This window comes from Peromyscus leucopus, chromosome 3 (genome assembly GCF_004664715.2).
Source record: "Peromyscus leucopus breed LL Stock chromosome 3, UCI_PerLeu_2.1, whole genome shotgun sequence".
Classification (NCBI taxonomy): Eukaryota; Metazoa; Chordata; class Mammalia; order Rodentia; family Cricetidae; genus Peromyscus; species Peromyscus leucopus.
Window position 1 is genome coordinate 145,767,205 of NC_051065.1, and position 143,450 is coordinate 145,910,654.

General features: G+C 49.0%; 2 protein-coding genes, 1 long non-coding RNA gene and 1 pseudogene across 3 annotated transcripts in view; 2 read left to right on the forward strand and 2 right to left on the reverse strand.

Moving 5' to 3' along the window:
• Vwf (von Willebrand factor) overlaps positions 1-13,850 on the reverse strand; it is a 137,184-nt gene extending 123,334 nt beyond the window's left edge. The window contains 3 exon segments of the mRNA XM_028892286.2: positions 10,807-10,971; positions 11,817-11,871; positions 13,351-13,850. Of these exon segments, the coding sequence (XP_028748119.1) occupies positions 10,807-10,971; positions 11,817-11,871 (220 nt within the window). The 5' untranslated portion in view covers positions 13,351-13,850.
• Positions 13,851-56,302: 42,452 nt separating this feature from the next.
• Positions 56,303-67,259, forward strand: LOC119087667. The gene is made up of 3 exons (XR_005091177.1): positions 56,303-56,433; positions 63,955-64,077; positions 66,518-67,259. It is a non-coding gene; the product is annotated as an uncharacterized LOC119087667 (long non-coding RNA).
• Positions 66,202-66,302, reverse strand: LOC114708840 (annotated as a pseudogene).
• A 4,902-nt stretch (positions 67,260-72,161) lies between the features above and the next one.
• On the forward strand, positions 72,162-106,022 carry Cd9 (CD9 molecule). Its single transcript, XM_028892317.2, has 8 exons — positions 72,162-72,354; positions 94,219-94,321; positions 102,049-102,146; positions 102,592-102,666; positions 103,535-103,633; positions 103,967-104,056; positions 104,809-104,892; positions 105,566-106,022. Exons 1-8 carry the CDS (start codon positions 72,289-72,291, stop codon positions 105,629-105,631), a joined length of 681 nt encoding a protein of 226 aa, XP_028748150.1. The 5' UTR covers positions 72,162-72,288; the 3' UTR covers positions 105,632-106,022.
• Positions 106,023-143,450: the final 37,428 nt, after the last annotated feature.

The following is a 143,450-nucleotide window of genomic DNA, read 5'->3' on the forward strand; positions in this document are numbered from 1 at the left end:
CCCCAAAATTAATAAATTTGTTACTATAACCTCTGTAATTTCCATGGAAAAGTTCTCCCAAAAGACTCAACCAAAGAGCTACAAAAATCTCTGAAAATCCCACTCCCTCATCTTACTAATTGTCTGAAAGTACTAAGGGATGGATACATGACCCTCAGTGGACTCCCATAGGTATCACCCTGTCCTTCTGGGAGTTTGTCATCTTGGTGTAAGAATAAGATTCACCTTGAATGACCACAAATACAAGTAGTGTGAGCTGTTGGTACTCAATACTTTCCCATAGTATTGTCATCTTAGGAGGCTCCGAGCAAGAATCTATGTGATGTTTGTCTAAATGGAGACTTGAGTCCCACTGTTTAACTGTGCGTGGTTTTCTGTGAGAAATTTAAAGAGTGTGGGGGAACTTTAGCAGGGACTCAGTAAATGACTGGTATCTCCACTACTGATATCTGTATGGCCAAACACCTGGTAAAGTGGTCTCTGTCAATGGCCTGGCTGTGAGGGGCAAACACCAGCTCTAATGGAAGCTGGGATGAAAGAGTGCGAAACTGGCCAGGCATTTTCCACAGCATTCTCAAAACTTAGCAATCTGGAGTTAATGTGTAAGAAACACAATGTCTGGGCCGTTGATGTTCAAAGATAACAGGCTGTGTAGGAGATAAAGGAAGCAGAAGGGTCAATAGAGAACCTGAGTCTGGAGCCCTGGAGACAGAAATTGGAGGAAATCAAGAAGGGAAGCTGGCCAAGACAAATCAAATACTTTACAGAGAACAGGGCATAGAAATTGGATGGAAGATGAGCCTTAGGGATGAGTAAGTACATCTACATCTTCTCCTAGAGGGATGGAGGCTGCGGCCTCCAACTCCTCAGCAAAGTGGCAAGGAAGCCTATGGAGCCATGCCCACAGAAGACTTGGGGAGGTCTGTTGATCTAAGATGTTGCCACCAGAGTGGGGACCACTGATGAATGAGCCAAAGACAGAGAGAGCTTCTTCACTCCCTGAAGAGGCAGGACTCTGTAGAACCTCCCAGCAACACTGCCCGGAGAAAAGAGAGGTGCCAAACCCATTAAACAAAACGTAAAAGGCCACCAATTTGAATTGAGATCCTACACCAGGCTGGACAGGCCAAACCAAAATGTTACCAACTGGAAACTAGGATGCTCATCCAACCTTCTGGGAAAACAGGAGAGCGAGCTATTGAGATGACACAGAGTGTAAAGCTGTGTGCGCTTGTTGCCAAGCCAGACAACCTGAGATGGATCCCCAGGACCCATGTGTCAGAAGAAAAGAACTGACTCCCACAAGACATCCTCTGACCTCCACACATGAGTAAATAAATAAACAAGTAAATAATGATGCAGGAAAGTGAGATAAAGAGAAGGGAGGGAAAGAGGAAGAAGAGGAAGAGGGAGGGAGAGAGAGAAAATACCACTAAAATGTCCACAAGGAAATCAACTGAACACATTCATCGTTGTGTTCTCTGTCTTGTCCTTCTCCATCTGGGACCACACCTCCTCTGCTCAGCTCATTGTTTTACAGAATGATGCTGGAGTAGAAAACACAGCCAACTCCAATCTCCTAACTGTCCTCATTCAGCCCAGTCACACATTTCTAAGCTGAAGGTCCGACCTGCTCTGCACTTTCACTGAAAACCGATTTTTTTTAAATTACATGTATGTGTGAGAGTTAAAAGGGGTGGTGTGCATGTGTCCTCTGCAAGCCCAGCATGGACTCCTAACTGCTGAGCCTCTCTTCAGCCTGAGAATAGTTCTAGAGAGTGAGTAGTCTCTGGCAGCAGCAGTTAAGCAGTGACAATCCAGGACCATAGATGACAGGCAGATAAAACAGTCATGGTAGACTTTCAGTGGTAAGTGCATGGATATCCTATTACTTTAGCTTCTCTATGTGCTGGGAAATGCCCACACTAAAATGATTTTTAAAAGATAAACAGCATCAAGCTCCAGTGTGCTAGCCCTCTCAAGGATCGTTCCTGTCCCTAGGCATTTGCTGTGGGTCCAAAGCCAAAGCCCATCTTAGGCTAGCCTGAGGCTTACATTCCCAACACCGCACACCAACAGAACCGGCAATGAGACAGTGCAAGGACCTCTTTGTCGCCTTCCCTCTGGATGCCCGTGACCCTTATGATCTCTAGCTTGTCTCCTCATGGGTCTGTTCTTCCCTCACATCCCAAACCTCATGGTGAAGGTGGACAAAGATGCTCTGTCTCCGTTTCCTAGGAAACCCCACCAGGTGTAAAGGGCACCTTCCTCCTAGAAAGAGGAACGGTTCCCTGTGGGCCTTTCTTACAGGCTCTCCCTCCTACGGGGATGTAGGGAAGATATCTGGGAACTGGTGAGCCAGGGAAGCTGTAGCTAGGGGTGGTGCTAGGAAATGCACAGGAAGCCCCTGGGCAGCTGGGGCCATGCCATGGCCACACAGCTGTGAACCAACAATTCTTTAAAAGATGTCATGGGAAGTTCAGAGGTCACTGTCACTGTGTACAAGGTTGTGCCAGCCCAGAATGCAGCAGCAGAAGAAAATCAAACAAGAAGGACCCCAGAGCCATGTTGGGGAACATGAGAGCTCCCACCCTTCCCAAGAGAAGGATGAAGGGTGAGGGGGCACTCAGACTTGAGGAGAAGGAAGAGAAGGAGGAACATGAGGTCAGTTTGATTGATACACAAAGAAAGTCTGAGGAAAACAGAAACAAAATCAAGATAAAGTGAGGTACGTAATCCCAGCACTCAAGGAGGCCGAAACAGGATGATCACAAGTTCCAGGCCAACCTGAGCTATGTAGCATAACTGTCTGAAACAAAAGGGAGAGGGCCAGTTGTGTCAACATCACCTTACACATAAAAGTGACAGGAAAGGGGACAGACTGACTTTGTGTAATAAGAGCTGTGGAATGTGGATCCCCGAGGCGGTGACCCTGAGAGTCACCAGCCCTCATCACAGAACATTTGAAGGACTTGATCAGGACCCCAGGAAGACAGGAATTAGGAAGTCTAGGGAACAGTAGTGTCAAGGTGGGCAGGATATGAGCAGGAGCAGGGTAGAGCTGGTGGCCCAGGATCTTCACCTACCGCTACAATTGTGGTCTGGAAGTGCATAGTTTAGCTTATGGTAACCAGGCCCCATTTCCTACTCGGAGACAAGTGGAAATGAACAACGTAGGGTCAGGATGGGTTAGCACTGGGACCTCCAGTGAAGGCAGAACTGTGGAGAACCTGTGGCGTTCCTAACCCTGCAAGGTGAGGAGGCTTCAGAGCGGGTGGCCCACACCCACTGCAGGAGTGGCCAGCGGATCTGAGGGGGTTGGAGGGCACAGTATGAGAGTGGGGAGGGTCTCAGAGGCCACCTGAACAAGCGGGGAGAGAGAACGGTCATCCTGACTACTCTCCTGGAACAGAGCATACTCTCGTGTCTTCTGATCCCGCTCTCACGCCCTCCTACAAGACGAAGCTGCCTAACTAGGATCTCTCAGTGCAGTGGGTTCAGAGGACCACCGACACCGACGGGAAATTCTTTCCATTTCATTCGCCTCCTCTCCCTGCTGCAGCTGCTGTGTAGCTGTTAGGAAAGCAGGCTGCTCAAAGTGTCCACTGACCCCCAAAGGGAACCCCACACCCGACAAACCTCCAAAGTCGCACTTCCTAGCACTGCTGGGAAAGGAAGGGCTGGGTGTCCACCCAAGAAGAAAGACAAACCAGCCAGGCTCCCAGCTGGCCTCGAACTTACTGTACAAGGTGCTCAGTGAGCAGCCAGCCCTCACCCCATGGGTGGGAGCAGGAGGCATCCAGCCTCCTCGAAAGCTTACAGGAAGCTTGAGTCCTGGGGGACATTCTCCAACGTCAGTGAGGCACTCAGCCATCTGCATTTCTAAGGAACACCACTGTGTCAGGGAGTCTAGAGCAGGGAGTCATCTGTCCAGACTCCTAACACGGTTGGTTCTGCTCTGACCCAGAACATAGACGCTGAAGTTCGGACTGTGGAAATGACTAAGCAGGCTTCCGGTTGCTTGTGGCTCTCCTCAGGCTAATTTGGGAGCCAGACCTTGTGGCTATAACTCAGGAAGAGAAGGCTCTACAAAGCTGGAGGAATCGGCTTTCTGATTCCTGGTCTCTCTGTGGCCCCTATGCTGACTGTGGAAGACATGAACCCTTGGCTTGGGACCTCACTCACAGGAGGACTCCCCTTGGTATCAGGTAGGCTTTCATGAACAGACATAAACACTTTATCCAGGATATGAATAAGGCCCACAAACACCCAGACAGGAATGTAAATGATTTAGAACCAAGGAAACAGGATGCCACTGGAAAACAATTGAGCACAAAGTGATCCTAGGCCTATAAACGAAACCCAGGGCCCAAGGTCTAGGTTCCTTCCCTTGACCCAGGGCTCTGGTCCCCTCCCCAACACCACTCCAGCCCACCTCCTACACACCACTAATACCAACAGAAACAGTAACCACCATCTTTCTGATATTACAGTAGGATTTGGGTGCAAATGCAATCAATCTACAGTAAAGTGTTTTTGCTCTACAATGTTCTGACCAACAGCTTCCAGAAGATTGACTCTGCCCCTTGAGAAGAGCAAGTTGTCATGAGAAAGAATCATAAACTAGTGGAAGTCAACAGGGACATCTGGAAATACATGGACCTTCCTTGGATCTTAAGTGCCCCCTGGGTACCAAAATGAAGAAAAGAGTAACCCATGAGGCTGGGCCTCTCCTACAACCTTGTGTGGTGGTAGGAGAGGGTTACCATGAAAGAGATCTGACCTTGACAGAAGTCCAGCAGTGTGTGACTCTGACATGCGAATCCAATGAACAGACATCCTGTGATGACCCAGATGCTTTTGTAACTTAGTTTGGATAACAGGCCACATTTTCAAAGAGCCGATCTCAACTGAGTCTCAGAACACCTGAATCTTAAAGACAGGCAGCTGGAGAGACCGTGCCGCATCCCTGGGGACGGTGACGGAGGAGGGACGTGAGTATATGGCTCTTCTTATGCTTCCATCTCCCCGCAGGGGCATAGCCTCCGAGTCCTTGGGAAGATGAGCCGATTGGCTGACCCAAGCTGATGAACCCCGTGCCAACCAGAGCCAAGGAGTCAAAGTGGACGTGGTGGTGACTCTCAGTTGTGGACTTAACAAGCTCTGAACCACCCAGAAAAGGAGCCTCTGGGAAGGAGTATCTAGAATAGGTTGGTGTGGTGACCGTGCCTGAGAAGAACTGTCTTGATTGGGTTAATTGAAGTGGGAAACCCCATCCTAAATGTGATTGGTGTCATTTCCTGGGTTGGGTCCTGAACTCAACAAAAAGAAGAAAAGTCCCTGTCAACAAGCATTCGTTGCTCTCTGTTTCCTAACTGTAGATGCCATGTGACCAGCTGCCTCATGCTCCTGACATGGTGACGACCCTTGTAACCAGTTCTAGCCAAAAGAAACCCTTCTTTAACTTGCTTTTTCATGGTATTGTGTCCTGTCAACGGAAAGATGAGGCAGGGGCCTTCCTGGTGGGGGTCATAATGGCATTCCAGAGACAGCAACACAGCCCGAGTTTCCTTGGCTATGGAGGCTCCCTTAGTAGAGGAGGAAGTTCGAGTTGGGCTTATGTGGGGAAAGGGAGCTCTTTCAATATGCTTGCTGGGTTCCCAGAGCCCAGAATGTGAACTCTATGCCTGGTCCTAAGCGTCTTTATGTACTGTTTACTGACCTGTCTCCACGCAGGGTCACAGCCGAACAAAGCTAAAGCAGGCAGAGCCCAGGCAGCACCCTCCAGGGCATCATATCTCCCTCCCTGCATCTGAAGCCATGGGGTAGAGAAGTGATACTGTTTCCCTCGTCAAAACCTTGTGTCAAGACTAGAGAGATGGCTCAGATTAAGGAGCATTCACTGCTTTCCAGGGACTTCTGTTTGGTCCCCAACACCCCTATCAGGTGACTCATAATTGCCTGTAACTCCAGGGATCTGCAGGCTCTGGCATATACATGGCATATAGTCGCACATGTACATACACACACACACACACACACACACACACACACACACACACACACACAAATAAAAATAATTTTTTTAAAAAAAACACAGTCTAAACCATCCTCTATCACTCCTGCCCCTCCATTTTGACTCACCCATGCCCACAGTCAACAGATAGGATGTCTGTACCTCTCTGCCGTGATGCTTAAGTAGGAAGAGCTCCGCTTAGAATGCACAGTGGGGCCACCTCAGTGACAGGCCTGAGCTCCTGCCTCCTAGGGGCAGGGAGAGAGTCTCCTCTCCTAAACCAGTCCCTAGCTGTTGCCTCTGCAGTGAGGTGGGACCCCACAGTCCAGTGCTCAGGACGGTTTCCCCATCTTGTTACATCCCGAGAATGCCTCTGGCTTTTTGCAGCTCCTGCCTTGTTACTGTGACCCAGGCCACCCAATCCTTGTTTCCCATATCCCTGCCTGTGATGGTTTAAGTAGAAATGACCCCCCATAAGCTCGGGGATTTGAATGCTTGGTCATTAGGGAGTGGCATTACTTGACAGGGATTAGGAGGTGTGGCCTTGTTGGAGGAAGTGTGTCACTGGGGATGGGCCTCGGCGTTTCAAATGCTCACGCCAGGCCCAGTGTGTCTCTCTTCCTGCTGCCTGTGGATCTGGATATAGAACTCTTGGTTCCTTCTCCAGCACCATGTCTGCCTGTGTACCACCATGCTCCCAACCATAAGGATAGTGGACTAAACCTCCAAAACTGCAAGCAAGCCCCAATTAAATGCTTTCCTTTATAAGAGTTGCCATGGTCACGGCGTCTCTTCACAGCAATAGAAGAGTGACTAAGACACTTCCCCTCACCAGTACTCTAGTTCTTTCAGACCCTTCCTTGCTATGCAAGATTCCAGCCTGCTGCCTCCCAGCCTGCTGAGTGGAGCAGACACCCTGTGATGGTTTGAGTGAGGATGCCCCTCATAGGTTCATATATTCGAATACTTGGTCCCTAGTGGAATGCTAGGTAGAATTATTTGGAAGGAGTAGGAGGTGTAGCCTTGTTGGAGGAGGTGACATACTGGGGATGAGGACTTGAGGTTTCAAAAGACATGGCATTCTTAGTTAGCTCTCACTCCCTTTTTCTGCCTCCTACCTGCAAGTCAGGATGTAAACCCTCTGCTACTGCTCCAGACCCATGCCTGCGTGCCTGACTGCATCCATGTTCCTGGCCAGGATGGTCATGGGTTCACCCTCAGGAACTATAAGCCTCAATAAACTGTTTCTTCTATACTTTGCCTTGGTCATGGTGTCTCTTCACAGCAATAGAAAAGTAACCAAGATGCTGTGGAATGTCGTTCTGTATGCTGTGAATGTGTGTTGCTCTGATTGGTTGATAAATAAAATGCCAATTGGCCAGTAGCCAGGCAGGAAGTATAGGTGGGATAAGCAGACAAGGAGAATTCTAGGAAGAGGAAGGGCTGAGTCAGGAGTCACCAGCCAGACACAGAGGAAGCAAGATGACAAGGCAGAACTGAGAAAAGGTACCAAGCCACATGGCTAAACATAAATAAAAATTAGGGTTAATTTAAGTGTAAGAGCTAGTCAGTAATAAGCCTGAGCTAATGGCCAAGCAGTTATAATTAATATAAGCTTCTGAGTGATTATTTTAGAAGTGGGCTGCAGGACTGCAAGGGCTTGGCCAATATTGGTTCTCATATTTACGATGATTCTTGGATAGGAGAAGTGATTTCTAAACATTTTAAGAAAAATCAAAAGATCCTGCCCCCGACCCAAGACAGGGTTTCTCTGTGTAGCTTTGCACCTTTCCTGGAACTCACTCTGTAGCCCAAGCTGGCCTTGAACTCACAGAGATCCTCCTGCCTCTGCCTCCCAAGTGCTGGGATTAAAGGCATGTGCCACCATCGCCCAGCCAGATGTTTTAATTGTGGTAAACCAGGTCATCTGAAAAGGGACTGTAGGCAAGACATTCCTAAAAAACATGTTTTTTCTAGAGATAATCCAAACAAAAGGCCCCAGCCTTCTAGAATATTCAGAAGGTATGGCAAAGGCCAGCATTGGACTAAGGAATGCAGATCAATATGGGACAGGAAAAATAATCCTTTCCCATTGGGAAATGCCTTAGGGGGCCTCTTGCAGGCCCCCATGTCAAATTTGGCTCAATCATTCCCTGTCAGCATTGGGGAAACCCCTCCATGGGGAAATTAAAAGACTTGATACCTGTTGTTAAAAAAAAAAAAACCATGCTGCTCTGGATGACAGAACAGCTTCAGCAGACAAAAAAAAAATTATCAAGAGAGACCAAAAAACAAGTATTTTGGAAAACTTCTATAAATGATCAAAGGCCAAAGCTAAAAATACAAATAAATGTCATTGGTAGACATAGATGCAGATGTAACAGTAATTTCACCAAAATCTTACCATCCAGATTGGCCTCTTTAAGAGGTAAATGTTCAGTGTTTAGGAATTGGAACTTTATCTCAGGTAAACAAAGTGTAAGATAGGTTGAATGTATAGGGCTAGAAGGACAGATAGAAAAATTAAAACCATGTGTGGCTAACATAGCAATGAATTTATGGGGATGTGATTTGTTGCAGCAATGGAAAACACAAATTAACATTCCTCCAATCACAGAAACAAACTGTTAATTAATATATGCCTCGAGAAAAATATTAAAATGCATTCTCAAGGACAGTCACCAACTATTTAGGTCATATATAAGCAGGCCATAACAGCTGATGATCTTTCAAGGTACCAATAGCCCTACCTTTAAAATGGTTAACTTACAAACCTAAATGGTAGAATATTGTCCTTCAACATCAGAAAAATTACAGACATTAGAACAGTTGGTACAGGAACTGCTAAATGCTCAACATATTAAAGAATCGACCAGTCCTTGGAATTCTCCTATATTTGTTATTAAAATGAAATCTGAAAATGGAGAATGTTAACAGATCTAAGAGACATAAATAAGGTGATTCAGCCAATGAGTTCTTTACAGCATGGAATTACATTGCCTTCTTTGTTACCTAAGGGATGATTTATTATAGTTATTGATTTAAAAGACTGATTTTTTACTATACCTTTATGAGAGTAGGATAGACAAAAATTTGCCTTCATAGTGCCTACTTTTAATAATCCCCAGCCTGTTGAAAGATAGCATTGGAAATTCTTCTATAAGGAATGTTAAATAGCCCTACCTTATGTCAATATTCTGTATAACAGCCATTAGAACTAATTTGTAAACAGTTTCCTCAATCTATAATTTACCATTATATGAATGATATCTTATTGGCTGATTCAGACACAGATACTTTAGAAAAATGTTTGATGAAGTAAAGAGAATTTTGCCTCGTTGGGGATTACAAAAAAAACACAAACACAAAGAGAAGATTCTGTTGATTATTTAGGATATAAGACAGGTTTACAGAAAATTTAACCACAGAAAGTACAAATCAGGAGAGCTCAATTACAAACTCTTAATGATTTTCAAAAGTTGCTGGGAGATACTAACTGGCTACAGCCCACAATCGGATTAACAACTCAAGAACTAAGTAATTTATTTCAAACCTTACAAGGTGATAAGGACTTAAATAGTCCAAGAAAACTATCAGCTGAGGCAGAGAGAGAATTGGTTTTGGTGGAAAAGAAATTACAGGATTCACATGGGGATCACTTGGATCCAGAGCTTGATTGTATTTTAGTTATTTTTACTGTCTACTCATTCTCCTACAAGAATTCTTATGCAGAGAAAAGATAATATCATAGAATGGATATTTTACCACACAGAGTAAAAAATTAAAAACCTATGTAGAAAATGTTTCTGAATTGATTCTGAAAGGAAAGTTGAGACCTCATCAATTAGCAGGAATAGACCTAGCAGAAATTGTGGTGCCTTTTACTAATGCTGAAATTTTCTCAATATGGGCAGAAAATGAACATTGGCAAAGATCTTGCAGTAATTTTTTGGGAGTGATTAGCAACAAATATCCCCAAAGCAAGAGATTTTAGTTTATAAAGAGAACTGACTGGATTCTTCCTCATATTGTATGGGGAACACCAATTTCTGGAGCGTCTACATTCTATACTGATGCAAATAAATCAGGAAAAGCAGATTACAAGTCAGAAAAAATAAGTGGCTCAAAGTGCTTATGATTACATTCAGAAAGCAGAATTATATGCTTTTTTTCATGGTATTATTAGATTTTCCAGAACCTCTCAATATAGTTACTGATTCTCAAAAAGACCTGTTTTATGTATTGAAACTACTGAATTTATTCCAGATGATTCAGAATTAACTTTGTTATTTATTCAACTACAACAAGTAATCAGAAATAGAAATCACCCTTTGTATATAACACGTATCAGATCCCATACAGGTCTACTAGGCCCTCTACAATAAGGTGATGATGAAATTGATCAGCTATTGGTAGAAAATGTGCTCGAAGTCTCAGAATTTCGTAAGAAACACAATGATAACCAGGATATATGCTGAATTGGTGAAGAGGTTTTGCTTTTGCTTCCACAGGAGAAGAAAAGCTATGGATACCAACAAGGTTGATCAAGATTAGATTAGAACAGGAGAGACCTCTTACTTAGGAGAGGCAATAGTTCATAAAACAGTTTGGTCATTCAACCCAAATTAATGTATAAGACTAAAATATGCCTTTCATTTGACCAGGTATGAAAAAAATTTTATTACTAAAAGATAATACTTTTTCTGTTGCCATGTGTCATGAGAGTTGGAACCCTCCCCCACCTCAGCTGCCCCTGTTCTGAGATGCTGCTACAAGTACCCAGGACTCACCAAGAATGGAGAAGGAATGTTTCTGGCAGTCCCCAGCCAGGAGGTAACTGCAGCCTCCTGTGAAGCTATACATTGTTTCATCAAAAGTGTTAATGAAGTCATCCCCGAAGAGGCTGCATCGGGCCATTGATGGTCTGTCCGGAGTCTTTTCTGTGCAGAGGGTCCCTGAAGGAAGATCCCACAGATAAGCATGGTGGGACCATCAGCCCAAAGCTCTCTGTCCTCATAGAAATGAGGTTGCAATGGACAGAAAGCAGAAACAGGAAAGTACTTTCCATTTCAGGCAAGGCCCCCCTTGCCTCTGAGCATGACCCCAGACTCATGACAATAATGGAGAAACAATCTCCCAGGACATAGATTCATTATAATGAAACTTACTGACTTATGTGATGATGCCCATTGTAGAAAAATTTAAGACTACAGAAGCAAACACAAGAGGATTAGAGTCATCTGTGGTCCATCCCTGGGCAGTAACTCAGGGTGGCATTCCAGCAGTTATCTCTTTGCTCTACTTCATGGCACATGGTCAGAAGGCACTACTGGCATTTCCAAACTCTGAATCCCAGAGGGAAGGAAGGTGGGACAAGCAGTGTAGTGAGGAGGGGACGGCCTAGAACCCAGTCCTCTTGGTTCTGTGTGACTCCAGTGCAGTGGTCCCTCTGTGACCAGCAGTCCCCTCGTCCACATTCTGAGAGGTTCAACTAGATGACCACATGAAAACAAATACTGTCTCCAAGGCCTGGATTCCATCTTTCCAATCCTGTGCTCCCACCACATGGGACAGTTCTGTGCTACCCTATGCCTTCATATATTCAGTTTGGGGGGCGGGGGGAGTGTAAATCAGGAACAGGACGTTCTGTACAACTGTCCTAAGAGGCGACCACTGACTTAAAGTCACGAGCCTCACAGATGGAGCATGGGTGAGCTCCAGACACATGCGCCAAGTCCTAGAAGGGGGCATTCCCAGTAGCCTTGGGCAGGGGTAAGGAAATAAAGCTTTTAGTACCTACCTGGCCAGGTGAGGACCAGAGCAAGCAGCCAGATCTCAAAACTGGCAGGATTCATCTGCAGAAAAAAAAGGGGGGTGGGGAGAATGAGGTGGTTCTCACTGCCCAGAGAGACAGCTGCTAGGACATGCTGTTGTCAATGCATCCAGCAGGGTGGCATTTTCTTAAGTTGAAAAAGTGTGGATCCTCAACAGGTGGTAGTAGTACATGCCTTTAATCCCAGCACTTGGGAGGCAGAGGCAGGCAGATCTCTGTGAGTTGAGGCCAGCCTGGCCTTCAGAGTGAGTTCCAGGACAGCCAAGCTACCCAGAGAAATCCCATCTCAAAGAAAAAAAAAAACAAAAAGTGTGTGTGTGTGTGTGTGTGTGTGTGTGTGTGTGTGTGTGTGTGTGTGTGTGTGTGTGTGTGTGTGTGTGTGTTCTCACTGGCCCCTATGCCTCCCTTGAACATGGAAAACTAGTCCCCAAAGTGCTCCCATGGCAGTGCCAGGCCTAAAAGCAGCTATCTCAGCAAGCCACACTACACTGCTGGGTACCTTCTCCAGACAGTAGTGCTTGGACCAGCTGGGATGGGGAAGTTCTGTCTCTCTTCTGTCCTCCAGGCTAGCCTGGCATCCCTGGTCCCCGCAGCCCTCCCCTCCGGGCTAGCCTGGCATCCCGTGTCCCCACAGCCCTCCCCTCCAGGCTAGCCTGGCATCCCGTGTCCCCACAGCCCTGCAGCAGCTGAAGCAGAGATGCCACTCAGCCACCACCCAGTTAGGAGGAGAAGGAACTGGCTCATTTGTTGCCACCATCAGAACCCAGATTCGGAGACCAGTCAAAGGCCACCACTGAGTACTTGTTAGTCATCTGTCCTGGGCCATGAGCACCTTTAGACCAGGGACTGTCACTCTTACCAATGTCCTCAGAACCTGCAAGGACACTCAGCACCCAGTACATGCTCAACCAATGTTTGCTAAACAGCCTTGACAAGGGGACAGGGGTCTAACAGCCCTGGACCTAAGAAACTTCTCTACAATGTGCCTCACCCCACAGCCCACCAGACAGCCCCCCAACCGTCAGAGCCCTGCCACAGCCCCTCTCTTCTGAAGAAAGTCACGGGAAACACAGAAGGTGCCACCTGAGGCAGACTGGGGATGATGCCCATTCAGACCAATGAAGAAGGATAACTATAAATGTGAACAGAATACTTTGTTCCTGGAAACGGCCAACACTGGGTCCCAAAGCAGATGTCCCTCTCTCCTGTCCTCCCAGTACACCGGAGCATCCAGAGCTCCCAGCAGGCACCCACGAAGGGAGGGAAAGCGCCTGTCAATCCCATCTAAGATCTGCCAGGCCAGGAAGCCTCTTCAGGAAGAAAAGCAGAACCCAGCAGTGCGAAGAGAAAGGACATTAGGGTCAGGTAGCTTTGAATCGTCCCTCCAAACAAACCCCTCCTGGTCCAGGCATAGGAGCCCCAGTCAACACCTCAGGGGCTGGGATCAGCCTTGTACCTCCCTTCCACAGCTGAGCCAGCTCTCCTTCCAAAGCCATCTTACCTTCCCCTTCCAAATAGGGGCTGTATCTCCAACGTCCCTCGGGAAACTCGGCCGCCGCCGCTCAACAGGCCGCCACTCCTAGGCCATTCTCGAGCAACACTGGACGGACCGGCTCAGGCTCTGAACAGTCTGGCTGTCAAGCAGTCCAGGGCCTGCAAAGTCCTCACGGGCCAAGAGCTGTGACCAAGAACCCACCCCTCTGCACCACAGTAGCTGGGAGCTGCCACACCAGGGCACTGGCCTTCTCTTAATTACCTACGGGAAACAATGGCAGGAAGCAGTAGCAGAAGTACTTCCAGGCTGATAAGGCCTAAAGAGACAGGAGGGAGAGCTCCTGGAAGCTGCCTTAATGAGCCGTCTCGCTCTCCAAACACCACCACAGCTCAGTTTGGTCCCTGAGACCCCCTGAGTGCCCCCACCGACAGCCAGGAGCAGTAGGTTTCCCATGGCAGCATGGTCCAGGCGAGGGGAGAGAAACAGATTACATCAACATGGCTTCTGGATCAATCCAACTTCCAGGGCTAAACTACAGTGCTTTTTAAAAAACACCTCTACCCGAGCCAACTTAGGCGGGTGAGAGGAAGAAGTATATGAACACTTCCTGGCCCCGTCACCTGCAGGTATGAATAATCCAGGCCAGACCTCACGAAAACAGCCTGTTTGGATCCTAGCCAGTCTTTTATGAACAGGTTAAAGACAAATGCTCTGGGCCAGGCATGGTGGCACACACCTTTAATCCCAGCAGTCGGGAGGCAGAGGCAGGCAGATCTCTACGAGTTTGAAGTCAGCCTGGTCTACTTAGCAAGCTCTAGGACTACACAGAGAGACCCTCTTTCAAAACAAACAACAGGAGATGAAAGCCCTGGTCACAAGTCCTAGCCTTTGGAAAGGGGAGACAGGGTGGAAATGATGGTTTCATTCTAATACTCCCCCAAAGACTGACTCCCTCCCACACACACAGATGCTCTCTGCTGGGCACAGAACCCAAGACCTGTGCATAAGAGACAATAGAGACAATCTTCCACTGAGCTACATCCCCAGGTCCTGACTCTTTAAACACATGCACACTAGCATACATCTGCACACACACACACACACACACACACACACACACACACACACTGCTCCTGCTTCCAGACACCCCCCCCTTCTCAAAACCCTGATTCTCAGCAGGATCTGATTGACTAATCCCTATTCAAAGAGATAAAGGGTACAAGGGGGGGGGAGGAGTGTGGGAGAATCTACCCCACGGGATTCCTGGCACTAAGCTGAGCTCAATGACAGAGATTGCTTTTCACTACACCGCCTGTCCTAAGACTCTGAAGAACCCCTATGCTGAGTCGTCCCCCTCCCCACACCTCACACTCCCCAGTTCCCTTTCCACCATCTTAGTTAGGGTTTCTAACTATTGCTGTGATGAAACACCATGACCAAAGAGCAAGTTGGGGAGGAAAGGGTCGATTGAGCTTACACTTCCGCATCAATGTTCATCATCCAAGAAAGTCAGGACAGGAACTCAAACAGGGCAGGAACCAGGAGGCAGGAGCTGATGCAAAGGCCATGAAAGGGAACTGCTTACTGGCTTGCTCCTCACGGCTTGTTCAGCCTGCTTTCTTATAGAACCCAGGACAACCGGCCCAGGGGTGGCATCACCCTCAATGTCTGGGCCCTCCCCTATCAATCACTAATTAAGAAAATGACCTAGAGGCTTGACTACAGCCTGATCTTATGGAGGCATTTTCTTAATTGAGTTTCCCTCCTCTCTGATGACGTTAGCTTGTTAGCTTGTGTCAAGTTGACATAAAACTAGCGAGCATTTTAGCCACTCAAGGCAGGAGGGCCAAAATGGCCAGGAAAAAAAAAGAATGGAAGGGGCAAGATTAGCTCTTAACATTTCTGTTACCAGAGTGGTTAGGGTCAGAGTCTGACGCTAGAAGCCTGGTAAGCTAGCCTTGGCCACCCATCCTCAAGAACCAGTTAAAGAGGGCATGGTAACGACAGGCAGAGGAAGATTCGGTCAATGTGGCCACACTGGGAAGCAGAACAGAGAGGTCCAGTGACCCCACCCTAAATCCATCTTTGAGGTACTGACATGAAATTAGGTTTAAATGGAGGGCAGGAGATATGTAGCTAAGAAGTCTTGGTCAAGGTGTGGTCCCGCCCATCACTGGTCTACTTCGTCTGACTCTTGTCTCTCCTGCAAAATGGTCTTACAAGTTGTCAGAACTGTGTGAAATCTTTCCCTGGGAGCCAAGCTCCTCCTCTGGCTTCCACCTTTCCCAGCATAAGGTTCCTGGGGAAACTCCAGCTTCTTAGGAATTGTCTCAATAGCCTGATAGCAAAAGGGAGGGGCCCGGGTGTCTCATTAGAATATCCTTCCTCCTGGGGATTGGAAAGATGGCTCGGTGGTTAAGAACCACTGTCCTGTCCCAGCACCCACACAGTGGCTCACAACCATCTGTAACTCCAGTTCCAGGGGACCTGATGCCTTTCAATACGCTGAGCAACACAGCACATTTTTTATAATACACAGCTTCCCCTGAGCTGTGTATTATAAATGAGCTGGGACATGGTGGTGTATGCCTTTAGTCCCACCCTTCAGGAGGCTGAGGTAGATGGACCATGAGTTTCAGACCAGCTTTTGCTACATAATGAGATTATTCAGTCTCATGGAAAATAAAAACAAAATTAAACAAAAGTCTGAAAAAATTGTTGGAAAACAAATCCAAGAAAATCACTTCAAAAAAGAAGAAAATGAAAAACTGTCAGAAGTGTAGCCAGGTGATGGTGACCCATGTCTTTGGGAGGCAGAGGCAGGTAGGTGGATCTCTGAGTTTGAGGCCAGCCTGGTCTACGTAGTGAGTTCCAGGACAGCCAGGACTACACAGAGAAACCCTGTCTCAAAGGATTTAAAAAAATAAAATAAAATAAAAGTGTTAGGAAAGAGCAACAAATGAAAGGATCCAAGGAGAAGCACCAAGAGCCAATCCCAGGATTCTACAGACTTGTCTCTGCGTCATAGCCACAGACCCTGGGCATTTCAGCACAATCACTAGGGTGAGCAGGAAGCTGTAGCTGGGAAGTGGGCGTGTGATACAGAGTAAGGAAAGCCACTAAGAAAAGACGTTTATTAAGACATCGGGAGGCCGGGCGGTGGTGGCGAAAGCCTTTAATCCCAGTACTTGGGAGACAGAGCCAGGTGGATCTCTGTGAGTTCGAGGCCAGCCTGGCCTACCAAGTGAGTCCCAGGAAAGGCGCAAAGCTACACAGAGAAACCCTGTCTTGAAAAACCAAAAAAAAAAAAAAAAAAAAAAAAAAGACATCGGGAGGGAGGGAGAGAGGAAGGGAGGGAGAGAGGGAGGGAGGGGGCAGGAAGGCAAAGAGAAGTGGGAGGGAAAGTTTAATCCTTGGGGAAGGGGGAAATAGGGAAAAGACTCAGCCTCTGAGCAGTGCTGCTTCTGCTCCCTGTCAGCTGTTACCCAGGACTGCTTGATTAGACATCCAGCACCCTGAGCCTGGGCACAGGGATGGGCCCCCAGAGGAGTTAGGGCAAAGGGTTGTGGGAGGGGGCTGTAGTAACTGGTTAAACAAAGATGAGTTTAATGTCATCAGCCTGTCTGAATGGACTACTAAAAAAGGCACTTCAGGAAAAAGGAAGTTAAACCCAGAAAGAAAACGCTAGAAATAAAAATAGGAAATGTAGCCGCTATGGGGTCAATATGAACAGGCGGTGAGTTCAAAAAACAGTAGCAATGATAATGAGAAATTGGAGAGGTAAAATAATAAATAAAGAGTCCGCGTGCCTTTAATCCCAGCACTTGGGAGGCAGAGGCAGGTGGATCTCTGAGTTCAAGACCAGCCTGGTCTACAGAGTGAGATCCAGGACAGGCAGGGCTACACAGATAAACCCTGTCTCAAAAAAACCAATAATAATGATAATAGTAATAATGTAGCTAGCCTGCCTGTAATCCCAGCGCTCAGGAGGCTGAGGCTGAGGCAGGAGGATGATGAGTTTAAAATCAGCCTGGGCTACATATAAGACACTGTCACCAAAAAAAAAAAAAAAAAAAAAAAAGTAAAAAGAGAACAATATAGAGATATGGAGCCAGAACACTAGACATACTAGCACAAAGAACAAGGAGATGCAGTCACAATGAACGTATTGTAAGGTTTTGCATTCTTCAGACTTACGACAAAGTGCAGAGAGAATGTGAAGAATGGAGACTGAAAAGATGGAATTTAGCACTGGGGTGTGTGCAGCTCGACCAGTAGAGTGCTTGCCTCATGCACAAAGCCCTGGGTTGGCCCCAAGGGACTCCTGCCTTGATCCCTGCTCCCCATGTGAGATGGGACGCGGTTGGTTTGTGGCCTGCAATCCCAGGACTTAATTTAGGAAATAGAAGCAGCAGGGTCAGGAGCTCAAGGCCATCTTCTGCTACACAATGAGTTTAGAGCCAGCCTGGGCTACCTGAGACCCTGCCTCCAACAAACAAATTACCAGAGGGTAACGTTTATATAAAATTAAAGACTCCGTAAAATAAAGGGCTAACTGTGAAACTAAACGTGGTACAGTAACCACTAAAGTTAGGTACTGGTGGCCTCTAGGTAAGGAGAAGGCAGGGCCTAAAGAGTGGTCCATGGGGGCTCTATCTCTGTGTATTTTTGAACCATTTCAACTTGTGGAGTAAATGGAGCACTGGGGTGGGCAGAGCTGTGTAAAATGCAAGTGTTTTTTTATTAGCCTCTCCAGAATTCTGTGTGGCTGCAATTTTCATTTAAATGGCAAAGTTCTGAAACCAAGAGACTGGAGAATGTTGGCTTTGCTTTTTCAACAGCAGAGTGATATCCTGCACAGCAGGGTACGAGTATACCCTGCTACGAGGGCGGCTTCCTGTTCCCAGAATCCGAAGAAGCTGCTGGGTCCAAGAGTACAAAAGCTGGTGAGACCTTTACTGTACATCCTTTCAAGGATCGTGCCAATGAACATTTTCATTGCCTTCTTATTACTTGGTAATATAACTGAAACATGGTTATTGTTCTAATATTCATCCATTCGGTTTTTAAGGGGATGTTTTCTAATATCGTCCATCTAGATTTCTGGTTTGAGTTTCTTGTTTGCATCTTTAGGTCATTTATTTACTTACTTATGTTTATTGATTGATTGTAGTACCAGGGATTGAACCTAGAGTCTCCTGCGAAGCAAGCACCATGCCGCCGACTTGTCTCCACCCTCTTTTTTCCCTTTCTCATTCTGAGACAGGGTCTCTTTCACTAAGTTGCCTGGAATGAAGATTCAGTCTGCAGCCCCAGCTGGCCTTGAATTTACAGTCCTCCTGTCTCAGTCTCCCTAGTACCTGGAATCCTTGTCACCTGGGATGCTTGTGTCTTCCTGTAACATGGAAAAACTCATAGAAGGCCGGGAATTTTATTCGGGTTTTTTTTTTTTCTCACATTAATAACGTGGGTGATTTTTCAGTTCTTCATTCACCTTCGATATTTCTTCATGATGGGTTCATTTGCTTGCTTGCTTGTTTTATGTCCGGGGGACCCATTTGATGTGATGTTTTAGGATGGAGCAAAGCAAAAGAGACACACCGTGAGATATCACCTGTCCCTTCTTCTGGGTTAGACATCTAATCACCCTGCTTCGCTCTGGACCGAGGGAAGTTCTGGGACAGTTCTCAGCAACTAGGACAGTTGGTGACCTTACCAGACCCCTAGCCTGACCAGTTTTTAGACAGTCGTCAAAAGATGTTCCAAGCATTTTGAATATCTATCTCCAAATCCACTGTGGGGGCATGAACACGCCTCCATTTACAAGTTATACCAACTGTTTATATTAAGCACCATCACAAGCGCCAAAGAGGTAGAAGGAGGCGCCACACAGGGCCACTGAGGAGGCAGTGGGAGGAGGCGGAAGCCCCGCCCCCAACACTCACTCACTTCTCTTCCTGCAGGGGCCCTCTTTCAATTCACAAAAGTTGGTAACTTTTCTCAATGCCGTGACAAAATGCCTGACGAAACCACTTAGGAAGAAAGGCTTTCTTTTATTTAGTCCACAGTTTGGGGGTGCAGTCCATCATGGCAGCGGAGACAGGAGCAGGAGGCAGCTGGTCACACGGCATCCACAGTCAGGAAGGAGAGAGAGATGAACGCTGGTGCCCGGTTCATTTTCCCCTTTTGACTCAGTCCAGGACCCCAGCCCATGGGTTGGTACTACCTAGTTTAGGGTAGACAGCCTCACCCCAGTTAACCCAATCTAGAGACCCTCACAGAGTGCCCAGAGGTTGATTTCCACAGCAATTCTAGATCTCACCAAGTTGGCAGTCAGGGTTAACCCTTGGGGCAGGAGAGATGGCTGGGCAATTAAAAGCACTTACTGCTCTCACAAAGGACTGGGGTTTGGTTCCCAGAACCCATACCATGACTTTAGTTCCAGGGGATCTGACATCTTCTTCTGGCCTTTTCAGGCACCTACACGCACGTTTTGCACATAAACTCACACATGTTGGGCACACATGAACATATACATACACATAAATAAAAGATACATTGATTTTTTAAAAAGATTACTTACCATCAAAAGCCAGCATGTGCAGCAGTTAATTTTCTCACTACTAAGATAAAACACATGGAAGAAACAAATAAAGGAAGGGGGCGGGGGTTACATTGGCTCAGGGTTTGGAGGGATCCAGTCCTTCATGGCGGGGAAGGCACGGAGTAACAGCGCCTCCCTGCTGCAGCCGCTCTGTGACATGGAGGCCAGTCTCGTCTACATAGCAAGTTCTAGGCCAGCCAGGGCTATATAGTGAGACCCTGTCAGGGAGGGGGATTTTTAATGAATTGTCCAGTCTGTGGTGTCCCATCACAGCCACACATAATTGAGAGCAAGGCTTTGTGACTTTACAGGTGAGGGAGATGCTGTGCACTGTGATAGTCACAGTGCTGTGGAAAGACAGCTGACTCCTGCCCTCACCTCGCTCTGACCACACGCTTCTCTTCCTTTTTACCCTGTCTCCACCCCTCCCTGCCCCATCTTTGGACAACCTCTATACACTCCAGTAGAGAGCACCAGTCACTGCAATTGGGAAAATACAGACAGGAAGTCCAGCTAAGATCCTGTTCCAATTCAGCATCTGCAACTGTACAAGATATGGCATTTTGTATTGTCTCTTTTCTCTTTTTTCTTTCTTTGCAGACATAGTCTCACTATGTAGCCTAGAAAGCACTATTAAACTAAGCGGACCTCAAACTCACAGAGACCTGCCTGTCTCTATACTGGAACCAAAAGTGTGGTCCACCATGCCTGGCCACACTGTCTATGTCTAAATTATACTCGAATTTCCTTTCTGTTGGAGCTTAACACCCTGGGCTGGAATATTTAAATTATTTTGAGGTCTGGACATGTTGCTCAGCATGCATACAGTCCTGCATTCCATCTCCAATACACAGAAAGAAAGAGAAAGAGAGAAAGGCCAGGCATGGCGGAACATACTTTAATCCCAACACTTGGGAGACAGTGGCAGGCAGATCTCTATGAGTTCAAGGCCAGCCTGGTCTACAGAGTGAGTTCCAGGACAACCAGGGCTGTTACACAGAGAAACTCTGTCTTGAAAATAAAAAAGTTTTTTAAAATTTAAAAAAAAAAAAAGAGTGAGGGAAGAAGAGATTGTTTTATTTTCTCTCAATATAGGAACTGAGATAAGTACAGTTGGACCCTGTCCTTCAAGGACTTCTGGTCTGCTGGGAGCTACCAGAACTGACCAGGGCAGTGGAGCAACCCCTGATGGGTGGCTGCATAGACACATCACTGAGGGATTGGCTCTGACCCTCGAGGCACTTAGCACACAGAACCCTGCTGCCATGACATGGACCGTTTTCTTAGGCAACCTCGGTGTGAGAGGCCAGGCCACAAGTGTAACAGTGGACAGTTTTAGCCTAGGGACTTAAATGGGGGTTTATATACTACACAACTGATCTGTTAATGAATACGGAAACCATCCAGGGCCTCTCCTGAGAGTATTTCCATGCAGACTGCTGGTTTCCCTGGGATCATATAGTTTTTCGTGTCTGAGCACAGCCCAAAGCACACCAAGTACCGCCACCTGTGCTGAGTGACCTCACACTCACAAAGTATCTTTTCACAACTTTTGTGGTTTTTATAAACATGCTACATGCTGATGCCTTATCTCCAACTGGACAACCAGTTCCTTGAGAATATGAATGGAATTTTGCAAACATCCCTGCCTTCTCCAACTACACCCTGCACCCAGATCCAGGGGCAAGACTCACAGTAAAAGGTGCCATCCAAATGGGCACAGCTTGGCTCCCAGCTAGAAGCTAAGGGGTCCACACACAGCGGGTCAGTCTCCTGGCCTTGCATTCTGGTTCTCCACTGCAAGGGCCGTCGCCCTCTGCTCTGAGCACTCCTGGGAGGGGAGGGGAGCCCTGTAGCCCTACAACCTACACATGCAGCCCCAGATCTAGAAGTTGCTGTGCCACGATTTCCTTCTGATTTTGTCTTTTTCTTTTCTTTTTTCCTAAAAACATCCAAAACAATGGCTTCCACTGTGGCTTTCCCATACATACTCTATTCTTATTTGCCCCTCTCCTCTTTCTTAAATAAAATCAAAGGTGGTTTACAAGGAGCTGTGCAAACAGTGCTAGAGAATCAACGGAGAGAAGGGGCCAGGTTTTAGCTCAGTGGCAGAGCATGTGCCTTGCATGAATGAGGGAGGACCTGTGTTCCTTCCCCAGAACCACACTAAGAAAAAGAGACGAGGAGTGAGGTCTCCCCTTTATTCAGGATGTCAGGTAAGAAGCCTTTTGGGATGGGGGAACATTTGAATACTTGGGAAGAATGAGTAGAAAACATTTTTTAATAATTTCAATTAATTTTTATATGATCACCCTTGCCTGCATGGCCGACCCAGGAAACACAGTGCATTGGTTTATTTGTTTTGTTTTGTTTTAACTTTCTTTCCATTTGCTGATTGGTTAATCAATGTGTGTGTATGTGTGTGTATGTGTGTGTCGCTCCACTGTGCCACAAGAAACATACTTCTTAGTGACATATTCCCTTTAGAAGAACTCACACAACCAAACAGAATTGGAAAAGGAGAAAGAGTTAAAACTGAAAGGCACACCTAGGCCTACAGAAGCTCAAAAGAGATAAATAAACAGAGAATATGAGACCAGAAAGTCCCACAGTACACGCCTGATCCCCCCACTCCCTGATAATGGGAGCCCAAAATTCCAAGAGTGCTGAAGTGTCTGGAAAAGAATGGAGTCCTACTTTTAAAAAGTTATTAATGATCACATACTCGTCTCAAATATGTAGATGAATGAACTAAGGAAACAAATACGCAACCTCACAAGACCGTCACCAGAGTGAACAGGGAGTAAGTCTGGGGAGAAAATGTCAAGCGTGGGAGAAAGCTCAGTGAGGAAATCACAGCACCGGAAAGGAACCAAACAGAACTGGAAACAAAAGAGGGATCAATCAAGTGAAAACCTCCCCAGAAAGCACCTCTCCTTGTCGGCGCTTGTCAATGGATGGTGGCAAGACCGTGCAGAACGGCCAGTTTCAGGGACTGAGAGCCGAGTTACGTCATGTTGCACTCAGACACCCATAAAGAAAAATGTTAAGGGTTTTGACCAATATGTTCAAGAAATCTAGAATAAGTCAAGAGATAATAGATAAATGCTGAGACAAATGCAAAAGGCAAATTATTTAATGTAATTATAACAGAAAGTTTCCAACCCAGAAAAAAAAAACCTGACATCCAGAAACAGAAGGCATTTAGAACCCCAGAGAATGACCTTTCCACCCCACATGGTATCCAAGATGATAAAATATAAAGTAAAGAAACAATATTAAACACTGAAATGCAAAAACACTGACTCACACACAGAGGCAGAATATCAGAATAACCTCAGCCCTTTCGTCAATAGCCTTAAAATCCAGAAAAGCACGGAATGATGTGTTTCAAGTTCTAGGAGTGGATAACTGCAAACCAAGAATGCTGTACCCAGAAAAACTGTTTTTCCAACTGATGGAGAAATGGAGACATTTTCAGATAAACACCAATTAAAGCAATTCATGACAATCACACCAGTATTTTAAAATTATTGAAGGAATATTATATAGGAAAGAAAAAGAAGAAAAAGAACAGCCTCATCCATGAGAAATCCATCAAGAGATGAATGAATAAGAGAATTTTTCTGATACTGAAAACTAAATAATATAAGGATAGAGATACTGTATATTAAACAATATGCAGAGTATGGGGAGATGCCATGGAGGGCATCCACTGGTGAGCTCGATTCTTTTTTTTAAAATAGTATTTTATTAAATATTTGAGATATTTAATGAAGTAATCCCTCTCTATCTCTCTCTCCTCTCTCCTCTCTCTCCTCTCTCCTCTCTTTCTCCTCTCTACCCCGCTCTCTCTCTCCTCATCTCAGCAACCATCAATTGCCAATAGCTCCTCAGTTAGAGGTGGTGCTTCATGCCTACCTCCCCTCCCCATGCAGGGATCATGCCTGGCCTGAGCATGCGCAGGACCTGTGCGTGCTGTCCCAACCACTGTGAGCTCCTGTGTGCATGTGCCTGCCCTGCCGAGTCTGGAAACATTGTTTCCTTAGAGTCAGCTTCCACCTCTGGCTCTTACCATCTTTTCATTGCCTCTTCCACGATAATCCCCGAGTCTTAGGGGAAAGAGTGTGATGCAAATACCGCATTCCTGGTTGATCATTCCACAGTCTCTTAGTCTCCGCACACTGATCACTTAAGGCCTCTGCATTCATCGCCATCTTCCTCAAGAAGTTTCTCTGATGAGGGCTGAGACATGCATTAATCTCTGGGTAGAGCAGTAAGTCATTAGGAGTCATTTTAACACGATGTCCATTTAGTTGAACAACAGTGGTTTCTCCCCTAGGGCCTAAGATCTATCTAGCCATAGGTTCTTTGCAATCTCAGGGAGTGACCTCAAGTGTGTTTAGTTGTGCCCATGATGCCAATGCCACTATTGCCCCAGCGGGCATGTCTTCCCAGGGCGGTCATCACTGCAGCTCTCAGGGTTCACAGCTTGGGTAAGATTCATGATTACTTTTCTCCTCTGGTAGTGAACTCAGTTCTTGAGGCTGGAAAGTGTGTTAAAAACAATACTGTGGGCTGAGGATGTAGCTCAGTGGTGGTGGCTAGCAGAAAGCAAGCCCTGGGTTCCAAAGCTAGCACCACAGATAGACAGACAGACAGTTTAAAAGGCTCCTTTTTATGAAGCACTTTGACAACATAAAATGCACCAGTCAATTCCACTTCCGGGAGCCTATCTTGAGGAAATCCTTTACAATTAGGGCTGAGATCTACCTGCAAGATAGGCAGGCCACATTGTTTCCAGCTGTCAAAAGAAAAATATAAGCATCCCAATTGTCCTGGTTCAAGAGGTTAAAGGTCATATGGCATCCAGTCAGGATAGATTTTCACATAGCCATGAAAAACAATGATATGGAACAGTTCTCAAAAGCTGGGAAATGCCTCTGATAGAAGAGGACGTGAAAGAAAGCTGATCGCCATGAACAAAGTGATCTCAGCAGTGTCAAAAACAAGCACCACGCAGAAGTCTGCAGAGACGCCAGAGACGCACTCCAGGGTCCTGTTCTTCTCTCATTTCCTGTCCTGATGCCCGTGCTTCAGTATATGCTGACTGCTCCTTCGTTTAAAAAAAAAAAAAAATGAAAAAGGAACAGTGCAATCAGACGGCTTATCAGGTAAAGTACTTACTGCACAAACCTAGAGACCTGAAATCAGTGCCTGGAATTCACATAAAAGTAGGAGAGAAGCAACTTCACAGAGTTGTCCTCTGGCTACACACACACACACACACACACACACACACTAAAAAGAATTTTCTTCAGCAGTTGTGAGCTACTCAATGTGGATGGTGGGAATTGAACTTGAGTCCTTGGCAAGAGCACCAAACCCAGGGTACTCCATCTGGGCGTCCTTCAAAAGCAGACCAGACAATAAACAGCGATACAGTCCGTCATTACCCCTTATCCTGTTTTGTTTCCTACTGTCAAGTGTAATTGTGATTTTAATAGAAAGTTCTAGAAACAATCAATTCATAAGCTTTAAATAAGTTCCTTACATTGTTACGATTCCTCAATTTTGTTACTATTTATTATTGTTAGTTTCTCTCTGTGCCTTATGTTAACTTAAAATTTATCATAGATCTGTGCATATACAAAATAGCAGCATTTTATTACTTATGTATCTACTTATTTCCAAGTTTTTTGAAACAAAGTGTTTCTATGCAACCCTGGCTGACCTGGTATTCACTAGACAGCCAAGGCTGGCCTCTAAAACACAATCCTCCTGCCTCAGCCTCCCTATCGCTGGGAATGCAGGCATGTGCAGGCCCGCCAAGCTGACAACACAAGTTTCTAGGGCCAGGTATCCCCCCTGGTTCCAGCAGCCTCTGGGGTCTCAGGACACATTCTCCAGGATAAGACATGACACTGGATTATCACACGGCTGCGAAAATGGTCTAAAATCACACGTGGTGGTATGAGTGAACCTCACAGGTGTAAATCTGAGGGGAAGAAGGGAGACTCGAGAAAGTGTTGCCCACGTCCACAGACATGGCCCTGACCGGACTCTTCCTCTGTGGGTGAAGTCAGGAGAGTGGACCCCGGGCTGGCAGCCAGCGGGAGCATGAGTGTAGTGTTGACTCTTAACCTGGATGCTGGGGACAGTGAACTTGTGGACGAGTACTGAGCTACAGGCTTATGATTGGAGTGCTTTCTGTGTGAATATTGGCATCAATATGAAGGTTTCACAGTGGAAAACAAGTCCTAATGGTACTTAAAAGCACACTTGGAATTTATTTCCTCTCAATTGGATGAAGTTTCCCGAGAAACCCACTGAGATTCCTAGAATTTTTATTAATAATTCAAGTCTCCCAAGCCAAGATCCTGGCAGAACAGGATCTGTGAAGTCACTCCCACATCCTTTGTTAGGAAGACCCAATTCCACCCTGGCTGCTGTCCCCTGTCCCAGAGCTGATTGCCTCTCCTGGCAGGTACATAAAGGTGGCTCCTCTCACTGTTAACAATGAGCTGCTGTGCTGATGCACATGACACACAGAGACATCGACAGAGCATCACAGGGCCACACAGCAGTGCCTTAAAGGGAACAAAAGACCAGCTCTAGATGCTGGAAAGAGAGAAAAATCCACAAAGATGTCCTCTAATTTTTGCATGTATGCTGTACATACATGCCAGCACAAATACACACACATATATACATACACACATACACACCACCAAGTCCAGTGTGTCAACAACACGCAGGGGGTTGAAGCAGAAGGACCTCAAGTTCTCACCGTGATGCCACAGACCTGAAACTGTACGCCAATTAAATACTTCCCCAATTAAACACTTCCTTTTGTAAGTTGCCTTGGTCATGGTGTCTCTTCACAGCAATAGAACAGTAACTAAGATAGCAGACAAGTGAATCGCACCTCTGGATGTGTCTCTGAAGGCATCTTGAAAGAAACAATAAGCAGAGAAGATATGTCCAAATGTGGGGTATCACCCTCTCAGAGGTTGGCGATCCAGACAGAACAGATGATGAGAAGAGAGAAAGACTGTGCTGTCTGTTAGTGTGAAGGTATTTCCTCTGCTTCCCATCACCAGGAGCAGATTCCTCTTCTGTGAGTTCCTGCCATCATGATGCCCCACCTCACCTTAGGACCAAAGCAGCCCTCGGACTAAATCCATGAGCCAAAATAAATTCTCGCTCCTTTAACTTGTCTCTGTCAGGTAGTCTGTTCCAGCCAAGAAATCGGACCAGGTTAAGGCAAGAGATGAATAGTATATAGGCCAGGGGAGAGGGGTGAGCTGGGAACCATGGTTACATTCTGCTGTGAATTAGATCTGATGAGCCAAGATCCGCTGCAGATTTTTCTCTTCTTTGCTTTGCTCTTGCCATTCTGTGGATGGGACCCAGGGCCTTGTGCATGTTGTTTGCCCATGCTGGCCTTAAATGTCCGAGGCCTGAACAATTCCCCTGCCTCAGGCTCCCCAGCAGCTAGGATCAGGAAGGAAGCAAGCAAGCAAAGGAAAGAAGGCAATGTGGAAGAATGAGGACATAGAAAGAAAAAATATTTCTTACATTCATTTATTTTGTCAGCAGCATGGGGCTGGTGAGTACGGCATGCATATGAGGTCAGAGGCAAACCCATGGGAGTCACTTCTCTGCTTTCACCATGTAGATCCCAGGTCTTGAGGCTTGGCGGGAGGAGCCTTTATCTGATGAAGAAAGCATTTTTATGTCATGGTATTCCTAAGGCCCTGCCTCCTCCCATGAGGTCTTGAGGACTGACGCACTGCAGTGGATCTTTGAGGTCTGGTGACCTTCTTTCTCAAGGACATTATCACACCCACCTGCCTTCTCCATTCCCCAGCTATCACTTCCATCCTTGAACAAAGCCTAGTGCTGGCAATTGGCCAGCTGACAAGGGCTTGATCACTCACAGCTCACTACCCTTCACTTAGGATTAGTGTTACCCATTTTTCACTTATATATCAAATGCCTTCAGCTGGGTGCTCCACAAAGAAGAGAGATTATTGGGTTCCCAGGTCTGGAAGTCCAAGATGAGGTGGGTGCGCTGTCTCTGCCTCTGGCGAGATCACCCTCAGCTGTGTCTCATGTGAGAGCACATGCCAGAGAGGTAGCACGTGAAGAGACAAGAAGCCAGGCTAGGTGTGATGGCTCATGCATGTGATTCCACCCAGCATTTAGGTTGAGACAGGATGTGAGGGGCCAGCCTGAACTCATTAGTAAGTTCCATGCTAGCCAATGTAAGACGCTGTCTCAAGCAATGAAAGAGAACAGGCGGGAGTTGGAGTAGACAGAGAATCCAGGGACTGTCACAGTCGTCTCTTGGGAACTAACTAGGGTCCCCTAAGAACTGTGCTAGTTCCACATGAGTGCTTCCCCATGGTGACTCACCACCTTCTGTGAGGCCTCCACCTCTTAAGGTTCCACCACTTCTTGCTGTCACGGCACTGACAGGCAAGCTTCCAACACATGGACCATTAGGGGACAAATGACATTGAAACCTTAGCAGTTAGGCTGTAGATTTCAGTGCAGAAGAGACTTACCAAATAACCATGGTGTCATGATACAGACCACACTCCTCCCTTGTGTGATTCTCTCTGCACGGGTAGCCCACACAACGCCACATACAAAGTTGATACACAGCACCATTTATCTTACACGGTCTCAGATTACACTGTGCTTTGGTTTCCTAAAAGAGAAAGAGAAATAGAGAGTCATAGATTGAATCTAGACCAGGGGACAGGAAGGAGCCTCCATCCTTAAGAACGTGCATCTGTCACTTCCTGTTGACCACAACTTGGTTACAAATTCACTCTGGCTATAAAGGAGCCTAGGAAATGAAGACTTCATCCCAGGAAGCTCAGTGACAGAATTGTCAGCAGGTCAGGGAGCAGGGGTGATCTGTGGTAATAGACAGGTGGTCTATGGTGATTGGCAGGTGATCTGTGGTTAGACAGGCGATCTGTGGTAATAGGCAGGTATCTGTGGTGATTGGCAGGTGATTGGCAGATGTTTAAACTACACAGTTGGCAGGTGCTTTTAGCATCATCCCTCATGACCCTGCCCTTGGTGAGTCCCAAAGTATCTTATCATCTGAGCTTCAGTTCTACTAGAAAGATCAAGCCAGTCCCACTCCACAGGGGGACATCTCTGAGAGTGTGTGTACAACAAGAGATGTGATCGCTGCATTGCAGCCCCAGGCTGCTTCTGGACTTCTGGACCTCAGTGGTCACGTCAGTAGAACACAGATGACAGTGGGGGCAAAGTACTGAGCCACTATGGTTGTGTTTACGTAATAGTTAATACAGCTGACTCTCACTGTTCACAGTGATTGTCTTCTAGAATTGCTGTGAACACTGAGTTAGTTAATATGGAGCCATCGCTCCTAGGGAAAACTCAAGGTTAGCTTCCCCCAAGCCTCTACTCACATCTTCATCAACTGATCAATACAGAAGCTTGTCTTATGTGCTTCTGTTTAAGGACACTATACTTGGTAGAGGTTATTGACTCATTGACCTTTAACCCACAGCCAATGGCACCACAGCTCATGTCCGAACGAGGCTGATCTACCACATCACAACTGTCCTGCACACCCCACCACTGTACTTAGGGCCAATTTAAACACCAAAATAGCAACAAAACAAAAACACAAAAATAAATGAGTCCTCACAAAACGTATTTTCAAGAAGAGCCTCGTTTAAATTAAGTGGAGGCAGGAAGGTGGGATACTGCCTTGTCCAGGCTCAGCTGGGAGACTCGGGTCCCAAGCTTTGGCTCTCTCTACTCTGTGCATGTTCAAGAATGGCCATGGGAGCACCAGGAGTTGATCTGAGCCTTATGTGTACAGTTTGTTAAGTAGACAAATCAGCAAATGTGGGGTCTGTGCGTAGTGAGTCTAGAACGTTCACCGAAAAGCCCCTGGGGCAGCCCCTGACACATGGGAAGCACTGGGCAAATGACCCCAGCTTGCTGGGACAGATACTGATCTTCTCCCTTCACAGAGGAGGAAAGTGGGGCTGGAGAGAAGGCTCAGTGGTTAAGAGCACTTGATGCTCTTGTAGAGGACCCAGGTTCAAATCCCACTACCCACATGGTAGCGCACAGCCATCTGTGACTCCATTTCCAAGATCCAATGCCTCTTCTTACCTCTGCAGGCAGGAAGCACACATGGTACACATATGTACATGTAGGCAAAACACTCATACACATAAAATAATAAAAGAAATAAATCTAAAGTTTTAAAAAGGAAATTGTGTATTCCAGAGGTTAAAGACCTGGGCCCCAGTCACCTGCTTGGACCACAGTGGTCAGGACTTGACCAGAGGTTTCAGCCTGGGTCCCTATCTCTTGTGATACTGTCAAGGATGGGGACCATTGTTCTGCCTTCACTGCCTCCGAATATGTATAGGCACTGGCCATAAGTGTGTGCCCACAGGCAGCTCATACATGCCAAGAGCATCTCCTGTGTTTACACAAGAGCTTCCTTTCTCAATGTTTCTCAACTCCGAGGCACCTTAGAAACAAGTTGTTTCCCAGATTCCTGCCTGAGACATGGAATGCCTCCATGATCTTCCCACAGTTTCCAGACCTCCCACTCTGCCTCAATACCCCTCACCAGGCCGTCCAGGCAGCCAGGCACACAGAGTTCATGATATGGCCTCTCAGCTCCCTCCAGAGCTCATTGAGGGGCTCCCTATGGGCCCGGCTCACTCTACCTAGAACAGGAGTCCATGAGAAAGGAAGAAACCCAGGAGACAAGAATTGAAGAAGCTGAGGCCTCAGGAGCCCTCACAGAGGGAGGCTGGTCAACAGAGAGACACTGTGAAGAACAGAACAATGAGGAGCCTGTGATGCCAACATCCCACCAAGCTTTCAATAACATCTTCATGCCCCTGGGCCACACGGCCCACCTTGCCATCCGTCAAGCCCGAGTTCCTGGAGTAGAGTCAAGATCCACTCTGGAGTCTGGAATCTGGGAAGGTATGTCATGCAATTTACATTTGGTTCATCTATTAGTAAGGATCAATAAACCATAGCTTGTAGACCACATGCTTTCTGGTTGCTCCCACCAGGACCCTGAACAGTACCACCAAAGCCACCAGCTTCTCCTGGTCAGACACAAATGTGTTTCTGGTGCCAGGTTACCAGCCACCACCCTACTCTTCTCTGACTCCCCTTTCCCGACTTTAGGATAATTTTCAATCCCTTCTCTTGATGCTCAAAAACAATTCTTGAGTAGAGCATGGACAGTGACCTTTTTTGTTTTGTTTGAATTTGTGATCCTTCTCCCTCTACCTCCTTCAGCAAATCCCACCAGCGTGTGCTACCACAATCTTGCTTTGTTTTTTTGAGACAGGGTTTCTCTGTGTAATAACCCTGGCTGTCCTGAACTTGCTTTGTAGACCAGGCTGGCCTCGAACTCCCGGAGATCCACCTGCCTCTGCCTCCAGAGTGCTGGGATTAAAGGGGTGCTGTGCAAGGCTGACAAGGGACATCTGACAAGCATCACCTCAACCAGGCAATCAAGGTCACCCTCAGCAGCCATGAGTGGGGTTGACCCTGTGTGCCCTCAAACAGGACGAGAGCAGAGTGGGGCTTCACATCTGTGCCTTTCCCCAACATCTGAAGCAGGAATCTCCTGCCAGTATTCCTCAGCACTGTCAAGGAATGTCTACGAAACTGTCACAACCAAGGGCAGTCAGTCTAAGGGGGCATATACCTTAGACTGACTGCCCTTGGTTGTGACTGAATGTGACATATACCTGGATGGATGCTAGAATGGAAAGGGGCCATTAGGAAGACGGGAAGCTGAGGTGGGGAAAGAGAGAAAAAAGTAACTGGAATAAAAGTGGGGGCCAGTTGATAATAACAGATTAATACTTGTTCGATAAGACTGACATGAAGTGGGGGCTGGAGAGATAGCTCAGAGGATTAAGAGTACTGGCTGTTCTTCTAGAGTACCTGAGTTCAAATCCCAGCACCCACATGGCAGTTTACAACTGTCTGTAACTCCTGTTCCAGGCGATCTGACCCAGTCACACAGACATACATCTGGGTACGTAAAATACAAATAAATTAATTTTAGCCAGGCAGCGGTGGTGCACGCCTTTAATCCCAGCACTCAAGAGACAGATCCAGGTGGATCTCTGTGAGTTTGAGGCCAGCCTGGTCTACAGAGCAAGATCCAGGACAGGCACCAAATCCACACAGAGAAACCCTGTCTCGGAAAAAAAAAAAAAAAAAAGACTGACATGAGTCTATGGATGAAAGCTATGGGCAGCTAGGGAGGGCAGACGCACAGAACAAGGAGATTCTTTGTACTGTGTTAAGACTCCATGGATTCAATTTGTCCTCTAAAATAAGAAAGGTTTTCTTTTTTTAAGCTAATCAAATGCGTAGCTATTCCATCCTTCCCACCTGGAAGTGCAAAGCCTCCTGGTTTATGTAAGAAGACAGTGTCCCCAAACCCCAGCCTCTGATGAGATAGTGTTGACACCCGGCTCTGCTGTGGTCTTCTGAGAAGCCCAGGGTGAGTTACTGGTCTCCTCTGGTATCTGTTTCCTGCATACTAATGAGGAGAAGGTAATGACCAGGGCATCTATGTCAGGGAACTATCAAGAAAACGTATGTCGTTCATGATAGGGCTGTGGCCGAGGCCTCCCAAACCCACGTAAGACCTGAAGGGCCATCCCTTCCTGCGGCAGACAGGCATAAGGAGGTGGAAGGCAGGCATCTGGGAGACTCCTGGCTGCATGGTTACTCAGGAGCTTCCCCGGAATGCTGGAGGAAGTACGGGGTGTTGTTGTATTGCTTCAAAGGAATTCTGGTCTCCGTGTTCATGACCGGGGCATGCTGGGAGCACAATGCCCGGAAGGCACTCATGGCCCATCAAAACAGACCACGTGTCTATTGCCTTCCTTTGCTTCCCAAGAGAACTGGTCATGAAATCGTGCTGAAGCACCCCACCTCTGCCCGGAATACCTGACTCACTGCCCACAAAGAAAGTTCTAGAAAACCAGAGGTCTCCAGCGCCCTCACCAGTTGGGTCACCACAAGATGATTTCAAGGTGGCCTAGCCAGAATACCTTAGGATGACCCGCCACTCAGCACTGATGGGGAATCCTTAGTGAGTCTCAGAAGGACCCTGATGGGTAGACTGAGGCCCGTGACCAGCCTGAACTAGATGTCATTGAACTCAGGTGTGAGATCTTCCCTCTGCTTATTTGGATGACCTTAAGCCAATCATTCAACTTCAACTTGTCAGCAGGAGAAATAGCACCTGTATGAAAAACTTCACAGTCTGAGAACACGCAAGTAAATCTTGTTGGTAAGGATGAGTGGTGAACCCCGAATGTACCAAGTCCTATTCCTCACCCAGGGCCTCCAAACAGGCTTTCTGAGACAGCCTTGCAGCTCAGCTCCACGAGAGAGAGCACATCTTCTGGTCAGAGTCTCCAGATCACTTACATACGGAACCTACAGGTACTCGCGAGAACCGGCCTTGTGTAAATGACAGGAGTCAAAAGCCTGAGACTCGGAGGGCTGGAGTGATTTGCCCAAACATACCCAGATTAGCCGATTAGCTGTGAAACTGGCCCTGGGACTGGACAGCCCTCCCTCTCAAAGGGGCAGAGCTTGCTGCTGGATTCAGCTGAGGCTGGAGACAGGAAACATGAACTGGGTCTTGGCCTCTGGGTAGAGCTTTTCTCTCTCTGGCTCCACCTTCCTTTCCTGTGGTATGGGCAGAATGAGCATGAGGAGCATTCGGTGTGGTTCAAACTCTAGCCTGGGTGTGTCAGTGAGCACAGGCTTGGGTGAGGCAATTTATCAGTCTCTGTGGGGGCTACAACCGTCTGACTCCTGGAGGAGCGCGGAACTTAAGAACCATGGATTGAACTTGAGGGGGACGGCTTCACAGCTGACCTCTCTTCTTGCTTTGTCTTCCAAGTGTCGGTGGTGTTACCCAGGCTGGTTTACAAGCATGATCTCTCCAGGGGGAGGAAGCCAGCCCAGTGTGCGATTCTGCCTGAATTCCATTACAGTCTCTACCTCGGGTCTGGCGATTCCTTAGAGGAGACAGAGATGAGAAGTCCCGCCCACAGCTGAGTAGCTATTGGCATTTGATTGCTGCTGAGTGAGTGAAAATGGAGTAACACCAGGATGCTGACCACACTCCAGGGCTGGCCTCATGCCCAGGAGTAGTGCCCAACATAAACTGGACACCATGGTTTGGTTTGTCTTTTTGTTTTTAAAGAGAGAGAAGGAAGAAGGGAGAAAGAGCGATAACCTGAAGCTGGATAGGTAGGGAGGTAGGGAAGTATCTGGGACGAGTTAGGGAAGGGGCCTGAATATAATCAGAATACTGTGTATGAAATTCTCCAAGATAATGAAATATTTAGGTGTCTAAAAACTAGACTATAAGGTAAATTTAGTAACGATTATTGCCTCACTTAAGACTCTCTCAGCCAGGTCTAGTGGGGTACACCAATATTTCCATCACTCAGAGACTGAGAAAGGAGAATTGAAGTTTAAAGCTACGCTGGGCAGCCAGGGAGACCACGTCTAAAGCAAACAAACAGAAGGACTTTCTTAACTGCAAGTGACCAAAAATAGAAACCAAACATTAGGTCATATGGGTGAGTAGGTGTAGGGAGAGGCTGCCTTCCGGTGGAGCCTGGTGGGCTCCTGCATCCAAATACTCGGTTCTTTCCATCTCTCAGCTCAGCTTTGACCTCCCTGTGGGGGGTGTCCGGAGGCCATCTGAGCCTCCCTGCCTTTCTGTCAGAACCCGCTGTCAAGTCTCCTTGGCCGCAGTTGAGGCACAAGGTCCATCCTGTACTCATGACCCTAAAAACTGTCTATGACTTGAGCAGTTGGAAAACAGCTCACAGGGCTGTCTTCTCCCACCCAAACCATAAGGGCTGAGCACCGAGCCAGGAAGGTTCTCAAAGGAAATTTGGGGTACCGCTTTGCCAGAAGGATGAACGGATGCTAGATGGTGCCATGTATTGGTGACCACTTTAATCATGCATAGTAAGAGATTATTTTTGGATTTACCAGTTAATTTGCCTATGAAATGAATAAAATGAACTGAGCTAGGTGAAAGGAATCATGATACTGTGTGTTAAAATGAACCTGCCCCGTATTCTGCCTCAGTTGGATTCAATGACTTCATCCTTGATTCCCTGAACCTGAAGTCATGGGACACCCATCAGAAACTGTTCCTGTCACCCTGTTAGTGTCTAAACCACAATCGCAGAGCCAGCCTCGTGGATGACATGGGGGTGGGGGACTGGAGCCACTCCTATCCACACAGTGGGATAAATTCTGAATGGATTATGAACCTACTCATCTAAAATGAAGTAAGTAAGTACTCAAAAAGAGCATGGGCAGAGGCTGGGCATGGTGGCCCATGCCATTAACCCCAGCACTTGGGAGGCAGGGGCAGACAGATATCTGTGAGTTCAAGCCAGCTTGGTCTATAATACAGCCAGACATACACAGTGAGACCCTGTCTCAAAAAAAAAGTCTTACTTAGGGTTTCTATTGCTGCACAAAGCAAGTTGTGGAGGAAAGGGTTTACTCAGCTTACACTTTTACATTGCTGTTCATTGCCAAAAGAAAGCCAGGACAGGAACTCAAGCAGGGCAGGCACATGGATGCAGGAGCTGATGCAGAGGCCATGGAAGGGTGCTGCTTACTGGCTTGCTCTCTGTGGCTTGCTCAACCTGCTTTCTTATAGAACCAGGACTACAAGGCCAGGGATGACAGCACCACCACGACCTGGGCCACCCCATTGATCTCTAATTGAGAAAATGCCTTACAGCTGGATCCCATGGAGGCATTTCCTCAACTGAGGATCCTTCCTCTCTGATGACTCTAGCTTGACCCAGCCCATACAGAAAGAAGAGGAGTGGGGGGCAAGTTCTTCTGGGACCTTGGAGTAAGAAAAGGCAGATAAATTTAACTGTTAACACATATATTCACACATAATCTTAGTACACAAAGCAGAAAAACAGAAGAAATAACAGGGAAAATATTTACGATATAGGACAGATTATTTATTTCCGAATAAGAGCAAGAGCAACACGCATTTTGTCTCTATAAAAGGGGGAAGCTTGAAAAATGAATAATTTACATATTAAATATAAATACTCTCAATTTTGTAAAAACAAAATGCAGTGTTTGCCTTGCTCTTATTCAGAGAAATACAAATTGAAACTACATACAGTAAAATACCTTTTAGATTGTCCGAGAGTTTGACAATATGTTCATTCCGCTACAGGCAAGGACCCTTTTGTACGCTGCCGGAGGGACTACAAAATGGTGTGATCCTTAGAGAAATTTGGCAATGTTTAGCAAATTTACATACACATCTACACTTCCGCCGACAATTTATCTAGTCCCATGCGTTAAAAACAAAAACAAAAACAAAAACAGAAAAACACACACAAGGCAGGACCTTGTGGAGTAGCAAATTCAGGAAACAACCCAAGTACCCATTGGCAAGGGACTAAGTAAATTAAGCAACAAAACACTGTGTAACTGAGTAAAGAAATGAAGAAACGAGGCTGTCTCATCACTTGCATCAAGTGCTGCCTGCTGAGTTCTCCCTGGTTTCTATGCAATAGAACAGCAAGGTGGAGCAGCAAAACGGCTCGCAGGTAAAGACTCCTGAAGCCAAGCCTGGCGGCCTGAGTTCAGTCCCCAGAACCCACATGGTGGACGGAGAGGACAGACTCCCACAGATTGTCCTCTGACCTCCACATGTATGTGCCATGGCACACTTCCAGCCCTTCCCCACCCCACCCTCCACACCCACACCCCCACACACAAACACACAAGCATAAAATAAGTAACTTTTTTTTTAATTAAAGAACAAGATGAACAGGATGCTCCCATTTTTCCAAAAAAGAGAAGAAGGATAAAAAGAATATATATCTTCTCTTTAGTAAAACAAAACAAAATAACCACACAGCAAACTAAAGAGTTCCCTGTAAAGGGATATGTTAAGTCTCAAACCCTGAGACAAATCACGAGGTGCCTAGGTAACATATCAAGGCGGACTTGGCCACCAGGTTCTCCCAGCTTCCCCTCAGTTCCCACCTGTTACAGGTTATGGCTGGGGTACCCTGCCCCTTACCCGACCCCTCCACTCAACTCTCCAGCCCAGGGCCTGGGATGCCTTTCCCAAAAGCCTCTTCCCTGTATAACCCAGCCATTTAGGTTACCCACCCCTTTTACCTTCCGCCCTCCTGGCTGCTGCACCCGGTTCCCCCTCTCCCTTTCCCTCCCCCTCTCCTCACGCGGCTCAGGGTCATGTCCACTCTGGACTCTCCCCGATGTCTCTGGCTCTGGCTGTGCTCTCCCTTTTATCTACAACAAACTTTCTCCTCCACCATATCTGGGAGCAGGCAGGCCCTTCCTTTTTATTTCTCTTTTTTGTTCATCGGGTGCAGAGACCCAGGAGAGGCATAAATGAGCTCCCCTTTCCAGGGCCTTGGCCTCTCCTAGCTGAAGCAAACCGCCGGTTTTTCCCTCCTGGACATGGCTCACTCGCCAGTGCTGACTTCTGCCACCCAGTGTATTTGACTCCAAATTCTAGGGTTTGGCTCCTCCACCTGCCCTAACCATTGGTCTCTCCTACTCAGTAAGTGTCCTCTCTCTGGCTCCTGGAGCCTGCTACACCCTTTGGGGTGCCCACCACATGGGCATCTCTCAGCTCTGCCCTTTGGGGCCCCAGACTGAAATTCTTGTCACCACACTTACCCACCTCTACTCCCTTTGCAGAGGGACCTCCCCCACCACCAGCACCCTGCTCTACTCCTCACGCTCTATGACCGTGGGTGACTCCCACTCAAAACCGCAGCCCTCAACTCCACTTGCTGGTCTGCTCAAGTCTCAACACACCCTCAGATTTAGTGACGTCATGAAGCCTCGCTGCTTCAGTCTCTATTGTCACACAGCCTGGCCACGGTATAAACTCGACACTCGATCTCTCTGCCCAAAGGATGGCAATTTGACTACCAAATCAATCCTCACTGATCTTGACAAAGGGTGCCAACACGTGGGCAAATGGTCTGAATCACTCTCTGTCCTCACCCTTCCCTCTGTACCTCATGCTATGTTCACCAGGTTCTCCTGACAAAAGGCAAATCCCCTCCTGCAGCTGACCGGGACCCGGAGCCCTCTGCTTCTACTCTTTTTGACCTTGATACAGAGGATGTGGCCACACCCTGGCACCTCTTCAGCCTAACGCTCTCCCTCAGCCTCAACCTCATCCTCCTGCCCCCTCTCAGCTGGTTCCCGGCCGCCATCCTAACTCCCCTCAACTACACTCTCCTCATCACCTCCCTCAGCTCACATCTGCTCCCACACTGATGGCCTTTACCCATTAAGGGAAGTGGCAGGTCCTAATGGCCTCCTCCATGTACATGTCGCTTTTTCTATGGCTGACCTCTCCCAGGGAGAAAGGTGCCCTGGTTCTTTCTCTGCTAACCCTTCTAATGTCACCAAAGAGTTCAGGTGCCTTACTCAAACCTATGGCCTCCCCTGGTATGACCTCTATATTATTCTTTCCTCTACTCTCACCCCTGAGGAAAAGGAGAGAGAGGGTCTGGTTGGCTGTTCAAACCCACACAGGTGAGATTCCCCCACAGACTCAGTTCCCTGGACAGACTCCCACTGGAAGTACCAGGTTAATTCAGAGAATCAGTCCCCAGGCAGGGTAGCCGAAGGCAAAATGTTTCTTTGCCTCCTGGCTGGCCTTCAAAGAGCCTGTCACAAGGTAACTAATTTTGATAAATTGAAGGAGGTCACCCAGAGGCTGAATGGAAATTCTGCCAAGCTCCTCACCCAACTTACAGAGGCCCTTCTTCTGGACGCAGAGCTAGAGCCTAATTTTTAAGAGGGCATGCTTGGCCTCAACTCCTACTTCCTCTGCCAGTCAGCTCCTGTTGTTAGAAAGAAACTTAAAAGGCTGAATGACAGCCCTCAAACTCCCCAGAGATATCTGTTGAATATGGCATCTAAGGGAGGGGCAGGAAAAGATAAAGCTGCCCATGACAGAGAGACATGCCAGCTCCTGTCAGCTGCCTTAAGATCCCCTCCTCCAAAGATGATGGGGCCCTGAAGAGCGAGCTCCACCTGGAGCTTGCTTCAAATGTGGCAAAGCCAACCACGGGGTGAAAATCTGCCCTTCACCTCCCTGCCACTGGGACCCTCTCCAAACTGGGGACAAGCAAGACACTGGGGAGTTGAGTGCCCCACTTCACCTGGACAGGAGAGGCCAGTCCCCCAGGTTCCTCCTCCACAGCAAAGTCTTGCTGGATCTTCAGGGCCTGACAGCCAAAGACTGATTGTGCCCTGGAATCTCTGCCCCCAGTGCAGAGGGTAATTCCTCCACGGCAATCTGGATTTCAGGTAACCTGTAAGTCTCTATCATTCTTAATAGATTCGGGAGCTTCTTGGTCAATGCTTCCTGCTTACTCAGGTGAAACTTATCCTTCTCAGGTCTCTGTGGTAGGTGTTGATGGTCAGCCCCACCAGTCAAGGGCTATATAACCCTCCTCTGCTCTTTCCAGGGCCACCTGATAGCTCATCCCTTCCTCAATAGACCTGATGGCCCAACCCCATTATTGGGCAGAGATGTCATGGTTAAGTTGCACTTTTCCTTTTCTTTTCAATCAACTCCCTGGGAACTTTTCCTCTTCTCCTAGCCTCTGAAGAGCCCCTTACTAACATTAATGCTTTGCCCAACCCCCTACCAGACTCCCTTATTAACCCAAAAGTGTGGGACACTTCCCCTCCCTCAGTAGCCTCACATCATCCTATTAATATCCTACTCAGGGACCCTACTTCCTACCCTGTCACTCTCAATACCATATGCCTCTAAAACATAGACAGGGCTTAAAACCTATCAGACAGCGCTCTCTTGATACAGGTATTCTCAAGCATGCTCTCTCACCCTATAACACTCCTATCCTGTCTATGGTGATATTTTATTTGTACTGAAATGTGATTTTATTTGTATGTTAATAAATAAAGTTGCCAGGGGGTCAGAGCTAATAGCAAGCCCTAGCAGAAGCTGGGCGGTGGTGGTGCACGCCTTTAATCCCAGCACTTGGGAGGCAGAGCTAAGCACTGTGTGTTCTCTGTGTGGTCAAGGATACAGCCAGCATGGAGACACACGCCTTTAATCTCAATACCAGCCATAGAAGACCTGGAGGTCTGCACAGACAGGCAGTGACGAGGAGGTCATGTGGTTGGGTTTACAACCAATGAGAAGGCAGAATAGAAAGTCAATAAAAAGGACAGACACACAAGAAGTAGATCTCTTTCAGAGAGGTAGGACAGCAGCAGCAGTGAAGGGTAAGGTTTTAGCTCTTAGCTATTGCTCTGACCTCTTGGCTTTTAACTCTGTATTTGGTTCTGTGTTTCTTATTTAACAAGACGGTTACATCTACACCTGCCTGTACTAAAGCCTGATGGTTCTTACAGCCTAATCCAGGACCTCAAGACTACTAATGCAGCTGTCATTCCTACACACCTGGTAGTCCCTAACCCCTATGCTCTCCTCTCTCAGATTTCCTCCTCTACTTCTCATTTACTAACCCAGACCTAAGGATGCTTTCTTCACCATCCCTTACGCTCAGATTCACACCATCTCTTTGCTTTTACCTGGGAGGATCCTACGTGAGTACAGCATCCCAGCTTATTTGGATCATCCTTCCCCAGGGGTTTTGAGACTGGCCCCATTTTTTCTGATCAGGTCGGCTTTAATATGTTAAATAGGAGCCTCAGCCATTTGTCCCAGGGTTTGAGACCTAACAGGATAGAGGGACTGAGGTAGAGCAGATCCTAAGACAGAGCTAATTTATTGACAGGTTTATTAATATTCATTTAACAGGTTTGACTTTGGAACCACTCACTGTCTTTAATTATAACATTTTTCAGTACTGCAGATAGAAGCCAGGACCTCATGTGTGTTGGACCAACTGTCTACCACTGAGCTACACCCATAACTTGCTAAATTTGTATAAAAAGGAAAAGCTGCAAAAGTGGGGGGGGGGAGTACTATGTATGCAATTGATATCAGAACTGCCTGGAGTGGAGAAGAGCACCAAAGTACGTACAACATAGGAAATTTCTCTGAGTGTTTGTGTGTGTGTGGAGGGTATGTGTGTAAGCCAAAGGCTCATGCCAAGTGTCCTTGACAATCATCCTCCACTTTATGTTTTTACCAAAGCCCAACTTGCTGAGGGCTTGTTTATTGGGTTTATTTACAGAGTACAGGTGAGAGATCGCCTACAGGAATGTGAGTGGCCGCCAAACCATTGCATCATCCCACCCCATCATCGATGGCAAGCCCGTGGAAGTGGCATCATGGCGTATCACTTTCTACTAGTCTTCCACTTCTTATACAGTCTAGCATCTCCCAAGATCATTCGCAGCTGGTCTAGTGTAAACAGCTGGAATCCAGGTAGCGATCTTGAGACTCCTCCCAACTCCTGGAATGTCAACAGCCCCACTGTTACTATCACAGGCCTGGGTACCACTCCATTGTTCTGTTCTAGTTACCAAATCAATGACTATTCTAAGATGGCATTGTGTTTTATACAGAGTGGGGAAATGCTAGGCAACACTCCACCCCTCTCCTTTGGTGCTTACATTCTTTCCAGTACCACGGCCCTCCTCTTTGTGTTCCTCAGAAGAAATGATATTCCCGTGATCCTTTGCTGAGCACTGGGGAGCCCTGCCACCTCAACAGTCACTTGTTCCCAGCAGTCTTTTAAACAGTTATGAGGCTATTCATCAACAATCATATCCACTGTAAGAGGTCCTCCTCCACAACCATGGCAGACGGCAGCAATCCTAGGAGCATGGGTGACCCCAGAATAATCGCATCACCTCAAAGTCCTGACCCACTGTGGATAACAATCTCGCGGAATCTGTATCATGAGGTGTCCTCCACCTTTATTTTTTTGAGGCAGGGTCTCTCACTGAAACCCCTTCTCTGCCTATAGCTGACAGCAAATACAGCATGCCTAGGAAAAGCCCACCACATACAGATGTGGGAAAGGTGGTGTGGTGGTCTGGAAGAAAATGGCCCCCAAAGGGAGTAGCACTGTTAGGAGGTGTGGTCCTGTTGGAGGAAGTTTGTCACTGGGGAAGCAGGCTTTGAGGCCTCATCTATGCTCAAACTATGCCCAGTGAGTCAGTTCACTTCCTGTTACTACATATCAAGATGTAGCCGGCACCATATCTGCCCACACACTGCCATGCTTCCCACCATAATATAACTGACTAATTCTCTAAAACTGTAAGCTGCCACCTCAGTTCAATGTTTTCCTTTGTAAGAGTCGTCGTGGTCATGGTGTCTCTTCACAGCAATAGGAATCCTAACTAAGAAAGGTGGATGCCCTATAAATGACCTACAAAGGGACATGAATCTCTTGACCCTTTGTTTTTCAGTGCATTTTTCTCTCAGTCCGATGACCCATCCCACTCTCAGAAGTGCTTCCCTTAGTAAACTGTCTCTGTTTCTATTTCTATTTCTAACCATGTGTCCCTTTCTCTGGGGACTGGGAAAAGACCTGAAAACTTGAGCAGGTGTCCTGAGACTCAGACCCACACCTACAATACTTAATGAGCAGCCAGCTAGGAGGTGGGGTCAGCTAAGTGTTATTTCCGTGCTTGCGTTTGTTTGTTTGTTTGTTTTATGTGTGTGAGTATTTTGCCTTCATGTGTACCTGTGCACCATATTTGTAACTGGTACCCACACAGGTGAGAAGAGGGTGTCAGATCCCCTGAGACGGGAGTTACAGATGGTCCGAAGCTGCCATGGATGCTGGGAATCAAATCCACGTCCTCTGGAAAAGCAGCCAGAGCTCTTCGCCATGGCGCCATCTCTCCAGCCCCTCTACTATTTCCTATTTCACATTCCTCACCTGCACTACCACCCACCTCTTCACTTCCACAGGGCAATGGAAACTGTTAGTTCAGGGGCGTCTCTCTCTCTCTCCTCACCCTCCTTTCTGTCCTTGCTCTCTGCCACAGGCTAAGTGTTTGGGTCCAGGGTGGGCCTCAAACTTTTCTCCTGCGGGATGGGAAGTTAGCCAAGCTTTGGAGGATAAAGGGTGACCCCGGCCAGCAGCTGGCCTGCCCACACCCTAGACCTTCCCTTCCACCAGCCAGCACTCACACAGCCTTCTTTCCTGGAGCATGTAGACGGGGTGAGCAAATCCCTGCGGGAGATCTGATCATAGTTTGGGGGAACAGATTCTCTCTCTTTCCTTCCTTTCCTCTTCTTTCTCAGGGCTACGGCATTCCATAACTAGAATGTGTGGGGCCCTTCTCTCCATTCTACTGATGTTAGTTGAACTATGCCATGGTGGAAAAGCGTACACATCAACAGCAGCTCTAAGCCCAGATGTAAGCTCAGACGGCAGCTGCCAGTAAGGGAGCACATTTGGTCTAGATGTGTGGGTTTCCCTGGTAGTAAATGGCTCACATTCTCACCAACCATAGAGACAAGATGAAGACTCCCCTCCCCCAGTGTGGTTATTTACAGTCCTCAGCACCGCTGGGTCCCTAGAGCACCACCACGCCCCGACTTTCCTGTGCTATCAGCATTTGTTTCTATGCCTGGATCTTCCTTCCACCTTCCAGACACCTGCCTGGATAATAGGGTCGACTGGGACGAAGCTCCCAGACACCCCAGTACTGTGGGTGCTACCTAACTAACAAGAGATCATCCCTCCACTTTACTGTTCATGGTTTATTTACCTCTGCTTTGGCTTTGTTATACTCTAACTGCTCTGGTCTCTTCCCTGTTCATTCACTGTAAACAGCCCCAACCCCAAGGGCATGGAGACAATTCCCCAGCTAAAGACATCCCCTTTAGCTTTGATTTACTCATTTCCGCTTTTAACCTGAAAGGATTTAAGACCAAAAACCAAAGCTGTTCACGTAAGCAAGCTGGCCCTCTGAACCACGGAGTCTAATAGTTCAGGTGTTGTTTTTTCACTTATTTTTAAGAGATTGTTGGGAGAGTGACTTCACCACACTGAAATAAAACCAACCTCTGGAATGCTCACGAGAAAGTAAAATGCAGGTATTTTGCTCCATGGCCCTGGAATGCAGGCAAAAGCAATTGGTCTAAATCCCAATAGGAGTCAGCGCCAAAGAGCTGGGAATGCAAGCCAGGGTCTCTGACTCTCCTGTGACCATGCTCAGACTCACTGAGGGATGTCTGAGTAGAGTAGGAAGGAGCTCTCCAGCCATCAGATCTTAAAGACTCTAAGAACGGATGAGACAGATGCTTCTGCCTGCCCCAATGGCCCTGATACGTGTCTCTTCATTTAGCATCCCTGGGACCACACGCTATAAGCATCCTCAAGAATTAAGGTATAACCCAAGAATCCCAAAGCAATGAGGTTAACATGGCACTGTAACATAGCCTGACCTCAGTACAAAGTGGGTGGGAAAACGCTGGCCAAAGGATAAATGTGTATACTACAATACTGTCATACAGATGAACCAATTCTGTAAGAAACAAGGAAGTGGTCTGAGCGGAAGGATACTGAAGGATAAGATGGCCCTCCTAGAGCAAACACAGCTGGCTTCCTGGTTCCCAGCCCTTCTGGGATCATCTGTTGGCATAATCATGCTACTCTTGCTTAACCCTTACATTTCTAAAGTTGTAACATTTGCATCTTCTAGGATATGTAACAATTTCAAACTAAACTCCTTATAATTCAGGGGTTCCAATCAACTCCTATTATAGAAAAGCCATTTCCCCCCCCCATGCCCCATCTCCCTCCCCTGTCCCCCTCCCCGCCAGTAGGTAGAGAATCTTGTGGTCCCTCTTAAGCAGAGACTACACTCTCATCAACATGGAAGCAGTTACAGAAAATTGGTCATCACCTTTCTGCTCCCCCAAAAGATTTTTAGGGCCACAGCTCTCAGAGTAGGGACTGGAGAAAGCCACCTCAAGACTAACATATGAAAGAAATCACAATCTTTCCTTGTTTCTTACAGAATTGGTTCATCTGTATGACAGTATTGTAGTTTACACATTTATCCTTTGGCCAGAGTTTTCCCACCCACTTATTTTATACATGGATAGGGGCCACATAAAGAAAACAGAAAAAGGAGAAAATGGAGTCTTGGAGAACACATAAGGAGTACGGTTTCCAGTCACTCTTCCACTTCTATACCACAGCACTCCCCGCTCAGGGTCAATTAGAATCCATGTTTCTATTCCAATCATCGAGCCTCAGCAATGTAAGTAAACTCGAAGAGGCTTTTCTGAAGAGCCAAGAGCATCACTGGGCAGCTAGCATGGCTGCTCCTGTCTAAATCTGCCTCCTGTCTTGATTTTCTCCTCTCCTGTGGAGGTTCCCCAAAACCTCAAAGTCCACACCGCTCAGCCCCCACATCTCCATAGACTCTTGCCTTCCTGACGCCTTCCCGAGGTGGCACAACTTTCACCATGCCAGGCTCCTCCTCCTTTTGCTTTTTGCTGAACAACGAGTAATCCTAAACTTTAATGACCCAAATGACTGTGTTAACCCAAGAGCTTTCAATAATCCAGAAAACTCAGGCCTCAGAGAGTCAGCTGCTGGGATATGGCCTTCTAGATGGTGAACAACTAGGACCTGAAGTAAGGGACTGTATCACAGGACTGAACATTCCCAATAAACCAGACCGAGAGAAAATCAAAACGCGGCTCTCCGCTGCCCAAGGAAGGGTCCACACCGTACTGTTTAGCATTGTTCTTGATTCCTGTCATAATGCAAAAGAAAAACCACGATGTCTGGAGTCCTTGATGTCCTGAAGATTAAGAAAAAGGATGTTCTCGGATCCCTTGCAGCAGAAACCTACGCAGGCCAGGCGGCACCAACCTTGCCTTCCAGACAGAGTCATCTACAAAAGGCCAAGTGATGTCATCCCCATCGTAAATCCAAAGAGAACCCAGACCCTGCTGCCGGCAGCTCAAGCCTTTGTTGTTCCTGAGACTCCGGCTGATGGCAGAGCCAGCCCCTCTGGCTCACTGACCAGCAGCTGTGCTGAAGCTGAACTGTTACTGGAGACGCTCAGCTCGCTGGCCACTTCACTCCTGGACCTTCACTAACCACATCCAAGCAGCCTTCAGGGGCCACACCTTTGGATGACGACTGATCGATCCCAGGGCTGACCACCAGCCCTTCACAGAGGGCTATTATGTCAATCTGCCCACCGTCGCTCTGTGTAACAGATTCTCCTTCGTGCTTTGAGGACACTGTCATCCCACACGACATTGAGCTCACTCAATGGGTCTGATGTGGTGGATGCTGGCCTGAGAAGTTCTGTGCATACATTGCAGCCTTAGACACTTCCCGCTTCCCAACCTTCTTCCCTCTAAAGACACACAAGAAATAAAACCTTCTTATCTCGTGAATACGATTGTGCCGTGTTTGTCCTCATAGTTTTCATGTGACTGTTTATATGTTATTTTATGTTAACATGGAACAAAACTCAATCTGCCCCCTAAATTCCCCAAAATAACTGAGGAACAAAACCATTAGATTCCTCCTTAAATTTTTTCTCTTGTGTCTTTACACATTCTTAATTTATAACCATCATTATGTTTGAGGCTTTTTTTTTAAGTTTTTTTTTTTTAATTATGAGTTGGGGAGGTCCTCTGCAAGTGTGAAAGCAAGTACCCACGAAAGTCAGAAGAGGGAGTTGGGAGCCATATAACAGGAGTGCTGAGAACAAGATATACCCTACAAAGGCACACACACCACACCACATCCCAGTGACTAGGCCCTATTTCCTAATAGTCCATTCAGCTATTAACTCATCAAGCCAGTGATGAAGTTAGGGTGCTCATGACCCAGTCACCTCTCAAAACCCGTCAGCTGGCAGCCAAGTCTTAAAGGGACAATTTTAGACTCAACCCTAATGAGAGTCTAGGCTGACGTCTGCTGTCATGTGGCTACTTCCTCCTCATTGAGATACTCCCTCCTAAAGTCAAAGGCTTAGAAACCCAGGTCTTAAAAAATTATAAAAATCAGGAAGCTAGCTGGGTGTGGTGATGAATGCCTGCTGTGGAATAATCCTCTGTACACTGTGAATATGTATTACTTTCATTGGTTAATAAAGAAGCTAATTGGCCTATAGCAAGGCAGGATAAAGTTAGGTGGGACAATCAAACTGAGGATTCTGGGATGAAGAAGGGCAGAGTCAGGGAGTTACCTGCTAGAGGGAGAATTAGTCAGACATACAAAATGGGAGAGAGGCAAATGCCACAAACCTCGGAGAGGCACATAGATTAATAAAAATGGGTTAAGTTGTAGGAGCTAGTTAGTAACAAGCCTGAGCTATTGGCTGATCATTTATAAATAATATTAAGCCTCAAGCTGGGCAGTGGTGGCACACACCTTTAATCCCAGCACTTGAGAGGCAGAGGCAGGCAGAACTCTGTGAGTTCGAGGCCAGCCTGGTCTACAAAGTGAGTTCCAGGAAAGGCGCAAAACTACACAGAGAAATCCTGTCTTGAAAAAAATCAAAATAATAATAATAAGTCTCTAAGTGGTTATTTGGGAACTGTCAGGCAGGAGAGAAACATCGGACAACACACACCTTTAATCCCAGCACTTGAGAGGCAGAGGCAGGTGGATCTCTGTGAGCTCAAGGCCAGCCTGATCTACAGAGTGAGTTCTGGACAGCCTGGTCTACAGTTCCAGGACAACCAAGTCTGTTACACAGAGAAACCCTGTCTCAAAAAAATAAAATAAAATAAAATTTAAAAAATCAGGAAGCTCAGAAATTTATGATTCACAAGCTGCAGTGATGCAGCTAGTGTGATTGTATGAGTTGTCATCTGTCCTGCAGTGGCCTTTTCAGTAAATCAAGTCAAGCCATGCTCCTAAATTCAAAAAAGCCACCAATTCCCCCAGGGAGACGAAATGGAATGGTTTCTTTGGTCATTGTTGGTGCCCTGAGGTGAATAGATGTTTGCTCAAATGCCCCCAGGAAGGTTATCACAACAGCTGGGGTACTTCATTAACCAGCCACACTGTCCCTCACTAGCAGCCTTTCCCCACCCCCACCCTCCACCTCAGCTACCCCAGACCCACATAGCCCTGTACAACCCACCTCCCTGCTACTGTACGTTTCCCATTCTCCGCCCTCCCTACCCTCTGCCAGGCTTTTCTCAGCTGGTACTGCCTTCCTGCAGTCTTTTCCAAGCCCTGTTGTCAAAGTATCTCCTGTGTTCTCACAACTGCCTCTAGAGGCTCCATGAGAGCAGCCAGGCCTGGTCCCCTCCGCCTGCCTGTCCACTGTGAGCACCTGCGGTCTGGAAATGAGCCTTCCATTGACCCCACTGTCTGCTCTGCCTTCCTATCCCTATCCACTTCCGGATCCTGCTGCGGACGACATGGAAGCCTTTTCCTTTACTTGTCTATTACTAGAACCAGGGCCAGGCTTGTGTTCAGGGGTCCTATGGGAAGGGCTTTCCCACTCCATCTCACAGCCCCTGCCCTAAACTGAAGGCAACCCCAGCCAGACTACGCCCTGTAGCGGTTTTCGCCGAAGTCCAGAGAGGCCACAGGGCTCTGCTCTGACTAGCTGTCACCATGACACACGGAGGGTCTACTGTCCGAGCTTATTCTACGCACACAGGCATCCTCTCAAAGCAACTCTGATAGGGATCGGGGAAGTGACTCATTCCTCCCTCCCTCCCTCCTGCACACAGTCATTTACAAATGTGTACGGAGGGGCTGGGTAAAGCACCCAGGCCTGAGGACAGGTTTTGAACAAGCTTCAAAGATCCCTGGCTTCCTGTTGACCAAGTCAACTTCAGTGTGGCAGGACAGCAGGGAAGTGAGAAGGCAAAGGGGACAGGAACAGCAAAGGACAGACGGAGGGATGGAACCCCAGCCGCCGAGAGGGCCCTCGGAAGCCAGGGGGCTGGAGGAAGCCAGGGGGCTGGAGCGGGGTTCCAGCCACAGAGGCGCATTGTGTCTTTCTGGGGCTATGGTAACAAAGCACCACAGACTGAGTTGTTGAAGGAGAATCATGCTGCCTGGGGATTCTGGAGCCAAAGTCGGAGATCAGAGTGTCCGCAGGGAGGTGTGGGCAGATAGGTGTGGGCAGGGGGTACCATGAAGTCTGTGAATGAGGCCTAGCTGTCTATAATTTTAATAGGAAACTTGTCAATAAGGTATCTTTGGATTAGGGCTGTTAAACTGATATACCCTAGTCATCAAACATTGTCAGATCTGAGAAGGATAAATGCAAGAAGTGAGACAGCTTTCTTTCCAGCTACCTAATCCCAAGTCTCTCCATTGTCGTTGAGGGGCGCAGAAGCCCCAAAGGAAGCACTCATTCAGCTGATAGGCCCAGAAGATCTGACAGGTTTTATCTGTGGAGTAGAAATTTTGGGAGACTGACGCCCCCTGACTTTGCAGTATGGGGCAATCGGTCCTCCACTATTCCTCTTCTTCACAGTCTGGACAGGATCTCAGCTTTTCGCTGCACGCCCAGCCTTGCCATAAGCTTCCGGGTGGAAGTTCTTCTGCGGCCATCCGTCTCTTGGAGGAGATACAGGATGCTTCCAGGAGCTGATACGTCTCTTAATCATCAAAAGACTTTTATGTTAAATGCCATATTCTCAGATCTCTACGGTATTTGAGGACCAGGAGAACAAACTCTGTTAGATATATTTACAACTTTGAGAGCACATATATGACTTAAATCTGAACATACAGGTTTCCCAGTTAATTACAGCTTTATGAAGTTAGCAAGGATGGAGGGGGGGGGCTGATCTTTGAGTACAGCCAGATTATAATACTGAAATCCAGATCGTAGAAAAGCAAGTAATGAGTAACCAAGGAAATTTTAAAATCCTTTTAAAATCCTGAGTTTGTGACCCAATAACCCAACATGTATCAAAATTGTATTAATGTTAAAACTGGAATTTAAAATGTAGCTGAAAGTTTTCTTGTGTCCCACGAGGTCCACAGCTGCTCAGACCCAAGTAAACACACAGAGGCTTATATTAATTAAAACTGCTTACACTAACCCCATTTCTGTTAATCTATATGTCACCACGTGTTCCGTGGCTTTACCTCTGTGCCACTACATGCTGCTCCCTGAACAGCAGCCTGGTGTCTCCTGACTCAGCCTTACTCTTCCCAGAATTCTCCTTGTCTGCTTATCCCACCTGTACTTCCTGCTGGCTACTGGCCAATCAGCATTTTACTAAACCAGTGTACAAAAGCATTATCCCACAGCATTAAAATCTTAATATAACAATACCGCCTGCATGGGGTTCTGCACTGATGCCCTGGAGGGGAGTGGGTGCCTTTCTGAGCCCCACTCACACAAGTGGCTGTGGAGGAACAAACGGCAGGACATGACTGGACTTCCCTCCACCCAGACGACTAGAGCCTGAGAGAGGCAGCTGGGGAGTGCCAGGCCAAGGCCGGAGGACTTTTCCTTGGCCCATAAAACAATGGTGAAACAAGACGCAGCAGGAAGTGATTCCCTAACCTCCCTCCATATTGATGGCCTGAGCGCCAGGTACCCCACTCACGCTGCCCTTAGTAAAGATGGCAGTGAGGTCATATGACCTGCCTGTTTTGACCTTAGCCAAGATGGTGGCTAGACAACGTGGTTGTTATCATTTAAGATGGTGCTGCCTGGAGAGCCACGGCCAGGCCCCAGGTGGAGCTCCAGGAGTCCAATTGGCGAGAAAGAGGAGGGTTTATATGAGCGAGAATTGTTGAGACCAAGGTTGGATAAAGCACACGGACAAATAACCAAACGAATGGAAACACATGAACTATGAACCAAAGGCTGAGGGGCCCCCAACTGTATCAGGCTCCCTCTGGATAAGTGAGACAGTTGATTAGCTTGATCTGTTTGGGAGGCATCCAGGCAATGGGACCAGGTCCTGTACTCAGTGCATGAGCTGGCTGTTTGAAACCTGGAGCTTATTATGCAGGGACACTTGCCTCGGCCTGGGAGGAGGGGACTGGACCTGCCAGGACCAAAGCTACCAGGTTGAACTCAATCCTCAGGGGAGTCTTTGCCCTGGAGGAGATGGGAATGGAGGGGATGGGAGGGGATGGGGGGAGGGAGGGGGGAGAAGAAGGGAATCCGTGGCTGATATGTACAATTAAATTAAATTATAAAATAAAAAAATAAAATAAACTGTAAACTAAAAAAAAAAGATGGTGCTGCCTGATCATGTGATTGCCCCTATCAAATATGACACCTGACCACGTGTATTCACATGGTGTTTGTTTGTTTGTTTGGGGGTTGTTGTTTTTTTTCAAGACAAACTGAACAGATAAGGAACAGGTAAAGTGAAGCATTTAAAAGTCTGTCAGAAACACGTTAACATGTCCATCTCTCAGCCCAGGTAGAGGCAGCAGTAGAGGAAAGAGGAGCTGACGAGGGAGGAGGGGCTTGGCTCTGAGCAGGGCGGAGCAGCCAGTGGGGCAGCCAGGGCTACTCCAAGAACCCTGTCCTAACAATAATAAAAATTTAAATCACAGACAAAGAAATTAGCACACAAAATAGCTCCACATTTTACATGTCACACACACACAAAACAACTTGGTGACAGGTGATGACATAATTGCTTAGCCAGAGACTGGAGGAGCATGAGGAGTTGGCGTTGAGGAGGGAGCTGGGATAGGGTAGGCGCATTTTCCCACAATGAGGTATAACAGCCAGCGCAAGCTAGCCAGTGGACCATTGTCACAAAGGCTATGGGCCGTGGAACTGAGTGGGCACAGGCTGCCTCCATATGCCGTCACACAGGGGCTATGAGCTCAAAAGATACGTGATACCAGCGAGTGAAATGAGGCTGACCCCCAGCATCCCAGAGAGGCAGCAAGGACTAACAAATGGCGCAAGATGTCAATGGACTGTCCTCTCAAAGGCTATGGGCCGTGGAGGCCACAGGCCGCCCCCATAATCTGTTGCATAGGGGTGGGGCCGAGGGGCTATGAGCCCCAAAGACACATGGTGCCGGCACCATGATCGAGAGAGATGAGCGAATCCTCAGTCGTGGAAAAATGGCCCAAAGGGAGGCTTACCGAAGGGGTAGGAGGCTTACCGGCTGAGGGCAGGCAGGAAAATGCGCCAGGAGGACCTCTGCAGAGTCATCTTGTATTGCATGGGGGACCCCGAGGGTTCCCATGTGTGCAGGGAACCATGCTGGCATGCTGGGCAGATGTAGCAGCAGGCTGGCGGGCGACCCACTCCATGTGGGCGTGGCAGTGAGGCTGCAAGTGGACATTCACAACCCAGATGCTACATCCACGTGGAAATGGTTTGTTATACTAGAGAGATGGAGAGAAGATAGGAAAGAGGGAAAGAAGAGAGAAAGAGAAGAGAAAGGTCGAGAGGAGCACACCTCGTGGGAGTGGGGAGAGGGGGGAAGGGGCGGAGTTTTCCGTTAAGAAGGGGCTTCTACTTCCTAAGAGGATGCAGGGCGGCCCCAAGGGGTGGGTCAGAATATTAACAGTGGCATGGGCAGGGTGGGTGGGCAGAGGGTGGTGGGGGCAGAGGGTGGCGGGGGTGGGTTGAACCCTCCTGTGGGCTTGATGGTAATGGGGCCAGGCTCATCCTAGCTGCTGATTCTCTGCAATCAACCTGTTGTCTCGTCAACGAATATTCTCCAAGTTTGTCCATCATCTCCCGCACTGTGCTGCCTCTTTCTTTCCACATTAGTGTGTCCATGAATATTATAAAGCAGATGTAGCAGCTCAGGGTGCGGTGGAAGCTGAGGTAGGAGGATCATGTGTTCAGGCCCAGCTAGGGCTGCATTTTGAGACCATGTCAAAAACAAAGCAAGTAACACAAAAAGGAGAACACTATCTGAGCACCACTCTGCTTCCAGTGTATGGATGCAATGTGGCAACCCACCTTAAGCTTCTGCCCCCAGGACCTCCCCACCGTGAAGGACTGTGACCATGTAAAGGCTTTCTCCCTCAAAAAGAAGAAGTAAAATAAAAGTAATTTTTTAAAAACCATTTTAAAGCTTGGCATTGGTGGCACATGCCTTTAATCCCAGCACTCAGGAGGCAGAGGCAGGCGGATCTCTGTGAGTTCTAGGCCAGCCTGGTCTACAGAGCAAGTGTGAGGACAGCCAGGGCTACACAGAGAAATCCTGTCTCAAAATAAACAAACAAACAAATAAATAAAACCATTTTAACCATTTCACAGCAGCATTAAGTGTCACTACCCAGCTCCAGAATTTTTAGTCATCCCCACCTGGAACTCCATATCTGTCCACGGAACCTTGGCTCCCCGTTCCCCGTGGAGTCCCCCGTGGAGTCCCCCGTTCCTGGTAACCACTGTTATTTTCTGTCATTTGGCTCTTTTAGGTCCCACTTCGCTGGAATGGTCCAGTACTTGTTCTTCTGTGGTTGGCCATCTTCTCTCAGCAATGTCAACGTGTGTGTGTGTGTGTGTGTGTGTGTGTGTGTGTGTGTGTGTGTGTGTGTACTGTGGTGTCTTTGCACAAGGACAGCCATCGTGAGACTGGAGCCCAGCTCACTCTAGTGTGACCACATCTTAACAATCAGTTGCATCTGTAACAGCCCAACTTCCAACTGAGTTCATAGTCTGAGGCACTGGGGGCTTAGGACCCCAACTATGCTCGCCCCTAGCAGCTGTGGAGGCCCATAAAGGTTTCCTAGAGAAAGCTGAGCTTGCTTTACCCAGCAGAGCTGCATTAGAGGATTGCTTGACCATGTGCATGCTTTCCAGGTGATTGGAAGGGTCTACACTTGGCTGAGCTAGGGGGAGGTCTTTGCTCCATCCCTTGGCATTCCTACAAAAAGCCCTTTAGAAGAGACAGGAGGGGCCGGTGGATAAGTATCCAGGCCCTCCCGAAGCTATCCTGTGTTTCTGTTTCTCTCCCTCTGTCCTTGTATCTAAATCTCTTATCCCTCTCTCCTCAAGAGCACCCTGGGGTAAAATGTGGGAGCGGTCTTCCAGCTGGGCTCCCACAGGCAGCCACACTGATAGACAATGTAAGAAAGGGTGTATGAGTAAGGGGTTTTTTTGTTGTTGTTGTTGTTGTTGACCATCAACACGGCCATGGCCACAACCTGGCCCTGCCAGCAGGGGTCATTTCCCTGGCACATTTTTTCCAGCCCAGCTAACTCATTGCTCGGGAAAAGAAGGGCAGGAATCACTGGCGGTTGTTCCAACGCAGCCCCTAGGCAAGCTCCCAGTGCCAGCCCTGAGGCTTCAGTGTATCCTGCCTGGCTAACAGGCAGCTACTCTGTCCTCTGAGGGACACCAAGTGCCTCTCTACCCACCTACAGGGCCCGAGCTGCCTGGGAGGTTTCCTCTGCAAGCCCTTCTGGCCTTACTCAATACCACTTCCTATATTCTCCCATAGGAACTAAGGCTGTGGTACAGGCCTGGTTCTAGGCCCTCAAGAAAAAGAATGGCCTCTGCCTGGGAAGGTTTTATGGAAGTGGAAAGAGACGCACAGAAGGAAAAAATAAAAAATAAAAATGGAATGTACTACGTGACAGGTGATTGACTGTAAGGGCACTTTCGGGATCAAAGCAGAAGGAAATAAATGCCTTGGAAGCTCTGGGCTGAACAGAGGGCTGAAGAAGAGAGAGAATCTGCCTCGCAGATACTGGGAGAGAAAGATCCTAACTGAAGCATCAGTGTGTGCCCAACCTGAGCGGAAATAAAGAGTCTAGAGTGTGTTAGGAAAGCGGAAATAAGACTGGGTGTCACCCTGAGAAACTGAGAATAAAAAGAAGAACGAACAAGGAGCCTGCCTAGCACACTTCCAGTCCCTGGGTTCAGAAGAATGAGAATCTAATGCCTCGTGCCTTACTCCACGACCAGTCCCCAGGAAGCTCTCTGCTGACAGCGAGAGCCACACTAAAAATACCGGAGTTAAGAAAGTGAGGAGCTGGGTCCTGGTTTCAGGAACCCACGGCCAGCGGCAGGCATCTCTAATTCTCAGGCTCCTACAGTAAGATAAGACGAGAGGCAGGAGAATCTCTGAAAGTTTGCAGGAGAGCCAGCCCGGCTTACAGAGCAGCAGACCACACAAGGCCCTGCCTCAAGGAAGGTGGGCAGAAAGCTCTGCAAGGCTGTTCTCTGATTCTGATGTCTACGTGCCTGCCATAATATAAACACTTGCATGCTCTTGTGCTCTGGAGCTCTCCTTGGTTAAAAAAAAAAAAAAAGACACTTAGAACGGAGTTGGCTTAGAGGAAGATAAGTGTAGAGAAACACAGTTCTCACCTTGAAGAGCCATTTTCTCAGCCGGGTGGTGGCGGCGGCGGCGGCGGCGGCGAGGCACAGGATCTCTGTGAGTTCGAGGCCAGCTTGGTCTACAGAGTGAGTTCCAGGACAGCCAGAGCTGTTACACAAAGAAACCCTATCTCAGAAAAACAAAACAAAAAAGAACCATTTTTTCTGCCAGGACTGGATTTGTGGGGGAAGGGTCTTCCCCCTTTGACTGCCCCTCTTTAAATTGAAAAGGAAACCACAGGCATCTTTCACAGATATCATTTTTTTTTTTTTTTTTTTTTTTTTGTGGTTTTGGTTATTTGAGACAGGGTTTCTCTGTGTAGTTTTGGTGCCTGTCCTGGTATCTTTAGGTGAATCATTTTGCCTCAGAACACAGACTGTCTATCACAGGTTAACTCCATGCCATAGACAAGACAGAGGGCACATGTACGCACCACACATGTCATGGTGCGCGTGGTGGGTGTGTGGGTGCAGGTGTGCCTGCACACGCATGTGCGCTTGAGAGCACACCTCCAACCAACTGGCCTCGAGGGCTAAGAAGCAAACGTGTCTCCCTCTCTCTGTCTGTCCTTGTTCCCTTTGGGCTGGTATTCTTGGGGCAGTTCCTCTGCCAGAAAGAAGGGCAAAGGATAGGGTCAGGAGACAGAAACCCCTTTAGAGTTTCCAGATGTGTGTGTACATGTGCTCTTACGTGTATGTGTGCAATGGGAGCAGGGGAGAGGTGTGTGCAAGCCAATCATGCAAGTCACAGAGGCAAAAGGGTGGCAGGAGAGATGTGGGAAGAGCCATGTAAATGTTACGGGGTGGGCGCATTCCTGTGGCTCCAGCACTGGGGACAACAACTTGACTATCTGGCCAAGTTCGCGCCAAGAGGGGTGCTCGTGGGATGGAGCAGGGCCAGAGCTAAAAATACAATGGTATTTCTGTGCCCAGCAAGAGCATTAGTGTCTGTGGGGTTTGTGTGGTGGGAAGCGGGGCTTTGAGGAGGGAGGAAGGGTGGCCAGCCTGAGGGAGGGGCTTAAGTCAAGGCTGGCCTGCAACAGAAAAGATTCCAGACAATTAAGGCAGGCCTAACCCCAGAGGCTGGGGCCCAGGTCTGGGTCCTGCACCCCTGGAGCAGCAGGGGGCGGGGCAACCCCCTCCCCAAGGAACAGGTAAGGAACCTAGAAGATATGGCTCAGGGTGGGGGGATGGGAGGGATGTGTAATTCACAAAGCATTGGTTACAGAAGCTAGGATGCTTTCCACACTGACCTTCATAGGTGTTTCGCAATCCTGGGGCCACCCAGGAAGGAATTAGCAGAGCTGGAACAGGCCCCAACTCCCCAACCCCCCCCCCCTCCTACCAGCAGGTTCACTGGAGGTGGCCCCAGAGGGCAGGACATGGCAGGCTTCCAGGCTGGGAGGGAAAGTTTCTGCTCAGTAGATCTACCCAGCAGTACAAAGACCTCGCTGAAAGAGCAGGGAGCTCACAAATGCAAACTTCAGAGGAATGCGAAGGCCTCCACCGCTCTGGGAGTCTACACTTTGGAGGAGAGGTGCAGAAGCCTGCCAGGGTCCAACTGTGCCCTTGAAATGGCGTGAGGGTAAGAAGTGAAGGGAGAAAGACACTGCCTACTCACGGAGCAGTCACTACCCTGGGCAGTCATTGTAGACATCATTCCCAAGACACAGGAGCAGAGTCCCGGGCCTCCTCACACTGCCTGCCAGTGTCTAAGCAACGAGAGCCCCTCCTAAAGGGAAGCAAGCACACCAGCCGAGGAGGAGGAGGGGGTGAAAACCCAAGGGGTGATTCCCAGGTAGCTTCCTGGATCCGTAAGGAGTCAAAAGAGAGGGGAGTGAGAGCCATAGAACTCAGAGAAAGCCCTGTTATAGTCACTGTAGCCGTACCCAGAACAGCGCCAAAGCAATCCTTTTCTAACATTTACTACTTGCCTATACGCTCAGCTAAATGTTTGGCATATATCTGATTTCATCTTCAGCGCAACCCTGTGAGTCAAGTGTTCTTGTTTCCCTTTTGCAAATGAAACAGGCTCACACGGGTGACATAAGTTGCCCAAGATTGCACAATCGGCATGTGGCTAAGTCTGGATTCCAGCCCAGATCCGCCAGACCCCAGACCCCAGGCAGAACCGTGAGGAACTAATACTTCTGCAATCTCCCTAGTGATAGGGTTAGATCTCTGCATAGAATGTATGGGTTTCCTTGTTGCTGTGACAGATTCCCACAAATCTAGCACACCCGTTTATGTGTATTGCACTTAAGGTCAGATCTGATGCATGGGTCTCTCTGGGATAAGATGGGTAAGCAGGGCTGCCTTTTTTTAGTTCATTTTTCTGCTTTTTTTTTTTTTTTTTTGCATTTTTCTGCTTCTGTAAGCTGCCAAATTCCTTGGCTTATAGCCTATCTCTTTAGCTATGAAACCATCATAGTCATATCTCTCTGAGACGCTGTACCACAGTTCTGTCTGAACACACTCTAACCCATGCAGTCAGATGGAGACCATCTGAATAATTCAAAGAGATCACTCCCATAGAAAAGTGCTTAACCTTAACTGAATCTGCAAAGTCCCTTTTGCCATGGTACATAACACTTCTCGGGTACCAGAAGGTGTGTACATAATCAGGGAGCCATTAGTGTGTGAGTGGGCGTGTTTGTGTGTGTGTGTGTGTGTGTGTGTGTGCACGTGCATGTGCATGTGTTTTCATGTTTATATGCATGAGTGAGGGAAAGAGTGCATCCAGGCGTGTACATGTGCGTGTAAAGGCCAGAAGTCAACACCAAGTTGTTGTGTGACTTTCTGGGGGAAGCTGTGAACAAATGCCTCGTCAGGCTGGACAGGACACTGACAAAAAACCAAAGAAACAACCCCATCCATTGATAAGTATCCTTACTTCTTAACTAGATGAAGAAATAAGTTATTTCAAAATTCGCATTAGAAGCAGACACAAAGCGAAAGCTCAACAGAGAGTTAGCTCCTCAAGGGGCCCCAAAGGCTGGCGCCTCCTGCAGTAGAAATTCCAGGGTGCAGACAGCATGGACTGGAGAAGCGGAGACACCCAGCAAAGCCTCAGGTGGAGGGCAAGTCGGAGTACCCAGGGCTCTGGCATTCTCTTTTCCTGATTTGCTTGGAAAAGGCAGGTTGGAAAGTGGGTGGGTTGCCAGCAGCGACCTACAGCCCAAGCAGCTGGAGGAGAGTCCCCAAAGCCAAGGATGCTGAGATCCTTCTTAACGTGCGGGATGGGAAGAAATCACAGGACTCATCCACTGCCTCGAAACCCTCCTAGACACGGGCTGAAGCAAAGCACCCGAGACGACCCAACATAGGACACTGGCGATGGGCAAACCAGTAGACTGAGGCTGGCCTCCAGCTCTGCTGCCAGCTCTGCACTGTCCCTGTGAAAGTCACTGTAAACATGGCCCCTCGGGTGACACAGCTAGAGAGAGAATGAGAAGTAATATGTATTAGTGCTAGCCATAGTTAGGATGTTCTTGAGGCTCATGGGTTGGGAGCCTGATCTCCAGGGATGGAGGTTTTGTAGGTGGGGCCTAGCAATAGGCCTTTGGGTCAATTGGGAGTGTGCCCTAGAACCAGCCTGGTCTACAGGGCAAGTTCCAGGACAGCCAAGGGTACACAGAGAAACCCTGTGAAAGAAAGAAAGAAAGAAAGAAAGAAAGAAAGAAAGAAAGAAAGAAAGAAAGAAAGAAAGAAAGAAAGGAGAAAGAGAAAGAAAGGGAGAAAGAAAGGGAGAAAGAAAGGGAGAAAGAAAGGGAGAAAGAAAGGGAGAAAGAAAGGGAGAAAGAAAGGGAGAGAAAGAGAGAAAGAAAGAAAAGAGAAATAGAGAAGGAAGGAAAGAAAGAGAAAGAAAGAAAGAAAGAAAGAAAGAAAGAAAGAAAGAAAGAAAGAAAGAAAGAAAGAAAGAAAGAAAGAAAGAAGGAAGGAAGGAAAGAGAGAAAGAAGGAAAGAAAGAAAGAAAGAAAGAAAGAAAGAAAGAAAGAAAGAAAGAAAGAAAGAAAGAAAGAAAGAAGGAAAGAAAAAAAAAGGTTGACGGATTTCTTGAAGGACCTTGGTGAGATTATTACACCAGTGGATCCTGGCCCTATCTGGCTTCTCTCAACTTTCTGCCAGCCATGCCATCCTTCCCTGCCTCCTGTGCTCCAGTCATCCAATGCAGGGCCCACACCAGAGTCCATTCTATACTGTTTGGACCTGCTGAGGGAAGTTCCTGAGATCCTGAACATAGCAGAAACTTACAAAGCTCAGAAAGTTACACATTTCCCAAGACCTCTCCCCACGCTCCCACGGGCTCTTGTGGAAGGAAGGAGACTTCGGCATGGAACTGCCTGCAAGTTACGAAGGCCACCCCAGTTCCACGGCTTCCAGAGAGCCAGCCATGCGGCGCTGCCTTTCAGTCACCCCCAATCCTGTAAGTAACCCCAGTAAACTCACTGGTTCACCAAGCTCCACTCACAGAGGATGTTTCTTTGGTCTGTTGCTGGTGCCTGGACAAGTCACACAGCAGGATCCCAAACTGTGTGCCAAGGAAAAAATGTTCTGGTTGGGTTTTTGTCAACTTGACACAAGCTAGGGTTACCTGGAAGAAGAACCTCGGTGAGGGAAAAAAAATGCCCCTAGAGGGAGGAAAGGGGAGGGGAGAGTGTTGTAATTATGTTATAATCTCAAAGAAAGAAAGGAAGGAAGGAGGGAGGGAGGGAAGGAAGGAGGGAAGGAGGGAAGGAGGGCAGGCGGGCAGGCGGGCAGGCGGGCAGGTGGGCAGGCGGGCAGGCTGACTCCATTACATATAGGCAAGCCTGTAGAGCATTTTGTTGATGAATGATTTGGGCGGTGCCACTGCTGGGGCAGGTGGTCCTGAGTGACGTAACAAAGCAGGCTGAGCGGCCGCTGGAAGCAAGCCAGTCAGCCAGCCAGCGACGAGCTCCATGGTCTTTGTTTCAGTTCCTGCCCTGACTTCCCTTTGTGGTGATATTGTGTTCCCCAAAATATTGTGCACCCTAATAAACTTTTCTGGGGTCAGAGAATGGAACAGCCACTAGATACAGAGGCTAGAAAATGGTGGCACTCACACCTTTAATCCTAGCATTCCAGAGGCAGAAATCCCTCTGGATCTCTGTTCAAGGCCACATTGGAAACAGCCAGGCATGGTGACACACGCCTTTAATCCCAGAAAGTGAGCCTTTAATCCCAGGGTGTGATGGCAGAAAGCAGAAAGGTATAAGGCGTGAAGACCAGAAACTAGAAGCATTTGGCTGGTTAAGCTTTCAGGCTTTGAGCAGCACAGTTCAGCTGAGATTCATTCCGAATGAGGACACAGAGGTTTCCAGTCTGAGGAAACAGGATCAGCTGAGAAACTGGCAAGGTGAGGTAGCTGTGGCTTGTTCTGCTTCTCTGATCTCCCAGCATTCACCCCAACACCTGGCTCTGGGTTTGTTTTTTATTAATAAGACCCTTTAAGATTCTGCTACATCCCTTCATGGTGGGCTAGAAGCTATCAGCTGAAACTAACCCTTTCCTCCCTGAGTTGCTTCTGGCCATGGTCTTTTATCACAGCCATAGAAACCTAATCAAGCAAAAAATAAAAATAAGGGAGCTGGAGAGCTGGCTCTTCCAGAGGAACCGGGTTTGATTCCCAGCACCAACGTAGTGGCTCATGACCACCTGTAACTCCATTTTCAGAGGACCCAACACCTTCTTCTGGCCTCCTCAGGCGCCGAGGCAAAACACTCATGCACACTAATACAATCTAAAAAGAAAAGTTAAAAAGAAACCGAGGACAAACAAGTGCTCTGTCCTGTTGATAGAAAACTGACAAATGCAGCGTTTGCTCGATCTTCAGTAAGAAGGCACACAACCAAGCGAGAGTCACATCACATGCTGTGTGCAGGGGGAGATGCTGTGTGCAGGGGAAGATGCTGTGTGCAGGGGGAGATGCTATGTGCAGGGGGAGATGCTGTGTGCAGGGGGAGATGCTGTGTGCAGGGGAGATGCTGAGCGGTACATGCTCACAGCCAGCTCTCCAGGCTCCCTGCTAACCAAGCTCCCAATGGTGGCCCTGCCCTCAGAGAGGGATGCTGCTGGAGGACCAGGGATTCGCTGGGAACAGAAAAGTCACCACAAACAAGAGAGCCATAGGGCCAAAGGAACAGAGCCCAGCAAGTTGTCCAGAAGAGTCTAAGGAATGCAAAACACCCAATGCTGTGCAGGAACTTGGATTGGACTCTGCTGTGGGAGCCCGTTCTCGGGTTCCTCGTGGCTTTACCCAGCAGGTCCGAATAGAGGATGATCAGGACCATGGGCCTGAGTGCAGGTGTCTGAGATGGTCTGCACTTGGCTGTGCTGGGGGAGGAGGTCTTTTGCTCCACCCCTTGGCGTCTCTATAAAAAACCCTGGGCCAGAGCTAGTCGGGGCCCGTTGGAATAGGTTCCAGGCCCTCTCGAGGCTATCCTTTATTTTCTATCTGTTTATCTCTGCGATATTCTCCGCAATAAATCCTTCTATCTAATATTGCCTGCTGCTTGCACTCAAGAAAACTCTGGGGAACTGTGGGGGTGGTGGGTAAACGCCCCACACTCTGCAACACAAAGTCATCAGTTGGGTGGGAAAGTGGGTGAAATCTGATCAAAATCTATAGCCTAGTTAATAGCACTGTGGCAGTGTTATGGCATTTTTATCAATACACCACAGTTGTGTTAACTTTAGGAAGAATGCTCTGCTATCATTGCAGGTTCTCTGTACTCCTGAAATTATTGCAAAACCAAAGTTTAGTGAGAGAGAAAAGGAGGCGGGAGGGGAGGGGACCACGGGATTATATAAAGCACCCGATGTGGGGAACTCGGGTGACAGGCATCAGCGGAGGCCACCAGCTCAGGGGCCCCTATGTCATAAGATAGAGTTCAGACTTGAGTGTCTCAAGGCAATGACTCCATGACAATAATATACAAGTCCCAGATAGACATCCATGACAGCTCCTTTCCTTCGAGTTCATCCTGGCCGCATTTCACCTTCCCAGATCTGCCTAAACTCACACTCTAAGGTTCACACTCTTACACACACACGGGACCTCAGACACAGCTGAAGAGCACAAGGCACTTATAGGGCTAGAATATCTAGTCAAATGGCCCCTGAGGCACAAAGACAGTGTCAGCAACACAATAGTTCTCTTGCCCTTTGGTAGAACCTTCTCCAAGCAGATCCCACTGAGCTGGGTGGGAGTGGGAGGGCCCTTCTGCTGTTCCCAGCATGCCCCATCTCTCCGGTTTGTGGCTTCAGGTTACTCAAGGTCGGTGAAGTGATGTGTGTGTTCCCACATCCCTGCTGCCCTTCACTCCACTAATTCTTCCTTCACTATTTTGCATTCCAGTTGGGTGGTAGACTCCTTTCAAGCAGGATGTAGACCCTGCCTGTGCCTGTAACCCCACAGGGCCTGGCACTCAGTGTACATGTGAGGTAGATACGCAGGGAACAGGAATCAACACGCTCGGAATGGAGATGCTCAGGAGACCGAACGAGCTCTTCAAAGAGTAAAAATGTTCCTCTTGCCAAAAGTCCGTGACTCCAAGGCTCGAGGCCTAGCCACCACACCTTAGCCTGAGAGTCAGGATCACAGTTAAGTTTAGGCCTGGAAAGATGGCTCCGTAGTTAAGAGCACTCGCTGCTCTTCTAGAAGACCTAAGTTCAGATTCCAGCACCCATGTCAAGCCGCTCACAAGCTCCTGTGTCTCGGGCTCCAGAGAATCCAGTGCCCTGTTCTGGTCCAGGAGCCCTCACACACGTGGCAGACACACCTTTGCATGGATCAAGTTGAAAGGCTCTTTTGTGAGCATGTCACCAGTTTACAGAGCCCTTCCACATCCAAGGGCTCATTTGGTTCTCGGTGACTACACAGGAATAGCAGCCCACTTTATGGATAAGGAAATGGAGTCTCAGAAAAGCAAAGCAATTTGCCTAGGTTGTCATAGCAACCTGGTGAACGCCCTGGCGTTCGGACCTGTGACAGCTACTATTTTCCTTCTTGTCTTCCTTCCTATGAAAGAAAGAACACACACACACACACACACACACACACACACACACACACACACACACACCCAGAGCCTCTTCTGCTGAATCCAGAAGTACCCTGAAGAGAAGCTATATTGCCATTGCCTACCACTGAGCCAAGGGCAGGCCCACCAGGTTCCCACCCACCTACCCACCTTGCATGGTGCAGGAAGGGCAGTGATCTCTATGCTGCAGTGGAAGGACAGGCTCAGGAGGGACAGACAAAGGACAAAACCAATGGGCAAACTCACATGAGAATCGGTTTGTTTGCAGGTTACCTCAGGGTAGCACAATCCCAGGTCACCACCCCCAGCCCCGTCACTCACCCTCTACAATCAAAGGACGGAAACAGAGAGCCAGGCACATCCCCGTAAGCCCAGATATTCCAGAGGCCGAGCTGGACCAGTGTGAGCAACATAGTGAGACCTCCTTTCAATCAATCAATCAATGAAAAATAAAAGGCACCAAGCCTTGCCAATAACAACACATCTGCTCACCCCAGGAGATAGTCTTTTAGCCTGAGGCTCTGGGGTTGGGCCACCTGAGTTCATTGGAATCTAGGCTGCTGTTTCCTCGAAAGTTCATAAACCTCTGTGACATGTTTTCTTTGCTTATAGGCAATGACAAGGCCTCAACCTCAAAGAACATTTCCGTATTAAATGGGCTCCTTGATATCAGTGAGAATCACACCTGAAGTAAGAGACACCCAGAAGCTGCCAATGACGGAGCTGGGGACCAAGGTTGGAAACATTTGTTTGTTGTGTAAATGCACAAGGCACAACTTCACAGCCCAGACTGAACCTTTTAAGAGGCTAGTGGATAATTCAAAAGAAACAAGTAACTGGGCACGAAGGTTCGTGCTTGCAAATCTAATATTTATAAGACTGAGGCAGGGGGATGGCTGCGGGTACTGGAACTAGCCTGGGCTACGTACTAAGTTCCAGGTCAGCATGGGCTAAAGAGAAAGAACCTGTCCCCCCAAATTAGTCAAGAGCCGGTCATGGTGGCGCACTCCTTTAATCCCAGCATTTGGGAGGCAGAAGCAGGCAGATCTCCATCACTTTGAGGCCAGCTAGTCTACATAGTGGGTTCCAGAAGAGCCAAGACTATGCACTGAGACCCTGTTTAAAAAAAAAAAGTTAAAATAAATAAAACAGAAATCGCTAGGCCAGGCGGTGGTGGTGCACGCCTTTAATCCCAGCACTTGGGAGGCAGAGCCAGGCGGATCTCCGTGACTTCGAGGCCAGCCTGGGCTACCAAGTGAGTTCCAGGAAAGGCGCAAAGCTACACAGGAAAACCCTGTCTCGAAAAACGGAAAGAAAAAAAAATCGCTACAGGAGTGTGCTTTGAGAGCGGACAAGAACAACCTGTGATGGCTGAAGAGGCCGGGAACGTATCGGCTCAGCTAGCCTCAGAGAGGGCTGAGCTGAAATGCCGAAGGACCAGGAACTGGGGTTGGGGAAGGGAGTGAGGAACCCAGACATGGGAATGCATGTCATGTCCTGAAAGGGCAAGAAGAGTTGTAGGCACTCATGTAGAAGGGAGCGAGAAGAGAAGAGCCTCTCTGTCCATCTCAGACCCAGGACATCGGGTTCTTGTGCATTCACTATTTACGACACCACAACGCTGTGCCCGACCTGGTCAAAGCACATAAGTCACAGGGAGAACGGCCAAGTCATCCCACGTTTATGGAGTTGAGTTTTTAGCTAAAAGAGTTGAGTAGATAATATACACATTCGAAGACATCTCTTCGTTCTATAAGAAGGGAGCCATGCTACAGAAAAATCACTCCGAGGTAGTAAGGGACTGGGAAGTCTTCAAACAGGACAAATGAGCAAAAAAAAAACCGTGAAACAAGCCTTAGGCACAACAAATAGACGGTATTAAACACTGGTTCTTCATACTCCCCCCACCTTCTAAGGAGGATATCCTGAGATAAACAGTTTGTCTTGCTGAGGGAGAGGGAGGAGCAGAGAGAGACACAAACTGGAATGCCCAGCAAGAGCTAAACTGCTCGGCGTGGACGTGTGCAGAGGACAGTCTCAGGTGATGAGGTTCAGGAGGTGACAGAGGCTGGGCATGGGGCGGGAGACAAGGATGTCTGCCATGAAATGGGATTGTTGAACCAAGAGATATTTAAAAGGGATTTTTGTAATTAAAGTTTTGTGGTGTGTGTGTGTGTGTGTGTGTGTGTGTGTGTGTGTGTGTGTGTGTGTGTCTACACATGGTCACACATGTTTGGGGTGAGGTGCATGTATGGAGGTGCATCTGGAGGCCAGATGTTGATGTCCATTGTCTTCAATCATTCTCCACATTTTATATTGAGGTAGAGTTTCATGTTTGAACCCAGAGCTCAGGAAACCGGCTAGTCTAATGAACCGACCTCCTCTGAGGATCCCTTGTCCCTGCCACCCATATATTTCTTTGTTTGGTTGGTGAGGGTTTGGACATTTGGGGAGGTTGGTTGGTTGGTTGAGAGGGCGAGTCTCACTGTGTGGCCTTGACTGCCCAGGAACTCACTTTGTAGACAAGGGAGGCTTTGAACTACCTACCTCTGCCTCCCAAGTGCTGGGACTGAAGGTGTGCTCTACCACCGCTCTCCTCCACACACTAAGATGACAGATGGGCCCAAGAAGCTTCTCACAGGGTGCTGGGGACCCGAACTCTGGTCCTCGGCAGTCGCATGACAAGTGCTCTCTCCTGCGGAGCCACCCCCCCTCCCCCGCCCCTAACCACTGCGCTTCCATCAGCACGCAAAATGATGGATGAGTTTCACGGTGACACTTTCTTACATCCCTGTCCTTACACTTCGTTCCCATTGGCTGTGCCCACTTCCTTCCTCAGTCTTTTCTCCCATCTTGCTGCACACTGTGAAACAGTTCCCAGACTTGCATGCCATCCTTGCACAGGGGCCATGCTGACCGTCTCCTGTATCGGTCCAGTTTTTAGCATCTGTGCAGCTGATAGGAAGGACTGAAGGGAATATTTAGAGTGTTTGCATCTGTAACGCTCTCACCCACCCTACCCGTGTGACCCCTGGTATGGGAGGTGACAAGAGCAAAGGAGGAACCAATGCTGAGTCAGAATCACAAAGCCTGAGGTCTTGCCTTCACCTCTAACACTTGACCCTGTTTGGACTTGGCTCCTGTGATAGTTCAGTCTTGTGTCTCAACTTGACAGGGTCTGGAATCACTAAGAGCTGCAGGGCAGGCCTGTTGACCACGTAGCAGCCCTGATAAAGGAGATCCAAGGGCAAAACTTTGCTGTTTGCCTCATCGCCTTCACATCCCATTGGCAAGTTCATCGACTGTTGCCGCTGCCGCTGCCGCTGCCTTCCCCCACTGATGCCAGCTTCATCAAGTTTCCAATGGGGACTGAAGACCAGTCACTCTCCAAGAATCCTCCAGCCTCCGGCACACCAGTCTGGGGCTGCCAGGACCTCAGCTGCATGGACTGAACAGCTACAGGTTTCCCGCTTCTCTGGTGTGAAGAAAGCCGCTGTTAGGTTGACTACCCAAATCACGTCGGGTAAACCAATCTAATCAATCCCCCTTTAATATATACTCAAACCATAGCTTCTATCCCTCTCAAGAACCCTGACTACTACAGTTCTTCCCCGGGTAGTCCTGAGATGCTCACTGGCAACAACAGGAGAGATATCAGGAAACCAAACCCCTCTTCGCTCAGCAGGTGAGAGACCAGGGAAAAAGGAGGAGAGGCGGAGGCGAGGTGAGCTTGGGTGCTGAAAGAAAGACAGGAGGACTAAAAAAAGAGACGATTCATTTTGCATGTAGGATCCCACAGAGACTTGCACTCTGGTCCCAATGTTTATTTTAATAGCGGTGTCCATTTCCTTCTGCTACTGTAATAAATTATGACAAATGCAGTGGCTTAAAATAACGCATTTAATTATTTTACCATTCCAGAGGCCAGAGGTCTAACGTAAGTGGGCAGTTCTTGCTGAGAGTTGTAGGAGAGATCTCGTCTCCTCACCTGGTCCGGCTTCTAGAGACGTCCCATGGTCCTTGGCACATGGCCACACATCATCCCAATCTGGGCTTGTCCTCACATCTCCTTCTCTAATGTGGGGATTTATCAAGGCAACTCCATGTAGTGAAAAAGGAGGTTTGTTTTGGGGTAACTTACAGCCAGTAGAGGGGTCGGTTACAGGATCCGGGAGAAGTGAGGTGCAGTCCAGCTGGGTTCTCCAGAACTCTGACTCGGTCTGCAATCCAGCATCCAGGATCACCAGGAACCAAGAGGCCCAGCACATCAGGATCTCGGGTCTTAAGGGCTCCCATCTTGGCACTGCCCCAGGGGCAAGTCATAGGTAGGTGTGGCAGTTACCAGAAGCCTCAGTGGGGGTAGTACTTCCAGGTCAAAGCTGGAACAGCTACTTCTCTGGCTAGGAAACTCCTACTTCTCTGTCATAAGAACTCTGGTGGGATGGAGAGATGGCTCCCAGAACTGTCTGTGTGGGAATTTCAACTGTCCGTAACTTCAGTTCCAGGGAATCCAACACCCTCGTCTGAACTCCACGGGCACCAGGCATGCAAGTGGTGCATGGACACACATGTACCAAAACACTCATCGTTCGTAGGCATAAAGAAAATAAGGTAGAATACCTCTAAAGAGAGACCCCTTTGCAAACTTGGGAGTGGTGGCACACTACCGAAATTCCAGGACTCCATCAGGTGTGGTGGTGCACGCCTTTGATCCCAGCACTCGGGAGGCAGAAAGAAAAGGCTCTCTGTGAGTTGGAGGCCAGTCTGGTCCACACAGTGAGTTCTTGGGCAGCCAGGACTCCAGAACTACATAGAGAGACCTTGTCTCAAGAGAGAGAGATTCCAAATTCTAGTGCTCAAGAAGATGAGGCAGGAGGATCTAGAATTCAAGACCAGCCTGGGCTACTCAGTGAGATCCTGTCAAAAACCAAAAGCAAACAGCAAAACCCTCTTTGGGTTACAAAGTTCCGCCAAAATAATCCCCGTTTCAAGATCCTTTAACTTAATCCATCTACAGAGTCCCTTATGCTAGGCACAGTGGTACATCCACAAATTCCAGAAACTAGGACAGGAGACCTTTGACTGCCGCTGAACAAACACGACGGCCTGAGTGGACAGAGGCGTGAGCTAACGGAGGAGGATGGTGAGAACATGAGTCACACACACACACACACACACACACACACACACACACACACACATGCGCGTGCGCGTGCGCGCGAGCCGGGACACCTGCAGGCCAACGCCCAAGAGCGGCTCCTCTCCCCCCAAGCTTATGCCGAAGATGTTTACAGAGGACCGTGTACACAGAAGGCCAGCAAACGATGGGAATTCATCAAGGCAAATGTTCTCTTGAAATTTTTTATCTTAATTTTTATTTTGTATGTGTATGAGTGTTTTGTTTGCGTGTAGGTCTGGGCACCATGGGAATGCCTGATACCCACAAAGGGCAGATCCTCTGGAACTAGAGTCACAGATGGCTGTGAGCTGTCGTGTGGGTGCATCAAACCCAGATGCTCTGAAAGAGCAGCCAGTGCTCCTAACTACTGAGCGCCCCACCCCCAATCCAGGGTCCTTTGAGGGTGGTCACCACCAACATGTGTACCAATCCAGGAATATGGTGACAGCAGAAGATTCACCCCAGGAAATCCCTGAGGATGAGACCAGAGTGTTTGCAGAAGGCTCACATACCCGCCTTCAGAATAAAGGAAGCAGCTGGACCTTCTAGTAGTGAAAGCAACAAACATAAATGGACACTGGTACAGGAGGCTCCTGACAGGGAAAAGGATCTCGCCTGTGGCCGAGTGTGCTGGTGCCCACACTGGGTTGGGAGGGTCAGCAGTCCCCAAGACTTGACAAAGCTAAAGCCGACTTGGCTGTATGTGTTTAAATCTTACCACCAGGGGGAGTACAAGAGCCAACATGGACCCCTGGGTTGAGGGGGTTTTCCAGAAATAGCATCTCCTCAGGGAAGGCAGAAGTTTTCCCAGTCCCAACTCCATAAAAGCTGGAAGGCCTGGCTGCTACCATGTGATCTCTGACTCAAGGGCTTACCCACATTTTCCTCTTCCAGTTAAGGCAAACCACATTTTTTTCCATCCCTCCCTTTTCCTGGTTGCCTGTAGCGTTGAGCTCCTGTAACAAACACACTTTGGCCCAGAATGTCACTGCACCACAGGAGACCAGGGTCCAAAGACAGCTGACCTGTCCAAATAAACCGTAGAGGAGGGACCAAGACCAGAGGTGGATCTCCTCAGGTCCGGTGATCTCATATAAGGCTGCCACACTGTGTGGGCTTGGAATCTCAGGCAGGAGGGTTTCCAGTCCAAGACAAGACTGATTCTGTTTAAAAAAAAAAAAAAAAAAAAAAAAAAAGAATCTGTTTATATGTAATGGGGGTTCTTAAGCTGTTTCCATGGGCATAGTGATGACCGTCCTCAGTGAGTCACTGAATCAGCAAAGCACTGTTGGCATCCATTCCTCCTGGTAAGAGACTCAGTTAGCCTCTGCCTCTCCTTCCTTGTTCTCTGTCCTCCACCCAGCTCCCCGACTGCCGGTAGCTTCCCTGGCACAGACAGCTAGGTGATTTTGTTCCTGGGACTTCACACACAGCTCCCCTGTCCCACCTAACTGCTGATGCCCCTGGCCTCTGAAGTCTGCTTTCACCATGCCCCCTGCTTAGGGAGATCTCAGACCGACATAGGAACATCCTTGGAATTGCCTGTTAGGGTCTCTCATGCCACATATCCACGGAGAGAGGTGGCGTCGTGGCGTCACACTCAGGAAGATGAGATAAGACCTAAGAACGTTTAGAACAAATGAAGCCAGCCTTTAGAGATCTGGCTCCAGCTCAGACTCCCCCTCTGGCTCCCACCTTGTCTCCTCAGCAGATTTTTAGGTCCCGATGCCCCTCCTACCTTCCCATTTGTCCTAAACACTTCGATCTCCTAACAGATCTCTGTACTGCTCCCCCAGCTCATCCTTCATCTCCCTCCACTACTAGCCTTCACCTTACTTAACTTCGCTTCCTCAACCGCACCCAGATTTTCTGTCCAGTGCCCCAAAGTTTTAAAACAGGGACTGGAGGTACAAGCAATGGTCCTTAGCCTCACAGAGCTTGCAGCCTGCCCTCTCGCCCTGCCCATGCATGGACATGGCTCCACCTGGAAGCCCTAAGGTTCATCCACTTGCCCTCACTCTGAGGACAGAGTCCTCATAGGTTCTCTCCCTGAGACCATGGGAGCCCCAGCCCCAGCATGGCCAGGCTTCCCTGACTGCAGCTCTTTCTTTGGGATAGTTGGGATGGATACTCATCCTAAAACGGACAATCAAGGGTCTCTCCTCAGAGTTCTCGGAGACCCCTAAATTGAACACCCCACCCCTCCAGACTCCTGCCTCTCTCCATCCCCCAGCTCCTAAACTGCTTCAGAGAAGAAAGAGGATAGAATCAGCGGCTTTCAACTCATGCCCCCAGTGAAGTTCCTCTCTAAAGTGGACTGTAGGAAAAAAAAAAATCTTTGTAAGTGGATCGATTAATGAAACCAGTCCACTGATAAATAACGAAACGAGAGCTGCGCTATGCTGACAGAGGCTGGTTTTGCTACGTGAAAATTTGTCTTGTTTTGGTTTTTGTTTTTGGAGACAGGGTCTCTCTCATGTAGCCCAGATTGGCCTCCAACGCACTGCGTAACCCGGGTGAAATTTTAACTCACATTCTTTCTGCTTCTTGGTATTTTCTGATGTTTCTGTAATGAGTATGGTTTACTTTTGCAATAAAGAGCTCTAAGGGAACTTCCTGCAGGGGTGAGGGAGAGAATACTGCAAAGGATGTTAAGACGGACCTCCTCACCCAACCAGAAGAATTAAGAAAGAATGTAAAGAGCCACAGAGCCCCAAGCTGAAACACCAGCACTGGCATTGCTGAGGCGGGAGGATCCAGGGTTGAGGACAGCCTGAGCTACACAAGCAAATTCCAGGTCAGCAGGGCTACACCGCTAGACCCTACCTTAGAAATAATGAAATTGCCGGGCACGATGGCGCACGCCTATGAGTTTGAGGCCAGGCTGGTTTACACAGCGAGTTCCAAGCCAGACAGAGCTACATAGTAAGACTCTGTCTCAAAATAATAAGTTTAAATGTAAATAAAAGACAAAACACAACAGAATTTCCGCAGGTAAAGGAGGCAGGGGCAGCCGGCCACACACCACCTGCAGACTGCGAGGTGGGTCAGAGTAAGGGTGTGGCACCAGGTGCGCAGGAAAGCGAGGACTAAATACAGGATTTCAACTAGACTAAGTCAGCGAATGAAGAAATTTTTTGAGCAAAGAGAAATGCTCAGATGGGCACCTGAAGCATTCTAGCGGCCACAGAGCTCAAATAAGTCTTTCGGTCCGGAAAGGTTTACGAGGAGGTATAGGAGAGAAAGCAAGCCAGGCAAACGGGCGGGCAGACTTGCCGCGGGAATCTGAAAAGGTCCTTTAGAGCAGATGACCCTCCGGGGTCTTCCAAAGTAAACTCTGAGGCGCAGCGCCCGGAATGAACCGGAAAGGCGAGGCCTATACTTTACTCCCGGGCAAAAGTGGCCGGGTCTGGAGGTCTGGAAAGACCCCAAGACGGTGGGAAGGAGGACGATGAAAGGAAAGAGGGTCTCAGAAACGCGGCCCGGAAGAGCAGGGTGCAGGGCGGGCTCCGCACTGCAGGGGAGCCGAGTCCAAGAACCTGGGCCTGGGGAGTGGACGAGGCATGGGCGGGGCAGGTGGGCCGGGGGGCGGGGTCGGCATCCCTCGGCACATGCGCATCGCAGCTGGCCGGTCGCCGTAAGGAGTGGCACTTTTTAAAAGTGGAGCCGTAGGCCAGCCCCCAGCCTCAGCGTGTCTCAGTCCGCTGCCGTGTCTCTTCTGTCCCAGCCGTGCGTGCCTCTTGTCCCACGCAAGTCCAGTTTGCACCATGCCGGTCAAAGGGGGTAGCAAGTGCATCAAATACTTGCTCTTCGGATTTAACTTCATCTTCTGGGTGAGTGAGAGGCGACTGTCGCGCGCTCGTCTCCGAGGCCACCTGTTCACGAGCTCCGGACGACGTCCGGGGCCGTGGGTGGCCGGGTGGCCGGGAGCTCCGGGGAGCTGGTACTGGGCGCGCCAGACGGACTCGGGCCGAGAAGAGAAAGGCGCGGCGGCTGCCAGCTGGCCGCGGGCGGGACGGGCAGGTGGGCGGGAGAAGCGGGGTCCTGGTGGCCCGGGCTGTGCACTCCGCTCCTGGGTCCCTCTGCCGCCGAGGATTTGAGATGGGGTCTGTGTCCGCTGCCACCCGGAGCACCCCCCGATTGCTAGAGGGGAAGGTGGCAGGGAGGAGCGGAGCACTCCTTTTCGATTGACTCGAGGCCCTCCCTAGCCCGTAAGGCTCCTGGCGAGCAGGACAGTGAGTGTCTCCCGCCTCGGTGATCCCACAGTGGCAAAGGGGCTCCCACGAGGGGCTCCTGGCACCCTCACTCTGGAGAGGAAGCGGCTGGGGGAAGTCCTCTCTGCACCTGGAGGACGGACTTTCTGTGTTCACAGTCTGGGCTCTCGGTCCCCGTGAGAACGTCCATGCCTCCAAGCTACCTGAAAGACTAGATTGTCCTGATTCTTTTTCAAGAGCGATAACTATCTTGGCTGGAGAGAACTCTGGGAGAGTTAGGGAGAGGAGGGAGGGGAAGGTGCCTGTTGGCGCCTCTAGGTGGGAGAAGTCGGGTGTTTCTGCATTTCTCGGGTAATGAGGTCCTGCGGTCGAGAAGCCTCACCCTCCTAGAACTAGCCAGGCGGGGCCGCCAGGAATGGCCGTTCACCTGGAGAAGACGGGGGTGGGGATGGGAGGAACTCTAGTACACACTCCCTGCCTCTCGGCATTTGGAAGTCTGGGAAAAGCAACAATGTCCGCTTTCTAAGGGACAGCAGCAAGGAAGTACAAGTACGACCCTTGTGTCCTCCTTCTGAGAGGGCACCCCTCTTACACACCAATGGACATCGTTTGATCCCAGGCAAGTAGGAAAGGGTTTGGCCAGGCAACCCCTGTGCCACCCTCAAGAGTGATGACGGTAGAAACTAGTTATGTGCCACCAGAGACTTTCAACTTAAAAAAAAAAAAAAGTGCACTATTCCCTTGGAGCTGGCGGCTGGGATGCTTATCATCCTCCAGCCAATGTAACACTCTGCAGGGCTGCTTGGAAATGTTCTGCAGCCTACAGAGACTGCCCTGGGTTTCCAGGAGTCACCACACCCATACAACTTAAGAGGATGTCACAGGGGCTTTCCCTCCTGGTGTTTCCCCAGCTCTGAAGACAGGCAGGCCGGCTCTCAGGCTTGGCTTGCCCACTCATCTGCTGGAGTAGCACAAAACAAAGTCTAAAGACAGCCGGCCCCACCCAACCCCGCCCTGTCCTTTGGGGAGTTTTCCTCACCCTACCCTCGGGCAGTCTCTCCCCTGCCTGTCTGTTGGTTAGTCCTCAGCTGTCTGCCTAGTCGGGGTGAAAGTTTGGGGCTAGGGGGAGCCACACAGTGCCACAGCATGTCTGCATCCCCCATCTGCACCCATGGCGTATGAAAGGGGCCGAGGGGAGGTGCCCATGGCCACCCTGTGTCTACTCAGTCTGTTGCCTGCTGGTCTGCAATCTGTCCGGCTTGTCTCCTGACTGCCTCTCTATCCCTATCCAGAGCTCCCTGCCCCGGGCTAGACACTGCTGATTGACCGGTGCCTCCTGAAACAGAACAGTCTCCCTCTGGAAGGGTTAGGTTTTAGGGCTGGGAACGGCCTTAGAGATTATGCACCAACCGTAGGTGCCAGCCCCCCTGTTGACAGTGGGAAGCCAGAGTGGCAGGGGCAGTGTTGCCCAAGATTGCAAGCTGAGCTAGTACTACATCCCCTGACCCCTCGTTTTCTCTTTCCTCTTCTACCTCTCTTTCCATGGTGGGGTGTGTGGAGGGGCAGGTAATTTCCTAAGTTAATTATTGTTACCTGTCCTACCCTGGGGTCTAATAGGGACAAAGCCCCCTTCCTGTTACAGTCTCTGTGAAAGGGTTTACAGTCTGCAAAGGCCTCACCTAGCCCCATGATATCACCAAAGAAGCATATTTCCCCATTTTACCTATCGATGACCCGAAATCTAGTCCGTGAAAAGTTAAGTGACATTACCCAGGGTCAAGTAAGAGGACATTATCAAGTGAGGTACCCAACTGGGTTTGGCTATTGATTGGGTGGGAGTAGAAGCAGGTGAGATGAAGCTCCTCAAAACATCCTTTATGACAGGCTGTGATCTCAGGGGACTGCTGGGATTGTTATGATGTCACCACTTCACTCCCTTGAGGCCAGCGATTTATGAACTTGGCATTTGGAACCCGATATGGTCTGTGGAAAGCAGGGGCCACCTTTGTGTGCAGAGGATGCCGAAGGGATGAGGCAGGGGTCCAAAGAGAAGCCAGCCTCAGTTTCGTGGGACAGCGGAGGAGAAGGAGGACCAGGAAAAGGGGCCGTGCCTCTCTCCTAAGCCTGAGCGTGGTGTCCCCTGTGCGTTGCTCAGTGACAACTGAGCCTTCCCAGCCTGCCTTCCTGACACTGGGTGTCTCATGCCCACAACCACGCCAGCAATCAGTCTCTTTTTCCAATATCTTCGGAGCCAAACCTCCCGCCCCAGCCTATTTTGGTTATTCCTGAATTTCCCTCAGACCTCAAGTCTATCCCTTCCCTCCCTCTAAAAAAGAAAGAGTTGGGGAGGTGGGGAAGGGAGAGAGAGAGGATTGAGAAGGAAAACCTCTTTCTGGTGTCTAGATGGCAGATGATAGAGGTGTTTCAGGCTATAATGTGGTGACCAGCCTTGGGCCAGGCCAGGAATGTGCCTTTTCCATTAGTTTTTGTCTGTGTGTTTGGGGTCTTGCCCTGCCGCCAGGCTGGCCTTGGTCCTCTTGCCTCTGATCTTTCCCCATCCTACCCATCCGCCCAGATGCTGAGCCTGCGCAGTGAGGACTTCCTATCCTCCGTGGCCTAGGCAAAGGAGGGTCAGATGGGCTCTACTGAGAGTCGGCTCCTGCTTCCCCTCTGCCCGCCTCGACACTCTTCCTGCCCCTTCCCCATCCTAAAGAATGGAAGTGGCAGAGGGGCTGTCCTCTTCCTCCAGAGATGGCCTTGGTCATCTCTGGAGGTCGTGGCAGCTGCTTGAAACATAGGCAGAGAGCTGGACGGGGCCTCAGAGCCTGACGAGTGCAGCTTTGTCCCCAGATCACTTTGAAAGTACAGGGAGCTCACTTTTCTGATCCACACTAAAGTTTCCTCAGCGCAAAATCCATGAGCTGCTGCAAATGATCTCAAAGGTCTGTTCAAGTTCAGCCTGTAGAACAACACAAACATTCACACACACACACACACACACACACACACACACACGCACGCACACGCACACGCACCGCCGCCCCGCTACTGCATACACAGTCCTCCTACCTCACCCCTGCCACCCACCCCATACACCATCCTCCCCACCTCACCTTTGGCTGGGCGTCAGGAAATCTCTGATGGTACTGAGGATTGTTCCCTTGACCTTGACCTGGGTGTACAAACCCATTTCTTGAATCTCTTTGTTCCTTCCATCTTCCCTCACTCTAGGGGGGCGGTCTCCTTGTCTTCAGGTTCTGTTGTGAGTGCTCCACGGCCTTGGCCTTTCGTGGTCCTAGGCTGTAGTGGTCCCAGCGTGGACCCGGATTCAGCATCCCCATCCATCCCGAGTGCATGCTGGGCGTTCATCAGAGGTGGCGGCAGGTGCAGGTCAGCTTCCACCTGCAGCTATTGCACCTCGGGAGGAGACCCCTGGGTAAGTGTGGATGTTTAGACCACAGATTGGCACACACTCCCACGTGGCTCGGCCTTCCATCTTTCCTACATCTCCCTGCCATCTGATCCAGCCTCATTCTCCAAAGCAAAACACTGACTCCATTTTGTGTGTTGCCACACATCTGACTCAGGGAGGAGGGGACACCCACTCCTGAAAATAAAGGCGCAGAGCCTCTAGGGGGGCCTAAGGCATCCGGGCAGGCCACGCTGGGGTGCGTGGCTGTGCCGAGAGCCCCTCCCCACCCAGCTCGCGGCCTCCCCGAAGTTGTTGTTTGACTTGGATGTTGGACTGAACTGTTGCATAAAATGGCTTCCCACAGAGCGCCTGGGCTGGAGCGACACTGCCCTGCTTGTACTGGAGCTGGCAGGTTGGGGAGAGGGTGAGCTGAGGCCAAGTGTCTGCTGGGCGATGGAAAACAGGACCTGGCCCCTGCCTGGATCTTTGGTTTCTCCCCCACCCCAGCCATAGTTACCAACAACCAAGATCAGGAATCCGGATCTCTGGGTGGTGGTGAGAATTGGATTCATGTGCACACACTCACACTCGCTCTCACACACACCCACACTCCTCTCTCACAGACTCTGCCCCTGTTTTCAAAGTGCCGGTGGCAACATTCCAGAGCTTGCTATGGATCCAGAGAAGCCGTGGCTGCTGGCTGCCAGTTACTGGTTACTCCCCAAATCTGGACAGGCTTTGATCTGCAGCCTTATAGGAGTGGATCTGGGGTGGCTGGTCAGTGCTAACTCCCGAAATGAGCCTTGCCTGGCTTCTGCATTCCCAAATTGCCGTTCTCGGCCCTCCCTTTGGGAAGTGTGTTGGACATGAACCTTTAATCTTACACATAGGCCTGAGTATCCTGGGGTGGTTCTGTCTGTTTTTTTTTTTTTTTTTTTTTTTTTTGGTTCAATTCATTTTTTATAAGGAGACGTGGCCTCTGAGCTTGGTCTCCACACAGTTTGGGACCTAAAAAATACCTTGGATTTAGATTTACGGGGGGGGGGGGGGGGGGGGACACGACACATCTTTTCTTTGGTAGCACACAGAGGTAGATAGATGGCTTCTGCCTGGGTATTCCTGGCTTAGGGGACTGGGCAGGGGGCTCAGATCTCAGGGGTTTGGTGGCTTCTGCATCTCTGTTGCTGCCTTGTTTATTCTGGATAAACCCATGTGGCACTGAGAAAAGAAATGACCTTGTGACTTCTGAGTTCCTTCCTGTCCCCATTGGGTCAGAGGGATTCTTCTGTCTCTGGTGCTGGGAACTGAACCCGCAGCCTCATGCATGGGAGGCAAGCATTCTGCCCTTGAGCTGCAGCACACACACCCCCAGCCCTCAAAGTTTTGGGGGTTTGTTTTTGCTTTCCAGTCAAAGCCTTGCAGAAATGCATTTTACTTTTTACACACAGAAGAGCAACAAGCTCTCCGTTTCAAAGGTGGGAAAATCTCCCTGACCCTGAACTACCACCAGAACTGTATCTTAACTAAAGAAATTCAAGATTCATTTTTTTTTTTAAAAGGCCAGCCTCAGTATTTTTTGTATGATTTTGTATTTTGGAGGTCTGACTGCATGTCACCTGGCTTCTCCATGCTGTGGAAAAAGTCAGGCTGGTCCAGGGATATTTTCATTTTCCGTCAAGTGGTGGCATGCAGCTGTGGAAAGCAACATCCTGTCCCCAGATGAGACAATTTTATAAAAATTATATCCATCCGGGTAATTTCCTACCCCATCCACCCAAAAAAATACTTAGTCATGAATTAATTCGGGGAGCGGTTTGTTTCTTTGGGGTTTTGTTTTTGTGGAAAGTTTTTTGTTTTGTTTTTGAGACGGGGTCTCTCTATGTAGTCCAGTCTGGACTCTGAACTCAGTAGATTCTCCTGCCTCTACCTCCCAAGTGCTGGGATTCGTGGGCCAAATCCACTCCCGGCTAAATTTTAATAAGTACTATGTGTATGTTATGGTAGACTTCCAGGTCATAACCTTTTTAGGGAATCCCATGAAATTAGTAAGACTTTCTTCCAAGGGGAAAAAATGCTACACATGGTTTGTTTGTTTTTCTTTTTTCTTTTTTTTTTTTTTTTTTTTTTTTTTTTTGGTCCTGGAGGCCCATGAACCTGAGATCACGAATGGCCCCATATTGATTTGTTTCTCTTGGTTTCCAGGTTCCTGCTATGTCCTGGATTCCATGTTTCTGACATAAGTGACTTCCTGGAATCGGATGGGAGAATAATAGAGGGTATTTAAAAGTGATATTAGAAACCCTAAGTTTAGCTGGGCGTGGTGGTGCATGACTTTGATCCCAGAGGAGGAGGGGGGCCCAGGTGGATCTCTGAGTTCAAGGCCAGCCTAGTCTGTGTAGGACAACCAGAACTACTAAGTGAGACCCCACCTCAAAAATCAGTAAAAAAGGAAAAAGCTGAAATGACTTATGTAATGCCGTCTTGTTGATTCCGTTTGGGGTTTGCTTAGACAGTTCCCAGCCCTCCTCCACCCTCCTCCCCACATCAGTCACATCTGCTTAGCAACACATTTGAGATTTCCATGACTTTGACGATGGTCCAAATGTATTAGCCAAAATAATTGGCAAGCTATGTCTACAATACCTATTGTGCTCTGCTGTGAATGAACATTTCAAGGTTACTCTGACCATCATATAACTTTGATGTATTTTTGTGGGTTTTACCTTTTATAATGCTGTGTCCCTAAACTTAGACACCAAGAGACTTTCCAGAGGCTCAAGTCTGCTCTTGGTCTGGCCATCAATAAAAAAAAAGATTGAAAACTTTCAGTTGGCTTAATCGGCACGGTTGTCAATAACTATCTCATGTGTATCTTTACAAAAACAAAACAACAAAAAATAAATTGTAAGTTCAGGACTGGTTCTGTGGGAGCTGGGGAGATAGCTCAGTGGTTAAGAGCACCCGCTGCTCTTGCATCGGACTGGTTTGGTTCCCAGCACCCACATGGTGTCTCACAACTGTCTCTGATCTCCTAGGGCACCAGGTGGGTGCCTGCTGCACATACATACATGCAGGCAAGGATAGCCATACACATAAAACAAAATTTGAGACAAGGTTTCTCTGTGTAGCCGTGACTATCCTGGAACTTGCTTTGTAGACCAGGCTAGCCTGGAACTCACAGAGATTCACCTGCCTCTGCCTCCCAAGTGCTGGGATTAAAGGCGTGCACCAGCACCGCCCGGCTTCTTTTTTAAACTTGTAAAGACTGAGGATACTGCATGCTGAGTCCCCAGTATCAAAAAGAAGGGGGGGGGGTGGAACTCTGAACTCCAGGGATAATCCAGGGCTGTCTGAGCTGCAGAGGCTTCTCCCCACCGATCCTCATAGCTGCAAGGATGATTGGACACTAGCTTAATTTATCTAGTCCACACAAGGAATCCACCTTCAGAAGCTTCCAGGCAGGTTTTGCTCGGTGGCGATTCCTCTTCCTACCCCACGGAGCTTGGGAGACCCAGCTCACGCAGCCTTATCTCCTCCTCTCCCCTGGAAACTTCCAGAAAGGCAGGATGTCTTGTTGGACAGGGGTAGGACTGGGTCTCCAGAGAGTTAACAAGCCACCTGGTTGAATGACAGGAACAGACAAAACAGTCTAGCTTGGAAACTGCCCGTGTTAATTGGATTGTAAGGAAGGTTCTGTGATTTGGGGACTGACTGATGACTTGGATATGTGTCAACAGCCTGGGTGTTGAGTCCTTCTCGCTCAGTGCACACAATGAGCACTGTGCAGAGGGACAGAAGTGGCCTTCACAGGGACCCAATGCCCATCGGGGGTCCTGTGAACACTACTCACCCAGAGAAGGCTAGTGGCTGGCTTCCCACCTCCAGACAGCTCTCAGTATCAGAAGGCAGCCCCTATTCACTCACGCATGCCCCGGTTTGAACTGCCAGTATGTCCAGATCAGAAACAACACAGCCCTGTGTGGCTCACTGGAGCTGTCCTAGACTTGGGCTAAAAATACCAGAAAGTAAATTGAACCACTTTATTAAAGTCAAACAGATTTCTGCAGTATTCTAATTTCCATCTCTTTCCCACCTACAGTGCGTCTAGAGTGACGCGGTGGCTTTATTAAAGCCGAATGAAAAGATCGGCAAAGCCATGAGTAGTTGTGAGCTCACGAGTGGGTAACTTTTCCAGTGGGTAGAGGTCTAGGGATTGGGGTGCATGTCACTTCTAAGTGAGCCCTGGCAGAGGGCTGCACAGACACAACCACGTGGTTGCACCCCAGCTCTGATGGGTGTTTCCAATCCGGGGAACCGCCACTGCTGGTCCTAAAGAGGAATGTGCACCCCAGAAATGGGCCCTCCCCACTAAGGCAGCTTCCTACTGCCCCTTTGCAATTTGAGTACCACCACCTTTATGATGCCCCAAGCGTCCGTCTATTACCCTCACACTCAAACGTGGGTGGTGTATTGTGTTTGAGACTATGTGGCCCAGGCTGACCCAGAATGCTCTGTGTAGACACTACTGGCCTCAAGCTCCCAATAATTCCCCAAAGCTGGAATTGTGGGTGCTCCACACCTGGCAACACTCAGATGTTAATGACCAGCCCGGGACAGTCTTGTGTACTCTGCTTTCCACTAATCAAATTGTGACTCTGGGTCTAAGGCACGTAACCTTTACGCGACCCAGAAAACTTGTTGCGAGCAGAAATTAGATTATTTTCCAGTGCTGGGGATGGAGAGCCCTTAGCCCTTTGTAATGGGAAGCTGACATCATCCTCATGCCACAGTTGCCTCTAGGACCCCACAGTGTGTCTTCAGAGCTGGTGTTATTGCATTGCTCCAGATCGCGGGCAGAGGCTCCGGGTTGGAGCTCAGAAGTCAGCTTTCCAAGAGATAAGGACATGGACTGCCCTGGCAGCCCTGGCCCGTGGGGACAGTGGGCAGTGAGTGAGCAGCTGCAGGGGAAGGAAAGCTAAGCCTAGAAGAAGGGGCACCGCGTCACTCAGGGCTCTGCTTCCCAGAGCGCTGCTCGTGTGGACAGAGCTCAGAGGCCAGCGGCCAGGGGAAGGAAGCCCAGATTCTGCTTAGGCTGTCCATTGGCAGCTCACCTAGGAAGGCCAGGCTCAGGAGCACCTCAAGCCAGACACCACAGTTCTGGCACCGGGGAATGTAACTTCAGAGTCCCTGGATTCGGTTCCCAATGTGGGGGTAGAAGAGATACAGCTTGACAAAATGATGTCGAATGCGCACTTTGCAATCGGAATCGAGTTCAGTACTTTATTTGTGGTATTATCTCAGAGAAGTAACTCAGCTTCTGTGCCCCAGTTTTCCCATATCAAAAGAAGGGAAACGGAGTCTAGACACAGCTCCTTTGATAAAATGCTTACCTACCATGTGTGAACCCCTGGTTTCACTCCCCGACCCCACATAAACAGATCATACACAGCCTGACACCTTAGCATCTAGGCGGTGGAGTCAGGCTACTTAGTGGGCTAGCCTGGGCTGCATGAAATCCTGCTTCTCACACATACATAGAGAGGAAGTCAGTGTTGTCTACCCAAAGGCCCGCTGTGGAAATAGTTCAAGTGAACTGATTGCCTAGGGGTAGGGTGTAGGTGTGAGGGCAGATGTGTGGACGCTTGTCATGTAAAATTAAGAGACCTAAAATATGAAGAAGGGAGAGACTGTGCAAAGGTCAAGACATGATGGGTGAGACACAGAAATCTGGAAAACCTGCCTGCCTTAGCACTCACACTATGTCAGAATGGGAGAGGAGACTCAGCCGAGCAGTGCTCTCAGTGCCCTTGGCCAATGCCGCCACCGCGCATGCTCCGTGGCCCTCTTTGAAAGTTCACCTGCCACCTCCCGGGCCATCCACGCCAGCCCATCTCCACTTCTTCAGCAGGTGGGATGGGAGCTGCCAGTCCACCCAGTAAAATGTGGGGAAGCAGGAGTGTGTGCGCGCATCTAATCACCAGACACCTTAGTGAGCGAGCTGTGCACTGTGGAAAACGTGTGGTGGTCTGGAATCTAAAGCAAAACGTCCTCCAAACCCCGCCCCCATGTCACGTGATCTGGTTAAGGTCAGAATGTCTGCTTTCAGCAGAAAGGGGTGATTTGTGAGCTGGCCGGGGGATGCTGTGTGTCTAGTAAGCAGGCAGTGGAAATTTCAATCGAGATGTCTGGTTTTGAAAGAAAGAGGTCAGCCTGGGCCTCAAGCATGAAGGACAGACTCTGCTACTGAGTGACACCCAGCCCAAGGCTCTGGGTTTTAGATGCCGACTCCGTCTATAGAAGGGGGGGATTTCTTAATTCCTGAACTTGTCCAGACCGAGTCTCTGCCTCATTATTAGGACGATACCCTGAGAAAACGTTGATGTGGCCCTAGATTCTCTTCCACGCCCTAGAGAGGTAAACCCACACATATACACCCTCTCTACCAAGAATGAGATTTCTCTCTCATGGCCTGTGTCATGCAGGTGACAGAGAGAGCCCACAGCTGAGTCACCCTGAACTTGCTGTGGCGTGGGCAAGTTGCTTCAGCTCTCTGATTCTGTTTCCTCATTTCTGACTGACTGACTGACTGTGGAAGCCACCTAAGAGCGTTAGAACCCTAAATGGAGCTCCGGTCAGGTCAGTGTGCAGGCCAACAGTGTTCTCAGGGTGCCAGCCATACAGAAAAGCCTGAGAAGTCAAGGAAACAGATGCCTTCTTTAACGTGTGTATTTCACAATTGGATTTTTTTTAATGATGAATTATATGAATATCATAATTTTTTTTTTTTCAAAATTTGGCACCTGGGCCAGGTGCCACATGCCTGCAGTAGGATCAAGAGAGTTCAGGGTTTAATCCCAGTACTCAGGAGGCAGAGGCAGGTGGATCTCTGTGAGTTCCAGCCAGTCTGGTCTACAAAGCAAGTTCCAGGACAGCTAGAGATGTTACACAGAGAAACCTTGTCTCAAAAAACCAAAGGTTCAAGGTTCTTATCAACTACATAGTGAGATTAAGGCCAGCAAGGGCTACCTGAAAATTTGCCTCAAGAAAAAAAAAAAAGAACAAAAGTTAATAGCCGGGCCATTCTTGGGGAGCTGGTTTGTTAAAAGCACAGGCTTCTGTGAGGAGGTGGCAAATTAGTGTCTTCGCCTCCTTTTCCCGTTTGCATAATGGAGGCGGTAATGCAACACTTAATGCAAAGCTGTTCTCACTTTCCTGGCTCACAGGAAGAGCCCGGGGTAGGTTAGCTAGCCTGGATGTCCGCAGCCATCTCCGGAGTCACAGCACCGCTTGGCTTGCTGTAAATGTTTGGGGCCGAGAGCTGGTCCCAAACATTTCTGTTCAGCCAGTCTCCCTCCTCCACCTGTGGAATCACAGCACAGGGTGACTCAGAGCTGAAATCGGCTCCAGCCCCCTTCCAGGACATCCTCAGCTCTGTAGCAAGTTAGAGACCAGCCTGGGCTACGTGAGACCCTGCCTCAAACCAACAGAATGAATGAAATGGGGCGGGGGTGGGGGGGGCGCGGCAGATGAAAGAAGTAGTCTTACTTTACCCCACCCCAATTCTAAGACCTCTGCCCCTCCCCCTCCCCAAGAGAGGATTGAATACTCTCATCTAGAACCTTCTAGACAATATGGACCCCCCCCCACCCCCGGAAAAAAAAAAAAAAAAAAACAGATCCTAGAGCAGCGGTTCTCAACCTTCCCAGTGTTTCAAACCCTTTAATACAGCTCCTCATGTTGTGGTGACCAACCATAAAATTATTTTCGTTGATACTTCGTAACTGTAATTTTACTACTCCGTTTGCTTATTTGTTTGCTTTGGGTTTTCCAGACTGGATTTCTCTGTGTGGCCTGTCCTGGATCTCCCTCTGTAGACCAGGCTGGAACTCACAGAGATCCGCCTGCCTCTGCCTCCCCGAATGCTGGGATTGAAGGTGTGCGTCACCACCGTTCGGCGCGCTAGGCTAATTTTGCTACTGTTATGAATCATAATGTAAATATCTGTGTTTTCCAATGGTCTTTAGTTGATCCCTGTGAAGGGTCGGTGGACACCCCCGGGGGTCTTGACCCATAAGTTGAGAACCACTGTGCTAGAGGGTGTCAGACTAGAATCACCATTGCTTCTGTGCAGGCATCGGGGACAGAAAACCAGGGGTGCCTGGTGGAGCTTCCCTAAAGCACTTTTTCCAAGGAACACTTCCCCTCCGGCCTCAGCAGAGGGAAGAACAGTGAACTCAAGCTGACCTCTGCCCTCCCTCACCAAGCAGCTGGCACTTCATCTTCAAGCCTGGGCAAGAAGAAAAATCCTTGTCACTAAGGTTTAAGCTAGAGTATTTTTCCAAGTCTAGCCTGCCCAGGCCACCGATCCCTGACTTGGGGATTCCCAGTCCCACCGATCCCTGACTTGGGCAATTCTCAGAAGTATAGTTTTTAATCTCTATAACCTTGGTTCAATTTGAGTCCTTCCTGTTCTGGCTGTGTGGTTCTGAGTGTGTTGCTTACCATCTCGGAGGATCCCTAGTCATGTATAAAAGAAGGACGCTAGCAGAATAAACCACATCCCACCGTGCGTGGGTCCTCACAGATAGTAACTGCTGCTGTTATTGTCCGACTCTGTTTTGGCCATTGTGTATTTCACTATCTCCCGCCTCTGGCAGGAAAACCTGCCAGAAACTGAGTCAGTGCTAAAGCTAGAGAACCTGCAACCTGACTACAATCTCTGTGTGTTTTCTTGTGTAAAACGAAATCTCTTCACGAGTTTGGGATAGCATGAAGCCCGAGTCTGCTCTCACGCATGATAGCTGCGTGGCCTAGGAAAATCGGGAGGGGTTTTCGCTGCACGTCAGCCCTGGCTGGCCATGGGAGCCTCTTACACACCCCCTGAGTCACTGGGGGAGAGCTAAACGCACCTTTGGGAGCCAAATGCAGGTTCCAACTTGAGCCTTTTGCCTCAGCTTCCTGGCCTTGATCTTCAGTGTGGAGCTGCCCAGCCAGTGAGTCTGCCTCTCAGGCTTCCCACTCCCAGCCTGGCCTTCACGGGTACCAGCCAGCAGTCCAGGGGGACTTCTGTGCCTTTGGGGTTGGGTTGGTTAGCTTGCCAGAGCCTCACGCCCTGTGTCCATGTCCTGTGGGCAGACAGCCTTGCCCCTTTCAGCTGAGGCTCCCACAGACATGGAGCATGCGCCCAGGAGACACTACCCCCCTCTCGGTGTTTTTCAGCAAGGGTGTGAGGAACGCTCCTCTCTGGGCTCACAAGTCCAGAGAAAGCCATTTCCTGTCCACCCTTCTTGTGTAGTATTTAAACAAAAGCCCAGGGGAGTGATTATGATCGTGAAAGTATAATCCCCCAGGGCCTGTGCTCACACACAGGCTCCTGGGTAACAGCCCCCACCCCTGAGGAGTTGACCTCAGGTCTGGGAGGGAACAGTGAGTGGGTGTACTCTCTGACAGGTTCTGGGAACTCCCCCTTGAGGAGCGCTGGCCACCAACGGGGTCCCCGCGGGCTTGCTGTGGATATGAATGCTGCTCGCTTGGTAGAAGCTGAGAAAGCAGAAGTCTGAGGCTTGGCCCCGGGCCTGCTGGGCAGTCTTTCTGTTAAACTCAAGTTCGTCCCATGCTCTTTAAACTTTACCACAAGCTAATAGTTTGTGATCCTCAAGGAAGGGCAGCCATGGCGTGGACCTGGGTTTTGTTCATAACCGGGGAGAGGGGCCCTCTGTGTGAGGACCCCCACATCTAGCACTGCCCACACCCTTGCCCTTCAGCCAACGGGTCCAGTGTCAGGTGGGGGAGGGGGTCAAGGAGAGGATTAGAGGAGGCTGAAACTTGGGATCCTGATCCTGTGTTCTTGCTGGCATTGCCTGGCCCAGCCTCCTAACTGGTGACTCGGCCCATTCCAGGCTTGGCATTTGTTGGCTAGAGGAGGTTGCCATGGGGATGCGTGAGGCCCGGAGCCCACAGATCCCGGTGGCCTGACTTGCCTTTGGACACAAAGGGCCTTATCTCATCCTCAACAGCTTTCTTCAAGCTTGACGGATATTTTAGGGCCTGGAAACAGGGCTGATGGAGCGAACTGCATTCTAGTAATTTGGTCTGTCACTGACTTACGGGACAGTGTAAGCAGCTGTGCCTACAGGTGCCCATGCCACCGTGTTCAAAACAAAACACGAAGTGGAGCGATGGCGTCTGCTGAAAGACAGTTAAGAGCTGCTGTCTTGTCCTTTGAAATCCAGGGAGAGCCCCTCCCTCCCAGGAGAGACCATAGCCTGGGGGCTGAGCATACCTCTCCAGCCTCTCCTCGGCTCCCACCTCATGTCTGCCATTCCATCCAATTCCCCGGCTCTGGCAAGCGTTTTGTGGGTGTGGAGAAGGTAAATTTACCCATCTGCCTCCACCACCCAAGACACACAGTCTCAGAAAACAAAAACCCAGTGTCCCGGATGATCCCGCTTCTGCCCGCTGCCTTCTGGGATCACAGGAGGACATCCAAAGTCGGAGGAGTGTCAGTGACCGCCCGCTCATCGGTGTCTCTCTCAAGGTTTATTACTGTTACTGTTGCCTTCGTTACTGTTTTTTCCCTACAGAGTCTGGGTGGCCACGGCACCCTACAGTTTCCAGAGGGTTTTATGGATTTCTTTGACCTTACCTTCACCTTCAACCTATAAAAGTGAAACAGGATGGTGTGTGTGTGTGTGTGTGTGTGTGTGTGTGTGTGTGTGTGTGTGTGTGTGTTTTGCATGCCTGTAACTCCAGCAGCATTCAGGGGCCCGAGGCAGAGAGATTACCACAAGTTCGAGCCCAGCCTAGCTATGTATCACTGAGCTAGGGTAAGGTGAGGGGAAATGAAGGGAACTGAGGAAAGTGCTTTGTATCGGAGATTCCGGGCAGTGCCGGAATTACAGAGTCCTTCCCAACAGGGGTGTGCAGTCCCATCACCTGGCACCCACGTAGAGCCAGGGCAAACGCACGTTTAGAATTCCTCAGGTGATTCTGGGATCCTCCCCTTGTACAGCCAGGAACTGGTGGTGTAGCCATGCAGGTGACAGGTGGCAGCTACAAGGCTTCCTGCTTCTTGCTTGCTACATTTCTATTATGCCACCATCCTTTCCTAAAATAGCCATTGTTTTTTCCAGAAGGTCAACAGGAAGTAGGAAAGAAAACCCTCTCCTTTTCCCAGACCTCCTCCACTCCCCACAGCCCACCTCCATCCCTCCCAGCACGCAGATGAGGCTACCTCAAGTCCATGCAGAGTGGGCTGGAAGTGTAGCTGAGTTGGTCAGTAGAATGTTTTCCTAACATGCACAAAGCCGTGAGTTCAATCCCCAGTACCGCATAAACCAGGTTTGGTGGCACGTGCTTGCAGTCTTAGGACTGTCCAGGCTACATGTAAAGTTTATACCTGAAACCTTGTTTCAAAACCTCTCTGTTTTCTGGATTCTCTAACCCCAACTAGGAAAAACATGCAAAGAATTTTGTCCTTTAAAAAAAAAAAAAAATGTGGCCGGTCAGGCCACAGTACAGGAGATGGCCCAGTGCAGAACACTAGTACACCCAGTGTGTTTTGACGGGGATCTGTCCTAGAGGGTCGCATGCTGCCTCCCACCTGAGGGGCCGCCGGATGCAGCTTCTAGTCTCATCCATCTGCCCACAGACTTGAGTTTCTAACAATTCCCCTTCCCCCGGTGGGTGCATATCTCCACAGGATCTGGCTGAATCCAGTTTTGCAAGCTTGGCTAGGAATAACTGAGCAGCCCATTATTACACTTCTTTCTTTCTTTCTTTTTTTTAATAGTCCTTTGGAATTGGAGGTATTTCCATCGGCTGCGGTCATGTTTCAGGGTGAGACTGTCCCTGTAGTGAGATTTGCGATGTGACTCACTAAAACCCTGCTCTGCACTTCCTGTGGACCTGGGAAAACAGAAAATGAGCTGGGACGTGGCGCAATGGTGGACGGCTTGGGAGCCTGCCTCACAAGTTCCAGACCGGGTCCGGGTCAGGGAGAGAGGGCTGTTGTGATTCTGAAATTGGCCTAAGCCTTACATGATCACGTTGTCTGTGTGGTTCACCCAAAGCTGGAGTGGATGGCTAGATTTCTCGAAGGGCGGGGCCACAGAGAGGTTTGCTGAAGCTTGGCTTTTCAGAAGGCTTTATAGGAGCCAGGTGTGGCAATACGCGCCTGTAATCCAGCCCTTGGAAAACATGGGAGGTTCGAAAGTTTGAGATCCGCCCCAGCTGTGCACAGAGAGACCCTGTTGGAAGGCAGTAAAGACTCCATAAGGACTGGCCCCTCCTCTCATCCAGGCCCTTCCAAGGGAGGCAAGTGCCCCACCACTGAGCCACTCTGTTTTGATTTTGAGTCAGGGTTTACTGTGTAGCCCAGGCTGGCCTCAAAGATGTCCTGCCTCAGTCTCCCGCTGCTAGGATTATAGGTGTGACCCACCACACCTATGGGGTGGGGGGAGGGGGCAGGATCTCATTATGTAGCCCTGACCGGCCTGGAATTTACTATACAATAGTCACCGAGATCCTCCTGCCTCTGCCTCCTGAGTGCTGTGATTAAAGCCCATGCCACCTCAGCCGTGCCCCAGCCTCCTTCATGCTAAAATCCCAGGCAGGAGCCACTGTGCCCAGCTTCATCCGTTGTGAGATGTGGCCTAGGTGTCCAGGGTGGCATTTCGGGAGGAGGGACTTGGGTGAGCAGAGGCAGGTATGCTAGGTGCTGAGTTGGGAAACTTAGATTCCATCCAAGGAGGAGGAGCCTGGGTTCCTGGGCATCAGCGGCAGGTTGGGACACTTGAACAGTTAGTGACCTGTCCGTGAGGATTCAGGACTGCAGGGACAGTGTCGGGGCGCGAGGCTGAAGAAAGGGAGCTTAGGTTTCCATTCTGCTGTTGCTTTCTTTTTAGGGTTGAGAGACCTGCCGGTGTAGTATTGGCAGAGACAGAACACAGAGGCAGTAAAGAAGCTAATTAGCTGAGCAGTCCTTGAAGGAGACGGAAGCCTTGTGGGGGAGAGACAGACAGGCGGCAGCTGCTTTTTAGGACGGAAGCAGTTGCCAAGATAGGGTAGCCTCTGCTGGCTTCTAGTGTCACAGCAGACCTTACCGTGTTCCTGCTCCCACAGGATTCTTGTTTGTTTAGGGTTTGAGTTGGGGGAGGCTTTGTGAAACAAGTTTTTATGCTAGAGCCCAGGCTGTCCGGGAACTCACTCCTGTCTCCCTGCCCCAGCATCCTGTGTTCTGGGAGCAGAGGCGTGCATCACCATGCATTGCTGCTCACCAGTGCCGACTTGCTGCCGTTGGCGTCCTTTCTGATGCAGGATCTCACCTAGGACCCCACACAACAGTGGTGCTGTCCTAAACCGCTGCCTACGACAGGCTTCTGACTTTGCTCGTTCCTCACGATCCTGACTGGAGTTTTTGAAGATACCGGTCACCTAGCCCTGGGGAGCTGAAGTAGAAGGATGGAGGAGAGTTCAAGGCTGGCGTGGACTACATCACGAAACTTTGTCTCAGAAACCAAAACGGAAAGCATGGAGTCTGGGGAAGATGGTTCAGTGGGTTAAATGCTTTCCCAGGACACCTGAGGTCCTGAGTCCCCGTCCCCAGAACCCACATAAAGCCAGGCGTGGTGGCACTGGAGTTTGTAGGGACATAGAGAAGGGAGGCCCCAGCAGCTCTCCAGTGCTAGCCAAATAAGAGGCCCTGTCTTAGGGTGGAATGCGGTTGACCTCTGACCTCCACATGTGTGCTATAGTGTACATTAAAGAACACACATACATGTAGACAGAACTATAGTGTACATTAAAGAACACATACACGCATATACAGAGTTTAAAAAAAAAAGAAAAAAAAGAAGAAATTCTGGTCAAGGTTCTTTGTGGACTGTACACAGTGTAGATTTGTCTCGTTTTCCTTATGGCCCATCTTACAATACTAATTTTTTTTTTAAATCCATATGAGTGACAGAACAAAGCCAGGCCCCGTGAAACAATGGGAGAAACTCCTTTTTTCCTTCACTGTCACATGGATGGAACCGGCTGGGGCCAGATGGCAAAGGAGCTTTTCGAAGCAAAACCAGACTGTTTCCATTTGGCTTTTGTTGGAAACAAAAAAGGTAATAAGGCCAACTGCAGGCAGGCAGGCAGGGCCTCTGGCTGGGAATGCTGCCTCCGGACTGTCTTCGCTCTCCTCTCCAGCTGGTGGCCGGGCACGCCTCGGGCCCCGTTCTCAGGGCCCTGTCTGAGCATCCGCGTCAACCTGCCTGGGTCATGTGCGGACGGACACCAGAGTGGTGGCCTGGGCCATTCCGTAGCTGATGTGGCTGCCCAATGTCGGTTAGTTGACCTGGAAGGAAACTTTTATTAGTTATTTTTCTCGTGATAAAATGCCGACCGACCCACTCGAGAGGAAGGGTGGATTTTGGCTCCAGTTGAAGGACACAGCCCATCGAGGAAGAGAAGTCCTGGGGCCGAGCTTGGGCAGTCAATCTCTTTGCCTCACAGGTGCATATATACTGCCATTCCTTGCTCGCTGTCTCCAGGGTCTCCATTCCAGGAACTCCTATCCTACCCTTACCCAGGAGCTCTTTGCCCCCACCCCACCTCTGCAGATGCCACAATCCGAGGATGCCTTAAATACAGTGGTATTGCATGTACATGTAACCCACACATGTCCTAATTCTATATAAATGCTGTATCAGGAGCTATACAGTAGTGCTGAGGGAATAATGTCCAACAAAAAGCCTCTACATACACGTTCAGCACAGCAACACGAGAGGCCTAACTACCCACTGCACCCGAACCTGCAGAGGCAGCTCCTTCTCAGACAGTGTGGAGTCCCTTGGTATGTGATTGATAGGATGCTTTTTTAAAGGCCAGAGCTGCCTGGTTCTTTGCAGCTGGTCTCTTCTTATTTCGTTTCTAGTGGCTGGGGGGAAGAGCAAGGAAGGGGGCTATGGAAGTACCCCAACTTCTGCCACCAAAAGCAAGCACCTCTGGGAAGTATTCAGCTCCTTAAACAATACTGCCTGAGTAGCCAACTGTGAGCTATTCAGGTTTCCCAGCCCCACCACCCTAGCCGACCTAGCCCGTGGCTGTCTTTCCATTACGCAGACCAAGGCAGCTAATGACTTCCAAAGCATCCCCTGCAGCCACTTAGCACCAGGGATCAACAAACACCGTAGGAGGTACGTGCCTGGAACCCCAGCACTTGGAAGGCAGGAATAGGTTCAAGGCCAGCCTGGTCTACACAGCAAGTTTCTCGAAAACCTGGCTGCAACTTGTCTCACAACCCAACAAAAGCTGGGGGTGGTCGCGCACACCCTTGATCGCAGCCACCACCGAGGCAGAGGTCAGCCAGAGCGACATAGTGAGACCTTGTCTCAAAAAATAACGCAAACAAGCCAGGCGGTGGTGGCGCGCGCCTTCAATCCCAGCACTCGGGAGGCAGAGGCAGGCGGATCTCGGTGAGTCCCAGGACAGCCAGGGCTACACAGAGAAACCCTGTCTCAGGGAAAGCAACTAAGCAGACAAAAAGTTGGCAGCTAGCTCACAGCCCTCATCAAGTGTCCACCTACTGCTCCATCGTCCCTCAGCCTGCCTGTCATCTGCTTTCTTGACCTCCCTCCTCCCTGGTGACTTTTTCAACAAAGTACCCGGGGCTTGGTGACTTTTTCCAAGTCTCTGCAGCCGTCTGCATTTACTTCTTCACTGTGGTGTGGACATCCCCAGCGGTGCCACACACGGCTTGTGTGGCATTGTGGTGTGGACATCCCCAGCGGTGCCACACTCGACTTGTGTGGCACTGTGGTGCGGACAGCCCAGCGGTGCCACACTCAGCTTGGGGTGGAGCCCACAGGTAGAATCGACTTCTACCCTCAGCCACGGCCCCAGATGAGACCTGAGATGTCTCCTTCCTGCCAAGTGTCTGTTTGCTGACCCATATTTCTTTTTCCCACCCCTTTTCACCATAGAAGAAAGTTTCGTGGCCTGAGGTAGATAGGTATGTCAAATATGTGTGTGTGGATCATTTCTGATACTAAACCAGAGTCTAGCTCAGGGCCCCGCCCAGCCCATCCACCCCCGCCCCGATCCGGGTGCTCCCTGTGGTCGGGAGCACTCTGCTGGAGATGAGCTAGCCTCTGACCAGGCATGACTCTCCCTTCTCCAGCATGAAATCGTGCTCTGTTTGGACTCTGCCTAAAGAGACTCCCTTGCTGAGGAGAGAACCTGACCTGTGTCTTTGAACACATAGTTCTCAGGTTCATGCTAACCCTGTAATTCCTGCACCATGAACTTTTCCAGTGTGCAGCCAGGGACTCTCCAGGACCTTCTTACTGGTGTTCAGCAAAGTCTTCTCTAAGAGGAAGACTGAGCAGTGTGGGAAGATACCGGCTGGCCATCCACAGAACAGAGGGTGCTGGGTCATGCCACCTTGTGCTGAGAAGGCCTAGCTGCTTTCCTAAAGCCCGGTGAATACCTCCTCTTTTAGGAGCACGGGCTCTAATGTGAGCCCCTTTATTCTCTGGCCAAACTGGGGAGGCACAGGCAGGCCACAACCGCCTTCCTGTTTACAGGGAGAAGGCTGAAGCAGCAGGACTCGAAGCCAGGAAAGAGCCCATACTGTGGGAACTCAGTACATGATGGGCTTGAATCACCCTACACTTGTGTGGGTACAGGCGAGGTGGTTTCTATAGGCTGATGCCCTGGGTGGTCCTACCCACTGTCACCACGTATCCTGGGCACTCGATGCGCAGAATCCGATTTATTGCATGGGTAAATTCAGGGGGAAAGGATGGGAAGGGGGTGATGTCCACACCGCAGATTCTCACAGCTCCTACCTAGGGCAGACAATCAAGATCCCAAAAAAGCAAGGTGGTGGTATTGGTATAAATAAGTACCTCTGTTAGGATGGGCAGATGAGCAAACTCAGGTCTGTCTCCCTCATCCAGCCGGCCACTACACTGGAGGACTGTGAGTCTCTCCCGCAGCAGGCCCTGGTACCAGGGATGAGAGGTCAGCTGGTGCTGGGGAGTGAGGGGTGAAGAGACTTGGCAAAGGCCTCCCCAACAGCATCTGCTTCCACAATGCCAGGAACAGGGGTGGACGGGCTGGGGAATAAAGGGCTGATGTGGGTAAGCGAGGAGTAGTCCTGATAGGTCATGTGCTGAGCACTTCGCAGCTGCCCCCGACCCCCATGCATGTGTTTAGCATTGCTCAAGGTAAAAGTCACAAATCTGTGCTTGGCGTGGTAGTATACACCTGCTCTTCCATGAGGCTGAGGCAGGGCGATCACTTGAGCCCAGAAGTTCAAGACTTGCCTGGACAACGCAGCATGACAATTAAAAATATCATTAAACATCCTATTAAGCACTCCAGATACTCACTCACCCTGCTTAGCACTTCCTCCCCCTACCTGGAGCTCATCACTCAGTTTACATTCATTGCTTCTTTTTTTTTTTTTTCCTTTATCACTTCTATGACATAGATTTTTATATGTGTGCAGCTTAAACAGCATACCGGTATTTAACTATATAGAATCCTAGTTTATGAGTTCAGTGGCTCCTGCTTTTGTTAAACATTGTAAGATATGCTGTAGCTTGTAGCCATTATGATGTATCTTCACTGCTGTATGGTATTCTGTACCCGCCTACTGTATTACTTCTGGTAGGGTATTGTTTCGTTTTGTTTTGTTTTTCTTTTGGGGGGGTGGGGTGCAGAGGGTTTGAAATAGGGTTTCTCTCTGTGTGTAACCCTTGTCCTGGAACTCACTCTGTAGACCAGGCTGGCCTCTAACTCAGAGATCCGCCTGCCTCTGCCTCTCTGAGTGCTGGGATTAATAAATGTGTGGCACCATCACCCTTGGTAGGGAATTGTTAATCCAAGTTTACTGATCATTTTGGCACAGGGGTTGATCACACACTTCCCATCGCCTTCTGCTACTGCCAGATGCTCTTGGAGGGCAGAAGGAAAGGATGGTGCCAGAGTCCTTTGCGAGTCTCTTCAGCGTGTGTTGGCTGTGTTACCCCAGGCAGTCAGGACTAATGCCCGTCAATGCATTGTGTGTCTTGCAGCTTGCCGGAATTGCGGTGCTCGCCATTGGACTATGGCTCCGATTCGACTCTCAGACCAAGAGCATCTTTGAGCAAGAGTCTAATCATTCCAGTTTCTACACAGGTGAGCACGGGGAGTTGGCACTTCAGCTCTGGAGACTCCGAGCTGGCCTGGGGACTTGGGCCTGGGAGAGGCTGGCTGAGTGAGCCAGCCCCGTCCCTTTCAAGTGAGGTGGCTTTGTGAGGGTGTATAGCTGTGTCCGTGCGTCTGCGTCTGACTGATGTGGTTTCCCTCCTGGCCAGCTGGGTCTGTCATCTTGACCATTCTCTGTGAAGTTGAGTCTGGCAAGGCTGCTACCACTCCTGGGGGTTCAGGAGCCTCGGTTCACACGCAGTGTGTCTCCAAACTAAGTCGTGATCTTAAGTCAGAAACCTTTGTCCTACGTGGCTCTGCAGAGCCCAGGAGAGAAGGGACTCCCCTCCCCGCCTCAGACTAGCTTCCTGGGTCTACAGTCAAGATGAAGATTGATGGGAGTAGAGGGGGGCCTGTGGTGGAGGAGCTTGCATGAGACCCTGAGGAGGAGGTCAAAAGAGAAGCTAAGAGTCAAGTGATAGAAAGAAAATAAAGAGGTGAGGGATGGAGACAGAGAGAATATGGAAGGCAGAGAAAAGAAAAAGGAGGTTTATAGGAGAGACTCAAGAGGCCACCCCGCCCTTTGTGAAGACTGTTTTTGCCTCAGGGGAGGCTTTCCACTTCCAATATGGCTGGGATCACCCGAGCTTGAGGCAGCTTGGTCCCTTTGTCTCCATGGGTTTCTTGGTCCTTCCTGCCTCCGTTCAGCCCCTTCCTCTGCCTCTGTAAGAGGAGATGGCCCTGAGCATCCTCATCCCATACAGTGGCCGGCTTGAGTAAACTCGGCCCTCGGCTCCCCTCCGCCTGGTCTGGAAGTAGGAAGCCCCCTATTTTTAGAGTGACCCTGTCAGTCATCGGACCCGGCGTGAGTTGTCACTTCCTTTCCACCCACCAAAGTTATTTTTACAAAAGACAAGAAAGCCATCTGACATGGTTATCATCTCCCAGGCTGCAGGGACCAGGGCCTGAGGCTCCAGGCAGCCTCTCCCCCCCCATCCCTTCCCCCCAGCCCCCGCCCTCCTCCAGGGCTCCAGGCAGCCTCCCCTTACCCTCCTCCCTGGGGCCAGACATGGCCAGGTAGGGGAACAGGGAGGTCTCTAAGTCGCAAAGCACCCGGACTCTCTGTCCAGATCTCCTAGTTGTCCTGCCTTTTATTGTTGTTCATTGGCAGTGGGGTGGGGAAGGGCTGGATATGTTACCCTATTGTTAAAAAGAGAGTGGGAGAAGGAACGCCTGTGGTTTATGGTCTGGCCGTGTGTGTGTGTGTGTGTGTGTGTGTGTGTGTGTGTGTGTGTGTGTGTGTGTGTGTTTTAACTACAAGCAGAGTTTTTAGGGAGCAGGTTTCCATAGTGCCCGGACTTGTTTTAGCAACAGAGCTCTGAGTCCGCAGCAGGAATGCCACAGCCAGAGCAGGAGGGGGTGGGGTGTGGAGGGCCACACTACACAGAGGAGCGGGGAGCAGGATGCCGAGGGACCCTTCCTACTCCATGCCCTAGCACACAAGGGAGCTGTGAGATCGCTCCCTGGGGATGGCAGGTTCCCGGGCAGGAATGGGTACCTTTTCAGGCCCATCTCCTGGGCAAGGGCCCCACAGTCCCCGTGCGTCTTCTGAGAGTCCTTTTGACTGTTCCTGGTCACCTGCTCATTCTTCCACCACCCAGGACTCAGGCTAATTCTGTGTATTTTTAGATGTGGGAAGCGAAGTTCTCGCTGGTGGCTGAGGGTATGCCTCCCATCTCACAACCTAGAGAGCCCAGGCACTTGGGCAAGTTCTCATCCTTAGGTCCTAAACCCCAGCTCCTCCTGGGGTTCCCTGTGCTAGGTTGTGCAGGCGAGCTCCCCTCGTAAGAAGTGACTGTCGCACCCCCTTGTCGGGGACAGGGTAAGGCTTTCTGAGCCTTTTGAGTTCACACAAGTGGAGGCGAAGAGAAAAGCCTCTGCACCCGTGGCCCTGGTTGCTGGAGACAGCGGTGGTGGCGCACGCCTTTAATCCCAGCACTCGGGAGGCAGAGGCGGGTGGATCTCTGTGAGTTCGAGGCCAGCCTGGTCTACAGAGTGAGTTCCAGGAAAGGTGCAAAGCTACACAGAGAAACCCTGTCTCGAAAAGAAGGAAGAGAGAGAGAAGAGAGAGAGAAGAGAGAGAAGAGAGAGAGAGAGAGAGAGAAAGAAAGAAAGAGAGAGAGAGAGAAAGGAAATCATGCAAGGAGGCAAGAGTGGTGACCACGTGAGTGGAGGCATGGGGCGCAGCTCTGGGAACCTCCTAGCATTCTAACCCTGCAGGTTATGATGGAGTCAAAGCGGTCTTCAGTGATCCTCCCCAAAGAGACCGGAAGATGATTGAAAACACAGTCCTAACCGGGCAGTGGTGGCGCACGCCTTCAATCCCAGCACTCAGGAGGCAGAGGCGGGTGGGTCTGAGTTTGAGGCCAACCTGGTTCACAGAGTGAGTTTCAGGACAGCCAGGGCTACACCGAGAAACCCTGTCGAAAAACAAAACAAATAAACCAACAAAGCACGTCCCAGAAGACAGCAGTCCCCTGCTGGGGCCTGGCGTCCACTGCCCCTCAGCTCTGTCAGTATGCAGCCCCTTTGCACTGGACCCTGTTCTTAGGGTGATTTTTGATTTGGGGGTAGGGGCTTTCTGGAGATTGAACCCGGGGCTTGCAGCATGCAGACTCTACCGTTGAACTGTGGCCCTAGCCCTCTTTTCCCTTAAAACTTTGAGGCAGGGTCTCACAAAGTTGTTCACACTGCCCTTGAACCTACTTAGAGTGGCCTTAATATCTAATCTCCTGCCTTAGCCTCTGGAGTAGCTGGTATTAAAGGCCTGTGCCACCAACCCTTCTAAAAGTTAAGCTTTGAACACTTTATTCTGCTTCTGGGACAATGGGCTGTTGTCAAAGCCACTAAAACATCAGGGAACCAAGTGGTGTGTAGGTCTGGGCCCTGACTGCACGACCATTACATTTTGGGAAACTGAAATTGTTGTCCCCAGGCAAAGGGCCAAGGAGGCTTTGTCCTCTGTGTCCCCTTTCTCATTGGACTGTGAGATGAGCCTTTTGTGTGGACCACAGTTCTCCCAGCACATGAAGTAGGGATGCCAGCTACACCCAGGCTCACATCATGTGGTGGCCAACCTTCCTCACACGTGGGCACCCTCAGGCCAGCCTAACTATGCAACTGATTTTTCAGGAAACCTTCTCAGGTTTCCTGGGGGAGGGGGGGGGGGGGGGGGGACCACAGCTTGCACAGTCAAAAAAGTGTGTGTAATGAAGCAGAGACGCAGGACTTTTTAGAACGGCTGATAGCTTCCCATGAGCCTTCTCTCCAGTTCAGGCCCTGGTAGATTCATCCTGTCAGCAGGACCCTGTCCCAGGCTGACAAACATGTCAAACATGTCACAGAACTGCATTCTTTCTGGTCCCACACCCACAGCTCTTCTTAATATGGTGTCTTTCTAGAACCATGGTCGGAGGCCATGAGTGTCCACCCCTCCTTGGGACATTGTGGATGTAAATGTCCTCGGTATGCTGGCCTCCCTGCTCTGGTCCATGATTGCCCACTGCCTCATTTTCCCCCACCTGAAGCCAGCATGGCGTGCATACCCACACCTCTCTGAGTTAGCGTGCTCGGGCCGCACAGAATGGGGATGAGCTGTTCTGGGTGGAGAGGAACCGGCCATGGGAGGGAAGAAAGCAGTGAGCTGGGGGTGGGAGAGCGGACTGGGGCCAGTTATTTGGGGATAATGACTTTAAGCAAGTGTGGATAAGCCTGGAAGACTGGCTTTTCTTCCACACAAGTGGGCAAAGGGAAATGCTTATGAGGCGGATTTGAGGCCTTCAGGGGAGGCTGCTGTGTCCTCCCTAGCCTGAGCCAGAGCCCACTACACAGGTAAGACACAACACCCCAATTCCTGTGCAAAGGACACAAGGGGGGGGCAGGGAAGTACAATAAACAGCCCTTAAGCAACTGAGCGCGGAGATCCTGGAGAAGGCCCTCTGACAAACAAATTTTTCCATGAGTCAGACAGAAAGCTAACATTCACTTGTTTTACAAAAGGGAACACTTTGTCATTTATCACTGCCAGCCCTTACTAACAAGTGTGGGGTGTGGGGCTGTGAGCAGCTTTCCCGAAAGGAAGCAGTGGACAGTTCTTTTTTTTTTTAATAAAATAAAATAAGCCAAGTGCTGGGGTGGAGCGCAGAGGTGAGCGCTGGCCCGGCCTTCAGGAAGCCCTGAAGGGTTGCGCTCTAGCCCTGCAGAACCACAGTGAGGAGTGGATACAAGCCAAGGCTCACACTGGGTCCATGACTCACTAGGGTTGGGAGACCTCGTTCCAGATGGGCCACTCTCTAGCTTAAAGGCTGCTTCAAGGGTTGCCGTCTTTTCTCCCGACTAGAGAAGGCCAGCAGACGCTCCAGAGCTGCAGCTGTCGGAGCAAGATTCAAAGCCAACAGACCCTTTCGTTTAAAATCTTTCTGGGCTGGATCTGTCATGTGAACCGAGAGGCCCGTTCGGGGAGCACTCTCTCTCTCTCTCTACATGAGAAATGCTCTCTCCTCTTCGAGTCACTTACTGCTACCACAACTGCCCTGGCTTTTCCAGGGCGTCCAAGCTCCCGTACTGGGGTGTGGACTCAGAAAGGTGCATCTGTCTCTTTGCACTTGATTCTATTTCGTGTGCTCACAAATCCTTTTGATCTCTTAATGCCACCCCCCATTTATTCAGCCCTTGCTCTGCAGCTCAAAGGAGTGACCTCATCCTTCATTGTCTTGCCCTGATGTGACAGTCAGAAATCAGGACTGGACTACTGCCTCACTCACTCAGTGGCATCCCTTTGGCAGCTGGCACCCCTCCCCAGGGGCCGCGCACAGGACTGCACTGCCTCCCAAGTTCAGGCCCCACTGCGTTTGACTGGCTAGGAAGATGACTTGAGGACAAGCTGCATCTGTCCCCTTGCTCGGTCTAGGCCAGGCATGCACAGAAACAATACCCATATTCATCCCCCATGGGGTTTGCCAGCAACCCCACGTGACTTCACGTCACGGCAGATGGGAGGGGGCGAGAGAGGCACAAATGGCCACTGTGTGTGTGCTCTGCTCTGTGCTGCCTATGAGCATCAGCTGCAGGCCAGTCCCACAGTCTCCTGCTTGCAAAGTCCAGCCCTACGCCGGGTGCTGCAGATGGGGGCCAGTGAAGTCACTGTGGCACCTGCCCAAAGTTCTTGTCATGGAGCGTGCTCTGTGTTGTGAGAAAGCATCCTATCTCTCCCTCTCGTTTCAGCCCCTATTTGAAGAAGTCTCTCGGGCTCCAGTGGGGGCATAGGGAGAGAGGATCAAGGACGTAAAAGTCACCACATGTTTTTGCAGTGGTTACCAAGTCCTTACATCATTGAGCTTAATAACCGCTGACACTTCCTGTGCGCGTATGGATTACATCCTCACAGTTCCAGGAGCCAGCACTGTTGCCATACCCCTTTTGTGGTACTAAAAGTGGAACCCAGTGCCTCACATACAGTAAACATGCCACCATCCCAAGTCCCAAACACCCCACTTCTTTTAAATTCACGGGTGGACACGTGGAGGCCAAAAGAGAAAGCCGGTGTCTTCCTCTGTGTTCATTGCCTTCAGATAGGGTCTCACTGAGCCTGGAGCTCGCCTTTCCCCAACCCCAGCTACATAGCCCGTGCTGTCCTGGAACTCACTCTGTAGACCAAGCTGACCTGGAGTGCACAGCGATCTGTCTGCCTCTGCCTCCATGTACTGGGATTAAACGTGTGTTAGCCGGGCATGATGGTGCACACCTTTAGTCTCAGCACAGAGACAGAGGCAGGTGGATCTCTGTGAGTTCCAGGCCAATCTGGTCTACAGCGAGAGTTCCAGGACAGCCAGAGCTACATATGGAGATCATGTCTCGAAAAAACAACCCCACCCACACACACAAAAAAAAAAAAAAAAGAATAATATTGTGCCAGCACACCTGACTGGTCCTGTACACCTTTAAACCCAATACTCAGGAGGCAGAAGCAAGTGGATCTCTATGAGTTCAAGGCCAACCTGTTCTACATAGAGTCCCAGGCTAGCCAGAACTACATGAAGAGACTCTGTCTCAAAATAATATAAATATATATATATGTAATTTTATAGAATAAATATAAAATAATTTTTTCTGAATAAATTTCTCTGGGATTCAAAACCAAGCATTCTGGGCTTTAGAGCTGAGACTCTTGACATGTCACAGTAGCCCTCCCAAGGTTGGCTAGAACATGGGTAGCAAGATGGGAGGTATTGGGGCTGAAGAAGTGGCCCGGTGAGTTAAGAGTGCATACTGCTCTTGCAGAGGACCCAAGTTCAATTCCCCGAACCTATGTTAGGTGACTTAACAACCTGCCTGTAACTCTAGCTCAAGGACAACTGCATGTATGAGCACAGACACCAACAGACACACACACACACACACACACACACACACACACACACACACGTAATTTTAAAATACATTTTTAAAATTTGTGTATATGTATATGTTCTTCTTTAATTATGGGAGGCACTACAGCCTCTCTTGGTTTTCCCAGAGGACTTGGGACAGAGAGGGCTTCGCAGGGGCAGTCCCTGCTCAGCAGCTATATGGTTCCTTGGGAGTGTCACAGTACGATGGATGCTATGGGCACAACTGTGTTGAGCTGGAATAAATGCAGCCAGGGCTGTGGCTACTTGTATACACCTCCACTGTGGTTCCAGATGCAGGGCTTTGCATCCTCTGCGTGTGGATGAGAGTTAAAGACTCGTTGCCCTCTCCTACCCCTTCTCCCTGTTAGCCACTCACACTGAAGACTTAGGGGTGGCGTTCGTTACTCACTGTCCCCCAGCATGATGAGTCCGTTCACCCTTAATCTAGAATAACTTCCTTCCAACCATTTCTTCTTGGCATGTAAGACTGGTGTGTGTGCGTGTGCGTGTGCGTGCGTGTGTGTGTGTGTGTGTGTGTGTGTGTGTGTGTGTGTGCAGTATGAGGTGGCCTGCAAAGGTCAAGAGAGGACATCAGATCCTGAGTGCTGAAGTTACAGGCATCTGTGACCTGCCCAACTTGAGTACTGGGGTCCGATCTCTGGTCCTTAAGCAACAAGTACTCTTAACCACTGAACCATCTCTCCAGCCCTAAGAAACACGTCTTAAGTAAAGGTCACTCGGCAGTTAGCAGCAGTGTTGAGGCTAAGACAAGGATCTTCTGATTTGATACCCACACACGTGTCCTTTGCACTAGAACAAGAAACAGCATTTCCATCATGGACACTTGCCTATTATGTGCCTGGCAGCGTGCAGAAGGATTTCTAAGGGGACTCATGTTCTCAAGTCCCAGGCAGTTAGCCCTAGTTTGAGGGGTCTGAGTTAATTAGCTCAAGTGGGAAGCTAACAGGAAGGAACATAGATGACTGAACCAGAGTTGTGTCCTAAGTAGAATCTGAGGGTTCCTGTCCTTGGACCCCTTCTAGGGAAACAAGGATAAAGTAGAGTATAGACATGACAGAGCAGAGTTCTGGGGAAGAGAGAGGAGAGAGGAACCAGGAACAGGTGGAGAGTGCTGTTTGGTTAAGAAAGGGGTCCCTTTCCCAGGAGTGGAGGCAATAAACATGGAGGCTCACCGAGGCTCACCGAGGAAGAGGCCTGGGTCTCCAAACTGATGTTTCCAAACCTGTGTCCTTTCCTGCCCCCCCCCAGGAGTGTACATCCTGATTGGAGCTGGGGCCCTCATGATGCTGGTGGGTTTCCTGGGCTGCTGTGGAGCTGTGCAAGAGTCCCAGTGCATGCTGGGATTGGTGAGTACTCTTCTCTACTCCCAGGAGCGAGTCAGTCTTCACCCTAATCCTCTTCCTTTCCCCAGATGTCACCAGACCCTGTGCAGAGGACAGGTAGAGGGGGTGGGGTGACAAAGGTCCCCAGACAGCTGGGCTCTGCTTGGCCTCCCCTGTGTCCTCACTTCAGCCCCAGCAGCATCTGCCTGGCTTCCACCACCACCATCTTGCCCACGGCCCCAGGCAGTGGTGGTATACTGCTGCCAGAGTCCAAACCAACACCCTTCAAATACCAGCTTAGAGTGGGCCGAGCCCACATTTTCCCCAGAGTGCCGAGGGGCTCTCTGCTTTTCCTGTCACCCCCTCCCTGCCTGTTGATTTGGGCACCTACACGCTGCCCGTTCTCCACCCCTTTGGGCTTCTGACTGACTTGCTGGAGCCCTCTCACGGCGGCCCATATGTCTTCCAGTTCTTCGGATTCCTCTTGGTGATATTCGCCATTGAGATAGCTGCGGCCGTCTGGGGCTACACCCACAAGGATGAGGTAAGAGTTTCCCAGAAGAACTCTTGGGTCCTGCAGGGATTGGGGTCTCGGAGCTGGGAAGGGGGCTGGTGAAGATGGAAGGGCCCAGGCTAGTCACTCGCTTGGGCTTTCCACAGAACACACCTCTTTATCCAGTGTGTTTTCCACGTGGGAGCAGGACGGGCACTCCTCAGGGCTGGGAACGTGGAGCTTAGCCTGCCCTGTGTGGGTACCGCATAGTAAACATTCAAGAGCTATTCATTTTGGAAGCCATTGTATAGTATGTGCCCATCTGTGTATATGCCAATCACGGCCACGCAGCTCTTCCCACCCCCTAGAAAGGCTGCTTAGAACAAGTACCTTGGGATTTAAAAGGTGAGGTTGGACAGAGGGGTCTCTTTTGATTTGTAGAGAAGGGAATTTGGACCTTGAATAATACAGGGGGCTTGGGGGGGAATGGGAGTGGGGGACTGCTGGGCTGAGCATGCCTGAGCTTGAGGTTCTGTGTGAGCTCTAAGGAGTTGCAGGCCAGGCTGGCACAGACTAGTGCAGTATTTGAAGGCGGGGCACCTAACACTCCCCTGGTGACAGAGGAAAAGAACATGGACACTTGAGGCAGGATCCCTGTTTTCAAAACACTGTCCAACTGATAAAAGAATAAAAGGAAAGCAGGGCCTGGGGATCCCCGGTACCACACCACCACCTCAGAAGAAACTTAGCCAAGCACGATGGTCAACTCCTGTCACCCGGGGCGCGCGCGCTCTGGAGGCTGAAGCAGGGGTGACGCTGAGAGAGATGCCGGGTGGCGGGTTAACTGAACACTGGAAGAGATCTGCGAAGACGTTTTCTAGAAACTCATCTCTACTACTGATTCGTTTGTCCCTCGCAGGTGATTAAGGAAGTCCAGGAATTTTACAAGGACACCTACCAAAAGCTGAAGACCAAGGATGAGCCCCAGCGGGAAACACTCAAAGCCATCCACATGGCAGTAGGTCAACCTCTGGAAAGCACTGAGCCCTCGGCTACACCCCTACAGAGCCACACCCTGGTGTTTCTGTGCCGGGCTGGCATGCCTCTTTTAATTATCGCTCCCTCCCTCCCCCCCGCCCCCCCCCCCCCCCCCCCCCGCTCATCCTCACCCCTGCTTGCTCTCTTCAGTTGGACTGCTGTGCCCACCCCCCTCCCCGCTCATCCTCACCCCTGCTTTCTCTCTTCAGTTGGACTGCTGTGCCCGCCCCCCCCCATCCTCACCCTGCTTTCTTTCTTCAGTTGGACTGCTGTGCCCGCCCCCCTCATCCTCACCCCTGCTTTCTCTCTTCAGTTGGACTGCTGTGGCATGCTGGGCGTCGTGGAACAGTTTATCTCAGACACCTGCCCCAAGAAGCAAGGTTTTGAAGCCATCCAGGTCAAGGTAAAGTTAGAGCCAACTTCCGGCACCCACCCATCCCTACTGTTTAGGCAAATCCCTGCAAAGGCAAGGGTGAATTTAGTAACATTCTTCCCGGGGCTTCTTTCCTCAAGAGGCAGCAAGACAAAGTCCAGATCAGAGATACAACAAGGTCCTCTAGCACCTGGAATCCCTCAACTGCTATCCGAGTCCCAAGCCTTAAAGCAAGCATACTCTAGGGAGGGAAAGCCTGCTTCTGACGCTGTAGAAACAGGTCCTGGTGGGCCAGTCTTCCTTAATCCAGAAGCAGAATAGTAGGTGATTCTCCAGCCATGTGGGAGGAGACCCCAGAGGGGGCTCTCTGAGTGGCGGAATACTCGCCTGGTGGGTGAAGCTCGAGATTTCATCCCCAGTACTGACAAGTAGAGAAAGAAGGGGGGGGAGGCGAGGTGCCGAGAGAGTTGACTCCGTGGTAAGAGCATTTGGTGCTCTTCCGGAGGACCCAGGTTCCATTCCCAGCATTGTGTCTCAGAACCATCTGTAACTCCAGTCCCAGGGGATCCCGTGCCCACTTCTGAGCTCCACAGACACAGGAACAGACGTGGTGCACACACACACACACACACACACACACACACACACACACACACACTGCAGACAAAATACTCACCCGTAAAAGTAAAAGGAAGGAAAGAAAGACCTCAAACCCCCCCCCCCTCTGAAGTCTTCTCAAAGTCAAAACTGTTTGTGACCTGTGCCTTGTGTGCCTCCCTAAGACCTGCCCAGAAGCCATCAATGAGGTCTTCAACAGCAAGTTCCACATCATTGGAGCAGTGGGCATCGGCATTGCCGTGGTGATGGTAAGTGGGGGGGGCAGGGGTCCATGGGAGATTCGCTCTTCCTAAGCCCTGCCCAGGCACTGTCTGGAGTGCTGTGGGGTCGGCAGCTAATGCAGCCCTGGCTGTCCTGGCCAGGTGGGTGCTGTCAGCGTTTCCTTGTTACTGCTAAGAGAGGTAGGAGCTCTGAGACTGTGGCTCAGAGGTTGAGCACTTGGCTAAAAGGGGCAAAGTCCTGGGTTGCATTCCCAGCACCGCAGAAAGGAAAGAGGGTGGCGCCTGTCCTCCTCTGCATATTGTGTTGGAGACGCTGAACTAAGCATTTAGAGCTGAATGTTCAGCCGGGCGGTGGTGGCGCACGCCTTTAATCCCAGCACTCGGGAGGCAGAGGCAAGTGGATCTCTGTGAGTTCGAGGCCAGCCTGGGCTACCAAGTGAGTTCCAGGAAAGGCGTAAAGCTACACAGAGAAACCCTGTCTCGAAAAACCAAAAAAAAAAAAAGCTGAATGTTCTCTGAGGAAATGGCTCAGGCTGCGTAGCTCAGCGGCTGGCTGGCTGGTGGAATCCAGGTCGGCTGTCCTTCCTGTTATCCTGCCTGCATCCCTCCCGCATCAGAGCCCTTCCTGGACCTCATTGCCCCGGTCTCTTGTCTTGGCCTGAGTGACGCTCTTCCCCTTTGACCCCTCCTGTCTTTGCAGATCTTCGGCATGATTTTCAGCATGATCCTGTGCTGTGCCATCCGCAGGAGCCGAGAAATGGTCTAGAGTCTGCCCCGACCCCGAGCAGGAACAATGGCCCCTCAACACTGTCGGGCTGTTGGGATTTTTGCCACTAATAGTAGTATTCATTACGCATTTCTAAACAAAAGTTATTCTGTGTTTGTCTTTTTAATGCTCTGTTCATCATTGACATTTGTAGTCGAGGGATCTGGGGGTTCAATTTGATTTTTTTTTTTTTTGGTTGTTTATTTTTGCTTGTTATGTTAAGCGAAAATCCTGCAATGAAAGGTACTATATTTGCCAGACTCTAGACAGAAGATATTGTACATAAAGAGAACTTTTTTGCCTTTAAATAGATAAAAGTATCTATCAGATTTAATCAGGTTGTAAGTTATATTGAAGACAATTTGATACATAATAAAAGATTATAACAATGTCTAGGACTGCTTGGGGTCTTGCTTTCTTTAAATTCGTTTTTTGGAGCTTCTTAGTTTGAAGGTATTTTCAGCTTTTTTTTTTTTTTCCTTTTAATGTGTAGTCCTTGGTTGGGTGGTGGTGGCACACACCTTTAATCCCAGAACTCAGGAGGCAGAGACAGGTGGATCTCTGTGAGTTGGAGGCCAGCCTGGTCTACAGAGTGAGTTCCAGGACAGGCGCAAAGCTACACAGAGAAACGCTGTCTGGAAAAACCAAGTAAATCAATAAGTGACATGAAATCTATAGTCCAGACTGGGCAGGAATTCGCTCTGTAGCTCCGCCTGGCCTCGGGTTCCAGGAAGCCCCCGTGCCTCCCATGTGCTGAGGCTGTCCTTGTACAACACTGCATCCAGCTCTTCCAGCTGCATTGGATTCTAACGGCACTAAATGAGAAGCAGATTGGAAGGTGGGTCTCGTTCTCGCCTACTAGTGAAGAAATTGAGGCCTGATAGATTGAGAGATTTTGATCTGATGTCACACAATTTTGGGATGAGTCTCCAACTCAGCAGTGGGTGGTGTCTTAGGGTCTCATGAGTCTGTTCTATACTCACTGTTTAGCCTCCAGCACTAAGCACAGCCAGGGCTCAGTAGTCTTATCTATGAAGAGCTGTTGGTTGAAAGGCTAAGGAAGTACACATCCATCAGGATGTAGTCAAAGGAACAGAACCACTAAGATACTCCTATGTGTGGCTTCATCACAGGAAATCTGTCTCTGCACGGTCCCTGGAGCTAGTCGAGGAGACTGATGGATGTCAAGGGGGGCGCAGGACCCAGCTGGAACCATAAGCTCCCGCTGGTGCCCAGGGACAGGCATCTGTGACAGTTCTTGTCTCTGACCCCAGGAGAGTCCTGCCTGGGCTGGGTCCTCGGCAAGAGGACTGAGCAAGCTGAGCTGATATGAGGTGTGGCCAGGGGAGTAGGGGCAGAATGTAGGCCCCAGGGAATCAGCTACTTCACTCCTCGACGAACCAGAAGTACCAGGGCGGGGAATTCTGGAGGTGTACTTCAGCATAATCAGATGGAGAGGTCACAGAGCCCCACAGTATAGGCAGTGGCTCCAGCTTCGACCATGCACAGTCTGGTCCACAGGCAATGCAGAGAGGTGAGGAACGGCGCGTAGGAAACGCTGTCGTTATCTACTCCTTGTTTGGTTTAGATTCTTTTTAACATTCTTTAAAAACAAGAAAAGAGGCTGGGCGGTGGTGGCACACGTCTTTAATCCCAGCACTCGGGAGGCAGAGGCAGGCCTGGGCTACAGAGTGAGTTCCAGGACAGGCGCAAAGCTACACAGGGAAACCCTGTCTCAGAAAAAAAAGAGAAAGAAAGAAAGAAAGAAAGAAAGAAAGAAAGAAAGAAAGAAAGAAAGAAAGAAAGAAAGAAAGAAAGAAAGGAAGAAAGAAAGAAAGAGAAAAGAGAGTAGTGGCTGAAGAGATGGCTCAGTGGTTAAGAGCACTGGCCACTCTTCAAGAGGACCCAGGCTCAAGTCCAGCCCCCTATGACTGCCCACCGCCGTCTATCACTCTATTTCCAGAGGATAGGATGCACCTCTTCTGTGCCAGGCATGCACGTGGCACACAGACCTACTGTCAACCGAACACCGATACACATTTTTTAAACTGTGTTGTGTGGGGAAACATCCCTGTAATCTCTGCATTCAGGAGACTGGGGCAGAACTGTCAGTTCCAGACCAGTGTGGGCTGCATGCACAGCAAGGCCCGCAACAAAAGGAAAGAGACTTAATGCTCCCGAATGCTACGGCATGTCCCTAGCAACAGCTGACCACAGCAGAATATTACCTGCCCTTGAAAAGGGCAGAGAGCGGCGGTGCTCGCCTTTGACCCCAGCCCTTGAGAGGCAGAGCCGGGCAGATCTCTGTGAGTTCGAGGCCAGCCTGGTCTACAGAGCAAGATCCAGGACAGGCACCAAAATTACACAGAGAAACCCTGTCTCGGGGGAAGAGAGAGAGAGAGAGAGAGAGAGAGAGAGAGAGAGAGAGAGAGAGAGAGAGAGAGAGAGAGAGAAAGAAAGAAGAGAGAGAGAAAGAAAGAAATGAAGTGTGACACAGCAACGTGAATGTGCCCTGAAGACACTATGGTAAGTGACATAAGCCAGACACAAAGTAGACAGAAAGTAGATCAGAGGGAACTCAGCTAGGGAGAGGAAAACAGGAAATAACTAGAGGGCGGGTTGTTACTTTTTAATTGCATATGTTTATATTCAGCCAGGGAGAGGGAATTCATGCCACAGTTCATGCATATGTGGAGTCCAAAGGACGACTTGTGAGAGTTACTTCTCTTCCCACCATGTGGGTTCCAGGGGCTGAATTCAAGTCCTCAGGCTCAGTGGCCAGCGCCTTTTACCCACCGCGCCAGCCACCTTGCTGGCCCGGGAGTTACTGTTTAATGAGTCCGGAGATGCTGTTTGGGATAACGAAGTCTGGGGAGGTGTAAAGAAACAGGGCTAGTGCTGGCGGTGATGGCGCACGTCTTTAATCCCAGCACTCAGGAGGCAGAGGCAGGCGGATCTCTGTGAGTTCGAGGCCAGCCTGGGCTACAGAGTGAGTTCAGGGAAAGGCACCAAAGCTACACAGAGAAACCCGGTCTCTAAAAACCATAAATAAATAGATAGATGATAGATAGATAGATAGATAGATAGATAGATAGATAGATAGATAGATAGATAGATATAGATAGATAGATGAATGAATAAATAAATGAATAAATAAGTAGGAAGAGAAACAGGGCTAGTGTGTTGTACGGTTTTAAATGGTGGAAATGGAATGTTGTATGTTGGGTATATTTTGCTAGACAAGCCACAGTTCACTGTGTCCCCGGACCCCTTCTCCATTCAAGCATTTGAAGACAGGTAGTATGGCTCTGGTTGTGGAAACAGGTCAGCCATTAGTTCCGTCTAAGCTGCCGAACGGGTCTGAGGACAAAGAAGAAGTCCCGTGACAGGGTTGTCCATATGAGAACTCCTCCCGGAAGCTGCTCTCTGCTAACCCTCACTCTGCAGGCCGCAGTGACCGGGGCCGCGGGGTGCGGCCACCCCCAGCCTTCGTCCTGGCTTGGCGAGTCCTGGCAGATAATGCAATTGTCCCCACTCAAGTCTTGGCCATCAGACCCCTGGAAAACTAATTTAATTTCTGTCCTTCTAAATTGGATTTTCCCAACCCATCTGCTTCCCTTGTGGAAACACAGGCAAGGTCAGCCCTTCTCCTGACACAGAACCTCCACTCTGCAAAGTCCCTACGCCAGACCTGCCTTCCTGGCCAGGCAAGACCTTGAGGACTCCTTCCCCTGTGGGGGCAGGGTGTGTTCTACCAACCTCTACCTCTCTGGGCAGTCACTAGCACCCACAGGTCTCAGACTGACTCACAGGAGCTTGTGGACTCAGAGGACCACAGCACTCAGCACAGCCTGGGAAAGCGTTGTTCTCGTGGCAGGAACAGAGACCCTGGACATTGCTCCATGTTGAGTCCATTATCTCTGACATGTCACCCGTCAGGAGACATCCAGGGCAGTAGTCAGAATAAACATTTCCAGGGCTGAGGTGTGACTCGGTGGTGCTTGAATAGCCTGAGTGAGGCCATGGATGTAATCCCTACTGAGAAGAAAGACATGGGCATTCCTGTGTGTGCCATGGTCGGGTGTATGAACTGTGTGTGACCGGGCAGCAACATGGAGCCTCAACACATCAAGGCCCAACAGGTGTGATATCCCAGGACTCATTGGATGACCGGGCTACACAGCCCTTGAGGGAGCCTGGGAATGTGGGAGGCAGTAGCTTACCTGAATTTCCGTCAGGATGAGTCTTGGCATCTGACATGTGGAATGGCAAAGCTGGTTCTGGTTGTTGTTGTTATGTTGTTTGTTTTTGTTTTTTGAGATGGCATCTCCATATCTAGCCCAGTCCGGCCTTGAACTCACAGTCCTGTGCAAGCTTCCTGTGCTGGTATTACAAGAGGGTATGGCTTAGATTAAGGTTACTGTCACAATTTAAGAATATACCTAAGCCAGAGCTTCCTGGTACCCACCTTTAATCTCAGCACTTGAGAGGCCGAAGCAGGAAGATCAAGGAATTTAGCTTCAGGCTAGGAAGTAAGTTTGAGGTAAGCCTGAGCTACAACCCTGTTTCAAAATAAATAAATAAACCAGGTATAATGATGCACATCTTTAATCCCAGCACTCAGGAAGCAAAGGCAGGTGAATGATCTCTGAGTTTAAGGGCCAGCCTAGTCTCAGAGCGAGTTCCAAGACAGCCAGGGTTACCCTGTCTCAAAAAACAAAATAAATAAAATAGTACACTGAAGGCATTTCAAAGGAAGGCGAAAGAAAAAGCATCCTGGCATTAAAGCTAGGACACACACACACACACACACACACACACACACACACACACACACACGCAGCTGCGCAGAAACATTGAGGACCACATGGAGCAGCTCTCCTGCTGTACCTAAGAGAATGAAGAGAAGGAGCTGATAAAACACACAAATTGAACAAAGTGGGACTCCCCTGACTGTCTGGAAATAATCTTATGGCAGCAAAAGAGAGAGCAGGGGCCGGGACAGTTGAGTCCAGTTAGGAACACTGCGGCTCTTGCTCAGTTCCCAGACTCCTAACCACCTGTAACACAACTCCAGCTCCCTCACACAGGGGGCATACACACACACACACGTAAATAAAAATAAAATTAAATCTTTTATTAAAAAATGTTTCTGAGGTAGGAGAACTTCCAGCTCTTCCCACAAAGGCCCAGCCCCAAGTAGACCTGGAAAAACCCAGGCCGAGGTCAGCAACCACACCCTCTTCATCAGGCTGCCCTCTTGTTTCCTTCTGGGCAAGCCTGGAAGTCCCCACCATCTGCTGCCCCCCACCCACATCCTCTGGGCAATGCCCAAGCAGGAGACAGCACAGCCATCGTTTAGACTGAGTGATTCGGCCACCTGCTGGGCTTAAGGTGAAGAAGGTAAGTGGCTGAGTGCAGGTCACCTGGGAGCCTCTGACAGACGAGAGCGAAGATTAAACATTTTCTCCTTAAGCAGTTCGGCCACTGTATGCAGTATATAATTTATATCTCCTTTCAGTTGTAGTTGATTGGGAACTGTTCAATGAGCAGAGGAGAGTCAGGGTCTAGCCGGGAAAACAAAACGTAAAATAGGTCATTCATTCATCAGGATAAATTTAATCTGGGAAATTGGTTAAGTCCTGGCAGACTGAGGGATCTCTGGGAGAACAGGGCAGTAATGTGGATGAAGAAACAGCTGCCAGGCCTGTGACTAGGGCCCTGCAGAGCAAGACTGCCTGGAGGAAAGGCATGTTCCTCCAGCTGCAGGTTCCTTTAGTGGGTACTGGGAGAGGCTAATTCTCAGAATGTTGGAGTCCACATGTAATATTACCCATCACACCACACACTTCTCTGAACCCTGGCTGGTGATTTCTAGTTCCCTGAGGGCTCAAATAACCAGCAAATATTTGGGGGGTGGATGCTCAATATCATTAGCCATGAGGAAACACAAATCAAAACTACAATGAGGTACCACCCCATTCCCACTAGAGTGGCTGTGCTGATGGGAATTCTCCTACACTGCTGGTTAGAATGTAAGCTAGTCCAGCCACTGTGGAAATCAGCACTCTTCTTCAAAACAACTAAAAATAGAACTACCACATGATCCTGCCATACCACTCTAGGATACATACCTGAAGGAATATAATCTGCCTGCCACAAAGATACTTGCACATCTGTGTTTATCACAGCACTATTCAAAACAGTCGACCAGCAGATTCAGCCTAGATGTCCATCAACCAGTAAGGGGATAAAGAAACTGTGGTATGCATACTCAGCGGAATATTATTTGGCCCTAAAGAAGAAAGAGATCTGCCATCCATCACACAACAGAACTGAAGGACATATTGCAGGAAATGGGCCCAGTTTCAGAAAAACAAGTTTCCCATGTTCCTTGTCCTGTGTGGAAACTAAAGGTTATCCTGGAGATAGAACTGTGATTGCATGGGATAGGGAAAGGTGGGGAACGGAGTGTGAGAGAAGTCTGATGTGATCAGTACATGGTGTGTGCACATACAGATACATCACACTGAACCACGCTAATATATCCAGCTAATAGATGTATAAATATATGTGTGGGTGCCATGGGCCCTAGCCCCCGACTGGGAGTGGCTGCGGCCTTGCTTGCTGACCTTGATCAGATGTCCTCCCTATTCAGATTCCCTCCCGGTATCAACCCTTCTGAATGCTTAAGGGAAGTTCCTTGTTTGTGTATCCTGCATATTGGGTGTTAACAACTTAGATGCAAGAATGTAGAACATTGGGTCCGGAATGTAGACCATTGATAGCGAACTTCTGCCCTCCGGGGGTTCCTCCATTTGTGCTGTAAGCCTGTATGTATTTAAGGTTTCTTCCCCCTTTCAATAAACGGCATTCGACATCCAATCGTACGGATGACCCGCTGTCTCTTGTCTCTATTTTTTAATCCGCAGCCCTTTGCTCGGACATGGTGAACGGGTATTGTAATGCGGGCGTTACCGCTACATATATGTTGATTAAAAAAATAATAATAAATGCAGTTAGGCGAGCAGAAATGAGTAAGCAAGAAAAGGAAAGCTGTTCCCAGCTCCCTTCCCTAAGGTGGTCCCTGCCCTGAACAGGGACAGCAACCATTGTTTTAACTATAATTAGAGGCTTTGACGAAGACCTACGACAAAGGTCATTTTGAACGAGGGAATTCTGGACTCGAGACTTTATTGTGCTACCCAAAATTGTCGCAAGGCTTCACCTGGAAGTGACTGGAGAAATCTGAGACCACCACATGTGGATCCTGGGCAACTGTGGGCCCAGCTGGTTTGGCCCACTGTATGCAAATGTGAAGAGTGCCTGGTACAGACACACAATGATGAGGCTGTGACTGAAGTTCATTTGGTTTATTGTCGTTGTTTTGGGAGTGGTGTGTGTGTGTGTGTGTGTGTGTACACCAGAGTGAAGGTGCTCAGAGACCGTGGATCCCTGCAGCTGGAGCCATAGACAACTGTAAGCTACCCAATGTGGGTGCTTGGGACCCACACTCAGGTTCTCTGGAAGAACAGTGAGTGCTCTTAACCGCTGAGACATCTTTCCAACCCTTCGTATTTTGTTTTCCAGTTCTTGCTGTGCAGCCCTGGCTGGTCTGGAACTCAGTATCTTAAGACCAAGCTGGCTTCAAACATGCCCTGATTCTCCCCCCCTCCTCCACTCTGGCTCCTGAGTGTGGTGGTTACAGGCAGAAACCACCATGCCTAGCTTGGGATCTCAGGTCCTGACCACTCCTGCAATGCCTTACTGACTGTAATGTAAATTGATTGCCCAGCATGTATGAGGCCCTAGGTTCAGTCCCCAGAACTGGGAGTGGGGGTTGGGGGGAGTTAGGAAACACACACAACACACACACACACACACACACACACACACACACACACACACACACACACACACACACACACACACACACTTCCCTGAAAGATTACAAAGTCCTCAGGTTCTAGGGAGCTAAAAGCAGGGTTGTCTGAAGTCACTGGACACTCATTGTGGGTTACACCGCAAAGCTCAGTTAGGCCTGGAATTCCCCACTCTGTGGGCAGGGCTCTCCCCTGCTCAGCTTCCCAGCAGCGGAGATCTGCAGATGCTGGGCCGTTCTGCACAGCCGCCCTAAACTTACATGCCCAAATCCAGAGGATGAAAGCAGTCCTTTCATTAGCAAGATAATGATGACATTTCCTGTGTGTCTTGCTGACTGGGTTTGTGACTCTTCTTCTAATCCTCACCCTCAAAGGGATGAGCCTTATCTTCTACCCAGGGTGTAGGATCCAGTGTGGGATCCAGTGGATTTCATCCTGAGTCCTAGGTGCTTAACTGATGAGAGATAGCCCACTCACACTACAGCTCCTAACTGTGAGGAACTCAGGGCAGAGGTATGTTGACACTAGTTCCAGGCTCTCTATTCTCATTCTTCTTAACTGTGTTTATATACCTCTCCATCTTGAGTGCAGACACCACCCAATGGGTTCTCCTCTGGATCAACACCTAGACTCAACACCTGCTGTGCCCACCACCCACTCAAAGCCCCCCTTTCCAGGGCTGGAGAGATATCTCAGTCACTAAACTACCTGCCACACAAGCATGAGGCCATGACATCAAATCTTTAGAACACACATAAAAAGCCAGGCACAGCGCACACATTTGAAACCGTGGGCTGGGAGTGTGAAGACAGGAGGATCCCTAGAGCTCATTGGCCAGCCAGCCTGGCCAATCAGTGAGTTCCAGGTTCAGTAAGAGACCATGTTTCAAAAGGCAAGATGGAATGTGATTAAGGAAGGCAACTGAAGTCAGCCTCTGGCCTCTCACATGCATGTGCACACACACACACACACACACAACACACACACACACACACACACACACACACACACGTCCTTGGCCATCACTGCCATAAAAACCCAGCTTAAACCCATCACAGAGCTGATGACAGAGACCCCCCCCCAACTGATGGTTCCAGGCCTCTGCCCTCTCTTGGGTGGGCAACCATTGTACAGGCAGTGGCTTCATGTGGAGGGACCACGTAACTGCCTCTGGCCAGTAGAAGTGATGAGTGTCGTTAGCAGCCCAGAGGACTGAGGGAGCTTCGTGCCCTCCCCATCCACTGGCTCAGCAGAGACAGCTCATGGATGAGAAGATGCGCCCGTGTACCCTGGGCCTGGAATGACCCCACACATCACGCTGGTGAGACCGCATGGACAATGATGCAGTGAGGACCGTTTGACTTCATATTTACCACACACTGACTGAGCTTCCCGCATCTCTGTTCCAGCAGCCAGCCTGTGCCTCTGGCTCCGCCCCCTTTTCTCTGTCCACCCTCTCCTCCAGTACTTATTATCAGAGAAGCTCAAAGTCAGAGGTGCGTGCATGCGGGTGTGTGTGTGTGTGCATGTGTGTGTGTGTGTGTGTGTGTGTGTGCGTTGTGTGTGTGTGTGTGTGCATGTGTGTGTGTGTGCATGAGGTGTTGTGTGTGTGTGTGTGTGTGTGTGTGTATGCGTGTGTGTGCACTGCGCGTGTGGGTCTGCAGGTATGTGTACACGCACATGTGGAGGTCATAAATCAGCCTTGGGTATTATTTCTCAGAAGCCATGCCTCCAAGTGGATCTGATTGGCTGTGCAGCAAGCCCCAGGGACCTGTTTTTCTGGGATTACAAGCACACACCACCAAGCAGCTTTTTCTGCTTGGGTTCCAAGGGTCAAATCCAGGCCTTCATGCTCTAACGTCAAGTCAAGTCCAAGACTTTTATGCAATGAGGAAATTGTATCACAGACAGGAAGTTCAAAGTCAGCGTGTTCTATGGCTGAATGTCCGTAGATTCCAGTGTGGTCACGTGATCGCTGCAGTGAGTTAAGGCCTCATCTTGTCCCACAGTGTCTGTATTTAAAGACTGGAAGAGAAAAATATCCCTATGCTGTTACATTATGCGCACTCTGTGTGTGTATGTGTGCACACGCGCGAGTGAGCACATATGTGCTATTTGAGTTTTTGGTTTTTTTTTTTTTGAGGGGTGGGTGAGACATGGTCTCACTAGTAGCCCAAGCTGATTTCAAACTCATAATTCTCTTGCCTTGACCGCCCCCAAGTGCTGAGATTACAGGTGTAGCCCCCCACCGCATATGTAGCTCTTTAAAATATGTAAATTACTCCTAGGATTCTCTCAGGAGACATCCTGTCACTTCTCCTTGGTCAGAACTGGCCACGTGACTGTTTTCCATGACAAACGGAGGAGAGTGGGATTAAAGTGACTGGATTAGATAGAGTGAACAGGCCCAGGCCTTAAGAGGGTCTGACTTCAGCTGAGGCATGTGCCTGTGGACAACAGACAGGCACTGGGCGGGGCCTTGCCTGTAGGTCAGATCCACCAGCCCATTGTTATCCTCCTCCACTCTCAGTCTGGAAAAGGTACAAATGCTAAGCAACGTATCTGTATTCAAGAATTTGTGGCAATTAGACTGGGAAGATGTCTCAGAGGCTAAAGAGTTTGCCATGCCAGGATGAGGACTGGAGTTTGGATTCCCAGAACCCAGGTAAACATTGGGACATGGCATGGCAGTCCACATCCAATCCCAGAGTTTAGACAGTAGAGAAGGACCCTTGAGGCAAGCTGGCTATCTAGACTAATAGAATCCACAAACTCCAGCCTCAACAAGAGACCCATCCGTACCGCAGTAAATAAAGAGGACAGTGGTTGAGGCAGGCACGTGACATCAACCTCTGGCCTACAAACATGCACTCACACATGCATGTGCCAACAACATGTGAACATGAATGCATGCATGCACACCACCATGTATGCATAAAATAATAATAAGGAAGGTGTCTTGGTTAAGGTTTCTGCTGCTGTGAAGAGACACCATGACCACAGAAACTCTTATAAAGGAAAATATTTAATTGTGCTGGCTAGCTTACAATTCAGAGGTTCAGTCCATTATCATTATGGTGGGACATAGTGGCGTGCTGGCAGACAGGATGCTGAGAGTTCTACATCTTGCAGGCAGCAGGAAGTGGTCTATCTCACAGGTATGAGACAGATATTTTACCAGGTACCAAAATCTTCAAATAGACCTAGTGTATGACGCAGTGATAGCCCTGGGATCCATCTCCACCACTGAAAAACAGGGAGTTAAAAACATTAAGAAATGGTGGGGCACTCCTGACTGCTCAGTGTCGGGATCTTAACTTGCCCCTGCCTTGTGACACAGTCTTATCACTTGTCTAATCTCAAAGGTTGGGATCTCCTGAGGCCAGCAGGCTGGTCTTTGCCTCTCCTCTATATACAGCTCTGGGTAGAGGGTTGACCTGCAGTGAAGACAGTGGACGTTCACAAGTGTTTACATTCCAGCTGGGAAGAAAACCCCACACAATACAGCGTGATGGTCCAAGGGACTAGTCAACCGACCGTGAGGACAGTCTACTAGTGAGGGAGGCTGTGAGCGCAGAGACAGACTCAAGTTCAAATCCTGCCTGAGCCATTCACAAAGTGGCCTTGGGTAAGTCAGTTAAGTCCCGAACTCCTGGCTTTCCTCCGTAGATAGGAAAATGTTCTATGCTGCAGGGTAGTGACTTAATAGAGCCCAGGGAAGGGCTGAGCACAAATTGGCCAACCTGGTCTCGATGTTGTCATCACTGATAAGCAGTGGGGGGTCTAAAAGGAAATCAAGGACTAGGGATGTGGCCTAGTTGATGGAGTGCAAGCATGAAGTCCTGGCTTTGGTCTCCAACATTTCATCTAAGAGCAATCATAGCAGTTGTCTTGGTCTACTGCTAGAAGAGATGCCATGACCAAGGCAACTCTTACACGGGAAACATTTAATTGGGGGCTTGCTTACAGTTCCAGAGGTTTAGTCCATTATCATCCTGGAGGGAAACATGGCAGCATGCATGCTGCTGGAGCAGGAGCTGAGAGCTACATCCTGGTCCACGGGTAGAGAGAGAAAATAAAAAAGAGAGACTCCGGGCTTGGCATGAACTTTCAGAACTCACTTTCTCCAACAAGGCCACACGTCTTTTCCTTCTCTCTCTCTCTCTCTCTCTCTCTCTCTCTCTCTCTCTGTTTGTTGTTGGTGGTTTGTTTGTTTGTTTTGAGGAGAGGAGAGGAGAGGAGAGGAGAGAGAGAGGAAGAGGAGAGGAGAGGAGAGGAGAGGAGAGGAGAGGAGAGGAGAGGAGGAACCAGGAATGTAGCATGAGGCTGGACTCCGGAGGTTGGAGGTGAACTGTAACAGTGGTGTGATGACTTCAAACGCAGGTTACAATGGCCGGGGAGCAGAGAGCCAGAAGCAGGCTCAGATGTAAAAGATGCTACAGTTGAAAGTCAGCCTCAGAGCAAGTACTAGGGGCACCTTGAAGTAATTCTCTCCCCGCTCCTGTGACATGTCTTATGGATTATTTTTGTTTTCTTATGTTTCTCTCTGTGTATCGCATGTGTGTTCATGTGCACGGTCCTGTGGATGTGTACCCCTGAGTGTGGACATCAAAGGTCAACGCTGGATGTCTTCCCCAGTCACTCTCCACCATATCCTTTGACACAAGGTCTCTCACTGAATCTGGCACTCACCAGAAATGGCTAGCCTGCCTGGCCAGTGAGCTCCAGGCCCCAGCTAGTTTTAATTGGCCAGCTCTGGGGTGAGAGACACATGTCGCCACAGCCAGCGTTTTGACACGGTGCTGGGGACTGGAAGTCAGGTCTTCACGCTTGCCCAGCAAGCCCTGCGCTGACTGAGCCACCTCTGGTATCCCTTGCTTTTTATGTTTTCCTGAGACAGGGTTTTATTATATCAGCCTGGCTGGTTGGATCTCCTGTATAGACCAGGCTGGCCTCAGATTTGAGGTAATCTCCGACCTCTACCTCCAGGGTACTAAGACTACAGATAGCTTCCATCATGTCCAACTCTCAGAGAGTTTTGGTCCTGGAAAAATACTTTTCTCCCTAGCACCATATCTTATCTAGTCTTAGAGAGTTCAAGGTTCATAATAAAATCCTTCCAGTGGGTTCTGGGGGATGTAGCCTAACATGTAGCTCCATTCTAGGGGATAGAACATGGGTTTAGCATGTATAAAGCCCTGGCAAATCATGAGACCTGTGTCCTTTCTCCCAAAAAGGATCTTCCCAGTGATCTGACCTTCCCATCTATTATCTCCTTACCTGCTCTCCTAGCCAGTGGCATTTTAACCATTGTTGGGTCTTATGACCTGGCCAGACAGGTGTGGCTCAGAACACACAAATACACCACATATAAACACCCTATCTACACACACATAAATGAAGTGAAACAACTATATCATACTTACCCTTGCTACATATATTACACTATTTTCCATTTAGAGATGTTGATTGCAACCCACTAATATAATTGAATGAGTCACCAATGGGCCTTATCTTTCAATTTGGAAATCATTGTCCTGACTTTTAATTATTTTACCCTGGATTTGGTTGTTGTGATGGTTTGCATAAAAATGGCCCCCATAGGCTCATAGGGAGTGACACTATTAGGAGGTGTGGCCTTGTTGGAGTAGGTGTGGCTTTGTCAGAGGAAGTGTGTCATTGGTGGGTGGGCTTTGAGGTCTCCGAAGCTCAAGCCAGGCCTAGTGGCACTCACTTCCTGCTGCCTGTAGTATGGAGAACTCTCAGCTCCTTCTCCTGCGCTGTTTCTGCCTGGGTGCCACCATGCTGCCCACCATGATGACAATGGACTAAACCTCTGAACTGTAGGCCAGTCCCAGTTAAATGTTTTCCTTTATAAGAGTTGCCATCGTTGCTGGGCGGTGGTGGCAGACGGCTTTAATCCTAGCACTCAGGAGGCAGAGGCAGAAGAAGCTCTGTGAGTTCAAACCCAGCGTGGTCTACAAAGTGAGTTCCAGGGAAGCCAGGGCTGTTACACAGAGAGACCCTGTCTCAAACACAAAAGAAAAAGAAAAAAGGAAGAGAAGAAAAAGCCAGAAAAGCCAGACATGTGCTACATGCCTGTAACACCAGCCCTGGAGATGCTGAGGCAAGAGGATCGTGAGTTGGAAGTCAGCCTAGACTACACAGCAAGACTCTGTCTTGAAAACCAAACAAAAATAAATTATAGGAGCAGGTAGGATGGCTCAGTGGGTAAAGGCATTGGCTGTGCAAGCTTGGTGACCTGAGCTCAAGCTTCCAAATCCACAGAAAGGTGGAAGGAGAGAATTGACTCCACAAAGTTGTCCTCTGACCTCCACACACATCCAGAGGTTGTCCACCCCCACCCCGGCAATACACATACGCACACACACATACACACACACACACACACACACACACACACACACACACACACACACATCACATACACACAATACTAATTAAAAATGAAGGAATGAATGCGCTAAAGCAATGCAATGTCCCCGAACAAATGATAATAACTGTGAAGATCTTAAATTGGCTTTATTTGAGATCTTAGAGTGAGACCACACCTCATCCTGTCAAACAGAATTTGTTTGGAGAGCCCGAGTAATGGGAAGGAAGGAAAAAGGGCCAACTCAAAGTGACTTCTCTTGCCTGGCAGGACAGGGAGACAGAGCAACAGGAAATAACTGGTTAAGGTCAGGTTGCTTCAGGTGAGTTTTTTGTAAGGAGGAAATCGGAGAGACTTCATTATCATGGCCACTGAATCCAGGCCGCTTGAGAACACCGGCCCTTAGCCGCCTTGGTTTCTTGAGAGGTCAGATTACCACCGAGTTTCTGCAGGTCACTGTGCAGCTTTGTGGGAAGGAACTCCGGGTCTGCTTGCTGTCTCGTGTACTGGGGCCTACGCCAGGAGCTCAATCTCTGCTGATACCGCCGCCACCGGCACTCAGTAGCCACAGCAGGAAATGGAGTCAGGATTTCAGCCATGTCTGCCGACTAGCTAACCCACAGCATCCCACTGCACACCTCTCAGGAACCCAAAGGCTTAAGAGCTTGGGATCTGAACTCCAGGATACAGGATGTGTGGCCGTCAGTGCCGCTCACAGAGAGCAGACACCCCAGCAGCACAAAAGACCAGAATACAAGAGTCCATCTATCCCAACAGAAGGGCTGTGACTGCCTAGTGACATCAGAGACATCAAGTACAACCTCCAGCAGACCAGACCCTCCTGTCCTGTGGCCACCCTCCCCATGGATGAACCACAGAGGTAGATAGGTGTATCATGAAGTTGTTGGAAGTCAAGCCTGGTGTCTGCAGCCCAAGTGATGGCACGCCTCAAAGTGATGGGCATCTGGCCTCACAAGTGACTGGGCATCTGTCCTCACAAATGACTGGGCATCTGGCCTCACAAGTAATGGGCATCTGGCCTCACAAGTGATGGGTATCTGGCCTCACAAGTGATGGGCATCTGGCCTCACAAGTGATGAGCATCTGTGTGGTGGTATTGTGTTCCCCAAAATATGTGTACCTAATAATTTATCTGTCAGAGAACATAATCACTCAGATACAACTTAATAATTCACTTATTTAAACTGTATGGCCAAGATGAACAGGCTTCTTGACTAACTGTGGTTCTGGTTTATCTTAAATTAACCCATTCGCTTCCCAGAGATTCTTCCTTCTCTCTAGATGGTTCCCAGCTAGAACAAGACCGCTGACTGGTCACGGTGAGATAGTGTGGCTGTCTGTTTCTATCTAGATGGCCCAATAATTCGTGGTTTATTTATTAATAGAACTTTTAAGATTCCTGCTACACTCTGTCCTCACAAGTGATGGGCATCTGTCCTCACAAGTGATGGGCATCTGTCCTCACAAGTGACTGGGCATCTGTCCTCACAAGTGACTGGATCTGGAAATGTGGATCTGTCCTCACAAGTGACTGGGCATCTGTCCTCACAAGTGATGGGCATCTGTCCTCACAAGATGGCACTGCCTCACAAGTGAGGCATCTGGCCTCACAAGTGATGGGCATCTGGCCTCACAAATGACTGGGCATCTGTCCTCACAAGTGATGGGCATCTGGCCTCACAAGTGATGGGCATCTGTCCTCACAAGATCAAATCACTTGCCATGAGCTAAACAAATGAAGGTAACCTTCTCACCTAGCCAGCACTGGGAAGGCCAGTGTTCAGGGTGGCCTCAAATGTCACCTCTTCCCAGCTCCTGTGGGAGGACTCCGGTCTCACCCTCCCCAGCTCCTATGGGAGGACTCTGGTCTCACCCTCCTAAAGGCACCCAAGAAAGACATTTGATGCCTGTAATTGAGCACCCGAAAGGAGGCTGGGAGCCAGGACAGAGACTCAGGGCAAGAGAGGGCGGTACTTCATTGCCAGAGAAAATGGAGGAATTTGATTTTCATCTGGGAAACTTTAGGCAGTGAGGAGAGAACTCAGAAGAAGAAGGAACAGGCGCAAGCGAGGTGGACACCCAGCAACCAGGACAGGAACGGTGGACACACCAGGCAAGACTCGATTTCTAAGCCCTGTGATCTGACACCCACTTTCCAGTTATGGTCACTGCAGCCTAAACTCTTCCCGTCTTGCTAGATCATTGGAAAGTTTACACACACACACACACACACACACACACACACACACACACACACACACACACCACTCTGGGTGAGGTCGTGAGGGGTGGGTTTTGAAATAAAGGAAGAAGGTGTCTGGGTTGACAAATAGGAATGATGAAAGTGTTAAGATGGTTGCCTAGATACAAGTGGAAAACAGGGGCCAGACTGATTGAGAAAATGCAGCCTGATACACACTCACATAGTCTCTGAAATCTGGGGGAAGTCTCTAGGCTTTCCACAAACTGGGGCTCAAAGATAAGAGACAATCTTACCCAGATATTGAGGGGTGGGTGCCCAGCTAGTGCCTGCTTGGAGGTTCACTTCGTTTTGTTTTTAGTTGGCATGCTGCTGATGGAGCCCAGAGCCTTGCACCGGCCAGACAAATGCTCTACCACTGGAGTACAGTCCCAGCCTTTGCTTAGGCTCACCCCGCCCCACCCTTGAGACAGAATCTGTCTTTAGCCTTGGCTGGAACTCACTCTGGAGACCACACTGGCCTTGGACTCACAGAGATCTGCCTGTCTCTGCCTCCCAAGTGCTGGGATTAAAGATTTCACTAAAGATTAAAGATGTGGCCAAGTTTTGTTTTGGTTTTTAAGACAGAGTTTTACTGTATAGCCCTGGCTAGTCTCAAACTCTCCATCCTCCTGCCTCCACTTCCTGAGTGCTGGATTACAGGTGTGAGATTGTTCATTTTATGTGTCATTCATGTTGGACGACAGGGCTCAACTGGTCAAACGTTTGGTTGGATGAGATTTACAAGAAATTGGCATACTCTGCGTAAACCAGGTTATGTGGGTGGCTATCATCCACATCATCCAGTCTGTTGAAGAACTGACTAGAACCTGGACAAACTTGAACTGCAGCATGGACCCCTCCCTAGGTCTCTGCCCTGATGGCCACCTGCAGTCTGGACTCATTAAAACTCTAAATACAAGGTCAATTACTTTAGAGTCAATCTCTCTGGCTCAGCAGTTAAAAGGACATGATGCTCTTCCAGAGACCCGAGTTCAGTTCCCAGCAGCCACACCACATGATTCACAACTGCTTTTCTAACTCCAGCGCCAGGGGCGCCCTGACACCCCTGGTCCTCATGGCCACTGCACCCATGAGCACATACTCCCACTGAGACATAATTAAAAGAATTTTTAAAAGATCTCCTTCACTCTGCTCCTGCCATCTCTCCCTCTTTCTTCCTCTCTCTCACCCACACCCACCTACACACCTCCTATTATCGATCCTCTGTAGAACCCTGACTAACACAGCCTCTATAGCCATCACACACTAGGAGTGTTATATCTAGATGGCTTCTCGATGTCGTCAACTGCACGCCTTACACAAAGCCTTGCCAAGTCTCGTCCCTTCCAACTTCCATGTGGTTCTCAAGCAGCTTGCTTTGGTGAGAGCCACGGCTTCACACAAGTTCCCTATCACTGAGTCATGCCTCGGCCCTCGAGCAGCTTTGGAGAGGCTGTGGTGGAAAGGGATTTGTCCACTAAGAACACAGTTAACCCCAGCACTCAGAAGGCAGAGGTAGGGAGATGATCTCTGTGAGTTCGAGACCAGCCTGGTCTACAGACCTAGTTTCAGGACAGCCACAGTTACACAAAGAAACCCTGTCTCAAAAAAAAAAAAAAAAAAGGGAAGAGGAGGAGGAAGAGGAAGAAGAAGACACACACAGTCCCACAGTTTCTGTAATTACCCTTCCACTGGTTGGGGCACACTGGCACACTGATTCATGCGTACATCACTGAAAGGTAAAATATCCCTATCTTTACACTCAGAGAAAGACGTTCCTGTTGTGTCCACATGCTTCTGATGGCAAACTATGCGACAAGTCTAACAGACAAAAGTGACTAAAACATGGAGGTGCCCTGAGAGAGGGCTCACCCCGTAGATGAGGGACAGAGGCCACAGGTGGCCAGGGTAGGAACCAGGCCCACCACACTTGGGAAGCCAGACACTCCTGGCCACGCAAAGCACTGGAGGACACAGACACATGGCCACCAGGGGTTCCCCCAGGTATCTACTTGTTCCCTTCTTCCTTTGGCTTCTCCAGGAGCAAACCACCACCTTCCCGTTCTCACCCTCCATCTCCTCAGACAGATCTCATCAAAATACCACTTCATACACCATTTTGTTGTTTCAAATCTCATACTGTAACTCGTCTAGAACTCACTGTGTAGCCAGGCTGTCCTCAAACTCAAGGCAATCCTCCTGCCTCAGCTTCCTGAGTGGTAGGAAGCTGGGAATGCTTTCTATTTACACCAGGAAGTAGGGACGTGCTCTCAGCTAAGAATGATCTTGGGAGTAGAGGTCAGGACATCCTTTAGGTTGTGACTGCCTAGGGCCTGAGAACTCACGAAAGAGCTGCTCGATCTGTCCTCAGTCCATCCTTCCAACACGTCTTATCATCCCTCATTGTGAGACAGAAACTGAAGCAAGGGTCAGGCCTTGAGGCTTGTCAGTGAGACCTCAGCCCTAGAACTGACCTTTCAACCAGATCTGAGGCGTTTCTCAAGGACCTATGGATTACAGGCTTGGTCTCCAGCACCTGGAGCTAAAATGGAATCTTCTGGAGGCAGAACCTAATGGGAGGAAATTAGGTCATTGGGGATGGACCCTTGAAGGGGATAATGGGACCCCAACCAATATCCTCTTCTTCCTCTCTCTTCCTTTCTTGACTATACAAGGTGAACACCCCCCACTATGATGGACCACTGCAGACCCAATAGTCAGGACCAGGACCTCAGAAGAAACCTACCTACAAAAACATGAGCCTAAGTAGATGTCTCCTCCTTTAAGGTGATTAGTCCAGGTATTTTGTCACAGTGATGGAAAGCTGACTCAGAAAGGCATCGCAGTAGAGCTCTCTGGAAGCCCCTCCTGGAGATGCACAGGTGCGTGCATGCATGGATACAAATGTGCAACCTCCCAAAGGGTCCTGGCCTCTGCTGCCCCTCCCCCCTACCACCCAGGAAGGAACAAAGGAGTGTGAAAGAGGATGACAATCCTGCTACAGGGAGCATCACAAATCTTTGCTCTCACTGAGAGGAAAAGTTAATTAACCCTCCACAACTACAAAGAAAAAATAAATAAATAAGCCACAGAACAATGAGAATAGTGTGCTAAGATTTGTGTGCAAAATGGGAAGAACGGGACAGAATGTGATTGTTTGCTTAGATGGAAAGATGCCTCCAAAATCTGTAAAGACGGTTGCCTCTGGGGGAGAGAGCCTGCCAGAAGAGAAGGAAGGAGACATTCCAGTGTGTTCCCTTCTGGGCCTTTTGGAAACAGTTGAAGAAGGAAACATGGAAGCTTGGCATACAGCTCAGTGGTGGGCACTTGCCTAGCTGGCCCTGGGTTCTGTCCTTAGCATCGGAGAAAGAAAAAAAGCAGTAAATATAAAATGCACACGAGTGCTTGGTGCTACGAGCAGCAGATTACTTAAGGTGCCCCACAACTGAGCTCTAAGATGAGCAAATTCTTTTGTGTGTGTGTGTGTGTATGTGTTGCTGGTAACTGAACCCAGGTCTCATGCATGCCAGACAAGTGTTCCATCACTGGACTACATCATAAGGGGACTTCTTCAAGGGATTCACAGACTAAAGGCCTAGGGGCTGGGGGTCAGGATCCCAGGACTCCTTAGAGACGGTCATCCTTCTAGCAGGTGGCCTTTTTGTTCCTTTTTTCTGTTATCTTCTTGCTTCTGCCCATTGCCAAGAGGCCCAGCTCACTGTTATTCTCTGGTCTGGTCACATCCCTGGCCACCAAATCTGCACCATGGTTCTGTCAGCCTACAGTCAGGCTGCCCTTGGGCTGGTATCCAATCCTGTAAAAGCAGCCAGTTGTGGGTCAGGACAAGAAACAAACAGGCCTTAGAGACAGTTGCCAAAAGCCTGCAAAGTTTCTCCCCGAAAATGATTATAGGCAGAGTTGTCTCACCGTACACAAACAGCCCCAAGACACAATGGATTCTGGAGCCTATGTTCACCTCCCCAGGTCTCACCTGAACTGGAGCACTGCCTCTCCCAGATATGTTCTTGTGAACAAAGACCAGGATACAATGGACTGTGATCTTTGTTCCGAAGAAGGTTCACAGTCAGACACACCTGGCTGCAAACGGTCCTTGTCCCTCTCCTCAGCTCTGTTCTGCCCCCTTTGCCAAAACTCTAGCAGTGGTGAAAGACCGGCAGTTTGGGGTAATCCACACACAAAAAAACAGAGGCACATAGATCACAGTAAGCACATAGGATTCCAAATCAAAAGTCCTGGGGTTTCTACCCATGCCACTCATTAGCAATTGTGACTTTAGGCAAGACATTGAACTTCATAGAAACTCGGTATCTTCAATGATGATTGAATCATGACACCTAATTCCTCAAACCATTCTTAAAAAAAATAATATGCATGACAATGGGACAGGTCAAGACAGTGCAAAGTTTCTTCCATCTTATATTCAATTTTCTGGGGCCATTTTAGGTTTATCTAGAGTTTGATCTCCTTGATGGAAAGCCCTTGATGGGAATGGAAAATTACCCAACTGTATTCTAGGAACCTGAGATAAAGATGCCCCAGCTAACTTATCTTAGCTTCTGTTAAACTGCTTACTTGCACAAAACCTCCCCCTCCAGCTGCTGAGCCAGATACCAGAATGTGGTTTTTGCCTTTTAAACCCCCTTGCTCTAAACACTTGGCATTACACTTGGGTCCAGACAGCTGGAATAAAGATTTCTCTAAACTCTGTCTGAGCATTCATCTCTGGTGAGCTCCCCATAACAATAAAGCCAGCCTACTAGTTGTTCATAGTAGGGGCTCTGATCCAACCTCTCTTGCATGCTAAGCAAATGTTTTACCACAGAGCCATATCCTGTTGTGGAATATTATTTTAAGGTGTGTTACTTTTCTTTGTGTTGCATTTGTTTAATCCTGTGAAGCTGTGTTACTTTGCCTGTCTAAAACACCTGATGGTCTAATAAAGAACTGAACAGCCAATAGCAAGGCAGGAGAAAGGATAGGCATGGCTGGCAGGCATAGAAAATATATAAACAGGGAAATCTGGGGAGTAGGGGAGGCAGAGAGATCTAAGAGCAAGAGAAGAAGGGGGATGTCAGGGGCCAGCCACCCAGCTACACAACCAGTCACGGGATAAGAAAGAAAGGTATACACAAATAGAGAAAGGTAAAAGCCCAGAGGCAAAAGATAGATGGGTTAAGTTAAAGTTAAGAAAAGCTAGCAAGAAACAAGCCAAGCTAAGGTCAGGCATGAATAAGCCTCTGTGTGTGATTTATTTGGGAGCTGGGTAGCAGGCCCCCAAAGAGACAACCAACAACAATATCCCTCTGTGGTTCCCTTTTCTGTCTTCCCTCAGCATCATAGTCATATACTTTTCATTTTATCCCCACCTATTACTCCGGGCTCTTTGGTCATAAGTCATAGCACACCCTATTCTGACCGACCAGTGTGCGAACAGAAATGTTTTGGCTTTACTTTTGTAAATGTGAGTGTGTCGTGTATATGGCTGTGTATATGTGTATGTGTGTTGATATGTGTGTGCATAGTGTGCAGGTATGTGCACACATGGGTGCGCATGCATGTAGAGGTCAGAACACAACCTTAGGTGTCATTCTCAGAAATGCTACCCATATGTCTTTTAAGAAAACATCTCTTGCTGGCTCGGAGCTCATTGGCTGGCCATGGAACCCTAGGATTCCTCTTGTCCCTGCTGCCTCCAGTGAGGAGTGTCTGGTCTTGGATTATTATCAGCTCTGACGTCCTCAGTGTCAGGTATATTTTGAGATGTATTTTTTCCCCTCCTTAAGTCACCAGATACCACTTAAGCACCTACTATCTGTCCATCCGGTCACGTGTTGGGCATGGAGAAACATTAGCGAACAAGACAGACCAGTTCCTTGTTCTTCTGCACCTTGCAGCCTGATAGTGGAGGAGGATAATAAACCTAATGAATACGAATAGTACAGGGCTTGGTGTAGTTCAGTAGAGCTCTTCCCTTGCACGTGTAGGGCCCCAGGCTTCATCCTCATTACCACGAAAAATAATAATAGTGCACAAGTACATCACACAGTGTGTGAGGAGGTGATAAACGCCATGAAAACTCACACAGGGCCAATTAAAGGTGGTCCAGCGTGCCTGTGTGGTAATAGAGCACACTTCTGGTGGAGCAGTGAAAGTCGGTCTCAAAGAAGGCTCTACAGCAGGAAAGGACTTCTCTCTGGAGACAGCAGAAGAGGAAGCAGAAGAGAGAGCAGCAGGTACCAGAGTGTTCCGGAAGCAAGACATTCATCTGGGTGGACTGCGTGAAAGATAAAGACAAGAAATAGTAGTAGAGTCAGAGCCTGGTGGCTGGCCCAGCCTACCCTGGCTCCTTAGGAGGCTGAGGCAGGCCTGTAAGTTCAAGGCCAGCCTGGGCAATTTTTTTTCTCAAAATAATGTTTAAGGGGGGGGGGTCCGTGATGATAGTTCTGTCCGTAAAGTCCTTGCCTTGCAGGCACCATCATGAATGTGATCCCCCAGAACCTTTGTACAAAAGCCCATATGGTGGCACAGACTTCCAATACAGCATCAGGGAAATGGGAACAGGCAGAATGGGCAGAATTCATAAGCGCTCTCTAGCCAGCCTGCCTAGCCTACTTGGTGAGCTCTGGACCAGTGAAATAACTGCCTGAAAAAAAAAAAAAATAGGAAAGCAGGCAACACCTAAGGAATAATAGCCTAGGTTGTCCTCTGTCCTCTACACATATGTACATACAAATATGCACACACAATATTTTTTAAGAGAGAGGCTAGGAATATAGCTTGGTAGCATAAAAAACTTTAAATATTAGTCTTTTCTGTTAAACACTGTGAAACTTGTGTTTATGACAAGAAATTTAGATCTTTTTTTGTCTGTACCAGATCTCATTATAGATGGTTGTGAGCTACCATGTGGTTACTGGGAATTGAACTCGGGACCTCTGGAAGAGCAGCCAGCAGCCAGTGCTCTTAACCTCTGAGCCATCTCTTCAGCCCAGAATTCAGATCTTTTTATCTCTCCTACTTTGTAAGATTTTCATGCAAATGTTTTAATGCTCCTGTCCAGACCAGCCAAGCCTTTTTTTTTTTTCCCTGTTTTTTGAGACAGGGTTTCTCTGTGTAGCTTTGCACCTTTCCTGGAACTCGCTTTGTAGACAAGGCTGGCCTCAAACTCACAGAGATCTGCCTGGCTCTGCCTCCCGATTGCTGGGATTAAAGGCGTGCGCCACCACTGCCCGACAAGCCTTTTCTTAAACAGATGCCCAGTGCATTCTCAGACCTTAAGTAGCTAAAGTGGCCAACCTCTCCCCCGTTTTCTTCAATTCCTTTGGACAGGAGTATTTTAAAACTAGCCAGTCTTAAAAGACTGTGAGGTCCCACCCCAGCCAATGAGAAAAAGAGAGTCACCGCCAAGCGTGCTTCCTGCCTCGGTGTCCTTGCACACTCTCATGATCAAGAGTGAAGTCTGGCCTTCTGGAGACACTTCAGTGGGAGTTTACTTCTTGCACTGTCTATTGTATGCAAGACTCTGGGCTCAATCTTCAGTGCTGTCAAAAACAGAAGAAGAAGAAGAAAGTGAGGTCAGAAAGTGATTCCGGTAGAAGATATGGATACATCAAGAGTATGTGGACACTGCTTCAGCTATTCATTGCTGCATAACAAATGTCCCCCAAACTCTGCAGCTAAAACAAGAGCACATTCCTGTGAGTCAGGAATCTGGACACATCTCAGAGGAGTCCCTCTGCTTTAGTCTCTCCTGGGCTGAAAACCCAGGTGCTGGCCAAGACACACCTGGGAACCACCATTAGACATTTCATTAGCATACAAAAGGGTGCCACCCATTTCAGAGAGTCCTAAGAGTTTAGGAGTTATATGCCAGAAAACTGAGATGAAGACCAAATATATACACTTCACAACCATACACATTTACACATTAGTTAAGATTCCAAAGAAACTAAGTCTAAAAATCCTAGAGATACTACAGACTGTTAGAGCCTGACTAACTAGAAAGGGCTTGATTATGGCAAGAAGGAATTGGAGGTGGAGACCCAGAAACACTCTGGAGGAGACTCTCCCATAAGACTCCAGAAGGCTCTGACCAAGCCAACGGGTTAATCCCTTGATGATTCATATTATGATGGTGTTGATGCAAGAACACAACCCTTACCTCAAAGGAGGTAAGTGATAGTTTATTCTGGAGAGAACTATGAGTGTTCCTAGCCAGGGAACACAGATTCAAGGGCCCCACATTCCACATTCTGGCATGGAAGCAGCTTCATGAAGGTTTTATAAAAACAGAGCAAAGGAAACCATAGATCAGGACAAACCGGTGGATAGCAGAGAGGTGGATCACAGCAAGGTAGAAACAGCTCAGCTCTAGAACTTAGATGCTATCCGACAGAATTCTTAGCCTTTTGACTAATAGAAACCAGAGGTTTGTTTATAGAGTCCAAAGGATTTTTAATCTGTTAATCAGAGGGCATTAGGTTTGAAACTTAGGTGGGCAAGGAATGTATTTAGAGAGTAAGATAGCCAAAGACAAATTGCAATTAGGCTCTGGACCTGCAACATTCCAACCTAATCATATCACTGCAGTTATAATCAGTCAGTCAGCCTCTGCAGACACAGCTTCTTTCCAGGAACTGCTCACAATGGCACTTTGGGGAAGTGATAGAAACTAGGAAATGGGACCCAGGTAGAGGAAGTAGGTCACTGGGGACCGGCCTTTGAAAGGTCCGTCTTGAGAACTTCTTTGGAGGGTCTACTGGAGAAACACCACAACTCAAATAGCCCTGAGTGGAGAAAATCTCCTCTCTTGGGGAAGGCAGCCTTCCTCAGCCAAGCGAGCTGTTTTGACCACACAGAACACCCTGAGAGGGGAGGGAAGAACGGAAGAGTCGGCCAGCTGACCAACCAAAGAAACCTCTGCAACCGGTGGAGTTACAGGTGTCACAGTCGGGTGGCCTTCACATCCTGGAGGGTTTATCTCACAGTCTGTCTTTCTGTGCACCAGGAGGTGAGCTGCTGTGCTCTGACTTACACTCACGCCATCATGTTCCATCTCACCATGCAGACTCAGAAGCAATGAAGCCCAGATATTTCCCCTTTAAGCTGTTTTCTCTCCTGTATTCCATCACGTGGTGAAAGATCCTTTAGTAGCCCACCTTTTATTTCTGTGTCTAACCTAACACATTCCTCAGAATGTGCCCCCAGTCTAGCAGACTTCCAGACTCCACCACTACGGGAAGCTACAGGTGACATCCGAACCCTATAGAAGAGATTTCTCCTCTTTGCTGTAGCCCCCTGTACGGGTCGTTTTTCTGTTGCTGTGATTAAATAGCGTGAATAAGGCAACTGATGGAAGGAAGGTTTATTTGGCCTTCAGTTCTGGAGGGAAGAGTCCAGGATGGCGGGGGAGCAGGGCATCAAGCCGCAGACTCAGGGGCTGGAGCCGCGGCCGAGAACTCGCCTTTTGAACCACAAACCGGAAGTAGATCGAGCACTGGGAATGATGCAAGGCATTGGAAACCTCAAAGCTCGCCCTGAGGGACAGACAGCCTTCCTCCAGCAAGGCCACAACTCCTAACCCTACCCAAACAGAACCAACTGAAGACCAAATATTCAAACACCTGAGCCTACTAGAGGGGACAGGCTCATTCAGATCACCACACCCACCTACCTGATGGTCCAGCAACAGGATTGGTAAGTGTCATGATGACCTGTTGTGTCACTACCAAAGTTCATGTACCTTCTTCCACAACGGAGCATATGAGTCAGGGTAACACGAATCCGTAGTCACAAGTCTCGGGAGCTCATATTTAGCCTATGATGAATATTTTCTGGTTTCCTTTGAGGTAACGTTGTTATTTTATGTCAACACACAATACCACCTCCTCCTCCTTCTTCTTCCTTTTTCTTTTAGACAGGGTCTCTACGTAGAACTGCTCTACATAGTCCTGGCTGTCCTAGATCTCACTCTGTAGACCAGGCTGGCCTCAAACTCACAGCAATCCTCCTGTCCCTGCCTCCCAAGTACTGGGATTAAAGGCTTATGCCACTACACCTGGCCTAAAAAAAAAGGGTTTTTTTTTATTTAATTTTAAATAACAACAAAACAAAAACACTCCAGCAACAAGAGCTTATTTAAAAAACAAACAAACAAAAAGCCTCACCTTGAAAACCCCAAGGAGTCACATCAGATTGTGTGTCAGAAGCCTTTGGCATCCGTCAATGACACTCAGACAGGCCACACTCAGAAAACAGGGAGTGTAGCTGCTAAGAGCAAGGAAGGCAGACACAAACTACGTTCAACAGTCTGGAGAGAGCAGCAGGCCTTGCAGCCCTCAGAGCTGACGCAAGAGAAAGTGTAAGAAAATGAAGCAAGAAGATGTAGCAAACCACTTCCCCTTGGCTCCTGGTTCCAAACACTCTGACCTTTTCCCTGTTCTTTCTTGTCACCAGGTGGTCTCCAGCCGGGGGCCTTTGCCTTGAATGTCTTCTATGAGCGTCAATTCTCTCTCTCTCTCTTGTTTTTTTGTTTGTCTGTTTGTTTGGTTTGGTTTTTCGAGACAGGTTTCTCTGTGTAGCTTTTGGAGCCTTTCCTGGAACTCACTCTGTAGTCCAGATTGACCTCAAACTCACAGAGATCTGCCTGCCTCTGCCTCCCGAGTGTTGGGATCAAAGGCGTACGTCACCACCGTCCATCTTATTTTTCTCTAGTGCTCACCATCTCCCAGAATTTTGTGTATTGTTTTTATTAGTAACTACTGTTACCACTTGGGAAGGTCATGGTCGCAACAGAACCCAGTATCAATATCAGAGCTTTATTAGTAGGAAGAGGGGTGGGGACAAGGGAACCAGGCCTGGGAAGCAGCACATGCAGAGAGAGAAAGACAGTGGGGGGGGGGAGCAGAACAGGGAGGGAGGACGGGGTCTGAGTCACAGCTCTGTAAGGTGCATGTGGGCTTACAGAACTATGCCACGCATGCGCAGATTGTGTGACCACGCATATGTAATCACCAGCGCACACTGATGACATAAGGCGCAAGACCCCTTGTCTCGCTCCTGAACTGCACATGTGCGGTCATGCAGCTGGAGCGCGGGTGGCAGAATCCTAACAACTACTGCCTTCCAACAGTCTGGAACAGTGCCTGGAACATAGCAGGCACTCGAGAAACATTTCTGGAGTGGTGAATAAATGTATCCAACAGCTAGGCCTGATTGATGGTGATGCCTGTGGTTCTTCCAGCTACGTTGAAGGCTTGGCCTGGAGACACAACATCCAGGGCTACCTGGGCCAGAGTAAGAACAAGGCCAGCCTAGGCCACTTAGCAAGACCCTGTCTCAAAAGAGGGGGAAAAGCGAAGCGACTTTCATAATTGTACAAGGGCTAGTGTGAGAGCCAGTTACATTTTAAGTTTTAATTACTGTGCCTAAGAGATCCATGAAACAAACATGTCCCTGATTTGCACACCTCTTGCTCAAGGGCAGATAGTTCCAGAAATACTGGAAGCTGTTGTTTATGGGAGATAACAAGTCGCATGTTTTCACTCCCCTAAACAAGTTTGCTTGCCCCATCTGCACCAGATGTGCTTGGTCACATGTGGCGGGAGATTCACAGGCAGGAAATACATCAGAATGTATGCTGGCCTCTGATTGGATGTAGGCTGAAGGTACATCAGGATGTATGCTGGCCCCTGATTGGATCTGATAAGAAATATTGAAGCTGCTATAAACTGTGACTCAGGGCCATTTTTTCTGGGAACCCAGAGATGGACCTGGCCAGAGCCCATCCACCTGGCCAGAATTTAACTACGTCTTGCTTCAAATTTGGCTTTAAATTGTGGTGGTGCTCTTATTCTCAACCAGTGGGATTAACTCTGGCAAGACGGTGCGGTGGGCCAAGGTAGAAGCCTGACCACCTGAGTTTGATCAACCCCAGGAATCCATGGTAGGAGGAGAGGACCAGTTCCCAAAAGCTGTCCTCTGACCTCCACAGCTGTACACATGTGCCATGGCATGCCGTGCCTGCCCTAACACGCATGAACATAGTGCATCACACACAAAGTTAATTAACTCACTAGTTAGTCAATTAAAAAAGAACCTATCCAATTGACTTTCATCAAACCTGCTCTGCGACACCTTTGATCCCAGTTCTCGGGAGGCAGAGGCAAGCAGATCCCCGTGAGTTCTACGCAGTGAATTCCAGGACAGCCAGGGCCAAGGAGAAAGACCCTGTCTCAAAAACAAAGAAAGAAGCCTGCTCAGTGACAGGCCTGTGACATGAATGCCCACACTACAGACCATCCCACAGCACACTGATGTAGCTCGGCTAGGCCTCTTATCACAGGAAAACAGAGAAGGTTGAGAAATAAGCGAGTATACCAACCACCCTCCTACTTGGGGGATGTAGTGATTTACAGAGAAGGTTTTCAATCTCTTCAGGATTTAGATCTGCATGTCTCTGGACAAAGAAACTCACAGATCTTGGATTATACCAGGGAACAACACACACACACACACACACACACACACACACACACACACACACAGGGTTGTGGGGGGAGGGAAGGTCAGCAAAAAGAGGAGAGAGGGAGGGAGGAAGAGGTGGGGGGAGACTAGCAAAGCCCTAACCATAAAGCAAGCCCTGAGGCTATGTGGCTCAGGCTGGTCTTGAACTCATGGTCTTCCAGCCTCCACCTCAGAAGTGCTAGAATTACGAGCCAGCTCCACTGTGTCTGGCTATAGTGAGACGTTCTCTATAGCAGTCATTATACAGCAGCACACAGAAAGTACTGGAAGGCTAGGCCTTTAGCTGGGACTGGACCTCAGTGGCAGGGTTGGCTTAGCACATCCGAGGCCCTGGGCTCCATCTCTACCCTGAAAACTAAGGAACGGCTCTGAGGAGAGTTGGAAAGAGGCGAGGGCAGTGTTCAGAGAAAGCAATGGATATGGCAAGGGACCTCGAGGCTGGCAAAAACAGGGAGACACTGCTACTCCAAGGCAGAGGAAGTGAGGGACAGGAGCAGGAGGAGCCCTGCAGTGAGGTCAGCCGGCCAGAGGAAAGAGCGTCAACGCCCCACCCCACTCTCCTCAAGCCTGCCGATCTCTCGATCTCTCTCTCTCTCGATCTCTCTCTCTCTCTCTCTCTCTCTCTCTCTCTCTCTTCTCTCTCTCTCTCTCTCTCTTTCTCTCTCGTTTTCCGAGACAGGATTTCTCCAGGTAATTTTTGGTTCCTGTCCTGGAGCTCGCTCTGTAGACCAGGCTGGCCTTGAACTCACAGCGATCCGCTTAGCTCTGCCTCCCGAGTGCTGGGATTAAAGGTGTGTGCCACCGCCGCCCCGGCAAGCCTGCCAATCTCGCTGGGGTTCCCACTGCCTGGTGGGCACTAGAGGATAAGGGAAGCCTGCAGAAAAGTTCCTGGAGCCCGTCTGCAAGGGCCTGCAGAAGCAGAGAAGGGTGGATAGTGGGCATGGAGCGGTATTCGGTCTGCGGCTTGTCCCCGTCTTCCTTACTTGCTTCCCTGGTCAGACTGGGAAACCAAGGCACAAACAGGGAAAAGAGTACTCCACACCAGACAGGACCTGAGGTGATTTGAAGGAAAGTTACAACAAGCCATGAATCCGTGGGTGGGGGTGCAGGAAAGCAAAGAGCTTTTTTGAGCAGCTCCGTGGTAACCATGGTGACCCGTCATCAGGGCCAAGCCCGAGGGCTGGAATTCACTTTTCCCCTCACCCACCCCACCCTTTCCCAGCTTTCTCTTACTGCTCGGTCCCAGACAGAATAGATTGCTTGATGCATTCATTCCCAAGTAGAATTTCTGTGAGAACAATTTCTGGAAGTTCTGGGTGTGGCATTTGGGGGCAGCCCTGGCCACTCGGGGCAGGAAGGCAGTGTGGGGAGGAAGTGACGGGGAGATGGCACAGGGAATGCTAGAAGGCGCCCAGAGTAAAGGGAAGAGGATCTCGGGAAGGGAGGTGGCATCTGCCGGGAGTGGCCTGGCACCTGGCATGCCTAGCCCGCTGTCCACCAACAGCCTTTGCTGATGTTGGCCAAACACGGTTGTAGCAACCCTGCATCCTGTGTCCCGAAGCAGAGGTCCCAGAGGAAGGGGCCCTCCATCCATTCTTCCCGACGGGTGATTTCTTCAGGACCAGAGGCCTGCATGCCTGGGTAGTCTTGCTGAGCTGACATCCAGCCCCCTCCCTCTCAGCCTCCTCCGGCCATTCAGCATGCCCCCCGGAGTACCTGTCTCCTCCTTTCCCCTGAAATCCAGCCCGTTCTGAGCTTGCCTGGTTCTCATTTCTACTCAGCACGAGCTGTTTCTGCTCTCGTCATTTATACTCCTTTGTTTTTGCGCTGACATTCTGAAGCAGCCGCCACTTCCAGCAGCCAATTTTCATCCAGTGTTCCTTTTGAATTTTGTATTGCTATTATTTTAAGTGTTCGGTTTTTGACTGTCCTGGAACTTTCTATGTAGGCCAGGCTGGACTTGAACTTACAGAGATCCACCTATCTCTGCCTCTCAAATGCTGAGATTAAAAGCTTACACCACCACACCTGTCTGCCCCCCTCCCCTTTTAAATTCTGGCTGTTGGGTATCTCCCCTGGAGCTGCCCTCTCCAGACCCCACCCCTGAGAAAGTTCGCCAAGCAGCAGCCCCACCCCTGGTATTTAAATACGCCCAGGGTATTTAAGGTCTAGCCCTCCGCCTTCCCCTCGTGGGGTCTCCTTTTCCTCTGGGACCACCCAGGAATGCTCTGCTCAGATTAAACCTGGACTTATTAATTTGGCCCGATCTGACTTACTCCTTGGGTGCAGTTATTCACTACTGGAGATTTTTTTTATCACTGGTGCTGACTCATCTCCCCAGCCTCCTTTTGCTTTAACTATGTAGATTGCCTGACTTACTGACAGCCCGGAATTCCCTCGGCCCTGACCAGCAAGGGACCTGATGAGCACACCCTAATTCAATGAGGAACAGACACAGGTTCTAGGACCTACCACTGCCTTGGACTTTCATGTTAGCTGCTGACCTTTTGGGGACTAAGACCAAAGTAGTGATGGGGATGATATCACTCAGTCAAGTGCTGATTTAGGATGCATGAGCCCCGGGTTTGATCCTCAGTCCTTTGTAAGCCAGATGCGGTGAATCGAAAGTTCAAGGTTATCCTCAACTGTTTGGTAAGCTCTAGACTAGCCTGAAATATACAAGTCTATAATCAAAGGGGGAAAACAGAAGAAGGAGAAGGAGAGGAAGCGGAAGAAGAAGAGAAAAGGAAAACAAAGTAAAGTAAAATGAAATGGTTTTGAAATTTAGCCAATTCATTTCACATCACAGACTAATGCTGATGTCTCTGCTACGAGGCTCTGGCCCAGCCATTTACTGTTTAGCTTCGAAGGAAAGCAGTTTTGGACAAGAGCCAAACACTAAAGTTTGGGGCCTCAAACTCCCTCCATAGGCACAAAAAAGACTTTTATAGAGAAAGAAAGGAAGAAAATGGGCAGGTTCTCCCAGCAGCTGCTGCTTCCTCCTCTCCCTCCTCTTCCTCCTCTTCTTCTACCAGAGTGTTGTACCCAGTCTCCACCTCCCTGGGCTACTGTCTATGTTTGTATATATTTAGGGTTTTTGCTTTGTTTTGTGGAACAAAGTCTTGTCTTGTTGCCAAGCCTGAACTGGAACTTTCGCCTCAGCCTCCAGAGTGCTAGGATTACAGGTACGAGTCACCAAGCTCCACCCTGTAGTTCTTTAGAATGATGATGCAGTACTTTTCCACAACTTGGAGTGCTCAGTAATTTGGGAGCTTTGTGTTTGTTGAGGCACTGAGCTAAAGAACATTACGCATACTTACGTTATCTGTAGGACGCCAGTTGTTCTGAGTTCCATAAATCTCGAGAAACGTTTAGATGTAGATGTGGCAGGCACGGGAGAGGCTGTCCCTTACAAAGGACTACTCACAAAGGAGTGGCCTCTGCTATGTCGCGAGCTGCTTCACCAAAGCATTGCATCCTTTTTTGAACCCTTCCTCATTTTCGGATGTGGAAATTGAGGCTCAAAAAAGTTAGGTGATAGCCGGGCGTGGTGGTACATGCCTTTAGTCCCTGCCCTCAGGAGGTAGAGGCAGGTGGATCTCTGTGAGTTCGAGGCCAGTCTGGTCTACAGAGTGAGATCCTGGACAGCTAGGGCTACACAGAGAAACCTTGTCTTGGAACCACCAACCCCACCCGCCAAAAACAAAACAAAACAAAACAAAAAAAGGTAAGCGACACACCCTAGGCACACAGTTCAGAACAAAGACGTGTACCTTGCTTTTCTTACTGATGGGACAAAACAGCTGGTGGAGGCCAGGCATGGTGGCACATGCTTTTTATCTCAGGACTCGGGAGGAAGAGGCCAGTGGTTCTCTGTGAGTTCAAGGCCAGCCTAATGTAAAGCCAAAGCAAAACCTGGCAAAAAAAGCAACTTGAGAAAGGAAGCAAGATTTATTCTGGCTCCTAGTCTGTGGGTACAGTCCACCGGGACAGAGCAGGAATGATGATGAGAACAGCCGCACTGTGTGCAGAGGCATGGGGAAGCACAGCACCCACGCTCAGAGAGCAGAGAGAACAATATGATCTTCCAATCATGTCTCTTTTGTCCTGTTTTAAACAGCCCAGGACACCAGCCCTTGAGATAGGGTTACCTACATCCAGGGTGGGTCTTCCTTAGTTAAAACTCCCTGGAAACTCCTCCTAGACACAGCCAGAGGTCTATCTTTCAGGTGATTCTCAATCTAGTAAAATCGACAAGGAAGACTCCTAGCTTAACACTTAGTATCTAGAATAACGCTTAGGAGCCAAAGAGGAGTGAGGGAGGCTACTAGAGGGTGGTACTAGACAGAACTTGGCTCCAGGACAGAATGCAACCTACACAGGATGCAGAATGAGTTCCCCTGGAAACCTGGGGAACAGACAAAAAAGAGTCTACAGAGAGCCATGGGTGCCAACAGAGATACCTGAGTCCTAACAGTTCAAGAGTTCCAGCCTCAGGTGGAGAGCACAGAGGATTACCCAGAGCCCCCTAGAAATGAACTCCACTGGGTGAGGGAGCATGGCAGTGTCTACTAAAAACAAATCTAGTCCACTGATCCTGGGGGGCTGGAAGAGGTCGATAGAGACAGGACTCATTCAGAGGCAGCTCTTACCTGTGAGGCTGGTATATATAGTCAGAAGACAGAGTTCTAGGCACATCTGTACATGAAAATCTCTGGAGCATATGTTCCAAAGTACAGAGTACCTGGATCCCCTCGGTCTACCAACTCAGTCTTCAGAGCAGTACTTCTCAGTTTCAAACTGCTTACTTGAATCACTTAGAAACTTGTTGAAGCCGGGTGGTGGTTGTGCACGCCTTTAATCCCAGCACTCAGGAGGCAGAGCCAGGCAGGATCTCTGTGAGTTCGAGGCCAACCTGGGCTACAGAGTGAGTTCCAGGAAAGGCTCCAAAGCTACACAGAGAAACCCTGTCTCGAAAAAACAAACAAAAAAAGAAAAGAAAAGAAAGAAAGAAAGAAAAGAAAGAAAGAAAGAAAGAAAGAAAGAAAGAAAGAAAGAAGAAAAGAAAGAAAGAAAGAAAAGAAAGAAAGAAAGAAAGAGAAACTTGTTGAGATCCTGAGCCCCAAATCTACTCAGTCAGCATGAGTGGGAGATCTCCTGTGTTAATCCCCATTCCACTAAGGAAAGAAGCTTCTCTGATTTGGGTTGAGAGATGCACAAATCTATAGGTGTAGCTATAAGTCATCAGGAGTTAGTTTAATATGTGTGCATTTAACAGAAAAGTAGCAGGTTCTCCCCTAGAACCTAAGACCTTAGTAACCGTGGGTTCTCGGCCCCAACAATAGTGCCAGGTACAGTTTCATCTTGTGGGTGGGAGCCTTAAATCCAGTCAAAACATGGCTGGTTGCTTCTGTAACATGTGTACCACCGTTGCAACAGTAGGCATATCTTGCCAGGCCAGTCTCACTAATGGAATTCTCAGAGTTCACAGTTGGGTAAGAGTGATGATTACTTTCCTGCTACCAGCAGATACCACACCTTCCGGCACTATGAAAGCTAGAGGGTAGAGATGAAACTTCCAGGTCAGTTCCGGCTTGATTTATCCACATTCTATGATTCAAGTACATGTGTCTTCAGCAATGGAGTCTTGTCATCAAGTTCTGGAGAGTAGCCAAAAACACTTGCAATAGTCTATAATGTTCATGTTCAGAACTCTATGGGACCTCACCAATCAATGACTACAAATAAGGTAACCTATTCATGGCACTGAGATTTTTATGTATTAGTGTGTGGTGTCTAAAAGACACTTTGTGCCAGGTGGTAGTGGTACACACCTTTACTCCCAGAACTTGGGAGGCAGAGGCAGGCAGATCTCTGTAAATTTGAGACCAGCCTGGTCTACAGGGTGAGTTCCAGGACAGCCAGGACTGTTTTGCAGAGAAACTCTGTCTCAAAAAACAAAACCAAAAAAAATTTTTTAAATAAAAAATAAAATAAAAGGTGCTTTGTGCTCAGTTTTAGGGTAACTCCATTTAAATTATTTTTATATGTGTATAGGTATATATTTTAGGAAGCTTCTACGGCAGTCAAGGTGCTGGGATTGTGGGATGCTCAGCCCTAAAGGGGACATCTGTATCACATCCCCTCCTCCCAAAGCCCAGGAATCATTGAGGAAGAAGGAGCAGAAGGATTGGAAAAGCTGGCAGTGATGGATGCCTCCACGGAATCAGTATTTCCTAGACAGCAGGCAGATGCACATTTGAGCTCACAGTGACCGTGACAGCGTGCACAAGATGCACAAAAGCTCAAGCCAGTTGAAATCCCAGCATGGGGAGAGGGGTGGGAGTGAAGTTCCACCCCTCAGTGAAGAAATATTGGCAACTGTTAGCTGCTGGGAGAGGACAGTCCATTTTCTTTAAGAATGTGCCCCTGGTAGGTCAACACTGTCCAGTGAAGGGCCACACACTCAAAGGTATGAAAGCATATGGGCAGTACAAACTCAACCAGATGGGTTTAAAAAAAAAAAAAAAAGAGGACACAAAGTCGAGTGGATAGAGACAGGGTTTACTGGGAGGGGGATGAATATGATTAAAATACATTATACTTAAGAATTTCTCAAAGATGCCAGTGGCCATGTCAGGGGAGCCGCAGGTGGCAATTGAAGTTCAAGGTGTCAGCCCACCAGGAGGAAACTCCCTGATGGGTGAATCTCAGATAGGCAAGGCTCTGACACCACAGATCCTGGAATGTCTTTTGCTTCCTCTGTGCCTTCACATGTTTGCTGCTGCTGTCTTTCTCTAGTATCTGGCATGGTGTGAATGGGTGTGGGGAGATCCCCACTGCTTGTAATGTAGTGTGTTTATCTCATGGAAACATCCCATTCTACTGGGCATTTTTACCTGTGGATTATTATGAAGATGATTCCTTCCTAAGCTGTACTGTCTAATTGATAATAATAATAATGTTAGTTTAAATAGAGTTTTGATGATTAAAAATATAAACAAGGAAGTGTCACAGCTACAACATATAAGTAGTTTCTATTGAGGAGCCATATAGACTGTGGCTTAGGTTAATGATTAAGAAAAACAACTGAGTTCCAGTAGTCCAGCTAGCTTAAATTCTTTTAACCTTATGTTGGGAGATGTGTTCACTGGTTTTGGAGTTTGTCATAGCTGAAAGAAAGCTTTGAAAATAACTTAAAGTTAGACTAAGATGTTCTTGTCAAATAGCTTTGAGGTGAGAAACCCAAGAAGATAATCCCAAGTTTTTTTTTTTGGTTTTTTTTTTTTTTTTTTTTTTGGTTTTTCGAGACAGGGTTTCTCTGTGTAGCTTTGCGCCTTTCCTGGGACTCACTTGGTAGCCCAGGCTGGCCTAATCCCAAGTTTTAGAAAGGCCCATAGTTGAATGTGGAACTCTTTAAGGTCAGGGAACAAGAACAAAGCAGTCCAATTATTACTAGCTGACTTATTTTTCTTGCTAGGATTGGTTGATGACCAAAGGTGATGATTAACTCCTTATACCCATTTTTGCCCTCAATCTCCTATATAAAAAACTGTTGATGAATGAGTATGTACCCTAAAGATTTAAAGTATAGTTGACTGATTGTTTTTCATGTATTAAAGTTTAGGTTCGTGATTCCTTTAAGATTTTTTATAAGATTACCTTTCAAGATGAGCAATAAAGTAATCGACCCTTTCTTTGTAACTGCAAAGTGCAGCTTGCCAGTTAAAGACCTGATGAGAAGAATGCCTTGCTTGCCCACATGGTTAATCTATAACAAGTTGCTTGGGTATAAATGTATATGAGTTCTTGGGATAATTGTTTCACCTGTAATACGTAAAATGTTTGATCATGTAAGGGATATGGAAAACATGCTCTTTTTTTAACTGTTAATTTTGTATTCACTGTAATCATTCACTTGAAAAAAGATGTAACCACATTGTAATTCCTATATTACTTGAAAAACTTTGTTGAGGTATATAAGCTGTAGAAAAAAAAATATACAGTAGGAAGAACATAGAAGAACACAGAAGAATAGAGAAGAAAACCATCAAGAGAGAGTGTGTCTTTTCCCTTAACCCCCTCAGATAAAAAAAATGTCACACATACCCAAGCAATGGTTGGACCCCCAGCCAACGTTCAAAGAACTACTTTTAAAATCGCATCTTTAGGGCGATGGCTCAGCAAACAAGAGGATTGGTTTGCTCTTCCAGAGGACCTGGGTTCGATACCAAGCACCTACAGGGCAGCTCACAACTGTAACTCCAATTCCAGGCGTTCCAGTGCCCTCTTCTGGTCTCTCTGGGCATTACAGTACATTTCTAGACACCGCCCCCTCCCACCCTCAATGTTTGAAGGTTCAATGCTAAAGACAGGGGGTCTCATAAGGCAAGGATCTCTAGTCTCAGTCACTCTTAAACTCTTAATCTCTCTCTCTCTCCCCCCTTCCCTTCTCCCCTCCCTCCCTTTTTTTCTTCCCTCCTTCTGTCCTTTCTTTCCTTCTTCCTCTTCCTCTCCTCCTCCTACTTCCTCTTCCTCTCCTCCTCCTTCCTCTTCTTTATTTTTTGGGAGACAGTCTCATGTAGCCTAGGCCAGCCTTGAACTCACTACATGGCTGAGAAGGGCCTTGAACTCCTGATGTTGTGGTGTATTCACCAGAGAAGACTGCTTGGACATAAGTTTAAGCCGGCCAGTGACTGCACTGGGTGTTGGGGATCCCGGTGTATCCCCAAA

What these genes read in the sequence shown, in the direction of transcription:
- Cd9 (XM_028892317.2), top strand. Translation starts at nt 72,289, where the DNA reads ATGCCGGTCAAAGGGGGTAGCAAGTGCATCAAATACTTGCTCTTCGGA. An exon ending in TCATTCCAGTTTCTACACAG is followed by an intron (nt 94,322 to 102,048) that starts GTGAGCACGGGG and finishes GCCCCCCCCCAG; the next exon opens with GAGTGTACATCCTGATTGGA. An exon ending in TTGAAGCCATCCAGGTCAAG is followed by an intron (nt 104,057 to 104,808) that starts GTAAAGTTAGAG and finishes TGCCTCCCTAAG; the next exon opens with ACCTGCCCAGAAGCCATCAA.